Below are 139,465 nucleotides of genomic sequence, written 5' to 3'. Positions count from 1 at the left end.
AGGGTGATGCCCACTCGCCGATGTCCCTTTGTCACGGGCACTTGTCACAGGCCCCTGTGTGACCCCAAACCTCTGCAGCTCCTCCCCAGCCCTGCCTGTCCCCCTGTTGTCACTGCCCAGCCCAGCCTGTCCCTGCCAAGGGCGCTCGGAGCAGAATCCGGAAGGGTTCGATGTCCCTGTGCTTGCGGAATTTCCCACGGGCATTTTTAGGGTTTCTCACTCGTGCCATGGGATCACGGAGGGATCAGCGCTGCCCCAGCGTTCAGGGACATTGCCAAGGAACGGGAATCCCTCGGTTCCGCCTCCATCCCTCGCTCATCGCGGGCCGCTGGCGCCACCGGGTGCCCGAGCGCTGTCACCGGGTCACGGCAGCGCGGCCCCGGTTGGGTTTGGGGTGCACCGGGACCCCCCCAACATCCCCCAGGAGTCCCAGACCCACACACAGACCCCAGAGCGCAGGGCTACCCCAAAACCAAACTGGGGAATGAAATCCAGGAGGGTCCCCCCTCCCCAGCGTGGCTTTGCCTACCAGCACCCCCAAAAAGAGCCCAGGTGCCCCAAAGTCACCAGAGGGTGACAGCGCCCCCAAAGAGCGCCCTGACCCCCCTAAAGGGCACCTGCCAAGAGCCCTGCCATGCCCCAGAGGGAACCCAGCCCTGACACACAGTGCCAGCAGCCCCAGTGACACCCCCGAGGGACCCCCAGTGACACCCGAGGGACCCCCAGCCCTGACACACAGTGCCAGCACCCCCAGTGACACCCGAGGGTGCCCACAGGAACGTGCAGGAGATCTCCGGGGGTCCCGGGGGTGACCTGAGCCGGTGTGGGCAGGGGGTCCCGGTGAGGCTCGTGCCCGGGAGCCGGGACGGGGCACGGTGGGGTTGGGGGTCCCGGTTGCCCCTCGGTCGCCCCTCGGTCCCGCTGGCCGTGCCCGGTGCCTCCCGGGCTCTTTAAGAAGCTCCGCCCCCGGCCGAGCCCAGGGTGGGGCCACGGGGCCCTTCAAAAGGTGACAGAACTCCCAAATCCTCCAAAAGTATGTTTGTTTGGTTTTTTTCCATTTCTGTAAGGAGTATTTCTATCTTTTCCTTGGTATTTTTCTCTCTGGAATAGGACATGTTTCATGCAAAATCCCCAAAAAGCTTCAAGTGAAGAATTTAGAGATTTTTTCCCCTCAGTATTCCTTGGAATCCTGCATCTAACAGGTTGTTCAGCAGGATGAGGAAGAGAACTGGGATGAGGTTGGAGGAACCCCAGTAGTGCCAGGAGCCAGGCTGGTGTCACCCACCTTGTCATCCTCTGTGCCCAAACCGTGAGCCAGCTGCTCCCCCATCCCAGGACGTGTTTGTCCAGATGTGGCCTGGACATTTTATCCAGAAGGACCCTGGATCAAAAGCTTTGCTGAAATCCAAAAAGATTCCATCTCCTGGCTTTCCTTGATCAGCCAGGTGGGATGCCCTGCTGTAGAAGGAAATCAGGTTAGAAAAGCAGGATTTCCCCTCATGGAGCTGTGACCTGTGACTGTGTTGTCCTCCAGGTGTTTTCCAATAATTCCCAGAATAATCTTTTCCATGATTTTACTCGGCACTGAAGTGAGACTGACAGGTCTGTGGGTTTTGGGGTCCTCCTTCTGCAAAATCAGGACAACAGGTCCTGATCTTCAGGTCCCAGTTTCCAGCCAGCTGGGACCTCCTGCATTCCCAAGACCATTCAAAACCATCAAGAGATGGTTCATCATTCTCAGATGAATCCCACCAGGACCCACGGGGATTTGGAGGTGCCCAGATCCCACGAGGATTTGGAGGGATCCATCTGGAGCAGCAGCAGATCCTGCACAAGTTCAGGGAGTTGATCATTCTTGCAGCTCAGGGCACTGGAATTCCCTTGCTCCATCCTCTGGCCACAGCATGAACAACTCTGCCTTGTCCCTGTCCCCTCTGGGAGGTGACATCCTCACCCTGACCAGGACAACCCTGGTATTTCTGCAGTGCCTTTTGTCATTGATAGACCTGAACAAACATTCCCCAGCTGGCAGCTTTCCAGGCACAGGGACAACCTCAGGCCAGGGACAAGCTCTGTCCATGGCACATCCAGGCTGCTGGATGGGAAGTTGAGGAAAAACACTTTCCAAAGTAGCTGGGAGTTATTTTCAGCTCCCTGAAGCGCCCCCCAGTCTCTCCTTACACCAATTCTCTCATCCCCACACAGCCAGGGCAGAAACTCCAGCTCAGAGGAGTCTGGGAAGTTCCTCCTCCCAACCAGCCCCTGCAGGGACTGCCCTGAGCATGGGAGGTGTCACGATCCCCATCATCCTTCCCACCATCCACCAGCTCAGAGCAGCCAACCCCAAATCCTGACACTCTCCCAGCAGCCAGGGGGGTTGGCTGGGGAGGGGAGGGATGGAAGAAACACTCCTCAAGAACCATTATTAAAAAGCAAAGCGTGTGGCCACAGCCGCTGGTTTAACTTAGAAACACTTCAAGTGGCCCAGAGTCTTCCAAAAATACCCGAGAGCTGCTGGCCCTCATCCCCCCCCCACCTACCCTGTCCCACCCCCCTCACAGAATTCCATAAAATAAAAGTTCCATGTTCCACAAAGTTTCCCTTTTTGTGGTGGTGATGGTCTCGTTTGTGGGTCACTGTTGGGTTGTGCTTCCCCTTTTCTTGATTCCTCTTTTCCTCCTGGCTCTCCGTGCCCCCAGCACTTCCCACGAAGCCCAGCACGTGCTGAGGGACACACAGAGAGCTGATGTCCCTTCTCCTGCTGGGACAGTCTGGAGACGGAGAGGGAATGGCCAACAGCTCCTCCACGGGGGGGACTCATCACCCCCTGCCCCCAATCCTTGCCACGGCTCCCAGATTTTGCCCCCGGGCACTGGGAGGGGCAGGGAGCACACGAGGGGCTGAACAGCTGCTGGGTGAGTCGAGGAGCCTCCAGGCGAGGCCAAACCCAGGAATAAAAACAGCTGGGGACAAGAGAGAAGGGGCAGCGGTCCAGAATCCATTGTTTGCCGTCCCGTCCCGTGCCGGCGGCGCTCCTGCAGCGGGCACGGCTCGGCCCCGGCGCTCCCGCAGTCCCCGCCCCGGCCCGCGGGAGCCGCGGGCTGTGGATGGGTGGAGGGAGGGAGGCGCAGCCGGCTCCCAGCGCGGCCCAGCAGGCAGCGCTCACATCATGACGTGCCGCCGGCGGTGCAGGGCCAGGTGGTCGGAGCGGGAGAAGCTGCGGTCGCAGTCCGAGCAGCGGAAGGGTTTGATGCCCGTGTGCTTGCGGAAGTGCCGGGTGAGCTCGTCCGAGCGAGCGAATTTCCAGGTGCAGCCTTCCCACGTGCATTTGTAGGGCTTCTCACCTGTGCCAGGGGAGCGGCGAGGGGTCAGCGCTGCCACAAGGAGCTCCCAAACCCCTCACAGAAATTCCAGATGGAGAATCCCTTAACACCTCCACCCCTTTTTGCTCAGGGATCCAGCACCATCCCCCCCGCCCCGGCCCACGGGGAATCCAGGACACCAATCCCAGCCGTACCTGTGTGTATCCTCCGGTGGGCTTTGAGGTGGGAGCTTTTGGTGTAGACCTTATTGCAGCCCTCGAAGTCGCACTGGTGGATGCGCCGCTTCTTCAGGTCCGGGGAATCGGCTCTGGGCCCTCGCACCGCCGGCCTGGAGAGCAGGGAGAGCTGGAGCCACGGCCCCGGGGGGCTCGGGGGGATAAAGGGGGGTGGATAAAGGGTGGGGAGGCACAGGCAGGAGGACACTCACTCTCTCTGCAGGTCCTGGAAAGGCGCTGGGCCGCTCTCGGAAGCGCTGTCCTCGCTGTCGCTGTTCATGTCCATGGGGTACACGGAGCCAGGGTCCATTTTCACTGGAGGGGTCCGGGAAAGGAAAGCTTTAGGGCACAAAGATGTAAGGGGTGAGCACAGAAGACCCCAAAACACCCACCCCGCATCAGGGGCTCAGCCTTGCTCCTGCAGTGCTCCAAGCACTGCCCGTCCCTCCAGAGACTCAAATCCAACTGGGCTGATGGAGAACCCCCAAAGGGAGGAAACAACTTGGGGGCACCGCTTTTGGCTGCCTGCTGCTGCCCAGAGCAGGGCAGATCCAGGCCCCCCCACTCTGGATAAGGTGGGAAGTTGGGAATGTCCTGGGAAAGGGGATTGTGGGGGGCACAGGGAGCAGCTGAGCTGAAACCAGAGCTGCTGGCAGCAGGCAGCCAGTGGGAAGGGCAGGGCCGGCTGCCAGCAGCAGGATGGGTGGAGGACAGGCAGTGCCATGCCCTGTGTGTCCCTGCCCTCCCCACGTTCCCTGGGGGGCACAAGCTGGGGGCTGGCTGAGGGGCTTTGTACAAAAGTGGCACATGGTGGTGGCAGGGACGCTACACAGTGAAAAATGAGATCCCCTTCAAGGAGAGCGATCCTGCCAAGGATCAGGACAGGACAGGACACCCTCCACCCCCCCAGACTGCAGGGTTCCCCCAGGTGCCCTTACCAGACCCAGCGTTCTTGCCGTCCCCCCCGATGAGGGGCACGGTAATGGCGGTGACGCCGTCCGTGGGCACGGTGGTGTAGACGACGGGGAGGGACTGCACCACCACGGGGATGGTCTGCAGGTTGCCCATCTTGCTGGGCAGGTTGACGGAGGGGATGGTGTGGATGACGTGGAGGATCTGCTGCCCGCCGCTGCCCTGCGTGGAGGCCAGGATGGAGCCGGGTGAGAGGACAGCCGGGATGGCCGAGGTGGAGCTGAGACCGGAGGGCGGGATGGATACGGTGCTAGGAGCGGGAAGCGGGGGAGCCACCAGCATGGGGGAAGACTGCACCGAGGTGGGGGGCGGTGGCGGCGGGGCCGAGGCCGGAGCCACCTTGGATTTATTGAGGGAGAGATCGACGGGCTCGGCCTGGGGCTGGCTGCAGTCGCTGGCCAGCAGCTCCTCGGGGGGCTCCGTCTTGATGTCGGCCAGCAGCACCGGGGGGTCGAGGGGGCCCTCAGCCAGCAGCGCCGACGAGCTCATGGCGGGCGTCGCCTTCCCCTGGCCCTGCAAGAGACCCGCAGTCCGTGAGGAGCCAGGGAAACTGAGGCACGGGGCGGGGGCGCAAGGGGTTTTTTTTAACGGGCTCTCACCAACCAACCGACCGGGGCGGCGCCTCGGGGCGGCTCCGGCGGGGCGTGGGGCCACCCGGGGGTCTCCGGGCCGGGCATGGCGGGGCCCGCCCGTGCCCTGAGGCGGGGCCGGGCCCGCCCGTCCCTCACGGGCCCGCCCGGCCCCTCACCGCGGCCGCGGCGCGCGCCGAGGGCGGGAACCGCAGGCCCCGCCCCCCCTCCCGCCCGCGCCTTTGTGCCGGGCCGGCCCCGCCCCCCCCGCGGGAGGGGCGTGGCGGGGGCGTGTCCCGCGCGCGGGGCGGTGGCGGCCCCGCCCCGCTCCTTCCACACCGCGCCTTAAAGGGACCGCGCCCCCCAATATCCCCCCCCGCCCCCCCCCCGCCGGCCGGGGTCACTCACGCACTGACCCGCGGGGCTGCCACGCGTGTCCGCCGCGCCCGCTGCTCCCCCCCGCCGCCCGCGGCACCATCTCCCGGGCCGCGCCGGCCGAGGTGCGAACGGCCCCGCGGCTCCACCTGGGCTCGGCCGCGGGTGGAGCTTCTTAAAGGGCCCGGCCCGGCCCCCGCGGGAGGCACCGGGCACGGCCCCACCCGCGGCGCGGCCGGCGCTGCGACCCCGCGGGACCGCGACACAAAACCGAGGGACGAGCGGGACCCCCAACCCCACCGCACGCCGCGCTGGCTCCCGGGGCACGCGTGGGGACAGCCGGCACGGGGGGATCCCTGCCCAAAGGAGCCGCTCGGCACCCCCCGCACTGCCCCGGGACCCCCCGGCGCTGGCCCCGGGCTCTCCGCACGTACCTGCCCACGCAGGGACCGTCCCCGCCCGCGGAGCCCCCACTCACCGGCCTCGCGCGGCGGCCCCGCCCCGCCACACCCAGCGCCGCGCCCCGCGCACACGGCCCGGCCCCGCCCGGGAGGGGCGGCGGCTACAGCGCACCCCCGGCACCGGGGCACCGGCACCGAGCCCGGGGAACCGGCACCGGGCCCAAGGCACTGGCACCGGCACTGAGCCAGGGGAACCGGCACCGAACCCCCGCGGCACCGAGCCCGGGGCACTGCCACCGAACCCTCCAGATATCGGCACCGAGCTCAGGGCACGGAGCCCAGGGCACCGGCACCGAACTCTCCCGGCACCGAACACTCCCCATACTGGCACCGAGCCCAGGGCACCGGCACCGAACCCTCCCGATACCGAGCCCGAGGCACCGGCACCGAGCTCCCCCGATACCGGCCCCTAGCCCAGGGCACCAAGCCCAGGGCACTGAATCCCCCCGGCACCGGCACCGAATCCCACCGGCACCGAACTCCCCGCTCACACACGGAGCCCTGAATTCACCGTCCCCATAAGACAGGACCCCCCCCAAAACACCTCCACACTCATGGCAGGGACCCCCCCCCCAACACACGCACAGAGCCACGGAACCCCCAAACACAGCCCCCCACCTATGACCATGATACAGCCGGGAGCCCCCCAAACACACCCCAAAAAGAGCCAGAGACATCCCCCCCTCCCCAGAAGCCACCTGGGGACACCCTAACGCACAGAGCCCCCTCCAAACACACGTTACACCCCAAAACACCCCCCCAGTATACACGGGACCCCCCCCCCCCAAAACACACACTCAGCCAGGGACCCCCACCAAACACCCCCATAATCAGCCAAGGATCCCCCAACACCCCCCTCACACACTGACAAACTACCAGCACCCCCAAAACACCTCCACACTCAGGTAGGGACCTTCATAGATCCCCCCCAAAATCCAGGGACCCCAAAAACACCCCCCAAAAAGGAGAGACACCCCATGCTCAGTCAGGGACACCCCAAAACACATCCCCAGGTTCTCAAAGCCAGACCCCCCCAAAAAACACACCAGGGGACACCCCCAGACAGACACCCACCTGCCCCCCACACCTGGGGACCTCATTGTCCCCCCAGACCTCCCCTCACACCCGGGGGGTCCCCAAAAACAGACTCCTGAGAGGGGGGGTGCAAAAGGGACACCCCCTCCTCCCCTGGGGGACTCTCCCCTACCCAAATTTGGGGGTGCCTTGCGCCCCACAGCCCCGCGGGGTTAGGGGGTGCGGGATGGGGCAGCTGAGTGGGTGGGGGGCTCGTTGCTTCCCAAATTCCACCATTGATGACCCCACTGAACCGAATTCCTCCGTCCTCAGCCTGGTGCACCCCAAAACCCAGCCAGGCGTGCGGAGTGGGGGTCCCCCTCCTCAAACCCGCATATCTGGGGGTGCTCCCAACACTTCATGTCCCCAACACCGCGGGAAGAATTCGTGCCCCCCCCCCTCCCCTTTTTATCCCTAAACAGCTTAAGGAGGGATTTCGGGTGACCTTGGGGAGAGGGGGGGGGGGAGCGTGGGAAAACGCCTTCCACAGCCCCCCTCAAACCCCCCCCCTCCCCCGCTTTGTCCCCTGCGTGTCCCCACCCCCTCCCCCCCGCTGCGTGTCCCCCACCCCTGGGCGTGGGGGGGTCACACCCCGCCGCCGCCGCCGCCACACCCCCCCGTGGAATTTCCTCCGCGCTCCACCCTCCGCCGGCGGCCGCCGGGGACACGGCGGGGGGAGGGCACGGAGGGGATACAAAGGGGGGGTCCCCAAAGGGGCGGGGGGACACGGTGCTGGTGGTGGGAGGGGGGCTGGAGCCTAAAGGGGGTCTGGCCCTTTAAGAGCAAAGGGCGTGGGAGGGGGGGAGGGAAGGGCGGGGCCGCCGCCCGGTGTGACCTCCCAGCCGCGGGGGGGCGCCCTCCCCGGAAGCGCGCGGCGCGTGAGGGGATTGTTGGGTTGGGGGGGGGGGGGGACACCCCACGCGCGACCCCCGCGTGAGGGGGCGAGGGGGGGCAGGGGAGGCCTGAGGGGCCGCGGGACCCTCCCTCTCCATCCCTCCCTCCCTCCCTCCTCCCCTTCTCCCCTCTCGCCACGCCGGACCCCGCGCTCCCACCCCTCACCCTCAGCCCCCTCAGACCCCCACGCGCGGCCCTCCCCGCGGCCCCGGCCCCACGCACCGTCCCCCGCGCCTCCTCCGAGCGCATCCCCGGCCGCCGCCGCCGCCGCTGCCCCCGGGGCGGTGCCGGGTGGGGCGGGGTGGGGCCCCCACGGGCGGGGAGGGGCCGCGTTGGGCGGAGCTCCCCCCTCCCCCACCCTCCTTTTTTTTTTATTTTTTTTTTTGGGGTGGGGGGTGCTGCCCCGCCCTTGAGGTGACATCATCGGCAGCCAATGGGCGGCTCCCCTCGCATCCGGCGTTGCCATGGGAACGCGCAGGATTTGGGGGAGGGGGGGTGGACCCCAAATTGCTCCCACCCCCCCCACACGGAGGGCACCCCAAAATCGGGCTGGGGGTGCTGCTGGAGGGCTCAGGCCTGGGAAACTCGTGGGAGTGATGAGGAGGAGCAGAGACCCCCCCCACATTTGGGGTCCTGTGGTCCCTCTGCACCCCCCATCCACAGGGGCTTGGAGCACCCCAAAATCCCGGGGGGGGGGGGGGGCGGCACTGCCTGCACCCCCCCCCTCAAATCTCTGCCTCCCGAGCCCCTTCACCACACAGGTAAGCCCCCCAAATATGTGGGGTCCCCCAGGGTGGCAAATTTGGGGGAGCCTCTCCAGGGGGCTGCAGACACGGGGGGCTCTGGGGGTCCCTTCCTGAGGGGTCTTGGGGAGCCTGTGCTGGAGCTGCTCCCCATTCCCACCACACTCCCTGGACCCCACTGGTTTTCCAGCCTTTTGTCCCAAGGGGACCTGGCTGCTCCTCGGGGTGTCCCCAACCCTGAGATGTCCCCACCCTGTGCTGAGTTGGCCAAGGGCAGGCCCAGGCTGGGTTTAGTCACCCCATAAGCCCCCAAATGCAGGACCCCCACCCACAGCTCATCCCCAGGGATGCCAAATCCTGGGCATGGGGACTCAGCCCGGATGTCCCTGTCAGAGGTGACTCAAGGAGCAGGTCACGGCCACCAAGGTGGTGACCTTGGCACACACCGAGCTCATCCAGGGTGAGGATGGGCCCCTGTGAGCCCTCACTTCTGCCACACCTCAACCAGGACCAAACCGACTTTTATTTTGTGGCAAAAATCCCCTTCCCTTCCTCAGGACGGGCTCAAGTAGGGACCTTCCCTCTGCCAACCTCCTCTGGGGAGATTTTTGAGAACCAGAAAAGCTTTTGGGGGATGAGTGGCCCGTGACCCCACTCCAGTGTCACCGAGCTGAAGGACCAACAGCAGGCAAAGGTGATCCCCCCAAAAACCACAGAAAAAAGCGGGGAGCAGGGCAGGGATTCCCCAAAGTCCCTTCTCCTGCTCTCCCTGGCAGCTACACCTCCCCGAGGATGGATTTTGGGCAGGGAATGGTGTGGATGCTCCTCACCAGGTGCCTGCAGTGACAATCCAGGGTGACTTTGGAGAATCCGTGACCCCCTGGATGTGTTGCAGGAGCTGGTCCCACCTGGAGAGCAGCGTGTGGCCACCACAGCCCCGTGTCCATCCCCCCCAGCATCACAGGGGACAATTCTGTGCCACAGAGGAGGAAAAACAAGTGGAAGCATCCCCAGGGAGAGCCTCAGGAAATGTTGACCCTACACAGCTCATCCTGGGGGAAATAGCCTGGGGCTAACCCCGCTGGAGCCATCCATGCTCCAAGGCAAGAAAGAAATGGTCAAAAACTTGGAATTAGCTCCAAGACAACCCCAGGGAACACAGCTTGCCCCGGGGACCCACAGGAGCTCCAAGGGGAAAGGGATCGGGCCAAGGGGGGATTTATTCAGGATCTCAAGTTATCAAGTTTCTCCTATTCCAAGGTCTAGTGCTGAAGGAAAAGGCTGGATCCGGGTTTGGGTTGATGTTTGTGTGAGAAACATCTGGAACAGGCATCTTTTTTTTTTTTTCTTTTTTTTTTCCTGAGGAAAGTGGGAAGAGTTTTCCAGAAGGTGGGATGAGGGTGCTGAGCCTGATCTCCCAAATCTCCCTCCTTGGAATGGAAGCAGCCAGAGCAGCCCCCAACCCCACGCTCCCAAAAATGCCTGGGATGTGATTTGGGAGGGGACAAAGGACACAGCTCAGTGCCATCAGAGCAGGCAGGGCAGGTGCTGTGACACAGCCACCCGTGTTTGTCACAGGCTGTCACTCATGAGCACAGCGGCCACAGAAAAAGGCCAATACAGGAAAAGGGATTTTTTTTTAATTTACCTCAATCCTCACTGGGTCACTGCCCCGGGAGGCTCCAGCTCGGCCAGGATTTGGTTCCTGACATCTCCGGCCACTTGTCCTTTGTCACCCGTGCCCCACTCCTCACTCCCCCTTTGCCACCATCCCACTTCCACGTGCTGCTTCCAGGTTTAACCCCTGAGGAAACCCAGTGGCGACAACTCCTGTCACCATGGCAATGAGGCAGCGTTCCCCCCGCCCCTCCTTCACAACAGCTCCCAAATCTCCTGGAATTTCAGCCTCTCCTGAAGCCCTTCCCAGCGGGCTGGGATATTCCAGAGGCTCCAACACCCCCCTCGTCCTCTTGCTCCGAGCTGTGACATTCCCAGCAGGATCCGATCCCACCCACGGGGGAACTGCGGTTGTGTCGGGGGGGGGGGGGGGGATTCATTCCACGATTCCCACTGCAGGTATTCCACACCTGCATCCCGACAAACAAACACAAGCTCAGCCCATTGCCAGCTCTCCAGAGGCTCCCACGGGGATGATTCCCACGGGAACTCCCCCAGCCCGAGGCCCGGCAGCTGCCGGGTGGGCGGTGCGAGACGCGGGTGTCGAATTGCAGGAGGATGGAGCAGGGCTGGCAGCTCTCGTGTGCGGAGCCCCCGAACTTCTCCAGCCCTTTTAGCTCCTCGTTCTCACTCCTCGGACTCACCCCGGTGCATTTCTCCCCTCCCAGCGGGTGTGTGGGCAGGGATACAGGAAGCACCCCACCCTTTTTTACACAGCAATTTGATGCAGACAGAGAGTAAAAAAGGGAGGGAGATGCTGCCAAGCGATTCTCAGTGAAACTCTGCAATGGCTTTCAGCCAAATCCCCCCCCAAAACCAGGAATGGAGCCGTGCAGCTCCTACGGCTCTGCTGCCCAAAGCTGCCTCGGCATTTGGGACAAAGCAAACCCACTTTGCAAAGCTCTCGGATCTCAAATCCCTGGTAGCAAAAATTTATTTCCATGACCGAAGACGAGGAGAAATTTATAAACTTATTCTAGCAACCATCCAAGGAAACTGTAAATATCCCATCACCTGGCAGCAACAAATCCACGAGGGCTCTGCCGCAGCCTCTGTGGGTACATCACCTCTGTCCTGCCTCCTTCCCCACCTTCCCGAGCCAGGGAATTCCAGGAAGGTCCTCAGCACATCCAGCTCTAGTGTCCAACGTGACAAGGAGAAAAAACAAGCAGCACACTCATTTCAAAGCCCAACAAAGACATGGACAGTGTTAGATTCTCCTAAAAAGAAGCAGTCCCGATGTGTTTTTTCTCCCCCCGAAGCCCCAGTGCCTGGGATCAGCGCATGAGCAGGCTGTGCTTTGGTCCATCCACCCTCTCCAGCTTCTCAAAGTGTTTCCTGGCGTTCCGGATGTTGATCAGCGTGGCCGCGGAAGCTGCGACAGAAAAGGGACAGGGGAGATAAAAACAAGTGCAAAAGGGTGAGAATCACCACGTCCTCAGGGCTGCCTGGCTTCAACAGCTCCAGGAGGGGCTGGGAGCACCCTGCTGCTCCCCAGCCAGGCAAAACACACACTGGGATGGGCTGGGGAAAATTTAGGGTGGGAAGGGATGGGTAAAATGTAATCTGGGATGATCTGGGTAGAATTTAATGGGGGGAAGATCTGGGAAAAATTTGATCTGGGATGGTCTGGGCAAAATTTAACGTGGGAAGGTCTGGGTAAAATTTAATGTGGGATGGGTAAAAATTAATAAGCATGGGAAGGTCTGGGCAAAATTCAGCATGAAATGGTCTGAGCAAAATTTAATGTGGGAAGGTCAGGGCTGTTGCTGATCCCAGAACATGAGGAACAGCCTCTCCCAGGGAGAACTGCTCATCCCAGAGCAATGCCCAGCTGGTGCCTCCCTCCCACACTGTCCCCAATTCCCCAAGTGAGGAGGGCAGGGAAACCACAGCAGCAGGCCCCAGGAGCCCTGGGCAGTGTCCCTGGAGCCCCTGAGCTCCCAGCAGGAATTCCAAGAGCTGTGTAAACAGGGATCTGCTCCCAGGGGCTGGCTCTGCTGCAGCTCCTCCTTGGGATAAATAGATGCTGCTAAAATTAGAGCCTGTCCACCCCAGACAGCCCAGGCAGCCAGAGCAACACCCAAACATGAGCCAGCTCTGCTTCCTCCCCAAAAATCACCAGGGCTGCCAGCTCCCAGCTGCCCAAAATAGGTTTTAGGCATGACCTGCTCAGCCAGGTCTGGTTTGGTGGCTCCCTGTGCCACCACCTCTGCAGGGTCCTGCTCACCCTCAATCCCCTTCTCTCCATCACTTCCATAATTAAAAACCTTTTCCAACAGAAAAACGGTTTGATCTGGATAATTTCAAGTTTTTTGAGGTTTTTCTGGTTTGGTTTTTTTTTTTTTTTTTGGCCCAAGCAGGTTTCTCTTGGCTCTGACTTACGTATGGAGGGGTCTGACATGACCACCATCACGTAGGTGTTGGATGTGAAGATGTCAATAAAAGCAGCAAAGTTGGAGTTCCTGACCTCCATGCTCTGGAAAGAAGCTGCCAGCTTACTGGAAAACAAGGGAAAAAAAAGGGAAAAAAAAAAAAAAAAAAAAAAAAAAGAGTGAATGAAGAGCTTTTGTGCCCACATGGCCAAAATCCCTGAGCTGTTGGGAACAAGGAGGAGCTGGAATTCCCACTTGGCAAGGTGTGGTTACAGCAGGGTTTTGGCTGGCCTTGGTTTTAAAGGCAAAATTCCTCAGTTTTGGGCTAAATGAGAACAATATCAGCTGATTGTGCATTGAATGAAGGAAATTCCAGACACAACCCCCCTGAGCAGGCCTGCTCCCCATGGACACCAGCTCAGCCATTCCCAGCTGGACACTGTGGATGAGCAGCAGAAATAAACATAAAATGGGAACAGCTGGAGACATCAGAACATCTGTAACCCCCCTCCAGAAACTTCTCCATCCTATCCAGCTCCACACACCCTCAGGATGAACCTGAGGGGGGCTGTGCAAAGCCAAGCTTCCCATTTTTCCACTGAAAATAGGGATAAACAGCCCTGCAAGCCCTGAGGCCCAGAACACTCCAGCTGCCATTCCCAGTTTGCAAGAAAAACACTTTTGATCAGTTCAGCCCTGGAATTCCTCTGCCTTGATCCAGGAGAAGGAGCTGGAATAAAACAGCATCAAACCTCTCTCACCAGAGAGGTAAAATGACCATTTCATGATTTGTGCTCCAGCAATATTCCACCCTGGCATTCCAGCTGCTGAGGAGCCAAACTGGGATTCTCAGGAAATTCCCTGATTTCCCCAGTGCTGATGGGAGCAGCTCACCTGCAGCTCAGCTTGAACTGTTTGATGATGTTGCTGATCTTCTCAAACCTGTGCACATCCCTCTGCTCCTTGCACTGATAGTGGGAAATCACCTGGAGAAAGGGCACAGCCAGTCAGGGATTCCAGCCCAGCAATTCTGGGAAAGGCTGGACAGGGATTCCCTTTGCCTGATTGGATTTTGGGAATTGTTCACAGCAATCCCTGTGGGGTTTTCTGGAGAAATTCAGTGACAGGATCAGCACAGGAAGGATGGCACAGATCTGCCAGGTGCCACCACTGTCCCCCGAGGGCTTCACCTCAGCAGCAACTTAAATATTGATCCAAAAACAGGTGGAAAGAGAGGAAAAAAATGTCTCCATCCTGATCCAAACACAGGTGGAAACAGAGGAAAAAAATGTGTCCATGACCTCAGGAATGGGCTAAGTGCTGTGATAGATTTTCCCTCCATTTAACAGGTTATTTAGGGTTTTTTTTTCCTCTTTTTTCCCTTAACCATCACTTTTTAAACTTGCCCAATTATTCCCACAAGCACAGCTTCAGCCACATTCAAGACTTGCAATTCCCAGTGTTCAGTTTCCTTCCTAAACTTCCCAGATGAGCTTTTTTCACTACAATTTAAACACAATTTCAGAATAAAGTTTTCAGAGGAAGATTTCCCAAAGAGATTTTCAAAGGAAGATTTCCCTTCAAGAGAAGAGAGTCCTGGGAATGTTTAAATATATGAAAAAAAAAAAGGAGGGTTTTTTTAAGAAGTCACCATTACACTTAAATTAAGCACAGAATTTTTGTAGCAAAGATAATTTCTTTCAGTTAAAAATGTCCTTGTAACAATCACACTGTCACACACCCCAAGGTGGAACTCTTTATTATCTCCAAAAGGTCCAAAAGCAGAACTTGCCAGGCATGGCAAGTGTTTGTTTCTGATAGTTTAAGGGGGAATAAAAGTCATGGCTCCTTTCCCAAATTCCCTCCATCCTTTCCAAATCACCAGCAAGGAAAACACTCCAAAAAATTCAAATATTTCCCTCAGCTCAGCAAGAGTTTGGTGCAAAGTCCAGCAATAAGGAACAAGGACAAATCAAAATCCAGTTTGGTGATTCCAGCCCAGCAATCAGGAACAGGGACAAGCACCAAGTGTGGTTTTATCCAGCACAAGGACCTGGAAAATCATCACAAACCCATGGCTGATCCTCCAGCCATGCTCTGCATTTCCAGAACACCCAAAACTCCCAGGAAATCAGGCCCAGCAGGAGGAAGTGAAAAGTTTGGTTCTGAAGCTACAAAAGGTTCCCGCCCTGTGCAGGGAGGGATTCTCAGGGCAGTCCCACCACAATGGGGACATGAAACACTCCCAGAGCCTGCAGGAGGAAACCCCAACCAAACCTCAGCTCATCTGCTGCAGGGGGGAATTTTGGGATGGTCCTATGGGCCACAGTGGCTGCTTTCAGAATCCCAAAACGTGGATCAGGGCAACTTCCATGGAATCCCACAATGGTTTGGCTTGGAAGGACCTCAAAGCTCATCCAGTTCCAACCTGACACCTTCCACCCTGTCCCAGGCTGCTCCAGCCTGGCCTTGGGCACTGCCAGGGATCCAGGGGCAGCAAATCTGGGAATTCCAGCCCAGCCAGGAATTCCCAAATCCCAAAATCCCATCCAGCCGTGCCCTGGGGCAGTGGGAGCCATTCCCTGTGTCCTGTCCCTCCATCCCTTGTCTCTCCAGCTCTGCTGGAGCCCCTTTAGACCCTGAGCTCTCCCTGGATCCTTTTCCCAGCTTTCCCAGCCTGGCTCCAGAGCAGAGGGGAGGGAAAGGGAGGCTCCATCCAGGGAATCCATCCCAGGAACTCACCAGGAACGTGGCTCTCTCAAACAGCAGCACCTCGTCTGCCTCGATGATCTGAGCAAAGTTCCTCAGGTTCATCTCCAGCTGCTGCACGTTGGGGATGAGCTGATAGACAATGCTGGACCAGGCCTGGCCATGGAGACACAGAAAGGTGCCATCAGCTCCTCTCCTCCTCAGCCTCTCTGGGCAATCTGCTCCCACAGGGATTTTTGGCACTTCTGGGTGCTGACAGCCTGGGCAAGGCTGAGAAGTTTCTCCCCCTCTCCGTGCCCGGGTCCCAGAGGGAGCCCAGACCTGAGGAGTTCCTTCCCTGGCTCCAGTTCTTCTCCAGCAGGCAGAGAAACTACAAAAACTACAGAAACTCTGAGTTTCTCTGAGTCTCTGAAGAGACTTCAGTCATCCCTGGTTTAACTTGGGAATGCTTCTGTCTCCTTCTCCCACTCGAGTTTCCAGAGATTTTTAATCCTGAGCAAGGTCAGCATGCAGATGGACACTTGGCAGCTGATCCCTGATGCAAACAAAGTCCCACCTCATCCCAAAAGACCAGGAACAAGCCCAGGAGGGGCTGGGGGTGCTGGGATCAACATCTGTGCTCATCCACACTCGGATTTTCCAAGCTCAGCCTCCCCTCCCTGCCCAGCTGTGGGGCAGTGCCCAACCTCACCTTTCCCAAGATCCAGGGGGACATTTGGGATGCCTGTCTGCCAAATTCCTGATATTTACCACACTTTTCAAAATTAATTAATTAAACCCAGGACTCATTTGGCTTGCAGCAGCTGCAGGGATCCTCCTCCTGCTCTTGCTCCAAGTGGGAAGGCAGATGTGGAGAGGAAACTGCACCAACCTTGTAAAGTGTCTCGTCCCAGATGGAAGTTCTAAAACAAACACATTCCAAGGGCCGGGAAAGGCGCTTCAAGTCTTCCTCACGCTCCTTGAAAATCTGGGGAACAAAGAGAGTTTAGGGATTGAGTGGAAACATTCCTGCCCGTGCTGTGGCTGCTGTATGGATTTATGGCATGTGTTTCACACGGATCTCTGGGATCCAGCAGGGGAATGAATGGCCAGGAAGCCTCCCAGGGAGCAGCAGGGCCAGGGATGTCTTGCTGCAGAATCCCAGAATTGTTTGGGTTGGAAGGAGCTGAGGTGTGCTGGGAGCTCTGGAACCAGGCAGAAAAGGTTTTTTTTTTTTTGTCCTTAAAAATCTGCTCTCCACTGGATTCTAGGATGACACACTTCAAAAAAAAAAAAAAGGCAGGAAAAGCTCAGAGAACATCTGAGAAAGCCTTCGAGGAACAGCCCTGAGCTGTGACCCACATGGCACAAGGGATTCATTTCCATGGCAAGCACCAGCTCCTCACCAGATCCCGCTGGTCCTCCTGCACCAAGTCCATCTTGTGCACCAGGCAGAAGATTTTGGCATCAGGGGAGTTCTGCAGAATGGCCTCCAGGCAGGACTGGTAGTAGTGCATGTCCTTCTCCAGCTCCCTGCTCTCCACATCAAACACGTAGATCAGCACCTCCACATTGCGGAAGATGTTGTCCCTCTGGCTGGTGAAGTAATTCTCCATGAAGGTGTCCTGCCTGAGGGGGCAGAGAGGGAGAGAGATTCCCTTTAGAGCAGAATTCCCTTTGGAATTTGGAATTTGGAATGCTGGAGCTGCATGCCCTGAGCGTTCCCAAGGAAAGCTGGATGCTCCTGGAGAGCAGCAGCACCGCCAGACCCACAGGAAGCTGAAGCTTCCCTCGTGTCCTGCTGCTTCTGGCTTTAAGGAGCTGTTTGTGAAACCCCACAGCAGCAGGAACATCAGTTCAGCCTTAAATCCTAGGATTTAAATCTCCTTTAACTCTGGCTGGGATGATGGAGCTGAGGAGGGGACAGCATTCCTTGAAAAAAGCTGCATCCAGGAGCCACAGCATCAGCCTCCAGCACGGCCTCTCTGCACAAATCCCACCTGGATTGAGTGGAGATGAGCAATTCCAGCAGGAGAAGGGAATTTCCTCAGCACCACCTCATGCCAGGGCCAGGAGAATCCACTCTGATCCATCCCTGATTCCCCACAGCCTCTCCCAAAATCTGGAATAATCAGTACCTACCCTCCACAGTCCCACAGGTTCAACACCAGGTTTCCCAGGAATCTGACGTGGGAATGCTCCACATCAACTGCAAAGAGACAGCAGGAATTCACTGACTGCACCCCACACCCAGGGCAGAGCCAAAAATCATGGAAATCAGCACAAAACTATGGAATGGTTTGGCTTGGAAGGGATTAAAGCCCTCATTCCAGCCCCTGCCACCTTCCACTATCCCAGGCTGCTCCAAGCCTCCTCCAGCCTGGCCTTGGGCACTTCCAGGGATCCAGGGCATTCCTCACAAAGCAGCCCCAGTTTGTAAAATCCCACCAAAACATCATTTCCCAGAGGAATTCAGGCCTCACTGCTCTCCTGAGAAGGGCAGCAAGTGTTCCCCTTCAATCACACATTCCTGATTCCTGGGATATTGTAGGAATGACTCTGCAGGGCTTGAAGCCATCCTTATAAACAAAGCAGGAACACAGGGAATGTAAACTTCAGGATTTATGGCAAAGAGGAAAATTACAGCAATCCCTGACATTAAATCCTCCCAGACCCTTCCCAGTGGGAAGCACCAGATCCCAACAACTCATCCCCTACTTCCAGAGGAATCACTTCTTGCTCTTTCCCAACAAAAGCTTTGGAAAGGGAAAAAGGAAAGGCATTCATTAAATCCAGTGCATCACCCTGCCAAAACCAGGAGGGCATTGCAGGATCCCTGGATACAGCAGGAATGTTCCACCAACACAGAGGAGGCTCTGACAGGTGTGGCTGCACCAAAGGCTGCTTCCTGATCCCAAAAAAAGGGAGTTAGGGATAAAAGCTGAACCATAAAGCAGCAAAGCCGATCCCAGGGCTGCCTTTCCCTTCCCTCCACTTCCTGCCTGTCCCCGGCTGATCCCGAGGCTGCCAGCAGGGTGTGGCAGCAGGGAGGACCTGCAGGGACACACCCGAGGCCGGGATGGCTGCAGGGAACGGCCCCGCCCCTCTAATGAAGGGCTCGGAACTCTGGGATCTGGGAATTGGGCCGGGAAGTCCTTACTGGTGGCCCCCAGGCGCCGCGTGTCCCGGGCGATGTAGTTGGCAAAGATAATGGATCTCATGCTGGTCTTCCCAGAGCCACTTTTACCCATCAGCAGCACCTGCAGACAGGGAAAGCAGGAAAAATGAGTTCCCACAGAGCACAGAGCCCTTCCCAGCTCCCTGCAGCTGCCACTGAACACAGGAGGGACAAATTCCAGCTGGGAATGCACCAGGGGAGAGGCAGAGAGGAGCATGTGGGGAGCAGGACAGACATCCCAAATCCTGCTGTCCCTGGTGATCCCAAATCCTGCTGTCCTTGGAGATCCCAACCCTGCTGTCCTTGGGGATCCCAAATCCTCCTGTCCCTGGTGATCCCAAATCCTGCTGTCCCTGGGGATCCCAACCCTGCTGTCCTTGGTGACCCCAAATCCTGCTGTCCTTGGGGATCCCAACCCTGCTGTCCTTGGTGACCCCAAATCCTGCTGTCCCTGGGGATCCCAACCCTGCTGTCCTTGGGGATCCCAAATCCTCCTGTCCCTGGGGATCCCAACCCTGCTGTCCTTGGTCACTGGGCCATGGTCAGATCCAACGCTTTTCTCAAAAACCATGGAAAGGACTTGGGGAATTCCCAGCCCCTGCCACCTGATGGCTTTAGTGGCACCAAAGGACTTTAAAGACGAGGAACAGCTTTGTCTCAACCCCTCCAGATCAGAAACCCCTGATTTTGCACCCCAAACACTCTGTCCTAACCAGACAGGGCCGGGAGGGACCTTAAAAATCCTCTAGTACTGCTCTTCCCACAACATAACTGGTTCTCTTCTCCCCAAATACCAGGGATATTCCCAGTTTCAGGTGCCAGAAGACAAAAAAAAAAGGGAAAAGCAGATGAGACAGCTCAGGTCAGAGTCCCCAGAGCAGGGGAGACTCTGTGGCTCTCCAGAGGAGACTCTTGGCTCATGATGTCCCATCCCTGCAGACCTCAGGGGAAAGGAGAGGCAGCCAAAAAACAGGGAATGCTGGGGGTGAGGACGAGGGGAGACAGTCACACCAGGCAAGGCTTTACATTGTGATCTAAAAATAAAAATTAAACAAAACAAACCCATCGGCAGCAGCCAACACAGCCTCGCTCACAAAACCCAGCTGTTCAACAGGTTCCAAACCCAGCTTTTGGCAGCAGCCCTGCAAGACTCCCATCCAGGAGGGATTTCAGGAGAACAGCCCAGCTCCCTCCCACCCTCACCCTGGGACAGCAGGGCAGGAGCTGCCACAGCCTGGGGATAAAACCAAGGCAGAATTCCCCAATGCTGCAGCAGCTCCGGGCTGGGAGCACCCTGGCCAGAGGGAAGCTGTCCAAAGGCTCCAGGATTTGGCAACAAGGAGTGATCCTTGGCTGTTCCACACCCAGGAGGGCTGGGGAGGCCACCCCAGGATGCTGCCCTGTCCCCTGAGCTGATCCCAGAGAACAGCCAAGCTCTTATTTCACAGCACCAGCACAAAATCCCAAACAGAAACTCGATGCCACTCTGAGGCACGGCCCAAACCAGCCCCAATTCCCAAAGTTTGGCTGCAGAGGCCTTGCAAAGGGGTCAGAGACAGCACAGAGAGCCGGGCAGGGAACCCAATCCCACCTCAGCGTGGAAAAGCAGCCAGAGATTCCTTTAAGAGCTCTGGATGTGCTCCTGCTGGGATACACCCAGCCCTGCATTCCCAGAGCCGCTGCTCCTTCCCCACGAATTCAATTTCATCCTCCCGGGAACCCTGAGGGAATCCGGGGCTCCTGGGACAGGAGGGTGCCCCAGGGACAGGGAAGGGCTCGAGCAGATCCTCCTGCCTGAGCACGGAGGGTTTTGCACAGGGTTTTGCAGTTTTGCAACAGCAACTGCTGGGGAAGGCTCTTCACGAAGGCAGCCCAGGCCCAGGCCGGGATTAAACCCGGTTTTAACGCCTGGCACTTCCAGCAGAGGATGCAGCGCTGACCCCCAGAGGCTTCCGAGGGACCATGGATACAACAAAGGGTGTTCATGGATGGGGATGGGGAAGGAAAACACAGGATCCTCCTCCCGTCCTTACCTTTTTCTTCATGGCTGTGCTTGGCATCACACACCTGCCGAGAGAAGCTCACCTTGGATCGCTGCTTTCCACACGCACAGGCTCCAATCCCAATCCCAATCCCATCCCAATCCCACCCCCGGTACTGGGGAAGCGCTGACACAGCCCCAGTTCCTCTTCCCCTGCTCCGGGCCATGGGGAACTCCCGCTGTGGCCGGGCCGGGAGTCCCGTACAGCCCCTTCCCCGGGATGTTCCGCATTCCCTTTCCTCTGGATGTCCCGTAACCCCTTCTTCCCGGGATGTCCTTCCATTCCCCCGGGATGTCCCGCAGCCCCATCCCCAGGATTCCCCCGGGATGTCCCGCAGCCCCATCCCCGGGATTATCCCGGGATGTCCCGCAGTCCCTTCCCCGCGATCCCCCGGGATGTCCCGCAGCCGCCCCCGGCCCCGCCGGGCCCCGCAGCGCCCGCGCCCCCCGGGCCGGGCCTTGCCCCGCTACCTCCGGCGGCGATGGGCGGCTCGGGGCCGGCTCGGGGGGCGATGCCGGTGGGACCCCCGGTGGCTCCGGCGGCTCGGGGGGCGCTGCCGGTGCGAGCCCGGTGGCTCGGGGGGCGCTGCCGGTGCGAGCCCCGGCAGGCCGGGCGGCTGGGGGCGGTGGCGGTGCCCGGCTCGGCGGGGCCGGGGCGGTGGCCGGGCCTGTCCCGGGGCTGTCCCGGGCCTGTCCCGGGGCTGTGGCGGTGCCCCCGTCCCGCCCCCCGCGCTCACGGGACCCAGCGCTCGGCGGCCGCCGCCGGTCACGTGAGCGCGCGCGCGCCCCGCCCGCCCCCGGCGCGCGCGCCCCCGCCCCCTCGGCGTCACGTGACGCGGGCGAAGCCCCGCCCGCCATGTTGGGTGAGGGCAGCGCCTTCCTGGCAAGGCCGGGGGCGTTTTTCGGGGGATTCCCGGTGAGTCCCGGATATTTCCACTAAACCCCGGTGATTCCCGGTGACTCCCAAGGAACGGCAGAGCCGGCCCGGCCATCAGCGGGGCGGGCACTGAGGCTTTGGGGCGCGCGGGCGGCTGCTCTCCCAGCGCCTCCCATATGGTCTAGCGGTTAGGATTCCTGGTTTTCACCCAGGCGGCCCGGGTTCGACTCCCGGTATGGGAAGTTTCACCTTTTCCTGCCCGACAGGAAAATCCTCGCTCTCTTTTCCCATTTTTCCCCACATTCTCCCCCAAAACTCCTCCGGGCTTTGTTTTTTTGCACCTCTGTAATAAATTTTTTCGGCGCCAGGAGCCTCCTGAAGCGCTTTGCCACTGCAAACGCAGCCTCCCACTTAGTTTAAATTTTCAAGTGCATTGGAGCACAGAGCCCGCAGCTAATTAACATGCTGTTAATTGGCTTCTTCTCTAACCCAAGCAAGGAAATTCCTGCTTGTGTCCCACGGCGTGTTTTAAACCGCCCTGACTTGCTGAAGGCAAACAGGATTGTGCTGAAAATACCTATCTAGAAATCCATATATAATAAATACATTTATACGTGTGGGGGCTCATTTATTGCTGAAGGGATTCCGGGGAGCTCCCCCAGACCTGCGGGACTCGGAGATCTGGAGAGATCTGCTGGGGTTTCCCGGCTTCCAGAGATCCCGGGAGCTCCGGAGCTTCAGCTACCACGGAGCCGAGGCCATCATCACCTGGAGTGTCCCCTTAGAGCCATCATCACCTGGAGTGTCCCCTAAGAGCCATCATCACCTGGAGTGTCCCCTTAGGGCCATGGGTCACCTGGAGTGTCCCCTTAGGGCCATCATCACCTGGAGTGTCCCCTTAGAGCCATCATCACCTGGAGTGTCCCCTTAGGGCCATGGGTCACCTGGAGTGTCCCCTTAGGGCCATCATCACCTGGAGTGTCCCCTTAGGGCCATGGGTCACCTGGAGTGTCCCCTTAGAGCCATCGATTACCTGGAGTGTCCCCTTAGAGCCATGGGTCACCTCGGGTGTCCCCTTAGAGCCATGGGTCACCTGGAGTGTCCCCTTAGAGCCATCGATTACCTGGAGTGTCCCCTTAGAGCCATGGGTCACCTCGGGTGTCCCCTTAGAGCCATGGGTCACCTGGAGTGTCCCCTTAGAGCCATGGGTCACCTCGGGTGTCCCCTTAGAGCCATCATCACCTCGGGTGTCCCCTTAGAGCCATTATCACCTGGAGTGTCCCCTTAGAGCCATCATCACCTGGAGTGTCCCCTTAGAGCCATCATCACCTCGGGTGTCTCCCCCGAGCTTTGTCACCTTGTGTGTCCCCTCCCAGGGACATGAATCCCTCAGGTGTCCCCTTAGAGCCATCACCTTGTGTATCCCCTGTGCCCCATTGCTTCTGGTGTCCCCCTGAGCCTTGTCACCTTGGGTGTCACCTCTGAGCCCCATCATCCCTTCAGAGCCATCAAATCCCTTCGTGTGTCCCCTTAGAGCCATCACCTTGGGTGTCCCCCCTGAGCTTTGTCACCCTGGGTGTCCTCTCTGAGCCTTGTCACCTCGTGTGTCCCCCCTCATTGCTCTGTCACCCCCTCCCCCAGCTCTGGCCCCCATCCCCTCCCTCCCTCCCTGGGCAGTTTCAGCTCCAATGAAATTCCAGCCTCTCCAACCTTTACCTGTTTAATGGGTGCCAAATGCACGATTCCAGGTTTTGAAGTTTTTTGAAGATTTTTTCTCCCCTCATTCCTTCAAGCTTTTAAAGCCAACACAGACATAAAAATGAGTTTAGATTTCTCCTTCTCCACCCCCCCATTCCTTTTGGTATTTATCAAATATTTTCTATTTACATTTTAAATATCCTTGTCATACCCTGAACCTCAAATTGCAGAGTTCTTGACTCTGGGTGTGTTCATTTTATATTCACACAAAACAAATCCCAGGAGCAGCTGTGACAATGACTTTGTGTCCCCTAAAACTGGGCCAAGGTCCACAAGAATTTGGAGCCATTTCACCTCTTTGTTCCTCTTGCTGAACTCTCAGATATCCCAATTAAACAGAAAAAAAAAAAGTCAAATCTGATTAGCTGTGAAGTGGGAAGAGAATGGTTTTGGGTTTTTTTTCTCTCCCACCCCCCTTCCTTCTGGACCTCTCCTCTATTTTTAAAGCAGATTTTTGAAGAAAATGGTCCAAAGTCAGAATATTCTGACAAAATCTAATTCCCTGGTGTTCTCGTAGGAGAACAACTTGTCTCCAATTTTGGAGCCGAGTTTCTGAGCTGCACAATGCCAACATTCACTTGCTGCCAGCAGCTGCTCTGAGCTGGCCCTGTTCAGCACGAGCCTCCTGCTCACAGATCCTCTCCACTCAAGCTGTTCATTTTTGAACTTTTATCGGCCAAATTTTCGCTGAAAGACCCAAAAGCTGTAAAAAGTGCAGCTCAGGGGCTGTGCAGAGGTGACCCCACGCTCCAGGAGCCGACTGCAGCCCCAGACAAGCACTGAGCACTTCAAACTCCTGCTTTTAGCACTGTGGCAAACCACAAAAAGCTGAAGGAGGTGGAGCTCCACTCCTTCCTTGCCCTGGATTTGGGATTTAGGGCTGTTTGCACAGAGATAAAAAGATAAAGGCATCAGCACAGGAAAGCAGGCAGGAAGTTGTGCTCACTCCCAAAAATATCCTGATTTTTTTTCAGACAAAAAATAGCTCCATCACCAGGTATTGTTTCATTGGCTTTTCAGTGCTGCTCTGAAATAAATCAGTGACCCCACAGAATTTCACTGTCAAGGAGAAAAAACCCCAAACTGAGCTGCCTAAACTCGAAGACCGAAACATTTTGTGTGAAAGGTGTCCAAAAAGCAGCCTGGGCTTCTGATTAAAGTTGTACTCAGTGCTCAGCAAATGCCACAACTCTCTGTGCCAAGGCTCTCCCTGACAACTCTGCAGGGTTTTCTTCACACACTGAACATTTTCATTTCTTTGATGGAACAGGGAGCCACAAAAAGCGCTGGAATGTGTTTAAGGGCTATCAGCGTTGCCACCTACCCTTGCCAAGGGAAATGAGGCACCTTTAGACCTTTGGGCGATTTTAAATCAGGAGAAATTGCCAGCCTGGCCTTCCTTTGTCTCCCTGGCCCCACCCTGACTACAAAGGATCAATAAATGTTATTTAAATCCGGTGTCCTGTGTGTAGGATTCAGTCCTTCCAAAGCCCCAAAAATCAGTAAAATCTTCTGAAGGAGGTGAGGTGGGATGAGGGGGTGAAGTCTTTGTGCCAGTGCTGCTGTGGGCAATTAGCACAAAATCATTAATTAAAGAATCCCAGACTGGTTTGGGTTGGAAGGACCTTAAAGCTCATGCAGTTCTAGCCCTTCCACTGTCCCAGGGTGACATTCCCTAGGAACATGTGGATGTCACAGAGCCCAGGCTGACAGGAATCCCCTTTTCAGCTGTTCCACGTCTCGTCCTGCAGTAATTCCAAGTGACCAAGCAGTGCAGGGGAAAAGGAGGGAATCAGGGAATGATCAGAGCAGTGTGCACAGGAGGGAGCCTCCAGCAGCACACGGAAATTCCCTTCTAATCCCATGTGGAAAGCCGGGAGTGCCTCTGCTGTGTCCTCAAACCTTAATTATCCTCGTTTCCTACAACATTCGTGTCTTATCTCCCTCTTTGAAGGCTGCAGAATTCTTCTTCAAAGCTGTCAGGATGACACAGGACAAGCGGAGCTGGCACAGAGCTGATAACGAGCTCGTGGAGATGCGGCTGCCAAGCACAGTGTGTGCTTTAACCCTCCGCGCATCCGCCTGAAAATCAGCACAATATTCACCCCAGCTCAGGGGCAGGGCTGGATTCTCCTCCTCTCCATGTGCGGAGTGTGACAGCAGCTGTCAGCACAACGCCACGAGGGGAAGTTCATCCGTGGAGAAATCCCAGCCTGGAGCAGCTCCTTCTCTTGACCATCGCCTCTTCCAAGCCCCTCAACTTCATCCAGCCTGGAAAACTCACCCCAGCACCAGCGCAGCGCCAGCCTCCTGCAGGGCACGGCCTCGCCGGAGATGTTCCACCCACGGCCGGGCATTCTTCCCTTCCACCTTCCTAAGGGCCACCAAAGCCACCGTGTGAGCCCTGCCACCTCCTGGTCCAAGGGCCGGACCCCAACCCCGCTCCTGGATCCCAAAACCGCTCCCCAAACTCGCCCCGGGACCCCAAACCCGCTCCCGGATCCCAAAATCGTTCCCGGCTCCTTCGCCGCCTCTTCCCGGAGCCGCCTCCTCTCACAGCCCCTGTGACGTCACCGCCGCGCCGCTGGCTGCGATTGGTCGCTTCTGTCCTCGCGCCTGCGCACTGCCGCGGCTGGAGCGGCGCTGCTTCCGGGTTGCTGGGGGCGGGCACTGGCGTCCCCGGTTCCCGCGGCGTCCCCGGTTCCCGTGGTGTCCCCGTGCCCGCGGTGTCCCCGGTTCCCGCGGCGTCCCCGGTTCCCGCGGCGTTCCCGGTGTCCCCGTGCCCGCGGTGTCCCCGGTTCCCGTGGCGTTCCCGGTGTCCCCGGTGTCCCCGTGCCCGCGGTGTCCCCGGTTCCCGTGGCGCTCCCGGTGTCCGCGGTGTCCCCGGTTCCCGCGGTGTCCCCGTGCCCGCGGTGTCCCCGGTTCCCGTGGCGTTCCCGGTTCCCGCGGCGTTCCCGGTGCCCGAGGCGGCGCGGGCGCTGCGCGTGCTTGAGGCGCGCCGCCCCTGGCGCCCCCTGGCGGCGGCGGTGGGCGCGCTCAGGCGCGGGGCGGGAGCGCGCGGGGCGGGAGCGCGCGGGGCGGGAGCGCGCGGAGCTCTCACGTCCCTGAGGAATGGCGGGGCTGGAAAAGCGGCCCGGGATGGCCAGATCCAACCTGGGCACCCATCCCTGTGCCACCACCTCCAGCCTGGCCTTGGACACCCCCAGGGTCGGGCACTCCACACCCCACTGGGCACTTTCCGCCCTTTCCATGGGGAAATTCCTGCTGGAGACTGAGCCTCCCCTGGCCCAGTTCCCTGGGAGCACATCCCAAATCCCCCCCGGCTGTCCCCTCCTGCCAGGGAGTTGTGCACAACCAAAAGGTCCATCCATCCTCCATCCATCCTCCATCCATCCTCCATCCATCATCCATCCATCATCCATCATCCATCCATCATCCATCCATCATCCATCATCCATCCATCATCCATCATCCATCCATCATCCATCATCCATCATCCATCATCCATCATCCATCATCCATCATCCATCCATCATCCATCATCCATCATCCATCCATCATCCATCATCCATCATCCATCCATCATCCATCCTCCATCATCCATCTCTTTCCCATGTCTTTCCCTTTCTCTTTCCCATGTCTTTCCCTTTCTCTTTTCCATCTCTTTCCCTTTCTCTTTCCAGCCTCTTTCCCTTTCTCTTTTCCAGGTCTTTCCCTTTCTCTTTCCAGCCTCTTTCCCTTTCTCTTTTCCAGGTCTTTCCCTTTCTCTTTCCAGCCTCTTTCCCTTTCTCTTTTCCAGGTCTTTCCCTTTCTCTTTTCCAGCCTCTTTCCCTTTCTCTTTTCCAGCCTCTTTCCCTTTCTCTTTCCCTTTTCTTTCTCTTTCTCTTTTCATTTTTTTTCCCCCTCTCTCCTATTTTTCCTTTCTCTACTTATTTTTCTTTTTCTTTAAAAAAATATTTTTATTCCACCACTTGCTGTTTATGCACAACTCCAACCTTTTTGGAAGCAGTAAATTCCCCATTTCAGCTTTGATTATTGGATAGGGAATTCCCCAACACCCTTTAGGTGAAATCTCTTCACATAATTCACATTTATCTCTAAAAACCACAGATTCATAACCCAGGGTTCAAGTTCCACCCTCTTTGCTGAGAAGCAAAACTCTCAGACCAATCCCTAAAATTTTGCTGGAAAATGCAGCTTCTCACTCATCAAACTGCTGGGAAAATCTGCCAGAAACAGGGAGCAAAATAAAAATAAAATATCCCCAACCCCGAGTTAGGTCAGCACACACGGCCTGGGAAGGTCCAGCTGGATCCTGCCCCTGGTGCTCCCTCCTGCTCTGAGCCCAAAGGAGCCCTGGAAGCTGCCCAAGGAGATTTTATTTTTATTTTAATTTTTTTTTGGGATTCCCTCGTGCTCACCCATGGCCACACCCAAATTCAAGACACAAATCCCATTATTTTCCCCTCTCCATCCGGAAATCCTCTCCCAAACCACCTCGATGAGCGTTTCTGGTTTGTTTTTTTTTGGTTTTTTTTTTAGGGGTGGAGAGGGAAGGCTGGGTTGATGCTAAAGGATTTCTGTTATTCCCAAATTCCCACTCATCTCCCACCTTTCCCCACCCATGGATTTTCACCTCCTCACCCCAGCAACACCTTTCGGGTTTTTTGGTGAAATCAGAGAAACCAAAGGCCAAAAATTCTTTGCTCCATCCCCTGGGGCACAGGAGGGAATGAAGGGCAGGCACTTCCCAGCAAATGGCCAAAATTCCCGGTGCCGATCCCTAAATTTGCAATTAGCAGCTCATGATTGAAGCAGAGCCTTCCCGGATTCGCTCGGACACTCCCAAAATTTTCTGGAAAGCTCCTCCAGCCTCAGCAGCTCTGAGTCACCTGGAATAATTCCTTCTGCGTCCCTCAGAAAAGCTTGAAACAAATGAAGTCGTAACCTCTGGATTTTAATAATCGCAAAAGCTGCAGGGGGAGAAATAAAAGCAGAAGTGAAATCGCTTTTGCGCTTATTATGAGTTTACCGACATCATCCACAACAAACCCGCACACACACAAAAAAAAAAAATCCTTTAAAAATCCTTTTTTTTTTTTTTTTTTTTTTTCTCCCCAGATTTCGCAGGGCAATGACACGAGGTGGAATAATTCCAATAAAAACATCATTTCTGTGTTCTTCACCAGCTCTACAATTATCCTGATGTTGGCAGGGGGATGGAGTTTGGATTTCAGCAGCTGGAGCCTGGAGTGAAGGATTCAATTCCTCATTTCTGCTCCTGGAGGGAATTTTGGTTTATTTGGTAGATTTGGGACTTTTCTGGAGGCTTCCCCCTCCCACCAGGTTTTTTTCTTTCCCCCAAGTTTAATTCTTTTTTACTGAATTCTTCTGGAATTCTGAAATCCAGGATTTGCTGGGGGCAAAAGCAGCTCCGGGATGGGTCCTGAGCCCCTCTGGAATTTTGAATTCTGCTTGTGCAGAAAAAAAAAAAAAAAAAAAAAAAAAAAAAAAAAAATAAATAAATAAATAAATAAAGGGTTTGAAAGTTTTTTTTCTTTGCATTTCTGCTGAACAAGAGCCGCTGGGTTCTATTTTCCAAGGATTTTATAGCCATAGAAACCAAGAAATTCTTCAATATCCTTCAGCTCCTGCTCACTCTGAAGGAAGAGCTCAACTCTTGTGGTTTGATTTTTGCTGCTCCAATTCTGCCCTGGTTAAAAAAAAACCAAAAAAAACCCAAAAAAAAAACAAAACAAAACCAACAAAAAAAAAAAAAATAATAATAAAAAAAAAAAAATAAAAAAAAAAAAAATTCTCCAGAAGGTTGAATCAACAAAAAATGAGAAATTGAAGGAGATAAAAGCAGGGAGGGAAAGAATTGAGAGCAAAATTCCAACTCTCCATCCAAGGGATAAATAAATGGCACCCAGGACAGGGATTGATGGTTTGCAATTAATGATTTTAAAGGTATCTGTAGTATCCAGAGACAAAATATTCTAATTATAAACAAAAAAAAAAAAAATTCACGTTTTAAAACTTACAGGTTTTCCTATTATTCTACTCTAATATATTCGAATAATATCTAATTATAAAATATATAATGATATTCTGTATGTATTAATCATTATGTCTAAGTATAAAATATATAATTATATTTTATATTTATCTACTTGATATATAATTATTCTATATTTTATCTTTTATTATTCTATTCTAATAGAATCCATTATTTCAACACACTACAATAAAAAATTTTTAATACATGGAGCTCTCCACTTATTGTTCCAACAAAACTCCAATAACCACAATTATTACTTTGCCACCTAATAGAATAAAAATATAATAGAAATATAATAAAAATATAACAAAAATATGATAAAATATAATTAAAATCTAAAATAAATATAATATAGGTATAATAGAAATATAATATTTATATAATATGAATACAATATGAATATAATAAAAATTAAATATAAATATTAAAATGGAATATAAATAGAGTATAAATAGAATAAGAATAGAAAATAAACAGAAAATAAATAGAATGAAATATAATAAAAAAATAGAAAATGAATAGAGTAGAAATAACATTAAAATGGAATAAACATAGAAAATAAATAGGATATAGATATAATAAAAATAGAATAAAAATAGAATAAAAATAGAAAATAAGTAGAAAATAAATAAAATAAAAATAGAATATAAATATAAGACTATAATAAAAATTTAATATAAATATAAAAGCAATATAAATAGAATAAAATAGAATAAAAAGAGAAAATAAAAAGAATAGAAATAAAATTAAAATGTAATAAAAATAGAAAAATAAATAGAATAAAAATAGAAAATAAATAGAAAATAAATAGAATAAAAATAGAATATTCTGCAGTTCTGCATCTCCAGGCCAGACCAGGCCTCAATGACCCCCCCAGGCTCCTTTCAGAATTTTCAGTGGCAAAATATTTCTCATTTTCCAGGGAAAGAATTCCTATCAAATTTAGGAGCCTTCCCTTGGGGAGGGCACAGCCACTTCCTTTTGTACCTGATATTTTTCTTCATTTATGGGATTGAATAAGGCACAAAATCTGGCAGGATTCTGGTTTAAAAAAAAAAAAAAAAAAAAATCAGCCCTGAAATTCCTGCTCCCCAAAACAAGAGGAGGAGGAGGGAAAAAAAAAATAAAAAATAAAAAATCCCAATTTTGTGGTCAAAAAGAGGTCGGGGAGAACCCCAAATTTTACCCCTGCACCTTTTGGGGACGGAATTGATATTTTCCACTTTTCTCACTGCACCCCAGGCACATTAGAGGTGGAAGAATTTAATTAAACAATAATTGAATCATTTCATTCCGTGCCATGAATGAAATGGGAAAGACCCTCCAGAGCCATTTCAGGAGATTTCTCTGCCAGCTGTCACCTCAAGCCCTGCAGAGCCAGGGTGGCCACACGGATTCCTGCCACAATTTCCCCTTTGGAAATCAGCTCTGACAGCCCTTGGGCTGAGAATTGCCAGCTGGAACACTGCTCAATCCTTACCCCCCAAAATTGCCAAGTTTTCCCATTTTTGCACCGATTTTTGCACCAATTTTCTGCATTTTTGCACCAATTTTTTGCACCAATTTTTTGCATTTTTGCACCAATTTTTTGCATTTTTGCACCAATTTTTTGCATTTTTGCACCAATTTTTACACCAAGTTTTTGCACCAATTTTTTGCATTTTTGCACCTTTTTTTGCATTTTTGCACCAATTTTTGCACAAATTTTTGCATTTTTGCACCAATTTTTGCACAAATTTTTGCATTTTTGCACCAATTTTTGCAATTTTTGCACCAAGTTTTTGCATTTTTGCACCAATTTTTGCACCGATTTTTGCACCGATTTTTGCACCGATTTTTTGCATTTTTGCACCAATTTTTGCACCAATTTTTTGCACCAATTTTTTGCACCAATTTTTGCACAAATTTTTTGCACCGATTTTTGCACCAATTTTTGCACAAATTTTTTGCACCGATTTTTGCACCGATTTTTTGCACCAATTTTTGCACCAATTTTTACACCAAGTTTTTGCACCAATTTTTTGCATTTTTGCACCTTTTTTTGCATTTTTGCACCAATTTTTGCACAAATTTTTGCATTTTTGCACCAATTTTTGCACAAATTTTTGCATTTTTGCACCAATTTTTGCAATTTTTGCACCAAGTTTTTGCATTTTTGCACCAATTTTTGCACCGATTTTTGCACCGATTTTTGCACCGATTTTTTGCATTTTTGCACCAATTTTTGCACCAATTTTTTGCACCAATTTTTTGCACCAATTTTTGCACAAATTTTTTGCACCGATTTTTGCACCAATTTTTGCACAAATTTTTTGCACCGATTTTTGCACCGATTTTTTGCACCAATTTTTGCACCAATTTTTACACCAAGTTTTTGCACCTTTTTTGCACCGATTTTTGCACCAATTTTTGCACCTTTTTTGCACCAATTTTTGCACCAATTTTTGCACCAATTTTTTGCAATTTTTGCACCAATTTTTGCACCTTTTTTTACACCTTTTTTGCATTTTTGCACCAATTTTTGCACCAACTTTTACACCAATTTTTTTGCATTTTTACACCAATTTTTGCACCCCATCCTGGGGAGGCAGAACTTTCCAAATTCCTCTCAGTTCCCGGTCCCACGGGAGCTTTTCCCACTTGGTGAATTTTTGTGCTCCTCAAGCTGTGCCAGGGGAGGCTCAGGTTGGATTTTTTTTTTTTTTTTTTTTTTTTTTTTTTTTTTTTACCAAACACGAGTGGCAGAGGAGGGGACGTGGATTCCGGTCCCACGCGGGTTTTGAACAGCCGGATCTCGGATATTTCCCGAATTTTCTGGTCCCTGGGATGATTTGGAATCGTCCTGGAGGGGTTTTGGGATTTCCCTGACAGCAACAGCCTGGAGGGAGCGAGAATTGGAGCAGAAAAGTGGATGGGAGGACAGCGATGGAGAAATTTGAATTTTTTTTATCCTTTTTCTGATTTTTTTTTCAGTTCTTTTAATGCGATCCGCTTAAAATCTGAGCCAACTTCATTTTTTTTTTTTTTTTTTTTTTTTTTTTTTTTTTTTTTTTTTTTTTTTTAAACTGCCCAAACTTTCCTTTTGGCCCTGCCTGGAGCAGAAAACCCAAAATGTTGAAATAAATAAATAAATAAATAAATAAATAATATAAATAATATAAATAATATAAATAAATAATATAAATAAATAATATAAATAAATAATATAAATAAATAAAATAAAATAAATAAATAATATAAATAAATAATATAAATAAATAATACAAATAAATAATATAAATAAATAATAGACACAAATAAATAAATAAATAATAATAAAAATAACTCAATAAATAACTCAATAAATAAATAAATAATATAAATAAATAATATAAATAAATAATATAAATAAATAATATAAATAGCTAATAGACGCAAATAAATAAATAAAAATAATAAAAATAACTCAATAAATAACTCAATAAATAAATAAATAAATAGATAAAGATAACTAAATAATAAAATAAATTAGATAAATAAATAATATAAATAAAATAAACAATATAAATAAAGAATATAAATAAATAATAGACACAAATAAATAAATAAAAATAATAAAAATAACTAAATAAATAACTCAATAAATAAATAAATAATAAATAAATAGATTAAAAAATAACTAAATAATAAGATAAATAAAATAGATAAATAAATAAATAATAAAAATAAACAACTAACTAAATGAATAGATAATAAAAAATAAATAAAATAGATAAATAAATAATAAAAATAAATTAATAACTAACTAACTAAATAAAAATAAATTTAAAAATAAAGAAAGAAATAAAATAAATGTTGGAATAAATGGCAGGATGAAGCGGGAACGGCCTCACTGGGCCAGCTGGGAGCATTTCCCTCCAGGTTTGTCATTGTGGAACAATAATTCGGGTGCCGGGTGGGGCCGGGATGTCCCCAGCCCCGGGGTGGGATCCTGCCAGGTGACTTGGGGTGGCTGAAGGTTTCTGACAGAATTAATTAGAAATCAAACCCCGAATTAAGGAATTTCTGCTTTTTCCTGCCTGGATAACAAGACACAAAAACTTTTCCTGACCTTGCAGGGAGTAAAAAAAAATCCCCGAGCTGCAGAAGGGGAAGGTGCCCTCAGCTCCGGAGCGGGGGAACATTTGGGGATTTTGGGGGGAAATTTCAGCTTTTCCCTGCACGGGAGGAAGCGTCTGCCCCAAGGAATGAGGTGGGAGCGACAATCCCGGCACTCCTGGAGAGAAATCTCCAGGATTATCCGGGGGGGTGACACCGCCCTGCCCTTGGGGACACCAGGCTGAGCTCTCCTGGATGTCCCAAATCCCCAAATTCCCCAAATCCCGCCTCATTTTCCGCCCCCTCGGGTCCAATTCCAGGCGGGATGAGCACGTGGAGGACAAAGCTGCGCTGCAGGCGAACCCTGGGTGACAAAAATAAAAAATAAAATTAAAAAAAAAATAAAAAAAAGCAGGAGGAGGCTTGAGCTGAGCTGAGGGAGGTGCTAATTAGATTAGGTGGTAATTAGCTGTGCTGCTGCCACGGCTCAGCCTTCAGCTGTCACTCACCCATCCCTGGGTGAGGGAAACTCTTCCTCCTCCCTCTGCCTAAAAAAGCGGAGGAATTCTTGTCCCTGGATGTCCTTGGATGTCCCTGGATGTCCAACCCCAGAGCAGGGCTGGGTTCTCATCCCTGGAAAGGTTAAAAAATTGTGGATGTGGCACTGCAGGACAGGGGGTGGTGGTGGTTGAGCATTGGGCTTGATGATCCCAAAGCTCTTTTCCAGAGATTCTCATGCAAATGGAATATTTCTATTAAATAACACAGAATTTCGAGCTCATTAAACAGTTACATTTCAGTCAGAACTCTGGGAACAATCTCTTTGGGAGGCGTTTTTAATTCCACCTTCCCTCTGCAGCAGCAATCCCGTGATTCCAACGTGGATTTTTTTAATCCCTTTTCACGTTTTCTGATTTCCAGGCAACATCTCACAGCTCCAAAAGCTTTTGTAGATTTAAAGTTAGACTGAGCCTAAAATAAACTCGAGCACAAAGTCCAGGTGCACTGGACGCTGCAGGAATGGCCCCAAAATCCCATCCCAGGTGTCACATCCCGTTAAAACTCCCACCTCCCTGAATTAGAAAGGAACTTCGATGGTTGGGAAAGAATTCCTCAGTGAAATGAGAAGGAATTAATGAGTTGGGAATCACCAGAACTGGAGGGCACAGGGACTCAGAGCCGGCACAAGGAGGGGAGGTGGGGATTGCAGATTCTGCACTGGTTCCTCTCCCAGGGGGGACAGGAAAGCTGATGGCATCCCCAGCTTGTGGGAAGTGCAGGGAAAAGAAATCCAAAATCCCCAAAAAAAATCCCAAATCCAGGTCGGGAGAGCTGCCTGGGAACACTAGAGGGAGCAGGGACAAGGAGGGAAGGCAGGAAAGGAGAAACCATCGAGCTCCTGAGAGGGATTCTGGGGAAAAGGGAAGGGACACCCGAAATTTTGGGAGCTGTGGGGCTGCTGGTGGATAAAACCAGCGCTGAGAGATCAAAGAAACAATGGGATGGATTCCACTGATTGATAAATGGAAGAAAAAAAAAAAAAGATATTTGCCTTTACAGACAAACTGCAGGTTTGCTGAGAAATGAAATTGGATATTGAAAGGTGAAAGAAGCAATGGGGAAAAACCATGAATTCTGTAAGAATTAAAAATGCCAAGGGAGGGTTGTACATTCCAGGGGAATCTCAGGGATCAGGGGTTGGGAAGTCTGGGCCTCTCCAGTCCCTCAGCAATGGGGAAAGAGAGAGGGAAATTGGGATAAAAAGGGAGGGGAGTCCTCCAAAAATCTGAGAGCTCCCAGGGGAAAACCCCACGGCCTCTCCTTTATTCAATAAAGTAAAAAACTCCTCTGCCTCCTTTTTGGACACGAACCTCTGGTGTTTGGGGGTTCATTTTCCTGACACAGGTGAAATATTTTCCACATTCTGCACTGCATTTATAACTCTGAACTCCACCCAAAGTGTTCCCAGCTCTCCTCCCAGCTCAGGCACACAGAACAATCCTTTGCCAGCCCCACAACCAAGGACAGCTGCAGCTCCAGCCCCAAAAAGTGCAAAGAGCAGAGAATGGAGGAGAGAATCTGGGAGGGTGGGACTGCAGAACCTGGAGCTGGGATTGGACAATGAACCCCGAGATGGAAATGGACCCAAATTTATAAAAGTGTGAAAATTCCTGACCCAGGATCCATCTTGGGTGTAACCACGGCTCAAGGTGAATCCTTTGGAGGATTTTAATAAATCCCTGCTTTATTCCTTTAACTCTGTTCCAGGAGCCTCTCTGGGCATCACTGCTGGCAGAAGAAAAGCAGGAATTAATTTAATTTTCATTTTAATTTTGCTGCCTCTTGGTGAGCCAGGCAGAGCCCACAGCCCCAAGAGGGACAGACCCACTCTGCCTCAGCTTTGGGCTGGAATTCCTTTAAAATTCCCGAATTAATTCCAGGCTTTGCCACTGTTTTCACTCTGTGAAACCCAAAGAGCTGCACCTCCCTCTCTTTAAATAATCAGGGTATGGCAGGGCTGCTCTCTCCACAGTTTAATTCTCCCCTCCACAGTTTAACTCTCTCTATATTTTAATTCTCTCCACAGTTTAACTCCCTCAATAGTTTAATTCTCCCCACAGTTTAACTCTGTCCAGTTTAATTCTCTCCACCCTCTCCTCCATAGCTCAACCCTCATAGTTTAATTCATTCTCTCCACAATTTAATTCTCCCCATAGTTTAACTCTCCCCATAGTTTAACTCTCTTCTCCATAGTTTCTCTCCCCAGTTTAATTAATTCTCCCCAGTTTCATTCTCCCCATGGTATAATTAATTCTCCCCACAGTTCAGTTCTCTCTTTCAGAGGCATCAGGAATTGTCTGCCCCCTTTTTTCCCAGCCCTGTGCTTTCCTCCCGTGTTTCACCCCTCCCTGCCTTCTTTCAGACTTCATTTCTTTGTCTGCAGCTCCAGGCACCGAGGGGAGGCCAATTAGTGTCATTAGTGGCCAGGCAGTTAATTAGGAGAGGAGCAGGAGGGAGCAGAGCTCGAAACTGCTCCGAGCTTTGCTCCTCCTGCTCGGGGAAATGTGAGCGGCACCTGGGGTGCAGGAGGGGATTTGGGGATGATTTGGGGATGATTTGATATCCAGGATGTTAATTTGATGATGATTTGATGTCCAGGTGCAGGAGATGATTTGGGGATGATTTGAGGATGATTTGATGTCCAGGTGCTGAATTTGGAGATGATTATTTGATGATTATTTGATGATGATTTGGAGGTGATTTGATGTCCAGGTGGTGAATTTGGAGACGATTTCATGATGATTTGATGATGATTTGATCATGATTTGGAGATTACTGGATGATGATTTGATGATGATTTGATGATGACTTGGAGACGATTTCATGATGATTTGATGATGATTTGATCATGATTTGGAGATTACTGGATGATGATTTGATGATGATTTGATGATGACTTGGAGATGATTTCATGATGATTTGATGTCCAGGTCCAAGAGATGATTTGGAGATTATTTGATGATGATTTGATGATAATTTGATGTCCAGGTGCTGAATTTGGAGATGATTTGGAGATGATTTGATGTCCAGGTCCAGGAGATGATTTGGGGATGATTTGATGTCCAGGTCCAGGTGCTGAATTTGGAGATTATTATTTGATGATGATTTGATGATGATTTGGGGATGATTTGAAGATGGTTTGACGATGATTTGATGTCCAGGTGCTGAATTTGGAGACGATTTGATGATGATTTGATGATGATTTGATGATGATTTGATCATGATTTGATCATGATTTGGAGATGATTTGATGATTATTTGACGTCCAGGTCCAGGTGCTGAATTTGGAGATGATCTGATGTCCAGGAGGTTGATTTGATGATTATTTGATGATGATTTTAAGATGATTTGATGATTATTTGATAATTATTTGATGATGATTTGATGTCCAGGTGCTGAATTTGATGATGATTTATTCAGGTTTTTATTTCAGATTTATTTCCACTCTGCCCAGATGAGCTGAATTAGGAATTCCTCATTTCCCCCCTCAGCTTTGTGTATTTTCTGATATCAGCAGGGCTTTTTTTTTTTTTTTTTTTATTATAATTTAAAAAATTATTTTGATTTCGATGATATTGAAAAATCAAATAAACAAAATGTCAACGAATGATTGTTTCTTTGAAGGTGCTGCTACAGAGCAGAAGATTCTTAGAGTATAACTAATTAATATTTCAAAACATGATTTTTTTTTTCTATTTCAGACAGTCCTTGTAAAGAGTTTAAAAAACTGCATTTTTAAACTTATAAAAAAATTAAGAAGATTTTTCCTTGGGACTTTTGAATATTTTCCCATGAAAAAAAGGTAAAAGCCACCTTTAAAAATGGTCGTGTTTGTTCAAAAGCAATCTAGGATTTGTTATTATTGGTTTTGGCTACAAAAGCATACCAGACAGAAGCTAAACTTTAATTTAATTTAATGGTTAAACTTTAATTTCATGATTAATTTTCCCCCTTTTACAAAAATATTTAATTTAGGGGTTTTCATCTTAAAAAAAAAAAATCACAGAATGGCAGCACTGGCTAAGCCAATTTTACATTATGAGCTCTTAACTGATTTTTTTTTTTTTAATTAGGTCGATTTTATCTCGCATATTTATTAGGTCATATTAGGTCAATATTTTAATTTTTTTTTTTATTAACTGATTTTAACTGATTTTTTTTAATTAGGTCAATTTTATCTCTCATATTTATTAGGTCATATTAGGTCAATTTTTTTTAATTAATTGATTTTAACTGATTTTTTTTCTCAATTAGGTCAATTTTATCTCTCATATTTATTAGGTCATATTAGGTCAAATTTTTTTTAATTAATTGATTTTAACTGATTTTTTTTTTAATTAGGTCGATTTTATCGCTCATATTTATTAGGTCATATTAGGTCAGTATTTTATTTTTTTTTTAATTAGGTCAATTTTATCTCTCCTAATAAAGCCAAACTTTCCATTTAGGATGGAACAACAACCCCACACAAACTTTCTGCACGATGAGTTTTCATTTCACTCTGTTTGCCTCTAAATTTTGCTCTTCCCCTGCAGTTAATATTTATAATTTTATCCAGTGAGGAGGAATCTGATGGCCTGGTGTTGATGGGAAGTTTTGCTTTTAATAATTCTTAATAATAATAATAATTTTAATTCTGATTTTCGTGGCTTTCCCTGCTCAGCTGGGAAAAGCCATAAATGCCATAAATGTAATAAATGCAAAGGAAAAACTCCCCTTGCACCAATGCAAAATTGCATTCCCAGGTCTTTGCATATGTATATGGGTGAATTTATATAAATATGCATTTAGACACACATTATATATAGATTTTTTCACTTGACATCAGACACTTCAGCAAGAAGCAGTGGATAAAAATATAAAAGGAAAGTTTCAGGCAATGCAGGAGACAGGAAACTTCAGCCAGCAAGGAGGAAAGAATTTGGAGATGAAAAAATAAAATATATATATCTTAATTCTTTAAAATTTAATTTTTTAATATAAAGTATATAAATAAAGGGTGAGCAGCGCTGTAAATGAATTAATTTCACCACTTAATTAGTGCCTTATCTTAATTTTCTTCTGTTTTCACTCAGAGTCAGGATTAAAAACACCAAGGGGGTGAATTTTGGGCTTGGTTGTTTCTTAAATTTTACCTAAAGCACAAAGAGTTTTGTAACACTTCCAGCCACCAGCTAAAAGTGAGCAAAAAGGAGATTAATTTATTTAGTTACAAGGGGTTTTGGAGCTAAATAGTTCAACAGAGAATTAAAATCTATATTATTGATACTTTTGACCCAATAACCAAACTGCTGTGACCCTCAGTGCAGAATTAACTGTCCAACCAAAAACTACCTGAAATCATGAAGAAGACAAAAAAAAAACCCAAAATTCTCCACATTATCCCATACCCATTCCTACATTATAAAACCCCAAATTCCAAACCTTCCACCATGTGGTATTACACATTTTTATTCAATTCCACACCCGTGATTTTAACTCAAATTTTGGGTGTCCTCAAGTCAAAAGCAGAGTTCTTTTGAGGTCAGAAAAGCACAGAAAGCTGAAAAAAAATCCCAGATTTTTTTGGGGATCCAGCATTTCTGCACTCCCTGGATCCTCTGGGAGCCACGAGCCTGGGCCAGCTCCCCCCTTTTTTGGGGGAGAGGAAAACAAAGAATGGGAATTTCTGCTCCAAGCAAAGAATGGGAATTTCTGCTCCAAGCAAAGAATGGGAATTTCTGCTCCAAGCAAAGAATGGGAATTTCTGCTCCAAGCAAAGAATGGGAATTTCTGCTCCAAGCAAAGAATGGGAATTTCTGCTCCAAGCAAAGAATGGGAATTTCTGCTCCCCTCAAGGACTCAGCTTTGCCTTTGGGAGCTCTCTGGGGTTTGAGGGTTTTGTTCCTGCTGTCAGATCCTCATTCCCATCCTCTCCAATCCAGCGGCTTCATTAAGGAGCTGCCAAGAATTGACATTTTTTGGCTGCTTTGAGCTCCGAGGTTGGAGGATTTTGGGGCAGCTGAAGGAAGGGAAGTCCCTCTGTGGGCTCCACTCCTTCCACGGCTGCTCGAGACATTTTTGGGCTGCACCAGGAACCCTCCCCTGGGTTTTTATCCTCCCTGGACACACCAGTGACAATTCCCAGCTCCTTTCCATCCACCCATGTGGTCGCTGTGCTGCAAAGAGAGAGAAAAGACAGCAAAAAAAGAGGGGAAAAAAGGCAAATTTATTGCACAGACATTCTGTATTTAAATGATGTTATTTGAAGCTAGGACAGGACAGGACAATTGGGAAAAACATCCTTGGGACAGCACCTCAGGATGTGTCCCACGGGACAGACACCAGGGGTTAATGTTGGTGATGAATTCCACTCTGTTTGTCACCGTGTTGTCACCCTGGGAGACTCCTCCCTAACTGAAGCTGCAGTCAGCTTGTCAGCCTGGGAATGGAGCTGAGAGTCAGGAGAAATCCAGGCCTGGAAAGGAATTTCCAAGCTGTGATTCCCCAGCTCTCTATAAATGTGTGTGTCCTGCTGCAGGATGGATTTTCCGTGGGGCAGGATGGAGTTTTGTGAACTTGAAGTTTCTCCTTTCCAAAAGCTCTTTTTTGTCTCCAAGTGTGGCCGGGGGGAAGGGGGAGAGGGTGGGATGTGACTTGGAGGCAGATGGAAAATGCACAAGAACTGTTGCTTAGCACCTCTGAAAGTCAAGCCCACTCCTCCACAAGAGATGTGTGTATTTAGGGATCCACACGTCGGAATCCACGCTTGAATTCTGGCCTCTCAATAACCCAAACCCCATCGCAGGTTTTTTTTTGGGAACGTGTGCTGAGGAAATAAACAGTGAGACAGTCAAAGTCACGCGGATCCCGGCAGCAAGCGGGGGACAAATTTTGGGGTGTTAGCTGTGCTTTGGGAGCCATTAATAAATGAGAAAAAGCAGGAAAAACCCCAATTCCACAAGGATTCCTCAGCCCGTGGGACAATGGGGATCAGGCAGAGCCCCCAGCCTTTGTCCGAGCTGGAGATGCCAATTAAAAATTTGAATTTCAATTAGCACAGGCAAATATTCCACCTGGAGCGTTGGATGCGCTGCTTTGGAAGGGCTCTGTAATTTCCATTTCTGTGGGGCTGGATCAATACAGAACAGCACGACAGAGCCGGGAATGGGGAAAGAAACCAGGGCGGGATCAATGAAAACATTTCTTTCTTTTATTTCCGACTCGATTAGGAAAACTCACCTGATGGAAGGAGCTGGAAACGACCCTGAAGGGGGAAAGCCGAGGTTGCCATCAGCGTGCCCTGCCTTTGTCTGGGTGGCCGTGGCTACCTCGCCTTTTGTGCCGTGACCCGATTGCAGCTCGCTCCTCCCAGCTCCGTGCGCTCCCCATGTGATCGTTCTTCCCCTAAATAAAGTTGACAAATTCGCCGGGGCTCAGATGCTGCTGCCGAGGGGGAGCGGAGCGCTCCCACCCCCGCTGCGGCACCGCCGGGGCTACCGGGGACCGGCTCCGGGGCTACCGGCTCGGGCTGGGGGCAACCAGGGACCGGCATCGGGGCTACCGGGGACCGGCTCCGGGGCTACCGGATCGGGCTGGGGGCAACCAGGGACCGGCATCGGGGCTACCGAGAACCGAGCTCGGGGTTCCCTACCTGGGTTCCGCTCTCTCTGCCCGGGCTCCGGGGCTACCGGACCGGATTCCGGGGCTACCAGCCCGGGCTCGGGTCCCTCTGCTGGGGCTCCAGGGTTCCCCACCCGGGCTCCGGGGCTACCGGACCGGATTCCGGGGCTCTCTGCCCGGGCTCCCACCGCTCTCAGCTCCGAGGAGCCGGGAGGACGCGGCCGGAGCAGGTGAGTGAGAGCGGCTGCGGTGGCTCCTTTGTGCGGAGGGAGGGATGGAGGGGGGGATGAAGGGAGTGATTCCCAAATCCAGCCCCGTGCCCATTCCCGGTGCCCATTCCCGGTGCCCATTCCCGCAGGGATGCGCCCCTGGAGCCGATTCCAGCTCGGGCAGCGCCTGCGGCAGAGCCCGAGGATGCTCCGCTGCATCCCGGCCCGCAGCTCCTGCGGGGACACGGCACGGCTGGCACGGCTCGGTACCGGTACCAGCGTTCAGGCTGGCACGGTTCGGCACCGTGATCGCCGTGTGCGAGGCTGGCACGGCCCCGGTACCAGCGCGCAGGCTGAGCGGCACCGCTCGGTACCGGGGTGTGGGACTGGCACGGCACCAGGACAGGCACGGGCCAGCCTGGCACGGTCCCAGCCGTCCCTGGCACAGCCCGGGGCCACTCGTGGTCCCTGCTCAGGTGCCAGGTGTGCCCCTCCGGGCTGGGTGACCCCTCCGGGCCCGGGTGCCACCCCCTCCCTCCCTTCCCCAGAGCTGCCCGGGCACCCCGGGGCTCCAGGGGCATCCCTGACCCTTCCCACTCATCCCAACCCTGCAGCCCCGGCTTGTCCTGCTGCTGTCCCCTGTGTCCCCTGCCAACCCCTCGGCGTGCCCCCTGTCCCCCCTGTCAACCCCTCAGGGGTCCCCCTGTGTCCCCTGCCAGCCCTATCCCTGTCCCCCTGCCATCCCCTCGGGATGTCCCCCCTGTCATCCCCTCGGGTGTCCCTGTCCCCCCCTGCCATCCCCTCACTGCCATCCCTGTCCCCGTGTCCCCTGCCATCCCCTCGGGTGTCCCTGTCCCCCCCTGCCATCCCCTCCCCTGTCCCCTCATCTCTTTTCCCTCCTGGAACAGGATTGGGAGCTCTGGGTGCTCCAGGTCTCCCTTCCCTCCCTGCCGGGACCAGTTCAGTTCACACCAGCTCAGCTCCCAAATCCCACCAAAACCCTTCCCAGGCTGTGCTGCGGGGAAAGAAATGTGATTTAATTCCAGAAATGTGCGAATTGACACTCATCACTCCCCCTCCCAGCCCCTGCTCCCTCCCACCCTTTAACTTCTTGTTTTCCTGCACAATTTAAATTTGAATTTATTGAATTTATTGCAGTCCTAGGCTGGGTCTGTTCATCGAGAGCAGGAGAGTTTTCTTTTGAAAGGAGATGGATGAAAACTGGAATGTTCAAACAATCTTTTACTCTTTGCAATTTTTTTTTTTTTAAAGAAATCTATCCCTGCAGGAGTTTGAGTCAGATTTTAAATCCAAGAGAAAGGCTGCAGCTGTAATGGATTTCCTTGTTCATGGTAGGGCAGGAGAAAATGGGAAAGGAGAGATTAAATAGGGAAAGGGACACAAAACCAGATCTAATTTGTTCATCCCTTCACAGTTAGGCCAGAATTAAAACCTTCCTTCACCTGCACACAAAATGAGAATTGAACAAAAAGGCCATTGATTGGCTTAGGGTTATATTTGATGAGTTATCTTGGGTTTGAATTCAGCTTTCAACAGCTTCCAGTTTTCATTTCCCTCCTAACTCAACAATTCATCATCCACCTGTACCTGCACTGCTTGTCCTGGCTCCAAAAATCCTCTAAATTTGGGGCAAATTGAGCCTAAAAACAGCAAATGGGGAAAAAAGAAAAAAATCCCTGAGCAATTTAAGCTCAGTGTAGGTTTGGGGACTGCTCACCCCAGGGTTTGTGTTTGCACAGAATAATTCTAAAATATGGAGCAAGGGGAAATTCCCAGGCTGTAATCATGGAACTGCCCCTAATTCTGGAGGGGAAGAGCAGCTTTAAAAAAATGAAAAAAAAAAAAAATTAAAAAATCATAAAAATCAGCACTGAATGAACCACAAAATGTAATTTCAAAGGGACAAAAATCCCCATTTTGCAGGGTGTGCTCCTGAGCTGATGCTGGCAGCTTGCTGCTGTGGCAGGAATGGCTGAGCAGGAAAATCCACCCTCCCAAACCAGCAATCCTGGTGCTGCTTGGAGAAAAAAAAAACCCCAAGAGAGATTTTAGTGAAGCCTCTTGGGAAGGGAACATGCCCAGAGAACATCTGGATACAGTACTGGTCTCCAGGTTTAAAAGGGGAAAAAACAAAAATCCAGAGATTTCCTAGATAAAAATCATTATTATTATTATTATTATTATTATTATTCCTGTGGAAAGAATAAACCCCAGTGTCTCCAGCTCACACATTTGTGCCAGCTCAGTCCTCACAGCTCTGGGAGTTTAAATCCCTTCGTGGGGATTTAAAAACCACCCTAAAAATGTCATCCAAGCATTCTGCACGAGAATAAACTTTCACCACTCACCCGAGGATCCCAACGCCCAGGATAAGAAAATTTCCTCACTTTTCCTGGACAAAAAGGGTTAAAATCTCTACCCCAGGTACCTGAATCCATCAGGAATTCAGGATTTGGGCTTTGCACAGCCCAAAGCTCAGATTTGCCAACACAAGCAGTGATCACACACCCTACAAGCTTCTCAAATTCACACTTTAAATCATCAGAGGTCACCAATAAAATCATTAGGATGGAAATCAGCTTCAGAGGAAACCTAAAACCAGGCACAGCTGTGGCTTTAATTCATTGACACTTCGGGGATTATTGATTAAAATGAAAAGCAGAATTAACCTCCCGTGGCTCCTGGGCCAAACAAATGCTCGGGAAAGCAGCAGCTCTGCACCCCAAAAATCTCCTGGCCACTGCTGTGGGGTTTTCTTCCTCAGGGTTTTCCAGGGGATCAGGAACAAAACTTTCCCCCTTCCCCTTTTATAGGAACACAACTTTTCCCTTTCCTTTTTATAGGAATAAAACTTTCCCCTTTCCCTTTTATAGGAACACAATTTTCCCCTTTCCCTTTTTATAGGAACACAATTTTCCCCTTTCCCCTTTTATAGGAACACAATTTTCCCCTTTCCCTTTTTATAGGAACACAACTTTTCCCCTTTCCCTTTTTTAGGAACACAACTTTTCCCCTTTCCCTTTTTTAGGAACACAACTTTTCCCCTTTCCCTTTTTTAGGAACACAGTTTTCCCCTTTTATAGGAACACAACTTTCCCCATTCCCATTTTATAGGAACCCAAGGTTCCCCATTCCCCTTTTTATAAGAACACAACTTTTCCCCTTTCCCCTGTTATAGGAACACAACTTTGCCCTTTCCCTTTTATAGGAACACAACTTTCCCTTTTCCCCTTTTATAGGAACACAACTTTTCCCCTTTCCTTTTTATAGGAATAAAACTTTCCCCTTTCCCTTTTATAGGAACACAATTTTCCCCTTTTATAGGAACACAACTTTCCCCTTTTACAGGAACCCAAAGTTCCCCTTTCCCCTTTTATAGGAACACAATTTTCCCCATTCCCCTTTTATAGGAACACAACTTTCCCCTGGCTCGTGGATGAGGGATCCCAAAAATCCCAGCTTTTTTCTGTTCTTCAGGAAGAACAAAGACAGAGCTCACTCAACAGCAGCAGCACAGATTTCTTGTTCACCGGGATAAAAGCAAGGCTGGAGTTTTGTACACTTAATTAAAAGATTAATTGGCTTGCTCCAACCTTTCTCCAAGGTGCCAGCTCGAGGTTTAATCATTTATTCAAATTTATTCGAATCATTTATTCAAATGATGTTTCTAGGGGTGACCACGTGGAAAAAAAATCAAACACAGGTCGTGTCTCCTCTTTGGAGGTTACAAATACAGAAGAAAGGGGTTTAAAGGGAGGATTTTTGCAGGTAAATCTGGGCTGTTTAACCCCCACAAACCTGGGCACACCACAAATCCAGTGTAGAACCTCCAGGAACTCGACTGAGCAGCACCTTTGGGGACTCAAAACCTGCAGATTTCCAAATTTAGCATTTTAAACATCCAAAAAGAAACACATCTCTATTTATGGACCTATGTGAAATCCTCTGAAATCCTGGCCTCTTGTTCCTCTCAGTTTCTAGAAGCTGCAGCAAGGCTAAAACATCTCACTGTGTTTTTCCAAGATTTTTTCTGCTTTTTCCCATCCCATCCCTTTCCTCCTCCTTGTCCCACCTCTGGGGGACGAGGAGAAAGAACCATTTTTTTTTTTTATTTTTTTTTTTTTTTCCCCAAAGAATCTTTTTTTCCATCTCAGGTTTAAGCATTGAGGGACACCTTTCATCCCAGTGTTTTCACATCAAAAAGATGCAAATGGAAAGAGAGAGAGAGAGAGAGAGGAGCTGCATTCTTCCCCCCTAATGCAATTAAAATGGAAGAGGCAATTTGCAAGGCAGAGGGGAGATTTACAAGAAAGCTGAAGGCAAAAAGGAGGAAAGGAAGGTTTTTTTTAAAAAAAAAATCAATATATATTTAGGGTTGCATAAATGCAGGGAGTAATTCAGCAGTGGGGGGATGAGGGCATGAGACACAAAGACAGAACCCAAGGTTCTCCTGCTATCAAAGAGATTTTTTTTTTTTTTTAATTATTATTTTTTATATCATTTTATATGCCGAGAGCAGGTCTGTGGTTTCAGGGCAGTCACCTTTCCTTTGCCAAGCTGCTTTTGTGTCCTTTGAGAGCTGAGCTGCTCCTTTTCCTCCCTGCCTGCTTTGATGTGCTCACAGCCTTTATCAGCCCCATCAGGAAATGGGAATTACCCCATTAATGTCAAGAATTTATTATTATTATTATTATTATTATTATTATCCCGAGGGTCAGGGATGGAGCAAGGCAGCTCACATGGGATTGCTGCTCTTCATCCTCCCAATAAACCTGAAAATTCCACACCTTCACTGAGCTCAGGCACCTGGACTGAAATAAAATCCAGATTTCTGACTACAGAAAAGACCCAAACTGTTTCCAACAAGAACTTCCACACAGTATTTGGATTTTTTTTTTTTAATTGGTTTATTTTTAGGAATGCAATGCAAATCATCATTTCTGTCTTGAGTGTAACTCTGATAATAATCATTATTACCCAGTCTGGCAATCACAGGCAAGGTTTGCCCTCATAAAAGGGAGGACTCAGGGAAATCCAAAAAAAATATTCTTGATGAATATTCTTATCTCAGTAATTCAGCATAGACAGGTGCCAATAACCTGAATTCACCTTGAGACATTGAGGTTTTTTTATTATTATTTCCTTTTTTCCTCTCATATAAATTAAACCCTCTCTTACTTTCCACCCCCAAAAACTGTAAAAAAAACAAAAAAAACCTCAAAAATCCATTTCTCTCTGAGGTCCTCAAGGGTCAAACTTGGAGAACAAAGGGAAGACAATTCCTGTCCTAAGGATTTTACAAATCAAGGAGCAGATTTTGTCCTCCCCACCTTGAACTGAGTTTTAGAACTTTTTAAACTTTTAAAGTTTTTATAACTTGCTAAAAAAGGACGAGGGAACCAGGGATGGAAAGTTCATCCCAAGGCAAGCCCGTGCTACACCAAGAGCCTGAGCTTGTAAAAAAAAATCAGAGTAAAACATTTTTATTTCATTAACAGCTTTAAAAACGAGTTCAACTTCCAGATTGTGCTTGCACGAGTTTAACCAACTTCCAGATTAAAAAAACCAAAAAAATCTCATTTTTTTGTCAATACTTGAATCTTTCTAATATATTTTGAAGGGAATTAAGTGTGGCCAGCCCCGAGCTCCTGGGTGCAGTGTTTGCATTGCCAGAGCCACTGCAGTCTCTGATCCTGAGCCAGCCCAGCAATGTCAGCTCTGATTCTCCTCTGCTGGGGGGAAAGGGGAGAAATTTGGGGGTTTGGATGGGAAATGAGAGCCCAGTGGATGAGCTGGGAGCTGATCCCTCCCTGCTCCCCTCCAGAGAATTCCCCCAAATTCCCAATTCCAATGGCAGCCTAAACCCCTTCTGTTCAAAATTAATTATTTAATCCTTTTTAAACCACCCAAGCAGGGCGTGTTTCCATTTCCACGTGTGGTGTCACAGAGAAATGACAGATTTATTGGGAGCAGCACTTGGAAGAAATCTTTTCTGAGCAGGTGAAGGCTGTGAAATGAATAAATTCATTGTTTCAGAAAGCAGCAACCGTGTGAAGGTGCCACCAGCCCCCCTGCCCCAGTCACACCTGGCTGCCCTGCCAGTCCCACAGGGCTCCAGGGGAGCCCCCAGCCCTGGCTGGCACCTTCTGGGGAGTCCCTCAGCCCCAAAATCTCCTCCCTGCTTCTCCAACCCCTCCCTGAGCAGCAGCAAGGGCAGCCCTGGCACCGCTGGCACCCATGGGAGCACAGCTGGCACCGCTGGCACCCATGGGAGCACAGCTGGCACTGATGTCACCCACGGCTTTGTCCCTGTCCCCCCAGGCGTTTTTGGGCTGGGATTTGCCAGAGCTTTGCAGGGTCGGGATTTCCAGGCGTTCCCGGCTTGGGATTCCCATCTCCCATCCTCACTCTGGATTTGTTTTCTCCTCTCGCAGGACCTGGAGCTGTGGACACAGATGAGATGAGACCCAGGGTGAGCCCAATAAATCAGATTTCCCTCAGAGCTGAGCCCTGGGGAGGTGACATTTGGCTGCCCCAGGACTCACGGGGACATTTCTCAGCTTCCCGAGTGCTTTTATTGCACTTTCTTTCCTCAGGCCACTTGGGAGAGATGTTGAACACACGGCCAAGGAGCACTAAAATATTCTGTTGTCACCCCCTGCTGATGCATGACCTGCCAGCAGTGCCATTAATAAAGATGGGCCCTTCTGCAATGAGCTTGGAGTCAGCTCTGCCTCAACCACAGCCAGACCTGAGCTCTGAACTTCCCTGAGAATCCCCATTCCTCTCTGTGAATTTATTCTATCAAATTTCCCTGAGAATCCCCATTCCTCTCTGTGAATTTATTCCATCAAACTTCCCTGAGAATCCCCATTCCTCTCTGTGAATTCATTTTATCAAATTTCCCTGAGAATCCCCATTCCTCTCTGTGAATTTATTCCATCAAACTTCCCTGAGAATCCCCATTCCTCTCTGTGAATTTATTCCATCAAACTTCCCTGAGAATCCCCATTCCTCTCTGACTCTGTGAATTTATTTTATCAAATTTCCCTGAGAATCCCCATTTCTTTCTGTGAATGCATTGTTCCAAATTTCCCTGAAAATCTTCATTTCTGACTCTGTAAATATATTGTTCCAAATTTCTATGAGAATCCCCATTTCTCTCTGAATATATTCCATCAAGCTTCTCTGAAAATCCTCATTTCTGACTCTGTGAATATATTCCATCAAATTTCTCTGAGAATCCCCATTTCTCTCTGTGAATTTATTCTATCAAATTTCCCTGAGAATCCTCATTTTTCTCTGACTCAATATATTCTTCCAAACTTCCCTGAAAATCCCCATTTTTCTCTGACTCTGTGAACTGTTCCAAACTGGCAGGAAATTCTATTTACACCTTTCAGCACCAACACAATGCTGGGCTATATAAACACTCATTATTACTAATTACTAATCAGAACGTGCTGTTAATTAGCAAAAGGGACCCTCAGTTCTCTGGGAGCCTGAGTGGGATGAACTTTATTTCTATAAAGAGCATGAACTGCATCCTCTCCAACACAGCATCAAAAGAAAAAAATGATGCTCCAAGATCTCTGAAAGTGAATTTTGGCCTCCAAGTATTTGGGAGGAGGGTGGAGGGGGTTTGAAGCAAGCTGTTATTGTTGTTATTATTATTATTATTGTTATTATTATTATTATTATTGTTATTGTTATTATTGTTATTGTGGAATAAACAGCCCTGAATGGATTTCCAGCTCCTCAAAGGACAAAACCCCAGGGCAAATCCTCCTGTGCTGATGAGGAACAGGAATCAGGAGCAGAGTTAAACCTTGTTCCTCAGGTTTGACTCCAAAATGGGATTTGGATCAGGGAGGCCAGAGCAGCTTTGGCCTTCAGAGCTGCTCAGATGAGTGAATTTTTGAGGATTTGTCACACACTGCACATATCAAAGGCAAATGATTTCTAAAATGGAAATTCCATCAGAATCGTGGAAGGGTGGGGGTTAAATTCCAGTTTACAGCTCAGTGCCTGCAGGGGAGTTCACCTCTCCAATAACCCGGGGTGGGTTTTAATCCAGGACCTTTCTCCAGATCCCAGATGTGCAGTCAGTGAGGAAATCTCAATTCCACAATTCCAAAACTCCAGAGGAATAAAACCCCAAATCCAAGCCCAGTCCAGGAGCAGATCCAGAGAAGAGGGGAAATGAAATCCCTTCATTCATGTGAGGACTCCACTCTGCAGCTGATTTTGTTCATGTGGGTAAAGTACAAAACAGGCCCTTGATTTCCCTCTCTTTTGGGACAGAAAAAACCAAAAATCTTTCACTGGAACAATTCCTGTGACAGAAAGTTCCACTTGTTGCACTCTTGTTTTGCTTTCAGCCCCAGGACAAGCTCCTGACTGGATTCTCTCCAATTTTCTTTTGCAGAAAACAAAGAATCCCAAGCTGGCAGCTGGCTGAGCCTTCCCTGCCCTTTGGGGAAGAAGGAAACAAATTCCTGACCTCAACACCTGGGACCAAGCTCACCTGGGCTGGGAAATTTGTTCCTGCACTGCCTGCAATCAAACTGAGCCTCCCTTGTATCAAACCCCACTGCTGAGCCTCCATCAAACCTCATTGCTGAGCCTCCCCTGATATCAAACCTCCCTGGTATCAAACCTCATTGCTGAACCTCCCTGCTATCAAACTGAGCCTCCCTGGAATAAAAACTCAAACTGAGCCTCCCCTGGTATCAAAACCTTTCTGCTAAACCTCCCTGCTATCAAACTGAGCCTCCCTGGAATAAAAACCTCACTGCTGAGCCTCCCTGGTATCAAACCTCACAACTTGAACCTCCATGGTATCAAACTGAGCCTCCCTGGTATCAAACCCTCACTGCTGAACCTCCTTCATATCAAACTGAGCCTCCCCTGATATCAAACTGAGCCTCCCTGATATCAAACTGAGCCTCCCTGATTTCAAACCTCACTGCTGAGCCTCCCTGGTATCAAACCTCACTGCTGAGCCTCCCCCCCTCCTGCAGAAGCCACAGAACCGGGGGAACGCTGGCTCCTGGATGCCCCAGCCCTGATTCTGCTTCTCCAGGGATTGTGAGAACTCTCCCCGTTCCCAATGAGGCTCAGGGAGGCTCCTGGAGCTGCATTTTTGGCCTCGGCAGAGGACGGGAACTTTGCTGAGCTGAATTCCACGCGGGACACGGAGAGGGAGCAGCTCCAGGGCTCCCTGTCCTCCACCATCGCCCTCATCATCGTGCTGCTCCTCATCCTCTCCCTGCTCGTCACATCCCTCGTCACCTACTGCTTCCACAAGTGGAAACTCAGAGGGAAAAGACTGCAGAAAGCACAGGAGGAATATCAGAGAGACCAGGAAAAGAGCATTTCCCAAAGCACACCCGGACTGGTTTCAGAAAAAGAGGAAAACCAGGATCTACCATGAAGTACTTTTTGAATTACCTGAAAATGAAAAAACATGAGAGAACTGCAGATTTGAAATTTCCAAGTGAATACATTCTTGTTTTATCTCATTTCTAAGAGTTGGAGTTTGGAGATTTCCTACAGCTTTATTATACATATTATATATATATATATATATTTATACATTTAGTCTCATTTGTGCAAAGTAAAAGCAATGCAATGATGTATTTTTAATCTCTTCTGTCATTTTAATCCTTGCTGGGTAAATTGTGGCAGTGCCTGTGAGGGTGGGGAGGCCCTGGAATAGAATTCCCAGATTTGCTGGGGCTGCCCCTGGATCCCTGGAAGTGTCCAAGGCCAGGCTGGAGCAGCCTGGGACAGTGGGAGGTGTCCCTGGAGAGTTTTTGGGTCTATTCCAACCCTAACCACAATTTTTTTTTTTTTTTTTTTGTGTATTACTGAACCAGCAAAATCCAATCTGCTGCTTTCACCCTTTCCAAAAGGCACAGGGAGGTGAAGAGGCAGATTTGGGGTGTCCCAAAGCAGGGACACTGATCCCAGCAGAATTCCTTGCAATTCCCTTGGAGCCAATCCCAGCTGCTGCTCCTCAAGAGCTGCTCATGGGCCAAAGCTGATATTTCAATGTTTGCTTCACACCAGGGCTGTGCTGAGAGCTGTCAGCATTCCCACAAATTCCCAATTCCCTAGGGAAGAGGCAGCCTAAACCCCTTTTTTTAAAAAAATTAATTATCCAATCCTTTTTAAACCACCCAAGCACGGCGTGTTTCTATTTCCATGTGTGATGTCACAGAGAAATGACAGATTTCTTGGGAGCAGCACTTGGAAGAAATCTTTTTTAAGCAAGTGATGGATGTAATATGAATAAATGTCATTGTTTTAGAAAGTAGGAACAGTGTGAAGGTGCCACCAGCCCCCTGCTCAAGTCACAGCTTGCTTGCAATTACCAGTACTGCCGTATGTATTTTTAAACAAGCTAAAATACTGTGATGATGCTGTAAACTTACCTCTGTAGGCAAAAAATATTCTATTTCAAAATGTCAGGATGAAGGATGTAAATGTTCTGAAAGTGCTATCAACAACAACAACAACAACAACAAAAAAAAGAATTTTCACAGAATATTCTAAAGGATTCTGTTACATGCTACAAATCTATTTTACAAGGGTATTTATGGATCATACAGCCTAGTCTGTGAGAACAGTACTATTTTATTACAGAATAAATAAATGAATAAATGAGCAGTGAATATCCATGCCCAGAAGGTGGAAAATGTTTGGGGTTTGGGGTTTTTTTTTAGTGCTCTGATCAATTTTTTAGGTGGTCTGGAAGATGGAATTCACTCCCCCTCGTCTCCCATCCACATCCTGCTGCTGTCAGTGCTGCCAAAGATCTTCAAAATCAATCGTGGAGGGAAAAAAAAAATTAATTAATTGCACGAAAACAATGCAAATGTGTCGTTGATAGGATCGATATCTGTTTGCCATCAGGAAAATCCAGAGCAGTGAGGAAAGCAGCCCTGGGGCAGGCAGGGCTGATCTGCACACACCCAGTGCCTTCCTCAGGGCCACAATCCCCAAAAATGTGAAAAAATCCCAGGCAGGAGGTGATAAAATGGCAGCTGGAAGAATGCAGGGAGATGGGGAAAGGCTGGAGGATGCAGAGCTGGCAGCACTGCAGCTCCTGCTGGAGGGTTTGGGGAAGGTTTGAGGGTTTTGGGGTTTTTTTTGGGGGTGCTGGGGCAGCTCCAGTTCCATGGAGCAAAACCTCGTCCTTGGTGCCACCAGCTGAACATTTTTTGTCAAGCTCCCAAAACCAATAAATGGGTTCAGCTCCTCTTCTTGGAAACTCATCAAATTGGCTGGGGTCAAAAATAAAACTAAAAAAACTACCCCAGGCTCACCCATATATAAATATATAAACACCCCAGGGGAATTTCTGAGGAGACACTGAGGGACCCCAGGGGAGCCTGGAGCATTTCAGATTTTTGTAAAACTTCAGAGGAAAGGTCCAGGATTAATGGAAGGAAGTCACAAAGATGCTCTGAGGGCTGGAGGAAAGGAAAAGGAAAAGGAAAAGGAAAAGGAAAAGGAAAAGGAAAAGGAAAAGGAAAAGGAAAAGGAAAAGGAAAAGGAAAAGGAAAAAAGGAAAAGGAAAAGGAAAAGGAAAGGTTCCTGTAGCTGAAGGGGACCTGCAGGGAAGATGGACACAGCTCCCAGCAGACCCTGTGCCCTCGGGACAGGGGAGAATGGTTTTACCTGCAGGAGGGCTGGTTTAGATCCCAGGAAGGTTTTTCCACTGGGGAGGCCCTGGAATAGAATTCCCAGATTTGCTGTGGCTGCTCCTGGACCCCTGGCAGTGTCCAAGGCCAGGCTGGAGCAGCTGGAATTGTGCATGGTGTCCCTGCCATGGCAGGGTGGCCTGGGTGGCCTTTGGTCTCTTCCAACTCAAAACTCTTTTATGATCCTACCCTGGACCAGGGGAACCACAAGAGATTTCCTCAGTAGCAGCAAATCCAGATTCAAATATCCCAGAATCACGGAATGGTTTGGCTTGAAGGGACCTTAAATCTCATCCAGGGCCACCTGAACGTTCAGCTTTGTTGCCAGCTCACATCCAGGGAAATTAATGAACTAAAACCTCATTCCCACCCAGAGCTGGGCCAGCAGTCTGTTGGGACTGAGATGGAAGTTGTTCCTAGAGATACAAATTCCCAGATCCTGAGAGATGGGTGGAAAGGAGATGAAGGGATGAGGGAGCCTGGGATGCTCCAGGCTGGAAAAGGTTGGGTTTTTATAAAGCCAGAGCAAATGAAAGGGAAATGCTGCAGTCCACGGGAAACTGATTGTAATGATAATTGGGGGAATGACAGTTTCTGCAAAGGGTCAGTGATCAAATCCAACATCCCCAAAGTGGGAATCAGCACACACAGAGCATGGAACAACTGAGGTGGGAGAAACCTTCTTTGTTAGCTCAGAGCAATGAACCCATCACATCAGCAACCATGCAGAAGATTAAATCATGCGACTCTGGGTGGCACAAAAACCACAAAGGCCAAGGTGCAGAGCCCTTTGAAGAGGCAGATTGATTTGTTTCCCAGCTCCTTTTCCCAAGGAATCCCTCCCTGAGCCACCCTGGAGGCTCCTTTTATGGCCCAGCAAGCACAAAGCAGGCAGCAGATGAGTCAATATTCCTTGACCAGAGTTTTGAGGTTTCTTTGGATCAAAAGAAAAATCTGCTGCTGGAGGGAGGAGCTCCTGGAAGGGGAAAAAGGAAGAAACATCACCCACCCTCTTTCCCACATCTTCCCTGGCAGAGTTTTGGATCTCCAGCCTTAAAAACTGCAGGATTAGAAAATAAATTATTTAAGGGTTCAGATCATTCATTCCATTGCATATCTCCAAGAGCTGCTGAAGAAAAACCACTCAGATCTCATTGCTGATAAAAGACTGAAACAAATGTAGTGAGCAGCAGGAAAATGCATCCAACAGCCATCAGCAAAATCTGCTTTGATTTTCCTGAGGACTTACCTGAGTTCTGTTTGTAACATTTATGCAAACAAACAAGAGCTGTGCAGGCACTGTGTGTGAGCAGGATGCTGCTCCACAGACAAATACTGTCAGACATAACCCAAATAACTCACAACTCAGGATTTACACAGAGGTTTGATGACAGCAGCTGCAAAGGAATTTCAGCAGCTCTAGAAAGCTTCTGTGTTCTGAAAACAAAACTACCAACATGTGCATGGAAGTCTCTTTTTGTGGGGCTGAGATCTGTGCTGTAAAATGACATTTTCTAAGGGTTCAGCTCCTGATCACCTCCTGTACACCTGACAGCCCTTCCAAGGCTCCACCTGAAATTCTGGGTGCTTTTCCCAGTGCCTGCAGACACTTCCAAAGGCTCAGGGAACCAGGGAGTGCAAAACCAGTGAGAAGCAGAGCTGGGGTATCCACAAAGAGATTGAATTTAAACATTTCTAAAGATTCCAGAGCACCAGGAAGGAACAAGCAGAGTTTATTCATTACCCAGGAGCTCTGCAGGGACAATTCAAAAAGGGGATGTTTTTTAGGGGAGTATTTTTGATGGATTATTAAAGCTGTTTGTAAGGAAAAGCAGCACTGGGTAACTCAGGGCTGGGCTCCCACCTGGGGCTTGACCTGCTCAGGATCCACTCCCAGGGAAATCACTCAGAGATTTTTAGATTTTTAAGCAGCAGAAGGCAAAACTTTGCTATCACTGCTGTTTATATCCCAGGATTTCCCTCCAGCTTTTCTGGGAAAGTGAGAACTAAACAGCCCTCAAGGACTCTGATAAACAGCACAGAGCACAAGCAGTGAAATACAAAGCCCAATTCAGCACCGAGGGGAAGAAAATGCAGCAGGGGGGGTTTGATCCTCTCTGCTTTGGCACCAAAACAGTCATTTCATCATTTTGAAAAATTAAAACAAATTCCAAAGTATTTCCTTATCCTTCTTATTCCAGTTTTAATCTGTTGGGTTTTTTTCTATCTTATATAGATTTCATGATTAATTTATTATAATTTCTCATCCCACTGGCATCCCCAGTCCTGCTGATTAATTTCTGTTACAGCCTCATTATTTCCCTTCTGTAAATACTGCATTTCATTTCACTGCTTTCTATAGTTAACTTGGCTTTTTGTCCTCCACCTGGGGCTCTCACTTTCAATTTACCATGAGACAGTGGGCAAAGACTGAGCTGAAATGCAGTAATTACACCTCCCTGGCCTGGCAAACAGAATCATTTATTTTCCTTATGGATGGAAGCAGCTCTGCAATCCCACAAAAAAACAATACTTCTGCCTTGCCAGATTAATAATGGAAACTCTTGGCTCCCTAGAATTTGAGAAACCTATGGAGATGAATCACAAAATATTGCAATATTTGCATTGAGGAAGGAGAAAGGGTTGAGTCACACCCCAGCCAGGCAGATCTGGTTCCACCTGCAGGAATATTCAAGCAGCACCCAATCCATCACTGCCAGAGCAGCTCAGATCCAAAAATCCTTGGAATTTTGGAGGTCACTGCCCACAGGAGGCTCTCCCAGCTCTTCACCCTCTGGAATTATGGCTGATTCTGGTTTTCCATTCCCTGATCCTTCAGCTTTTGCCACAAATCCTCTGAAGGTTTGGGAAGGCTCCTGAGGGCTTCTCCTAGAAGTGTGAGCATGTCCTGAAACAGAAAGGAAACATGGAATGATTCAGGATTGTATTCCTGTGATTTTTTCATGTATCAAACACCCAGGCCCTCAAAGCCTCATCCACACACTTTGGTGGGTTTGAAAGGATTCTCTTTAAAAACTCTGTCCAAAAATCAGGATTCTTCCCTAAGGAGGGATAGGGAAAAGAAAAGTGAAGCCTCACCTGAGACTGAAGCTCTAAAATCTCAGGTGTGGAGTGAGGAAGGGTCAAAACTCTTGGAGAGTGGCATTTTTAGGGGAAAAAAAAAGGAATGTGTGGTACAGCACAAACTCCCACCCTGCTCCATCAGGGAGAATCTGAATTAAAGATTCACTGCCAGGAATCAGGAGAATCTGAATTCCAGATTCACTGCCAGGAATCAGGAGAATCTGAATTCCAGATTCTTTCATTGCAGCACCTGTAAACTGTAGCATGATTTTTTTTTTTCCCACCAATCTTTTCTTACTCTGGAGTAAAGGTGTTCTTCCAATTTCTCTTGGATTAAAGCACTTTCCAGCAGATTTTTTTTGTGCCTGAGAAAGGCAGCCCTGGCCAGCTCTGCCTCCTTGTGCTGGCACTCAGGACATGTTGAAGTCTCGTGGATTTCAGCTTCTGTCACCTGCAAGAAGAAACTTTTGATGCCATGAGCAATGTCTGGCCTGGTAACTTTGAGAAAAAAAATAATAAAAATACACAGAGGTGCTGTCTAAAGGCAAAAATTGGCAGTGGTAAAATAATTGATAATCATAATTTCATCATCTATAAACGTTCCTATGCTCTGTGCAAAGCCTTAAACACCAAGCAGAGGGGTTATGATTGTAAATTATATTTATGTATTTTATAAATTAATCTGGAGTAATTAGTTCCAACATGCAGCTCTGAGCCAGAATCCAACCCAAACTCTGCAGTTCTGTCTGTAAGAGAATCAGAGCTACTCAGTGACTCCTAGGTTAGTTTATCCACCATGAAATCTCATTTAACAGCATTACACAAATCCCAGGCTTTGTGCTTTTATGAAATATCAATGGTTTTATCTGAGTTCACTGACACAGGATCCATCTGGCTCTATAAACACATTAAATTGCTACAAAAGCAGGGGAATCAACCCAAGAAATTCTCTGTCCCTTTTTCCCTGACTCCTCTGGATAAAAATGTTGTTGTGTGGAGCTGCAGACAGAACCAGAAGAGAAAATAAAGTTACTTTATTTATACTTTTCTTAGGGAATGCATTCCCACAATGTAAGATAAATAAAGAGGAAATAAAAATTCCATAAAATTTACAAGGTGGGTTAACATTATTAGAAATTTAAAAAGCAGATGGCTGAAATGTCAAAATTGTTTTAAAAGGCAGGAAGCCTGAGATAATTATCACACCAGAGCTGACTTTAAAATGTTATTTTTAGGTGCAGGGCTGAAGGGAGGAGCTGGGACATAAAACTCATCCTGTGGTGGGGAAAAACCACTGGGATGGTGACAAAAAAAAAGAGTTTTGAATCCCAGTTCAAAGGGATCTCATTTTAAAGATGAGACAGAGGCTTCTGAATCAGGGGCTGAGGTCAGCAAGATTTTCTTGGAACTGTTTTTATCAATATTATCTAATACCTAAGAAAGCTGGGAGCACAGGGAGCTTTTGTCTTTGGAATATTTCTAATCCTGGAGTCACAAAGAATTCACAATAAATAATATGCAGAATAATTTGATAAATAAATGGGACAAACACAAAATGAGAAAAAAAAAAGCTTTTTTCTTCAGTTGATCCAGGTCTTCTTGCAAAGGAAATGATGATCCTTGCCCAATCACACAAATCAGGATTTTATCAGCAGATAATATTTGATGATGATGATTTGCTACCAACAGTTCTACAGTGATTTTAAGAAATGAGAAGGATAAAATTTGGGATTTCAACCCAAATCCTCTTGCAGAGAGCCTGGCTAGATCCTGTTATTATGGTTTTTTTTTCTCCAGAATTGAGGGAAATCTCCCCCAGTACCTGTTTCACAGCCTGCCTGGTGTTTTCCAGCAGGATCCTGTTCAGCAGCTGGGCAGGAACATCACAACAATTTCCACTCTCACTTTTCCTTGCTGGCATCTTCCACTGCAGCTTCCTGCATTTCCCTGGCTGCTCCTGCTGCATCCTGCTGATCCTGCTGCTGCAGAAACTCCTGAGAGCATCCAGCTCCTCTGGGGAGAATGCAGGGATTGCTGCCAGGAAATCAACACCAAAGGAGCATCAGTGCCTGGGCCAGGGGAAGAGGAATTGTTGCTTTTTTAGTTCTGTGACCTCGTGTTAGTCAAGGCAAACACAAAGGCAGGGTCAGCAACAGCACAGCAGAATTTCAGCACAAATTGAAATGGGAAATGTAGGAACTGGAACAATAAATGGCTCTAAAACAGGCTCCAAAATCAGAATTTAAATCCAAATGTGGATGGGAACTTGCACAATAAATGGCTCTAAAACAGGCTCTAAAATCAGAATTTAAATCCAAACATGGATGAGAACTTGCACAATAAATGGCTCTAAAACAGACCCCAAAAGCAGAATTTAAACACCAATTTAAATGGGAATTGCAGGAACTTGCACAATCAATGGCTCTAAAACAGGCTCCAAAATCAAAATTTAAACATAAATGTGGATATGAACTTGCACAATAAATGGCTCTAAAATAGGCTCCAAAATCAGAATTTAAATCCAAACATGGATGGGAACTTGCACAATAAATGGCTCTGAAAGAGGCTCCAAAATTAAAATTTAAACATAAATGTGGATATGAACTTGCACAATAAATGGATCTGAAAGAGGCTCCAAAATCAGAATTTAAACATAAATGTGGATATGAACTTGCACAATAAATGGCTCTGAAACAGGCTCCAAAATCAGAATTTAAACATAAATGTGGATATGAACTTGCACAATAAATGGATCTGAAAGAGGCTCCAAAATTAAAATTTAAACATAAATGTGGATATGAACTTGCACAATAAATGGATCTGAAAGAGGCTCCAAAGATGGGAGGAAATAAAAAGCCAAAAGGTGAATGGCAAAGGATAAATAAATTAGCAAAGCAAGCAGTTAAACACTGTGACATTAAATAAACTGGCTGCCAGTAATACAGATTTAACATCTCACTACCTGAAATTGCAACTGGCTAAACCCAAATTAATTAATATTTCAGGAGATCTCTTCATCAATAACCCTAAGGAGCAATTTGGAAGAAAAATTAGAGGCAGTGTCCACTGAAGTGACTCTGAAACACCTCCAATAAATTCCACTGACTACAGAAAAGCAATTTATTTTTTTTTGGAGGAAATGCAATTGGAAAACACTTTTCCTCTCAAGCTTCAACAATCATTTCCTAAATTCTTTATAAGATCTTATTTTAAAGATATCATTCCCTCTTTGATCTTCTCTTATCCTTCCCAGTGGCATGCAGAAATAAATAAAATAGAGATTAGACTTCAGCTGGGCTGGGTTGGGATGGATTTACAACTTCATTCAGGGATTTTGGGGAGATTTTCCAGAGGCTCAGAGCACAATGAGGGCAGAATTTTATGGATTTCAGAATGAGATGGGGCTGGGTGAGGTGGAGACAAAACTCTCCAAGTTTCCAAGGCCAAATTTCCCCCAAATTCCAAATTTGATTCCAAAGTGTGGCAAATTCCTGCTGGGAGGTTGGGTGATATCCTTTCAACAATCCACATTCTGGTTTTTTCAGGATTAAATTCCATTTCCAGACATTCCAGTGGCACAACAAAAATCCTCAAAGTACAGAACAATGGGAATATAAAATTTCCCCTAAATTCCTGGGGATTTATTTAGTTCTGAGTGCACAAGAAAGAGTTGTGGAATTCTGCAAAGAAACTGAGCATCTCCTCAAAAATCCAATGTTTATCAAGAATAAGGGAATCCATAATTAAAACTAAACCAAGCAGGAATTTTTGAAATTTTGAAAGAATTTGTGGCTTCATGAACACCACGGAAAATAGGTTTAAGTGCAATTTTTAAACAATTAAAAAAAAAAAAAATCCTGCAATAGCTCAGGATTGAGCATCACAGAGCAATTTACTCCTCCTAAGAGGACAAGATAACAAAATGATTAAATGGAAAGGCATGGTGACAATTTATAGACAGATAAATAAGAATTAGCAAAATGAATTTTAATTAAAAAAAAAAATTAAATCTGAGGGAGTATTAAAAATATCTGAGTGGAAAGCACCATTTCAGTCATCAGGTGATTTTTCCTTCCAAGAATTGTGTGGAAAAGTGGAAATCAGGTGCCACTATTGGGTTTAATCACACTAATAAAATATTCCTGGCAGGTTCATTTATGCTGAACATAGAATGAATAAAAAAATTAAAAAGTTACCATTGTGAGGGGGGGGCAAAAAAAAAAAAAAGAACAAAAGCATTTTTTTCCAAGGGAGAAATAAAACACATCAGGTGCACTGAGCATTTAGTGACAGTTTAATATCAGTGAATAACTCACTTAAGCTTCCCCTGACATGCACAAGTGCAATTTTATTAAGAATTTTTTTTATTTTTTTTTTTTAATAAAGCAGAAATGCTGTGCTGCCACACCCACCCATCTGCACCTCCAGACTTCACAAGGAACACTGACAAAGGGAACAGCAATTTTTAAACCTCACTGCACGACTCAGTGCTGGAATTATTGCTTCATATGAACTCCTGTTTAACAGGGATTTCAGAAAGAATAAAAATTAGAGAGCAAGGACTGGAATTTTACTGAAAGAAACCCAAAAAATATGAGAAAAATTTGTATTTTACCTGAAATATTTTCACATTCACATCTCCCCAGGTGTGAAGGTTCACCTGCCCAGGGGATCTCAGCTCTTGCTTTGAGGCTTGGGTTTATTCTGAATTTTATTGAAACAAACCCAAAAATACTCCATGAAAAGTCTGTATTTTAAGTGAAATATTTCCACATTCACATCTCCTCAGGTGTGAAGGTTCACCTGCCCAGAGGATCTCAGCTCTTTCTTTGAGGCTTGGGTTTATTCTGAATTTTATTGAAACAAACCAAAAAAAACCATGAAAAATTTGTCTTTTACCTGAAATATTTCCACATTCAGATCCCCCCAGGCCTCTTCAGGATTTCAAATCCTGGAAGAATCCCATGGAAAAATTGTTTTATGGCCCAGCCATGGTAAAGAAAGAATTGTTTTGTGAGGTGCCAACAGAATTTCAGCATCACAAGATTACTAAGGAAGGATTTCCCATGGAGTAAAAGAAGAAAATCTTTTTGAGATTCCTTTTCCTTTCATGTTTAACTTTGATTTAATAGGAAAATTAGGGGGCATTGGGTTGTTATTATTCCCTACTAATGTTCTATTTTAAAGGAGATAAAAAATAAATAATCAATAATTGCTTTTCAGTAATGTTATGTGGAGCTGCACAGGTAAAACATCTCCATAATGACCTAAATTGATTTTTCCAGCCTGACCAGCAAGGAGCATGAGAAAGATCCCTGCAGGTGACACAGAGCTGAGAGAAATGACCTGAAATGTCAGGCTGGCCATCAAAAATTGGAATTTCAAGTGAATCAGCACAGTGAATCAGCCCAGAGTCACAACAACAACCTGGGCTGGCAGGACCTTAAAACTCATCCAGGGACACTTCACTGTCCCTGGCTGCTCCAAACCCCAACATCCAGCCTGGCCTTGGACAATTCCAGGGATTCAGGAGCAGCCACAGCTTCTCTGTGCCACGACCTGTCATCATTCCAGGGAATAATTACAGGAATAATTACAGGAATAATTACAGGAAAACAAAGAGGTGAAGCATTTCATGGAGACACATCCCAAAAGTGAGAGCAACCTGTGAGCACAGCAGCAGGCACCTGGATTTTCAGACACATCAAGCTGAAGAATTGCAGTTTGCTGAGTGCATTTTAAGGATGACTAACACGGAATAATCTCTGTGGAATTGAGAATTTATAGTCGTGGTGTGATGCATTTGCCTAATAACAGCTCGTGGAGCACACTGGGGTGGAGGGACAAAGACAAACTGATGACAATTTCTCACTTCTCCTGAGGCCAACGTGTTTTTCTTCTTTCTGCCCACAAAGAAAAGCATGAAAAAGAAAAATCACATTCTCCCACAGGCAAACCAGAACCTTTTTGCTCTCCCCATCACATTTAACCCTATTAGTAATAAGATGAGAAGGAAAAGTCTTGAGGCAATAAAACAAATCCTAATTCAGGGTACCCAGTGCACACAATTCACTGAGCTGAGTGTTCTGAGGGACTCACTGTGCAGCAATGGTGAGCTCATCTTCTGCATTAAAAAAAAAAAATAAATAAGTATCTCCAAGCTGCTAAAACAATACAAAATGTGGGGGTTACCAAGTGCTGAAGGATTAAATCCAAGAGAAGCATTTGTGGATATCAGAAGACAAAAATTGCTGTGCTTATTTAGGATAATATTCTGCAAAAAAAGAAGAAGTGCATGGCTAATCCTGATTGATTTGGGGCTAACATGGCTGGGTGCTGTGTTTGCAAGCAAAGAAAAAGCATAAAGTGTAATTTGTGCTCTTCATATGGATCACTGGAAGCACAGAACTTGCTGCTCCAGCCTCTGTGACCACTCTGACTCTCCCTCAAACACTGGCAACAGCAATTTTAAAACCTCACTGCACAACTCAGTGCTGGAGTTATTGCTTCATATGAACTCTTGTTTAACAGGGATTTCAGAAAGAATATAAATTAGGGAGCAAGGATTGGAATTTTACTGAAAGAAACCCAAAAAACCATGAGAAAATTTTGTATTTTACCTGAAATATTTCCACATTCACATCTCTCCAGGTGTGAAGGTTCACCTGCCCAGGGGATCTCAGCTCTGACTAATTCTGATTTATTTGAGGATAACATGGCTGGGTGCTGTGTTTGCATCACAGAAAAACAGGAACCAATATTTTGTGCTCTTCATATGGATCACTGGAAGCACCAATTTACCTCAGGCTTCTGTCTTTACTCAAGAGTCAGGATTAAAACACAGGAGATGAATTTTTGTGTGTTTGGACTTGATTGTTTATTAAATTTTATCTAAAGTACAGAGATTTTTGTAACACTTCCAGCTACCAACTAAAAGTGAGCAAATGGAGATGAATTTAGTTAGTTACAAGGTATTTTAAAGGTAAACAGTCCAGTAGAGAACTAACACTTACATTTTTTATAATTTTGACTAAATGACCAAACTTTTGGGAGGAGGAAAGGAGCTATGCCCAAGAATTTCCATCTTGTCCCATAATTATTACTATAAATTAAAAACTCCCATATTCCAAAGCCTTCACCACTTGACACCACACACTTTTATTGAATTTCACACCTGTGATTTTAACTCCATCACCTCCATTTGAAGCTTTTTCCAAGGGCTCAAGTCCTCAAATCCCAGAAATCCCAGGTTTGTGGGTTCCAACACCCCAGCACTGACTGACCACTGTGGGGAAGGAGCTCTGCACTTCCCAAAAGCCCAGAAATGACCTGAGGTGGTTTTTTTTTTTAGGATAAATGGGTGCTTTGAGCACAAATGCCATGCCACAAAGCACCCATGGATCTCCTGGTTCATCATTCTTCCAGTGACCTTCAAAAACTCCAGGTTTGCTCACTTCCCACCAACATTGAGGAAGATTCCCCTTCTGCTCCCATTATTTTTTTGCTCAATTACAGCTTTCTTGCTCTTTTTTCTTAATTAAAAATAGCATCTCTGACCCACTTTTTTGACAGGTTTTAGCAGGGCTTGCATGCCACCATCTGCTCTCACAGTTCCTTGCAGAAGCAATACATGGAAAGGGATTTTTCCTTCCTCCTTTGCCTTCTCCTCCTCCTCCTCCCCACACTCCAGCATTATTTGGGCAAAGCTGCTCCATTGTTCCTGCCAAAATCGGTGCCCTGCTGCCTCCCTCAGCTTGGGAAAGGAACTAAAACAGGGCAAAGAAATCATTCAATTATCAATACTGTTGATTAACAGGGGGAAAAAAAACATTTCACAAAATAAATTCCAATGTCATGCTTATACCAGAGGGAAAAATGCCCAAATTTCCTCAACAGCTGGAGAGGAAAAAACTGAATTAAATTCAACAATTAAATGTCCAATATGGGGACATTTTCAATGTTCTTTTCCAGGTTTTGTGGTAATGCATCACCAGGATAATGTCACTACATGGGGGGAGCATCGAAGCCATGTGTGATATGGGAGACAAACTGCTCTCCAAGAAAGCATAAAAGACAAACTTTGTATTTAATTACTTGGCTAATTAAGCCAGGCTAATTAGCTAGCTTAATTTAATAGCCTGTGTATAAAATTTAAGTCAAGTTTACACCTCCTTCCAAAAGGAACAATTAAAACCTCTGCTGAAGTTACCAAACTCACCAGCAGGAGCTGTGATGGCAAATTTGTCTGGCCTAATCCCAGTGTCTTTATTTTTCACATCCATCCATTTTCCTGTGGCAGCTCTTTCCACAGCTTCAGACTCCTCCTCTGCAAGGAAAAAAAAGGCAACTTTGGAGCACACGTTGTGAGGAAAGCAAAGTGGGAGGCAAATAATTCTCCACCTGAATGTGCCAGTTCTTCCTGCTGAGGGAGGAGAAACCCTGAGCCACAGAAATACCCCAGATCTCAGCTTGTTTTATCTCTCATCTGATGCAGCTTTTACCTGAAGGATTTCCACATTCAAATCTCCCCAGGTGTGAAGGTTCACCTGCCCAGGGGATCTCAGCTCTTGCTTTGAGGCTTGGGTTTATTCTGAATTTTACTGAAACAAACCCAAAAAAAACCATGAGAAAAGTTTGTCTTTTACCTGAAGTATTTCCACATTAAGATCTTCCCCCCAGCCCTCTTCAGGATTTCAAATCCTGGAAGTATCACATGGAAAAACTGTTTTATGGCCCAGCCATGGTAAAAAGAAGAGAGAATTGTTTTGTAAGGTGCCAACAGAATTTCAGCATCACAAGATTACCAAGGAAGGATTTCCCATGGAGCTGTCTGAAGCAGGGATCAGCACTTTGCAGGAACACTGTATGCAATTTTCACACGTTTCTTTTTGCTGATTCAAGGCCTCCCTGCACTTTCTGAAGCTGTGAAACACAGGCCTCGAGCAGGGAGAGCTCTGCATACCTGCAGGACTTTGGCCTGCCTGTGATGATGAGCTTCCCAAATCCTCTGTGCAACACCAGCATCTTGCTTGGCTCTCCTCTTCCTCACTGAAGGACTCAAAGGTGTCTCCTGAATAATCCAAAGCAGAATTGCTGTGACTCTGGCTCATCCCCAGCCCCTTCTCACAGCTCTCTGCCATGGAGCAGCACTGCAAATAAAAATAATAACAAAAATAGGTCAGATTCACAGGTTTATTTACAGCAGCATGGAATATACATTGAGATCTTCCAGCCACATCACACCTGATTTAACCACCACAACAGGAGGGAAAAATCACAGCTCTGCTGTGACCAAGCCAAAGCACGAATTAGTTCAGATCCACAGGATAAATGTACAGTATCAATTAGCACTGAATATTAGCTGTGAAATCTGAGCAGCATTCCTTACAAATCTGTTGTGCATTACAGAAACGCTTGGATAAAAATCTTCATTTAAAAAAAAAAATTAAATGCAAATTTTCCCCTTTCTAGTACCTGAAAGGAACTTCCAGGAAAGATGAGGTAAGGCTGTTTAGAACAGCAGGCAATGATGAGACAAGGGGGAACGAGTTGAAATGGAAAGAGCATGGTTAGAAGAGATAGTGGGGAAAAAAAACCCTTCCACCATCCCAGGGGAAAAGAAACCTTCCAGTATCTCAGGGAAAAAAAACCTTACATTGTCCCTGGGAGGAAATCTTCCAGTATCCCACGGGAAAAAAAACAAACCTTCCACCATCCCAGGCTGCTCCAGCCTGGCCTTGGGCACTGCCAGGGATCCAGGGGCAGCCACAGCAAATCTGGGAATTCCATCCCAGCCAGGAATTCCTAAATTCCCAACAATCCAGCGCTGCCCTGGGGCAGTGGGAGCCATTCCCCGTGTCCTGTCCCTCCATCCCTTGTCCCTCCATGTCTCCTGGATCTCTGTTATTCCCTGAGGGCTCCATCCCGGAGCGGCCCCGCGGCCTCCCCAGGCCCCGCTCCCTCAGCTCCGTGCCCGCCCCTCACGGCTCCAGGAGCCGCCCTGCATTCCCCTCCCTCCTTTTTTCCCCTCATGGACGAGCTCCCAGAGCCATTTTTCCTCCTCTTTTCCCTCACGGACGGGCTCCAGGAGCCATTTTTTCTTTCTCCGGAGCTCGTTCCTTACCGCGGCCCGGCGGCCCCGGGCGCTGAGGGCGGAGCGGGGCGGGGAGCGCGGGCGGGCCCGGCTGAGGCGAAAATCCGGCCCTAAAATAGTCCCGGTTTTATAGGATCGATGTTCTGGGATATAGGATTGGTGTTGTCAGGAAAATTAACCCGCAAACACCAGAGATTTATGTCCAAAAAAGAGACAGAGGAGTCCTTTTACTTTATTGAATAAAGGAGAGGCCGTGGGGCTTCCCCCTGGGGTTTCTCAAAATTTTGAGGACTCGCCTCCGTTTTTATCCCAATTTCCCTCTCTCTTTCCCCATGAACTGAGGTACTTGAGAGCTCCAGATTCCCAAACCCTGATCCCTGAGATTCCCCTCTAATGTACAACCCTCCCTTTTAATTTTTTTTTTTCTTACGGAATTTTTCCCCATTGCTTCTTTCACCTTTCAATATCCAATTTCATTTATTAGCAAACCTCCAGTTTGTCTGTAAAGGCAAATCCATCATTCCTCTCACTGTTGTGGGTTTGTAGGATTTATATTAGGAGTTTATAGGATTTATATTAGGAGTTTGTAGGATTTATATTAGGGGTTTATAGGATTGGTGTTGTAATTTTTTTTAATCCAGACCAGGATCAGGGCAAGACACGTGTGAAAAACAAGGTTCTCTTTCCTGATAAATGTTAAAAGGTTTAATAAAAGAAAATAAGAGACAAGCAATAAAACAAAAGGTTATAAAGGTGCTGAGCCTTTAGCCAAGAGCACACACAAATTCAAAAAACATTTCTTTAAATGCATCAACTTGTTGCATATTCATGGCCCTTCATGCATTATTCAAAATCATCCCCCTCTAACCTGTAAATCAGTATTTTTAAATGGAAGATCAATAAATTCCTTCCCTGGGGTTCTGGTGTGTCACCAATAATTCAAGAATGTGAAGGATTTCCTGATTATTATTTTTTTTACCATTCCCTGAGTTATTTACATGAACAAAAGCTTTTTACATTGCCATGTTTTAGTTACATGGACAAAAGCTTTTTACATCACCATGTTATAATCCAAGAAAAAAAATATATCTATTTATCACACTACTATTTCTAAGTTTTGTTAATAGCAGAACTAAAAGAAACTATATTCATACAGCAAAGTTTTTCAACATTATAGTATTCATTTTAATATTTGTGAAAAGCCCAATAATATAAAATGTACTTATATGTCAAAAAACATTTTAAAGGGCTGGCCCGAGGTGTGACAGCAGCTTCTGTTAAAAACATCACAGGTCAGCTTTGCCAGAAGGACAGAAGAGCCAAGAGAAACACCAGGGCATTTTTAAATTGCTTTTTTTACCTTTAGGACAGTGTATTACACTTGAGAAGATGAATGCAGGTGGCCTCGGATGCGACATTTCATGGAAATCAAATGCAAAAAGTATTCCAGGGCATGAAATCCTCCCATGTTTCCAGCTCCAATTTCCATAGGTTTTTACACCATGATAAAAGCAACTCTTCTGTATCCTGAGATTGTGCTTTAAAATTGCTGTTTCAGGTTAGCTAATACCAGGGGGTTTTTTTGTTTTATTTTCTTTCAGTGAAGTGTTTCTTGGCAAGAAAAGCTGATTTTTCAGTCCTGGGACGCTGAGTGTGTTGTCTGTCACTGGGGTTTTCTGTTTTATCCTGAGTTTGGAGTGCCTGGCCAAAGGACAGAGATTTTGTGTTTCCTCACACTTGATGAAGTGCAGCAGAAATGATCCCGTGTCTCTTGGAGCAGAGAATTCTGTGCTGATCTCTACATTTAATATAAAGAAAGATTGGCCAGCATGAGGTGGATGCAGGAGAGAAATAAATGCTTTGATGCAGGGGTGGAAATAAACAGCTCTGCCCACACATTGTTCAACTTTTAAATTCAGTTGTTTGCTGAGTGGGCTGCTCAGGGCTGGCCATTTTCTTGTAGTTAACTGCAAGAAATGAAAATAATTTATGTGGGATGAGCATTTCTTTTACTTTTTCTGCCCATACAAACGAGAGCAGTGATCAGAGGGGGTGTGTGAGTGGAAGGGCAATTATCCCAATGCCAGGAGCTCATGGGGGCAGAAATTCTGGAATTCTGGATCAGCCAAACCTGCCTCGTGTCCTAAACCAAGCAGGCTGAGGGAAATCAGGATCTGGAAAATAAAGAGAGAGATTTCCATGCTCTGGGTTATAAACCATGGCTGGGAGAAACATCACCTTTTTCTTTAAAATTCTCATCAACATGCACAGAGAATAACACACAATAACTGAGAATAACCCAGATCCCCACAGCTCCCACTAAATGCTTTGATTATTTATCATTGCCCATTTTTTATGGAAACAGTTGACATTAGATTATTACTGACCTGGGTGGTATTTGATTTTTTTTCCCCTGGGGGTTAAAGACTTTGTAGTTTCCTGTTCTAGGTCCTTTTTAAAATTCATTTTAGAGCATGAAAAATATATTGTTCCGTCAAGTTTATTTCTCTGACATTTATTCAGTGCAGAGTGTGATCCTAATATTAAAGGTTTTTCATTTGAAGCTTGGGATACAGACAAGGCTTTTCTGTGTTTTTCCCTAAAACAGGACATTTCATCTCTGCCTGGGAAGTTAATATGTTGGAACAGCATAATTATTTGAAGGAGTATTTGTTTTTTGAGGATTTATGGGTGATATTAGATGGCTCAGCCCAGTTGTGTCACAAAGTATTAAGGTTTCTGCCTGCTCAAGTCATGGAGCTGGGCCTATATAGAGCCATAAATAAGATTGTGGGAGAGCCAGTGACAGATTCTGACTCCAGCTCAACTCTTTATCACATGTTATATTAAATTTAAACACAATTGTTGAATTCCTTGCTGCGGGCAAACGCTTTTTGATGTCTCCTTCTATTCAAGTTGTAATTTCCCTTTTAGAAACTCACTCTTTGCCAGGTGTGTTTCTCAAATAATCAGCCTCTCATTAATGATGCCAGCAGAATTAATTGGGCTGTCACCACGAGGTTGGGAATCCAGTTGGGAATGATGGGGTGAGGCCAATGGAATTAAACACATTTTGATTTTTTGATTGTGGGGCTCAATAACGAGATGCTCATGGGCATTATTCTGTAGGAAAGGGCAGTTTCAGGCTGGAACATTTTTTTTTTTTTAAACTCTGGAAATACAAAGGACAAACACAAGAGCTCTTTGGAAATTTGAAAGCATTTGTTGACAATTTAAGATACAGTCAAGGTTTTCCTCTTTATCAGCACAGAAAGTACTGCCAAGGAGCCCCCAGACACCATAAATCATCCAGGAGAGTGCAGAGGCTGAGAAGATTACAAAAGGAAATGCTCTGGGGCAGGCAGCACCCTGAGAAATCATTGTTTAGGACCTGCTGGATTTCCAAGGGTCATTTCAGCTGCCATTAACTCCCATCCCTAATTAGAAAATGGATTGATCTTTGCCTCAAGTTGCTGGAGACTGGCAGGTGTCCCTGGCAGATCAGAGCTCTGCATACAAATGAGATGGTGAACGTGTCCACTGAGCTTCAGACAGGGGAAATAATAATTAAAAAAAAAATCAAATCCATATTTGTGGGCAGCTGTTGTTAATTATGCTCTGGTGTTGGTGTGGGAAACAACATTCCAGCCAGGCAAGGCCATGCTCTGCCTTCCTGATTTTCCTCCTGCTTTCAGCTGGATAAATATCCTTCCCCACCCTGGCCTAAGGTGGGAAAGCACATTTTTATTTTCCTCCTTTGGTGCCTGCAAGCTGCAGATTTCCTCGGGAGTCCTCTCTTCTTACAGGAGCGAGAATTTCAATAATCCAGCAGGAAAACATCTGAAAATGTGATAAAGTTCCATTAGGCAGCATTATCAAATCTCCATTCACAGAGATAAATAGAATTTCTATGGGAGCATCCAGGTCCTCACCAGACACTGAATTTTTAAATTACATCTTCCCCAACACCCTTAATCTTTTGTGCCTGAATAAATCAGTGCTGCTTTACAACAGCAACCTGGAAAAAAATGCCCAAATCCTGCTGCTGCCAGGGCCACCCAGAGGGGTTGGCTCTGAGCTCAGTTTGGTTTCCTGTCTGCAGGTTTGCATCAGTTCTTTTTAGGGAATTATTGTACAGAGTTATTGGGGAGCAGTGGTTTTTCCTTGTTTTTCCAAGGAATGTTACAGCCTGACCATAACATTAATTCATGGCAAAGAGGAGAATCAGAAACCCATCTAGTGAAGCCTTGAGATTCCCTTCCTTTTCTTCTCTCCTTTTATTATTTCTGATTGTGATTAATGATTTCCCATTAATGATGGCCCATCCTGCTGAATTCCCAGAGCACTGCTGTGGGAAGAGCTTCCAAAGGGATCAGCAAAGGCATCCCATGCTCTGGGCAGATCAATACTGGATTTATTAATCTGTTTGCTTTGGTAATAGTTTGATTCTTTTGGGAATCTTTCAGGATTGGCTTCAAACCAATGAGTTATTTTGGATTTCAGCAAATGCCTTAATTTAGAAATTGCAGCTTTTCAATACAGACTCTGTGTTTAACCTAAAAACCACAGAATTTATTTATTTGTTTGTTGATTTATTTGTTCCTCAGCCAATTTGTTGCAGTACTGAAGTGCCCTACACATTCTGTGGGTCATACAAGGGATTTTCTATTTTCCTTTCCAGTCCTTTGCTGGAATATTGTTTCTACTGGAGAACCTGGATTGATTTTATAGTTCAGAGGATTTTTATAATCTATTCTGAGCTTCAGCTCATTTCTGAGCAATCTCATGGTCCTGGAGGAAGGAACATCAACATTGCCCTGAGCATTTTCCTTCTGGGAAGGAGGTGACCTGTTTTGAGTGATTGTATTTTTGGGGAAAGAACTTCTCCCTTCATTTTCTGGGACTGTTTGATAACTCAGAAAATAAACATTAATTTGAAGTTTGCCCACCAGTTTGTGCCACTTTTGTGTGTAGATATTTGAGGACTTCAGCATCCTAATCTGAGGCAGTTCTCCTCAATAAATGATAGCCTCTATAATCTTAAATTTTATTTGTGGACCAGGCAAATTCCTTGGTGCTTTCTGGAAAATTCTTCAGGTTTCTGTGCTGAGTAATGCTGCAGCTACTGAGTAAACCTGTCCTCCCCTCTGCTTCTAAAGAAAACAACTGTAAAATTGTTAACTCTCAACTCCCATTAATAGAATGGCCCTCAGGTGTCAATTTTGGTCCCAAATTATTTCAGGCTTTTAAGAGTTCCTATTAGACTTATGAGCATGCAGATGTCTAAAATGGCCCTAAAACCCAATTAAGGGTACAAATGGGAACACGATTTGTACTGACTCATGTAATTTTGAAGAACATTTAAAACATTGATTACTTTCCAAAGACAAGGAAAATAAGGATGAGTGCTGGGAAATCAAAGGAATGAAGAGTAAATGACTCCTGTGAGGTCGCAGTGACAGCCTGGATTCTCACTGGGGCACTTCTTGCTGTGACAGACACATCTTGTCATTCATTATTAACCTTTGATCGTGTAAAATTATCTCATTGCTTGTGGTGTCATTTGGAGTGAATCACCTTTCTCATCCTCACGATGAGAACTCCACAAGTCCTGTGCTTTTCCCCTCAAGTTTCCTGAGCTCACTGGTGGATATTGATGAAATAATCGTGCTCCTTTTGAGTGGCTGAGCCACCCACAGTGGGAGAAGATTGATGGGAAGGAACTGGCAGTGAGTTTGGAGGAATTCCAGATTCCCAGATGTGGGATGAAGGGGATTTCAGAGTGCAGAGCCTCCCAAAAGCTGCCACTGAAGGTTTCATGGGAAGCACAGAGATCCCTCATGTCTGTTTGAGATCCTTGAGCCCAGCCCAGCTCAGGATCCTCCCAGCTGGGATCACACGGATCTCTGCTGGCAGGGCTGGGAGAAGGAGGAAAAAGGGAGGAAATCAAGGCCAGGAGTTTTGTGTTTGAGACATTCAGCTGAAGGTTCCTGCTCTGCTTGGGGCTATGCAGGGGGAGCAGAGGCTGATTCCCTCTGACCCCATCCAGAGCTCAGATTCCCTGAATTCTGCATTCCCTGATTCCCTCTGACTCCATCCAGAGCTCAGATTCCCTGAATTCTGCATTCCTGATTCCCTCTGACTCCATCCAGAGCTCAGATTCCCTGAATTCTGCATTCCTGATTCCCTCTGACTCCATCCAGAGTTCAGATTCCCTGAATTCTGCATTCCCTGATTCCCTCTGACTCCATCCAGAGCTCAGATTCCCTGAATTCTGCATTCCCTGATTCCCTCTGACTCCATCCAGAGCTCAGATTCCCTGAATTCTGCATTCCTGATTCCCTCTGTCTCCATCCACAGCTCAGATTCCCTGAATTCTGCATTCCCTGATTCCCTCTGACTCCATCCAGAGCTCAGATTCCCTGAATTCTGCATTCCTGATTCCCTCTGTCTCCATCCACAGCTCAGATTCCCTGAATTCTGCATTCCCTGATTCCCTCTGACTCCATCCAGAGCTCAGATTTCCTGAATTCTGCATTCCCTGATTCCCTCTGACTCCATCCAGAGCTCAGATTCCCTGAATTCTGCATTCCTGATTCCCTCTGACTCCATCCAGAGCTCAGATTCCCTGAATTCTGCATTCCCTGATTCCCTCTGACTCCATCCAGAGCTCAGATTCCCTGAATTCTGCATTCCCTGATTCCCTCTGACTCCATCCAGAGTTCAGATTCCCTGAATTCTGCATTCCCTGATTCCCTCTGACTCCATCCAGAGGCATCACCCAGATTTCCTGAGCCCTGCATTCCCAACCTCCCTCCCTGAGATCTGCCAGCCCAGATCCTCATCCTCAATTGCCACTGAACCTTCTGGAGCTGTTTATTGAATTTGTGGAAGTATCAGAAAAGCACTAAACCCACAGACTGGGCTCAGCCCTGGTGTGTACTCTGGAGTAAATCACCCCATCTCATGCCAGGAGACCAAGGCTCCAGCAGAAAAGGAACTTGATGATCTGATTCTAATTAGTTTCTTGATTTAATGGCAGTAATTTTACTTTCATGGTGGTTGTCATTGCCCCAGCTAGCAGGGATAATAGACTTGGTTTCCTCCAAGGTTCATTTCTGATGCAGCCTCTATTGAATCTTAAGCAATAACAAGCAGAAGCCCACAGTTACTTCGAAATTATGGGATTTTGGTGGTTAAAAATGTCCTGTTCTCTCACCTGAGCTGTTGACTGGGAATTGGCAGTGTAAGAAAATGAACAGTCATAAAATTAAAATATAGCTTGAGTCGACTCCATTTCCTTCCAAGATGATCTTTTTGTTTCCTTGCTGATTGAAACACCTGCAAGTTAAAGTCCTCATGAAACCAGAAACGGGCAAATAAAAATTTTAAGGAAATTAAACAGCATGGGATGGGATGTGTTTACACCAGTAGAAAACCAGAATGACTCCACAGAAGATAATTAAAAACAAGGGAAATAAATGGTCTGATCTTAATGACCTAATGGATGAAATGTCGTTAAAGTAACATTTAAAGTGAACCAAAAATGCTGTCAAAAATGACACCTGAGCTGCAGAACTATCAAAACTTGTGGCTTTAATTATTTTATTTTCCTTTTTAACTCGTAAAAATGTCACTCTCCACAGCTGGATTGGAACAGGATGAGGGATCTTTGCTTTTCCCCCTCTGTGATTTGCACAATCCACGGATGGATTCAGCTGGGGAAAGCTGTCTGAAGGTTTTGCCTGGTTTGAACTCCTTGCCAAGCTTTATTCCCTTCATTAAGGGTAATTCTACATCCCCCTGCATTTGTCCTGCATTAAATGGGGGACAACAATAATAATCCCATTTTTATTTCTTGCACTTATTTACCTTTCTGAATTCTTCAAGGCAAGGAATGCTTCCAGCTCTGAGGCCTTGAGCTCTGCAATTCCTCATGCACAGAACACCTGCTGACTCCTGTGATAACTCAAAAGCCTCTGCTGGATTGTTCGTGAATTTTGAAAAGCAAAAGACATTCACAGACCTCTCTTAGTTATGAATAATAATAATCCAGGCTCTGATCCACTCCATACTTATTTATGTGTTAGGGTGTCTCCATATGTGTTGTGCCTTGAGAACAGTTTATTAAAGAAAAGCCAAATTGATTCAATGCTGCATTTTCTGTGTTGCTGCTGGAATGTTTGAAGTAAAATACTTGTAAAGAATGTACAAAGGTGCATTTTGAATGAAAATATGTAAATGGAGAAAACACACACTGGAGAGTGCTGGTTGTTTGAATTAAAACATGAAGTGTGAAGTATTTCTGTTCTGTCAGGAACTTGTGCTCAAATCTTCTGGAAGATTCACAGATCCTGAGCATGTTCCCATCCTGTACTGCCACAAACACACAGAATTAATTTGTAGAGTGCAGAGCTTTTCTGTTTGCAGAGCTCTGCAATGGATTATCCTGAAGTCCAGATCAGAACCACAACGAAGAACAAATCACAGTCAGAGCAGAGATCGAGATATTAAATCCATAATTCAGCCCCCAAGCTGACAGAGCAGGGTGAGCCAGGGAAGCTGTGGCTTGGTTTGCAAGACAGATGTTTGTTAGGAAAGGCAGGAGCCCTGTTTAAAATGGAGAATGTAAACCCCTTCCCTCCAAATTATTATCATTTTGAAATTAAGGGGCTCTCAGGCAAAGCTGTGGGAACAGGAATAACAGTTCTTTGCCAGGAAAATGCCAATAGCAATGCAGTATTGCAGAGAACAAACCCAGAGCAGGGGCAGAGGGAGAATCCAAGGTGCCCCCGTCAGTCAGTCAGGGTTGGTGCAGTCCCATTCCATGGTGGCTGCATCCTCCTGCAGTGACAGATGTGGTTCTGCTGGAGCAGGGCTCCTGCACAAGGTGCACTTTTCCTCCAAAGCTGCAGGGATGATGTGCAAGGCTCTGGTTTTCCTCTGGGATGCAGTGGGAAAAGGCTGCTCTGCTGTTCCAAATCTCCCCTTTGATCTGGGTAGGAAATGCTCGGCTCCTGCCCTGGCTGGAGCATCTCCCAATGGGATGATGGAATTTGATCAGCCCTGCCCTGGGACTGCATGGCCATGAACAGGAGAGATCTCCTGGAGGGAGGATGGGCTGTGGGCAAGAGAAAGAACACTGCAACAGCTGGGTGAACAGCTGGAACATGAACAGCAGAGATCCCCACAGAGATCAGGATCACTGCCACAGCTGGGTGAACAGCTGGAACATGAACAGCAGAGATCCCCACAGAGATCAGGATCACTGCCCTGGTGACAGAATCCAAACTTTTGGTCACATCCTGCATTGCAACCTCAGACCCTGTGGCACCATTAGCAAGGAACAGGAGCAGTTCTGGGTGGTGAAATGCATTCCAACCCAAAAAAAAATTGCTTGTCCTTGCAGCAGGGCCTTGGCAGCAGCAAGGAGCATCAAACACCAGCCTGGTGTCTAAAACCTCAGAAATCCAGATACAGCCAACTTGAACTCAGTTGGGAGAATCCCAGGAACTGCTGGAGTTTTATTAAAACTTAAAAGCCAGGCTGTTGTTTCAACTTCCTTCCCTTCCCTCCCCAAATAAAGGAAATAATTAGTAGAACCCCTCTAAAGCCAGGGCTTTTCTGATGTGAAGGAAATCAGAGATATCAGAATGCTTCCAAAGCCTTCAGCATCCTTCTTCCCACCAAGAAAGGTAAATTCTGTGACATAAAATCCCTCCTCCCTGAGCTTCATCTCTGCCTGTCTCCAGCTGGATGCTCACAGGAGCTCCTGGGTAATTTATTCAGTCAAATGTGCATTTAAGGCTTCAATTGCTTCTTTGAGGTAGAGCCCCCTCATTCTGGATTTCACAGAGAAACAATAGAGAACTGAAGATGTAAAATTGAGTATTGCTTTTAAATTTTCTTTTTTTTTTCTTGCTAGGGTTGGGATTAAAGGCATGAGAGATGGAATTTCGTGTTCAGGCTCAGATGTTTATTCATTTTTATTTATGTTACAGTGAGTGCTACAGCACTTTTAGCTAACATGGTGAAATGTATTTCGTTTGTTACAAGGTTTTTTAAGGCTTAATTGTCTAATTAAGAACTAACACTTCAATTATTTTTACTTTTGACTCAATGACCAAATATTTAATTATAGAAGTGCCACCTATACCCAAAAAGAAGGACAAGATAGAAAACCTCCACCCTAAAACTTCTATTTTTTTTCCTACTTATTACTATATTTTGAAACCCCAAATTCCAAACCCTTCACCATGTGACATTACACATTTCTATTCAATCAAACTACACACCAGTGATTCTAGTTCTTTCATTTAATTTTTGAAGCTTTCTCCAAGGCTTCAGGTCAAAAGCTGTGTTCTTTTGAGGGTCAGTGCCTGACAGGACAGAAAACCCAAAATTCTCAGTTTCGAGGGTTCCAACAACTGAGTGCTTAAAAAAAGCACTTTTAAAACTCTGAACACATCTCTGCAACCCTTTACATTTACAGAAACTGGTGGAGTTAATGACTGTAATGATATTTTTTCATCATCCTTCCCAAGAAACTTTGTCCTCAGGAGAAAGTGCATTACCAGCAGTGCTGTGAGCAGTGTGAAACCGAGTTTCTGGATTATTTTTTTTTTATGGATGTATCATAATTCAGCCAGGGTTCTGCTCAGCCACCCAAAAACATTCAGCAAGATCAGCCCCAGCATTTGGTTCCTCTCTTTTGATTCATGAAAGGAGAAAAGCTGCCCTGGCTGCCTCAGATGGATGAGGGTTGTGCAGGGATGAAAAGCTCCAGAGCATTGTTATCACAGTGAAATATTGGGACTTGTGTTGGTGGTAGGAATTAATTTTATTTATTTGCCAGCACCCCCTAAGAATGTGAGGCTATTTGTTGTATTAGCTGTGCTTGTCACGAAAAAGCAATTTACACTCACTGTGATAAACCTGAAGCCATTGTTTTAAAAGATGGGCTGGACCTGCATTTCAGAGGGGGAGAAGCCACTGGAGAATTTTAATTGCTCAGACACTGAAAGGCAAAAAAGGTTGTGGTTATGTTTTACAGCACATTTTGCTTTCCTTGTTTTTTTGGTTTTTTTTTTTTTTTTTTCATCCTGATGAGATAAGCTTCCTTTTTAAGCAAAATTTCTCTCTTTCCCAACATATTCACATGGGAGGTCTCAGCCCCTGGGCTGCTTGATAATGGGATTGCAGATGTTTGCTTTTTTAAACAGATTACTGAGGTGGCTGAATGCAATATTGAGATTTAACAGTTGTTATTAGGACTCATCTTCCTGCAGATCTGGGCTGGGAATTTCAGTTTAATCACTGCAACTCAGAGTTATGAAGTTCAGCTCAAATAACTATTTGCAATTATGTGGCTGAAGCCTCTTGAGAGAGCTAAAGCTCACCTCAGGCTGAGATTGAGTAAACAAATTTCCAGTTCTTCCCTTTTCTTCAGGATCCTTCTCTGCAGGAGTTCAGGTGCTTGAACTCCTCCCTGGCCCAGGAGAGGTGATGGGGCCAGGCTGGGCAGGGCTGGGATGGTGACAAGTTGTGGACACGGCCAGGAAATGCAGCGTGAATAATTCCAGGAGCCCTTAACAAGGGATTTTTAATTATTTCACTTCAAAACGTGACTGGGTGAAACTTCCTGGGTTGTCCCTGCTCACCTGAGTGGGAAGGAGATGCAGAAAAAAACATTTTTGAAGGAAGCTGTGGCAGATTTTCCCCATTTTCCTCCCTGCTCAGCGTCATGGGTTTTGCCCTTTCCTTTTGGGATCTGAAGGAATCAGAGCAGATTCCACCTGAGCAAAGTGAGAAATGTTTGCAAAGCACTCAGTGACCGCCCCACATCTGGAATCCACCTCTGGAGAGGAAGACTGAACACCACCCTCCCTCACCTCAGTAAAACTCGAGCTGTAAAACTTCCATTTCCTCCACGGAACAGTGAAAAGTGTCCCTGCTGTCCTGTGGAAAATGGGACATTCTTTACGTGGTGAGGGCTGTGTGTCCTTCAGGCTCCAGCTCTGCAATCCCAACAACGTTTTAGTCTGGAGCTCTGACACATTTGCATCCCTGCAGCCTTGAATGCTGAAATCTTTCCCGTTTTCAGCTGACCCAGGGAGCACAGGACCAGACAATTCCAGCCACGAAGGAACATCCTCTGGATTTTTTTCTCGTGCTCTTCAAACCCCAGAACACGACTAAAACTTCAATAATTGAGGCAAAGAGCTTGGGGGAGTTTCAAATAAAGATTAGCCAATTATCTGAATAAGAATGGGTGAGATAAAAAGAGCTGTGGAGTTGCCTTAGAAATTCCTCACGAGGATCCAAGGAAAGCAGAAATCCCACAAGGAGGTGCTGAGCAATCTTCTGCTGGAAATCAAATCCCCCCAAAGTGCAGCTCTGATCTCACCCTGCTGCTCTCCACACCCCATCCCTTCCTCTCACTGTCTTTAGGGCCAGCTAAATTCTGTGAAATTCCTGAGTCACCCCCCTGCAAGAGCCAGGAATTACCAAATTATGATTTTTTTTTTTTCCCTACAAATGAGGCCACTTGGATACAATGAGCACAACTTGGTGCTCGCCACAACTCTGATGTAACATTCTGAAGTGAAATAAATCAGTGTAAGGTCATGTTGGTTTAGTCAAAGTCTATGAATTCCAGAGAATTATTTTTCCAATTTGCTGTTGGATAGGCAGGGGGAAAACTCCAACATTTCCTTCTATAAAGAGGAGATTTTTAAGGCTTCTGCTCGTGCTGGTGACACCTGTGGAGTGCTTTTAACAACCCAATCCCTCAGCATTCCCAGCTGGCAGGAGCTGTTCAAACACTCCAGATTTGTGGATTTTGACAACTTCTTCCCATCAATATCCCGCTGGGAAGGGCATGGCACCAGCCAGAGTTTCTCCTCAGGAAAACCACCTGGAATCTCAATTTTTTTCTTCCCTCACCCCTTTAATTCTTCAGTCATTTGGAGTGTCCAGTTATGGGAAGAAAGGGAAAAAAAAAACCACTAAGTGGCTGGAAAAGAGGAAGCAACACATTTTGTTTTATTATCTTCGTGGAGTAAATTACATTTTAGTGAAATCAGTGTGGGAATTAATGATTTTGGACAGTAAATTAATATGATTATGCAGAAGCCGAATTATTGCTTACTTTTAAGTTTATTTGTACATTTTAAAACTATTGTGGATGCGATTGGGTATTTTTTGATTGGTGCTTTTATCTTGTTTATGCACTTTGCATGAGCTTTGTAGGTTAAATGATTGAAGTTCAGGGTATTACTTGTTTACTTTCCTTTTGGCTTTTTTAATTTTGGTATTTTGTCTTTCAGCTTTTTTTTTTTTTTCTTAATTTAGTACAATTTATGTTTTAGTAGTCTGGAAGAGTTCCAGAAAGTTTGATAGACTGCAGAAAAACACCTAAAAATGGCTTATCCAGTGCACTTGTTATAAACAATGATTTAAACTAAGAAATGTAGAAAAACACTTAAATATGTAGGAAAACAGCTAAATATAGTTTGGCTGGTGTATTTGCTATAGATTATGGCTTAGACTGTTTAGATACATTGCTCCATCAGGGATAAAAGCTGCACTGAGGGGCAGGGCAGTGTTTCACCATCAATTTCCTGCTGCAAGTGAGGGGTTAACTGCAGACCTGCTGTGCTTTACAACCTCACAATTCAAACCCCACAATTCAAAACCCCTGAGCTGAACTGCTGAGCAGTGACAGCCACAGAAACTGAGCCCAAATCCTCTGAAATGTCCTGTCTTGGGTTGCAAGATGGATGTCACCAAAAGTTTGGATTCTATCTATCTGTTAAAAACCAGGTGTGGCAGTGATCCTGATCTCTGTGGGGATCTCTGCTGTTCATGTTCCAGCTGTTCACCCAGCTGTGGCAGTGATCCTGATCTCTGTGGGGATCTCTGCTGTTCATGTTCCAGCTGTTCACCCAGCTGTTGCAGTGTTCTTTCTCTTGCCCACAGCCCATCCTCCCTCCAGGAGATCTCTCCTGTTCATGGCCATGCAGTCCCAGGGCAGGGCTGATCAAATTCCATCATCCCATTGGGAGATGCTCCAGCCAGGGCAGGAGCCGAGCATTTCCTACCCAGATCAAAGGGGAGATTTGGAACAGCAGAGCAGCCTTTTCCCACTGGATCCCAGAGGAAAACCAGAGCCTTGCACATCATCCCTGCAGCTTTGGAGGAAAAGTGCACCTTGTGCAGGAGCCCTGCTCCAGCAGAACCACATCTGTCACTGCAGGAGGATGCAGCCACCATGGAATGGGACTGCACCAACCCTGACTGACTGACGGGGGCACCTTGGATTCTCCCTCTGCCCCTGCTCTGGGTTTGTTCTCTGCAATACTGCATTGCTATTGGCATTTTCCTGGCAAAGAACTGTTATTCCTGTTCCCACAGCTTTGTCTGAGAGCCCCTTAATTTCAAAATGATAATAATTTGGAGGGAGAGGGTTTAGATTCTCCATTTCAAGAAAAGCTCCTGCCTTTCCTAACAAACATCTGTCTTTCAAACCAAGACATGTCCCCAGAATGTGGCCCAGCAGTGAAATGTCCCCATGGGGAGGCTGGAGCTCACTTTCACAGCTTCAGTCAGTCCTTGAGCAGCTCTGCAGGCTCACATTAAAACCACCCAAGTTAAAAAGCCCAAGGAGCTACAATAAGTTCTAAATTGACACCTTCAGAGCTGCAAAAAGCCAAAATCAAGGGCAGCCCCAAGGGCAGAGTGGCCAGCAGGGAGCCTGTGGTGGCCACGGGAGAGGTGTGAGAGCTGTGCAGAGCTGGTGTGGCTGGAGAAGAACATTTGCACAAAATCCTCTCCTTTCTGATGGGTTTTGTGTAATATTTGTTGTTATATTTGGTAACAGCTTGTGCATTTCTGGTTTATTAAATATGCTGTAGGTTCAGCTGGGTCGTAGTTCAACCTGCTCAAGGTGTCAGTGCTCATCAGCTCTGTCCTGGTTTAGGGCAAATTTGGGTGAAAACCTCTGAATGGGGACCCTCCAAGAAACAGATTCAAGCAGTCCCTCCCCCAGCTGGTTCAGGGAAATATTTCTTCAGAGAGAAGTGGAAAAAAATCCTTTTTATGTAACAGGCAAAGCAAATGATTGGGGATACAAGCATCATAAAGTCACCCCAAGACAACCTCTTGTGCATAATTTTAAATTTGATTTAATTTTAAATTTAATTGAATTTAATTTTTGGCAGTCCTCAGTGACGAGATCCTTGGATTCAGAATTGTTGGATGTTTGGAAGCAGAGACACATTGGGATGTGCCTTTGCCCTGCTGTAGGGTTGGCTTGGGACTAATCCTGTACATGCCTGGGAATGATTGAGGAAATCCTGCAGGATTTCCAGCCAGCCAGGGGTGAGACATGAGCTACCAAATCACTGAAGTGATGCTAAAAGTCCAAAGCTCCCTTTGCCTTCAGGTAAATCCTGGCTCGTTGCCACATCCAACCCCAGCTCTCTTAGCCCAAACTAAAAATTTATTTTTCATTATTTGTTGTTGTGGGCTCCTCCAAGTGCTCAGAAGAAAATGCCCTCAGTGAAGATAACAGGATGCAATGATTTCCTCCCATTTTCCAGGTTAAAGGAGTTTGAAGCCTCCTGTCAAGGCAGGAGATTCCTGGAGGTGACTTCCATTAACTCCTCTCTCTGCATACACAACAATATGGAATATTTTCCCTCCTTGGGATTACCCTGCCTCACTTTGCAGGGATAAAACCCTGGAAACTAAATGGAGAGTTCCTTTTCAGAGTCAGGGTGTGTTTAGGCAGTTCTGTGAGAGGTTTCTATGTGTGTTTCTCCCCATTTCAAAATATTTCACCTTTATTTTGCTGTGGACTGTTGTGTGCTACAATATCAACTTAACTACTGCAGGAGCAGATGTGTAATAGAGAATAAAATTGTATAAAGTTGTGTATAAAATCACATATCCTCACAAAACTTGGGACTCCCTCTGAGTTGTGCCAGGATCAAAGGGGCTGCATGGATATTGGGCTGATGGATGTGAGCTACCAGGTGAAATCAGGAAGAATTTTCCCAATTTTTTTTCCCCTAATTCCTGCTGTTCTGTCACTCTCATCTTTCTTAGGCTTGCAGCTGCCAGGGTGGAATTTTGCAAACTTGTCCTCTGCCAGCTTTGGGGAGGTTTTAAACCAAATCCAGCCTGATTTACATGAGAGGACAGTGATGTTTTCAGAATTAACAACAACCTTTTACCTTTGCCAGTACCCCTGCAGCCAGAACAGCTGGAGCTTGGAATTTACACGTTGCCATGGAAATAGCCCTTGGAGAAAAACCTTTTTTTCCATGTGAGCCATGTTTCTCTTACTTAGGGAAATGCACATTCCCCTCCTGTCAATTTGATGTAGGCAGAAAGGTGATTAAAAATTCCTGTTATTCTCCAAGCACAAAGTGGGAACTTCCCGATGTGCAGCTGCTCTGCTTTCCCTGCAGGGCTGGGGTCTGGAATCAGGATTTTACAAGGGAATTGTGGAGAAGAAGAAGAATAAAGTAATGCCTGACTTGCAGTCAATAAAAAAGACACTGAAAGTCAGAGAAAATCTTATTTTTTTCTCTGTGTTTTCAAAGGATTTTGGTAGCACTCATGGGAAGCTCTGGCCCAGCTGGTGCTGAACATTGCAGGTGGAACCAAAAATCAAACCCAGGAAGAGCTGAACCAAACCTTTGCTGCCTCAACATCTTTGGACTTCAAACAGGGCTGGAGGTTTTCTCTAGTTAGGCAGCTGTAAGTTTTTCTTTCCTTTTTTGTGATACTTCCAGAATTGGAAGGATTAGAAGCCTGAAATGCTTCAAATCCCTCAGGAAAACCTGCTCTTAAAAATCTCCAGCTCTGGACTGGCTGAGTCTGTGACCTTGGGCTCTGCTTATTTTCTGTCGAATTTTCCTGCAGCAGGATTGCTGAGCTGAATGTCAAACACTGCTGCCACTGGTTTGCAGCTGAACTCAGGCTCTGAGCAGGACCCTGACAGCTCAAATCTGCTCAATTCCAGCTCTCTGCAGCACTGGGGCTCTCCAGAGCATGGCTGGGGAAGAGCAAATTTATTTGTATTTCTGTGTGTGCTTTCCCTGTCAGACAGGAGAGCTGGGCAAGGGGCTGGAAAACAGCCCAGGAATGATTTCCTGTGAGGAGCTGATCCATGGAACAGTAGGGCTGTGGATCAGCTCAGTACCAACACAGCAGAGATGCCTTGGAGGAGGAGCTGGGAGCAGTCACAGGCACCTTCTCTCCATCAGGGCAGTGGAAAGTACAAAAAAAACCCCAATTTCACTGGAATTTAACAAGCTGGAGGCTTTCTGTGAGCTGGCAGGGAACTGCAACGAGCATCCTCAGAGCAAAAAGTGAAGAGCAATCATGAAGATCTTGGAAACTGGTTGAAGAAAAGGCTGTGGAGATGCTGGAAATAAAGAAAAGAAACTTCTTGAGAGGAAAACATCAGCAGGGAAGAGTCAGAGAGAGGGGGAGCAGACAGAACTGGGTTATATTTATCAAGGTGATAACCATAACAATATGTTGGGAGTCTGGCAGGGCTGCTCCTAAGAACACTTGAAGCACTGAAAATCAAGACAAGAAAATTACCAGCTAATTTCATGCAGGAACACATCCTTCACAGTTATGGTAAGAAAAGAAGATGGGATAAAGGAGAAGCTTTGCTAAATCGCTTTTCTTTTTAAACAAGGAGCGAGGTGGTGCCACAAAAGGAGATTTGGGACCCCAGAGCTGCAAGACACACACAGACACTTCTAATTTCTCCCAAAACAATTCCCAAGCAAACCCCGGGAATGTGGATGTTGTTTCACATTCCATCTCCAGGCTGAAATAAAAGCAGGACTCAACAAACCCTGGGATACCACAGGGATCAAATCTTCACCTCGTTCCCCTCTCTGCTTTTCCTCAAAGTGACAAATTTGGATGTGGAGATGTCAAATATCCTGACAAGACCCTCGTGAACACAAAGCAATGAGCTCAGGGAGGAAAAGCAGCTGGGAAGTCCCTGAAGCACAAGCTCTGGCATGGCCAGTAAAACTGAACACGTGGAATTTAAGCAAAGGGAAATATTTAAAGGCCAACAGTTCATCAGACTGTGCCCACAAATGTTTTAAGAAATTTAGAAAAGTTCACTTCACTTGGTGTTTTTACTGTATTTTGATTTTTGCTCCATGGCCATTAAAATAAAATCTGATTGATTTTGAGCAGAAAAGGAAGCAAAATGGCCACATTTCATTCTATTTCTATGCCCAGAGAACAAGAGAAAATGCTGGAAAATCAAAGTGTTCTTCCTGTCCTGTTCAACCAAGAGCTTCAGAGCATTGGTATTTCAGAATACTTGGTCAGAGCTGAAGCTCAACCTTTCAGCTTGACTCTTATTACTATAAGTGATGTTTTAATTTTCACCTAAAGCCTAAAAAAGTGTTTTATTCTCCCCAGCTGGCCCAGAGATAAGGGGCTGAATCCCCACAGATGAAGTCATTGAGCAATTCCCATGTGTTACTTTATTCCTCTGCTCAAAGCCCTTCTCCTCTTCTCACCGATCTCTGATAGAATCCAAAATAATCAGAAAAGAAGGGGAGGGTTCAAAGTGTGGCTTTGGAATCTGTCCCATGTCCAGGGCTGTGGCTTTTCCCTCTGCAGCCCCTGAGGGGTTAACTCAGCTCCCTGAATCCCACCAGGGAACACTTTAGGGACTGAACTCTGCACTTTCGCTGGGTTTGTCTCAGATTTCACCCTGGGAAATCACCTTTCCAGCCTGTCCAGGGAGCCTTTGCCATGCTCCCAGCACACATCGGACCTTGCTTGGCTCCAGGATTTTGCCAAGACCCAGCACGAGCCCGAGGGGTCCAGGACAGCTTCGGGCAGTGACTTCAGTGGCAAAGAAGGCAGCTCTGCCCTTGTGGCTGAGCAATGGCATCGTCCCTGAGAGCCCTGTGACACCAGAGGGTGCCAGGCACTGGCAAACACAGATTTCAGAGATCCCAGCGCTCCTGAGCACAGGGGAATGAGCACACAGAGGGGAGAAAATCTGCTTTTATTGCCAGCTCCCTCCTGGGAAGGGGAGATGCTGTGCCTTGGCAGAGTTCAGGTGAGCTGGGCACAAAACCCCAGCAGTGGCACAGAGCTTTTCCAGGGGAACAGCCCCATTGTCCATGGTGTTGGGAATATTCTCAGAGTACACAGCCTGAAAAAGGACCTCTCTGTGTTCTTAACCAACACCAAGAGCCTTGTGAGGCTTTCTCAGAACCATGGAATTATTGAGGCTGGAAAAGCCTTCCCAGACCTGGAGTCTGACTGTTCCCCCAGCACTGCCAGGCCCAGAACAAACCCCTGTCCCCAAGCAAAGGGAAAATTGAAAGGGCAGTTCCTCGCCTGAAATAAAACTTTATAACTTGATTAATCATCAGCTGAAGGTTTGGCCTAAAATCTTTCATTTCTTTGACAGAGAAGATAAAAATAACTCGTTCTTTTCTGTTCATGTATTTTCACCTGTCCCAGCAATGGCAAATTTACTTCCTTTTTCTCCTACCAGCCCTCCAGAAAGACCAAGGCCAGAAAACTCCAGGCTGGAGCTTGGTTTGCCTTGCCTGATATCAACGTGGGTGACAGAAACTTCAACTGCAAACCCAGAAGTGAAATTCCCTCGTTTTCAGATCCTGTTCCCACTGAAACATCCCCTGAGAGTGGCAAGGCTGAAATGAAGGGCAGTGTTTGGTCTGCAAATCTTGAATTATCAAAATGTGGGCTGAGCATGGAGAAATATCCATGGGGTGAGTCCTTATGTGCTGGGATAGGGATTTACTGGTAATGGAGCTGGAGCTCTGGGATGAAATTTTATTTCCCTTTTTTGTTTTATAGAGCTCCTCTTTGGTGCTGTAAGAAATCCTTGAGCTCTGGTGGAATGTCAGGCAGGAATCACCTGCAGTGGCAGGCTGGGGGACAGGGACAGGGACACAGGGACAGGGAGCCTTGGCAGAAACAGGCAGAACTGCAGGACTAATGAGGCAGCTTTCATGTGCTCAGGGGTGATGTGATACAGGAATTAGCCTGAGTGTCAGCTGGATGACATTTCCGTGTTGCAGAAGTGTCACCAGAGTGACTGGCAGTGTCCCCACAGGAGGATGTTGGCAGGAAGGGCTGATGATGCCAGGCCAGGCACTGGGGGGCCCTGGGTTAAGGCAGGGGTGAGCGTGCAGAGCTGTGTGGGCAGTTCCTGCCCTGGCACACAGAGCGCTGGGCACACTCTGGGAGCACTGGTGGCACTCCTGGCACCACCAGCAGCTGTGACAAACCTGGGTTCTGCCAGCTGCTCCTGAGCTCAGGAGCTGAAACTCAACTTAGAGAGTGACAGAATTATTCAGGTTGGGAAAGCTCCCTGAGAACATCAATCCAACATTCCCCAGCACTGCCAGGTCCCCAAGTGTCACATCCACTGGGCTTTTAAATCCTCCAGGGATGGGCACTCAGCACTGCCCTGGGCAGCTGTGCCAGGGCTGGACAGTCCTGTCCAGGAAGGAATTTTCCCCAATACCCCATCTAAACCTGCCCTGGTGCAACCTGAGGGCGTTTCCCCTTGTGCTGTAGGGACAAAGGACTGGCCCCACATCCCAAAACAGCTCCAGCAGCCTCTGAGATGTGGCTGCCCCAGGATCAGAGAGCTGATGTTCTGTGCACATCTGTGTGTGCTGTGGCACAGGAGAGGTGGTCCCAGAAAGGAAAATCCTCATAAAAGAAATCCAAAAAATTAACTTTGAACCACTGGGACATGGCAGAACATCCTCCCTGCTCCCCAGGGCTTTGCTCCTGCTCTGCTGGTAATGGATGGGCTTTGAGTCACACAGGGACTGAGAGAAATCTCTGCTTGGCACGAGCTCCCCAGCCAAGCTTTTCTTGTTTATTGACTCCCAAATTGCAATCAAATCTTGGTTTCTTGGTGAAGCCACAAGCTGGTGGCCTTGGAGAGGAGATGGCAGCTCTGCCTCCCACTGGGGCACATTAAACTGGCACTGGGACACGCTGATGGATGGCTGGGCTGGCTGTTTAGGGCTTGATGTTCTTCCTCTCTGTCTTTAAATTGCTCTGGTTTGAGTCTCACAGCCAAAAGCAATCAATACAATTCACAAATGTGCATGTTAGAAAAGAAAGGTGTGATAGGAGAGCACAAGGAGGGGAAGGAATTGTTCACTCCCAAGGTAATCATGGATTTCTGAAGGGGATGTCAGCTTTAGGGTTGTCCCCAGCAGCACAGCTCACCTTGTGGCAACTTTCCTTCCTCATGCATTTCCCAGACTTTAATGTAGGTAATTATCATCCTTCCATTAATTGACCCTGTCAGCAGTGAGCAGAGGTAGCATGGATGGTATTCCTGGGAAATGGAACCTAACAAAGCACTCAGCCCCTCTGGAACAGGCAGACATGGCTCAGCTGACTCTGGAAAAATCAGGGATGAGTGGGGATCTTGGAAACAGCAGGAAAAACCCCCACGTGCAGTTTGCCTTCCCTTAAAGCTGCCATTGCCCCGTGGATAAAGCCAGCAAAGGTTTCACCAGAGTGTGTTTGGTTTTACTGGGAAAGGACAAAGTCACCTCGTTGTCCTTTGTCACTCGGAGCCTGAGCTCTCCACATGCTGCTGGTGACAAACGCCCTGCACTTGTCCCTCTGTCCCCCCTGGTGCTCCTCTGACCCCGGGCTGACTCAGCCCAGCACTGGGTGAGCACAATTACACAATAAAATAATCTGTCACTTCTCAAAAAGGGGCAAATTTACTCAACCACTTGGAAGAAAAAAGGGAAATTCAGCCTAAAATTCCTTTTATTTACAGGGGGAAATGAAGCATGAGTAAGATGATTAGAACTGTAATTAAACAAGAGAGTCAAACCCACAGATTGGCACAACATGGAGAGGGAGGCTCCTGGACAGACAGCATCCTGAATCCTGAAGTATTTTTCCCACTGCAAGCCCCAGGGACACCTCACCTTAATTTGCTGTCTAACAAGAAGTTCTGCCCAAAAGCCCCTCTGTTTACCTAGGAATAAAAGCTGGGCCTGAGGAAAAGGTCGAGCCAATTTTCTCACTGAAATATCCTGCACACAGAGACATGCAGAGATCCTGAAATCTCAGCTTCATTACGAAGGGGGAAAAAACAATTTCCTAAGGATGACAGGGGAAAAGCCCAGAGGAGATTGTGTCTGCAGCCAAGTAAAGCTGGATTCTGGCCCCAGTCCTGAATTCCATCCCTCTCTGGCACTTGCCAAACACCAGCTCAGCTCTGCAGATGCTGTGAACATCCTCAAACCATGTTGAATTTCAGTCCTGTTGCTGCTCTCCTTCCTGCATGACGCAGCTCCTGGCATGTTTTGCACAGCTCTCCCCAGCCCACATCCGAATTCCCTGGGATGGGTTTCGATGGCTTGCTGTGAGGCAGATAATCCACCCTTTGTCCCTAGGGATTGATGCCTGTCTGAAAAAAAAGAACAACTCCATCGCATCAAAGAAAAGCAGTTAGGAATAAATTTGCCGCTGCTAACAAGCTTGACTGGGTCAGAGCTTTGTGTGCTGGAACAAAGAGTTTAAGACCCTGGAACATGTTTGGATTGCAGAGGAAATTCCATTCAGTCTCTGAATACACTGGATCACTTGAGTTTGTAGATCAGACCCTCACAGGGCACCTGCTCTGCTCTGGAGCTGGTTCAACAACATCTGGGGGTTTTTTTTTGAGGTGTCAGTGGCAGACAGAAGACACCAAATTCAGCACAGTGCCAAGGGGAAGACAGTAATGCCCAGCTCTGTCATTGGCTCATTCAGCCTTGCAAGGCTTAAATCCAACTGGGAGCCCGGTGTGCAATGGGAGCTGGTAAAAAAGAATTCCAGGAGGCAACTTTGGCACTTGGCAGGGGGGTGAGGAGAGCAGCTCTGTGTGCTGGGGGATCTGGGAGGGCTGGAGAGGGCTGTGCTCTGCAGCAGTGACAGACACCGCACTGATTTGTCTGGAGCTGTTCACACATCTGCTCTGGCCTTGCTCAGCCCTCCCTCCTGCTCCCAATCCATGAATGTTCATGCCAGGGATTCTCAGGAAGCTCTCCTTGGGAAAGGCACGTTGATGTCTGTTTGCTCAGGTTTAGACAGCAAGGTGAATTTCTGTGGCTGTGCCTTGGGATGCTCAGTTTGTTCCCATTCAGGGGTACAAACCACACCCCTGAGTTCTTACTGTTAAAAACAAAAAGTGCAGCTCAAATTGCAAGACAATAAATGAGAAGAATCTTGTAGAGTAATTTTGAAACTGAGGATCCTCACAAGCTGCTCCTGGCTGCTCAGTGGAACAGAGAAGGAAGTTCCTTGTGTGAGCTGTTTGTTCATACATCCAGAGTGGCAGTGAAACTCTGTGTTCTTCACTTCCCTTCCTGCACTCTGCTGGAAGTGGACACAAATGTCAGGTGATTCCATCACACCCACTAAGATGACATTTTATCTTCTTGCCATTCAGCCACAGCAACCGTGAAGGGGAAAAAAAAACCAACGCTACCAAACCTTTGCTTCTCTCACAGCCCCTCAGTGATTTTCCATCTCTGCAAGTGATGTTTTAATTAATGACATCTCCTGCCTGGGAGCAGGGTGGGGGCCTGTCCCAGAGCACAGCGTGGGGAGCAGGTCATTAATCCAAGGCAAAGCAACACAACCCAGGAGGCTAAAAATACCCAGGACACCTGATTGCTCCACATGACTGTAGGGAATTGAGAGGAGGAGAGGGATGGGCCCTGCATGCTGAGTGCTCGGGGCTGCTGCAATCACAGCCCCTGCCTGCTGTAAAACCTCTGGAATGCAGAGCAAGGGCTGGAATTTTGAATTCCTGCAGCAGGATCAGCTCAGAGGCAGCATCTGTGAGACTCCTTCAGCAGCACAAGGGATGAGCTGATTGTGTTTGGTCCAGCAGATCCCTGGATGTCCCATAGCATGGAAATAAACATCAGCAACCACTGCACTGCCCCAGAGCTGTGCCACTAAAATCACCTCTGTCCACGGATGTCAGCACGAAAAGGTGGAAGAAACAGCACAGATTCTTTTCCACGAGCTGCTTTCCAAACCTCCAGTTGCACAATTTCGTGTCTGTCAGCACAGGCTGTAATTATAATCCCAGAATCCCAGACTGGTTTGGGGTGGGAGGGACCTTAAAGCTCATCCAGCCCCTGCTGTGGCAGGGACACTTTCCTTAGCCCAGTTTACACAGGGAAACAAACAGGAGCAAACAACTCCTCACACAAGGACCTGACACCACCTCAGAGAGCAAAACTCAAAAATCCCTTGGGGTAAGGGCAGTACCAGGGTTTGAAGTTTGCAGGAGTCTGCCCAGCTCTGCTTTCATCCTCTCAGCAGCCTCCTGTTCCCTGGATTAAGCTCCTTGTGTGTTTGTCCTCTCTGGAAGACACCTCACAACCTGTGACAGTCCAAATTCTAAAATATGGGCAGGATCTCTTTTCCCTGAGGCTCTTTTTTGAGACAGCTCTTTCTTGACCATCACTCAAGGGAGGAAAACAAACTCTGAAGACCAAATTCCTGCTGGTGTTTCAGCTGCCCTTGGCACCCCCTGCACATTCCTTGGGCTCTCTGCTTCCCAAATAATAGGAGCCAGTGTTTGGGCAGGCTCTGGGGGTGGAATTGTATCTAAATTCATCATCTCAGGGTATTTTTGGCAGCATTCTCTTGATGACACTTGTAGACAACAGCCCCTCTGGCACTCAGTGTGGGTGTCTGGTAATGCCCCCTCCCACCCTTCTCGCAGTAAAAATAGCACAAGAAATTGTTCTTTTCTCAAACATCTCCCCCCAAAATGTCATTTTTCATCTGCACCACACAAGATTTCGCTGGTTTGTTGGTAGGGATTTATTGTGTTAGATTTTATCTGCCTGTTAAACACTTCTTAAGTGGGGAGTGAGTAATAAAAATGAGATTACAGGAATTGCTTAGTGGGGAACAGACCAGACCTACAATTTAGCTTGCTTGTTCCTGCAAGCTGAGGAACTTCAAACTGATCTGCAAATTGCAAAATAAATTTAGAAAATCACTTTTCTGTCAGTACAAAGCCTGTCCAGCATGTGGGTGAATGGTAGAATCAATGTCAATGTAAGGAACTCAGAGCAAGATCAAAAGAGTTACAGGCTCGTGTAGAACAGGGGAAATTCTGGAATAAATGTGACTTCAAATGACAGTAAAAATGGGTGTCCTGAGGATGCTGTGGGCTGCACTCAGCAGTTCAGTCAAGGATGGGACATTGCCTTGGTGGCCTTGTGCAGGACACTCCCTTCACTGTGCCAGTTCTGTCATCCATCCTTTCCTTTCCTTTCCTTTCCTTTCCTTTCCTTTCCTTTCCTTTCCTTTCCTTTCCTTTCCTTTCCTTTCCTTTCCTTTCCTTTCCTTTCCTTTCCTTTATCAAAAGGAGGAATGTGAAATAACCCCTTTTAAGTCCAATTCATCTCTGATCTGGGAGGGTTTTTATGCATTCACCTTGTTCAGATGAACTCAAAGTGCATTTTCTAAGCTTCACACCATGGCCTCGTTGTCTGCTTATTTTCTTCTGACACCTCCCCTTTGCCTCATCTCCTCAGGCTCAATAAATGCAGATTTCAGACAGAAGATGGGCACAACCCATCTATGCCTTGGAAGAAGTCAGCTCTCTTTATTCCCTGAGATTGCTGCTCAAACTGATCCCTGTGGCACAAGTTTGGGGAGAAGCTGAGAGGGTGGCAGTGCCTGGCTGAGCAATGCATTTCCTCCAGCTCTTCTCACCTCCACATCCTTATTTCTTCCTTCGTTTTTTATTTTTGCCTTGTGTTTTTGCACTTTCCTTTGGGAAGAGGAGGAAGCAGCATTGCTATTCCACAGGTACATTTTGTGCAGTGCTACAAAGTCCCCTAAGTGATGCCCACCCCGTTTATTTTTAACCTTATAAACCATCCTCATCCTTCTGCAAACCCCAGGAGAAGTTACCGGGGAAGAAATGACTTTGGATCACGTGGAGCACAAACACAAAGCCTTAATTAACGAGAGCTGCCCCCACTAATTGCAGGGGAGGAGCCTGTGCTGCTCCTCACCGGGAATTACAGCCCGTGTGTTTCTTCTTTCCTTCATCTGAGGCTGTGTGGGTTTGTATGAGTGATAGAAATTATAGAATATGGAATAACGCCCATGGAAGGTGTCCCAGCAGGGATTGGAATAGGATGAGATTTAATGTCCCTTCCAACCCAAACCCCTTTGGGATTCTGATTGTGGTACAATTAAAAGCTGTCAATTCTCAGGCTCGGTACAAGATCACCAACAATTAAAAGGTTTGACACAAGATCACCAATAATTCAAACCTGTAAATTTGCACACTCAACATGAGATCACCAACAATTAAAACCTGTACATTCTGAGGCTCAATACAATATCACCAACAATTAAAACCTGCAAATTTTCAGGTTTAACACAAGATCACCAACAATTAAAACCTGTACATTCTGAGGCTCAATACAAGATCACCAAAAATTAAAACCTGTATATATCTGAGACTTGATACAAGATCAACAATAATCAAAACCTGTACATTTTCAGGCTCAATACAAGATCATCAACACTTAAAAGCTGAAAATTTGCACACTCAACACAAGATCACCAATAATTAAAACCTGTAAAATTTTCAGGTTTGAAACAAGATCACCAACAATTAAAACTTAAAATTCTGAGGCTCCTGAAGGGAATTTTTTTGGCAATTCAAGGTTTAGGGTTGGATAAACCCCTGGGAAGCTCCAACACTCATTGTAGGATTGCACAACAATTCCAGCAGTTCGCTGGGATCTGGGCTGGGCACCCACGAGACACAGCATCGTGCCTGGAATTTAAAATACACGGCAAACAGGACGAGCAGGTGTTACTAGCTGTGGGAAGTGTGACAAGTGCTAAAGTGATAAATGTGCCTCCAACCCCTTTCTCCGTGCTGACAGCCCATCCAGACGGCTCAGCTGATGGCCGCACGCTTTGAGGGGGAAAAAAAAAGAAAAAGGAAAAAAAAAAGGTGGTTTTTTTTTCCTGAAATATTCCCTGAGAGCTTCGCCAACGCCGGTGCTGGGAGGGGAAAAGACACGGGGAGATCATTTGTGAGACTGCAGCGGGATGGAGCCGAGGATGAGGGGGATCCTGAGGGATCCGAGCACATTTTGGGGGCTCTGGGCACATCCTGAGGGATCCGGGCACATTTTTGGGGCACATCCCTGTGGCTCCGGGCACATTTTAGGGGCTCCGGGCACGTTTTGGGGACACATCCCGAGGACTCCTGGCACATTTTGGGGGCTCTGGGCGCATCCTGAAGGCTCCGGGAACACCCCCAGGGCTCCAGGCGCTTTTCTTTTTTTTTTCTCGTCCCCATTTTTTGGGGGCTCCGGGCACACTCCGAGGGCTCAGGGCACATCCCGAGGGCTCTGGGCACATCCTGAGGGCTCTGGGCAGGGGCTCAGGGCACATCCCCGGGCACATTTGGGGGTTCTGGGCACACTCCGTGTTCTCCGAGCACATTTTGGGGGCTCCGGGCGGGGGCCCCGGGCACATCCTGAGGGCTCCGGGCACATTTTGGGGGCTCCGGGCAGGGACTCTGGGCACATTTCGGGGGCTCCGAGCACATCCGTAGGCACATTTTTGGGGCTCCGGGCACATCTCCAGGCTCCGGGCAGGGGTTCAGGGCACACCCCGTGTTCTCCGTGCACATTTTGTGGGCTCCCCTCACACTCTACGCTCCCCGGGCTGGCGCTTCCCTCAGCGCTGCCCTCAGCCAAGATGGCGGCGGCGGCGCGCGCGGGTCTCGCGAGGCGGGGGCGGGGCCGGGGCCGGGCGGGGCTCGCGGGCCCTGATGGCGGCGGGGCCGCCCCTCACGGCGGGGCCGGGCGGCCATGGAGCACATCAGCACCCCGAAGGTAACTACGGCACAGCACGGCGCACCTCGGCACACCTCAGCACATTTTATTACACTTTATTACACTTTATCACACCTCATCACACTGCACACATCGCGGCTCCACGCCGCGGAACGGCCCCGGAGCCCTCGGGGCTGAGGGTGGGTGAGGGGGGGTCACAGCCGCCCTGCCCTGGTGTTGGTGGCTCCGGCGCTTTGTGGGGAGGGGGTTTCAGTGTTTTAGTCCTTGGCAGAGCCGAGGTGCTTTGGGGGTAATCCCGCAATGTTTTATTTCTCTCAGTCCCAATGACTGAACCAAAGGGTATTTTTTTTTTTCTCTCCCATTGAATTAAGTCAAACAGGAGCTCCGGGAATGCTGTACTAAATAGAGTCGCATTTATTCAGGCAGCAGTTGATGGTTTAATTTTCTCTTTCACATTATTAGTGGGTTTATTCTGTAGGATGTTAGTTTGGGGATGCTCCTAGTCCTGCATGCCTGTAGTGCCCTGAAAAGGGCAATATTATATTTAATAGTTATATTTGCTGAAAAACACGACCTGCTAAGAGGACACTGAGCCCAGGCCTCAGCTCTCCAATTTATTTTGCTGAGATTTTCATGATGTACTTCAGACATAAAGGAAGCTCACACATTCAACACCCAGAATTAACTATCATTTACTGCTAAATGTTTTTGTTGTCCATCCAATTATTTTTCCCTATTATTTCTGCTTAATGGTGAAAGGAGAATTCCATCTGCATTCATTAGGCAGCAAATAGGCCAGGAGAAAAATCAATCCAGCGCTGTAACATATTTTATGATGTCTGCGCTGATGTTCTTCAAAGCTGTTTTTTATTAATTAGCTTGGTGTGGTTTCTGAAATACACTTGGAGGCCAGGAAGTGAGTTACAAGAAGTAGCTACTGACAGGGAATGAGCAGTGGGAAGTCAGAGTGGAGAGGGCTGTTCCTTTCAGAGCAACATGTTGATCACCCTGAGCACAGCCAAGTCTTTCCTTTGCAGTCCTTTGTCTTGTTATTTCTGCAGCCTCACACAGTCACAAACTGGGATCATCTTGGCTACAAATCCAGTAATCCTGTTAGGATTTGCTGGTGCTGAACCACGGCTGTTTGCTTAACCTTTATGGCTTTAATTCATGGAGAAATAATTTGAGTTTATGGTGTAAGGCTGACTTGGTGTTGCAGGGGGGGGATTTAAATTCCTGCGTTTTTCTGTCTTGCTTCATGAGCAAGAAGTTAGAAGTGGAAAGAATGGAGTTCAACAGGTGCTTAGGTAGTTCTAATTCTATCAAAGCTGGATTTGCAGGAATTTCTCCATGGAAAGGGTGGCCAGGCCTTGGAAGGGGCTGCCAGGGAGGTTTGGAGTGCCCATCCCTGGGGGTGTCCCAGGAGCAATTGGGCACAGGCTGGACTTGATGATCCCAAAGGGCTTTTCCAGCCTCAGCAATCCTGGGATTGTCTGGATTTTCCTGCTGCAGGTGGAAAATGTGAAGCTGCTGGATCGCTACGCCAACAGGAAGGCAGCGAGCGGGACCCTGTACCTGACAGCCACACACCTGATCTACGTGGATGCCTCTGCTGAAGTCAGGAAGGAAACATGGGTATGGTGGGCTGGAACACACCTGGAAAAGCTGCTTTGGCTCCCAGGATGGATTGGATGGGGAGAATGGATTGTCCCATTCCACCCCTGCCGTGGGCAGGGACGCCTTCCACTGTCCCACTCTGCTCCAGCCTGGCTTTGGACACTGCCAGGGATCCAGGGGCAGCCACAGCTGCTCTGGGAAATCCATTCCAGCCCTCCCCACCCTCCCAGGAAACAATTCCTTCCCAATATCCCATCCCTCCCTGCCCTGTGGTAGTGGGAATCCATTCCCCCTTGCCCTGCAAGGTAATGCTCTCATTCCCAGAGTGAACAGGTTTGGGAATTCCAGAGCTGTAGGAGTCTTTTAGAGCATTTTGGTGCCAAATGCTTCCCAGAAACAGCTGGTTCAGAAGGAAATGAGCACAGTGGTGACATGAATTGATAGAGTTCACTCATGGAATTAGTGTCAGTTCAAGGAATGTAAAAAAATTGTGTCATTTCCTATCTCACACTCAGTATAAAGACCACTAAATGTGAATTTGCAGCTTTTAGAGGTGCAGAATTAGCACTGAAATGAGCCTAATTTATTAATTCTGAGGTGAAATGGGAATGCCAGAATGTATTTCATATGGAGGGGAAAGAAAAGCAACGTGCACCAGGTAAACTGAGCTGCACATCTGCCTCTGACAGTAATTTATGTAAATCTGTGTTTTTTCAGTCCTGCTTTCAGTCCTCCAGTTCCCTGGTTTTTGGTGCAGTTTATATTTGATAAATGCCACAAATAAACTCATTTTCTGCTGCTGCTCAGCTGCAGGAAACATAAACAGCTGATTGCATTACAGAGGTTTCCTATCTGCTTTATCAGTAACAAATGATATTTATTCTCTGTTTATTCAGTGACAAATGATGTTTATTCTCTTTTCTCCAGATCCTGCACCACCACATCTCCAGTGTGGAGAAGCTGCCCCTGACCACAGCTGGCTACCCCCTGCTCATCCACTGCAAGAATTTCCACGTGGCTCACTTTGTGATTGGGCAGGAGAGGGACTGCCACGACGTGTTCACCTCCCTGCTCAAGCTCTCCCAGCCAGGTACTGGGCTTGGCAATCTGTCCTGGGAATCTCTGGAGTGCTCCAAGCTGAGCCCAGGTTTCTCTGCTGCCCCACGTTGGGTTTGGGAGGTATCAGAATCAGTTTCCAGCACCAGGGACAATGGCAGGGCTCAGGGAGCTGAGCTCTGTGGAGCAGGACATTGACTTCCAAACTAAACACAGTCTTGGGAGCCAAGCAGAAAGATGGAGAGAGATTATTTATAGGGGCCTGGAGTGACAGATTCACACTGAGAGAGCAGGGTCACATGGGATATTGGGAAGGAATCCTTCCCTGTGAGGGTGCCCAGAGAAGCTGTGGCTGCCCCTGGATCCCTGGAAGTGTCCCAGGCCAGGCTGGAGCAGCCTGGGACAGTGGAGGGTGTCCCAGGGGTGGCACTGGATGAGCTGTTGTCACCCAAACCTCTCTGTGCCTCTCTGGCAGTGGGAGTGATGTGGTTTCCCATGAGGAACTTCTGGAGAGCTGTGCAAAGTTCATATCCCAAACCTGGCCCCTGTCAGTCCCCTGTGTCACCCAGCTGTGTCCAGTTCTGCCCTTTGCAGCTGATCCAGGCATTCCCAGAATTCCCAAATCCCACAAAGTGGCATCTTTGCTGTGTTTCCAGCTGCTCTGCAGTGTTTACTCACTTGTGAAAGTTTGTGCTTCACCCTGCCCTGACTTGGAGTCACTCTTAGAGTGTGAGCCAGACTCCCTCAAAAACCTGTGCTCTCTTCTAGCTCCAGCTTTTTATTCCAGCATGGATGAATCTTCAGGCTTTTCTTGCAGGACAACATTCCACTGAGCTCCCACCTGGCTCTTGCCTCTGGCAGCTTCTGCTTTTGGGGTGCTGGAACCAGTATTTGGAGTTGTGTTATTTATTCCAAGGATGTCATTTGTAGCTGCAATTCGTGATGGTGTCACCAGGCTGAGGGAAGGGAATTCATGGCAGCTTCTTACTGGGCTGGAAATCCTGTAGGAGAAATGGGCTTTGCCCAGTTTAGGTTTTTTTTTTTTTAATTAATAATAAGGCCTGTGTCTATTCCCAACATCCCCCCTGTGCTCTTTGGAGTTTTCTCAGTTCTCAAGTTCTGCCTCTGATGCTGTAGCTGGCAGGTTTGTGGTGTTACATTTAAAAGCTGTCACTGCTCTTTGAGGTGTGAAAATTAGAGGTTTGGGTAGTGCCTGAAGCGTGGGAGGTGTCACTGCAGGGGCTCACACCAGTTTCCTTTGGTCCCAACTGTATAAATGCTGTAGCTCTTTCATTTCTTCCGCTTCTGGATTGTAACAGTGCATTTTTTTTTTTGTTTTAAGATGTCTGAGTGTGCTCCCTTCATGGATTCTTGGCAGAGCACATCATTACTGATGCCTTGCACACATGTGATGGACAGCTCTGGGTTACCTGCTCAGTTCCCAGCTGCTCTGTCAGCCTCTGACGGGTTCCCCCTGTCTCTGGAGCTGCCTTGGGAATCAGCTGGATGAGTTATTGGTTGGATTTGCACTTTGTGAAGAGAGGGAAGGAGGTTGGGATGGTAAATGGGCACTGGTCAGAGCCAGCCTGAAGCCTTTGTTTGGCTCACAGCAATATTCCGGACATCCCTCAAGTTTTCCAGTCTCAGAATTTGTTGTTGAGCAATGACCTTACAGGTGTGCAGGAGCTGTTGTATGAACTCTTCACAGAAAACAGATTTTTTTCAATCCATGTTTTCATGTGTGGGTTAATGGTCATGATAAAAATCTCATTTAACATTCTTACTGCAGTGAATTCAGGGGGAAATCATTTGTTTAGGAGAAATTACTTCTTCCAGCTTGAGCTAAAACACCTTGTCAGAATTAATGTATCTCCCTGCATTTGGGAACTGAGTACTGGAAATTCCTGAGGATTTCAGGATGAGTTTCAGCACTTGGTACTACCCCAACCAAAAATCTGTAAAAGGTTCAGAAGTCTTAAATACTTTGAATTTTCTGGATTCTGGAAATCATTGATTTCCAGAAGTTTTGGCTTCCCTGGATGTCTTTGCATCTCTAACCTGTTGATTTTTTTTTTTCTTTCTCCTTCCAAGTGAAACCTGAAGAACTTTATGCTTTCTCTTACAATCCCAAAATGTCCAAAGAGAGCCGGGAGATGGGATGGAAGCTGATTGATTTGAGACTGGATTACCAACGCATGGGAATTCCCAACGACTCCTGGGAAATAACAGATATTAATAAAGACTATGAGGTAATTCCTGCCCAAAGGAGCCATTTCATGCACTAGCTCCTTGTTGTTATTAATGACAGCCCTGCTGCTGCCTCTGGGGAGGAAGGAGCTCTCTTGATTTGAGTCAAAACACATCATTTTGATGGGGAGTTGCAGATAATGATGCTCCAGGAGAGCTGCAGAGGCACCTTGTGTTTGATCCCCCTGGCAAGAGAGCAGAGCTTTGTTTTTCTGCAGAAATGTCAACCCATCTGTTAGGCAAAGCCTCGAGTACTCTGAGCTGCTTTTGGTATTTCCAAAGCCTGTCCCACCTGGCTGGTGGCAGATGTGGAGGAGAGAAGGAAATGGCAGCAGTTTGGGTTGGTGGGGAAGGAGGCAGAGTGGAGAGGGAAGGAAGGGAAAAACAGCAGCTTTTTGTGCTTTCTCAGTTGGATCTTCTGCTACCTCAGGGCCCTCTGTCACTTCAGTCTGAACTGCCTGCTGCTGTTATTTTCCCTGAAAGGCCAACTTGGATCTAAACAACATGAAACAAAACCATTTGTCAGCAAGCTTGTTCAAAATCCTGCTCCACATTATTTCCCTTTTTATTTCCTCTGGGGCTGTGTGCAGGCAGACCTGGCTGTTGAAAAGCAAGGCAAGCTACTCCAAGGAAGACACCAACACATTCATAACCCTGAATCCCTTTCCCTGGTAACTTTCTTTACTTTAAGCTGTGGATTGAAGAAATCCAAGCCAGTGCTGTGAGAGGTGACTGCCAGTTTTACCTGTGGAGGCTGAGTTGAGCTCTGATGTGAGAGGAGCTGCTTCCAGTGGCTGCTGAGGGCACCTGGACGTGGCCATCTCAAATCATTAATCCATCATCTCAAATCAAATCCATCTCAAATCCACTCCTTGCTGCAGTGGTTCTTTAGTTTCCTCACAGTTTCCAGCCTGTGTTTTAGAATTGTAAAGCCAGGCTTGGAGAGCAGCTTATCTGGGTAGGCCATGCTGCAAAGGCTGTGCTTGTTTGAGGAGAAAGGAAGAAAGGATGAAGCTGCTCTCTGAGGATTCCACCTGAGTGCTGGAAGTGCCTTTCAAGTTGCATAACGTTAAGAGAGAGCTTTTTAAATAGAGCTAATTTTTTTTTTTTTTGTGGAAAGGAATTCTTGGCTTTTTATTATTTTTATTAATAAATTCAGGGTGGGCAGGCCCTGGAATAGAATTCCCAGAGGAGCTGTGGCTGCCTCTGGATCCCTGGAAGTGTCCAAGGCCAGGTTGGATATTGGGCCATTGGAGGAGCCTGAGATAGGGGGTAGGATGGCTTTAATGTCCCTTCCAGCCCAATTAAATCTAAATTAGAAACTTCCATCAAATTTCTGGATGTAAAGAACTTCCTTTCAATCTGTATTGTGCAGTCCAGTTTGAGGTTTTTAGGTTCAGCTGCCAAGTCGATTGTTTTCCTGAATACCTCATAACCTGATAAGCTAAAGCTGAATATTTCATGAATTTTGAAGTGCTCAGGAGCAATATTTATTTTTTTTTTCCTCTCTTCTCCCTCAGGTTTGCAGCACATACCCTCCTGAGATCGTGGTGCCTCGAGCTGCCAGCAGGGCCGTGGTGATGGGAAGTTCAAGGTTCAGGAGCCGAGGGAGGATTCCGGTGCTTTCTTACTTGTACAAGGAAAACAATGTTAGTGCCTCACTGCCTGCTGCCTTGGGGGGAATGGGAGTTCTCCTTTTTGTCCAGTTCCCTTCTAAAGAAAGGAAAGAATAAGATAATTATTAGATTTGAGGCCTTGGAGGACTGTGCTTCTCTTAATGGGCTTTCATTTTGAGGCACAGAATGAGCTAAAGGCAAATACTTGGAATTCATCCAGAGCTCTGCCAAAAGCACAGACTTTCCAAGCTTCCTGTTGGGAATTTTTTCTTAATCAGCTTTCAGCAATTCCTTCTGATGTGGGGTTTTTTAATCTCCTCTTTAGCTATATTGAATAATGTTTTACCAAGTTGTATGTTGACTTGGCTGGATTTTCTTAGTATTGAAGAGGAGGAACCACCCTGAAATAAATCCCCACTAGTTCAGAATAACTGAAGGTTTCATTTTTTTTTTTTTTCCACTGAAGACCAGAATGTAAATTTGTAACTTTGCTGCCTCAGCAGTGTTTTAGATGCTGATGTTAGGAAAATTCAGTCACAGCCAAATTGTTGTTTTCCTGAGGAAGCATGCCTTGACCTGGGCACTGCCTGGAGCTGTGCTGGAAACAAATGAAATTTCCTTAAAATACACTCAGTGCTGCTCTGAAAGTGCAACAGCAACAACTGATGAGGAAAACTCCAAAAAATGGTTTAGAAATAGAAACCAAATGGAAAACATGAGAAATTGCTGCCTTGCAGTACCTTCAGGAGGCTCCTGGAAAGGAGGGAGAGGGACTTTGATATGGGAACAATATATGGGACTTTCCTATGAGGGCAAGTGGGAATGGGTTTAAACTGCCAGAGGGCAGGGGAGATGGGATATTGGAAGGAATTGTTTGCTGGGAGGGTGGGGAGGCCCTGGCACAGAGCAGCTGTGGCTGCCCCTGGATCCCTGGGAGTGTCCAAGGCCAGGCTGAGCTCCCAGGGGGAGTGGAAGGTGTCTCTGCCCATGGCAGGGGGTGGAATGAGATATTTTGAAGGTCCTTTCCACCCAACCATGGTGGGATTCCATGAACTGCTGACATCAGGCAGAGCAGACTGAGCCTCCTCACCCTCACTACTCCAAATTCCCCAAAACTATCACTTTGTGAAACAGCCCAGCGTGTGCACACCATAGCAGGGGCACAGAGCACAGTTAACCTGTGACTGCCACGGCTTTGGGCCATGAGGGGCAGTGACAGCCGGGGTGACTCTCTGTGTGTTTCAGGGGCAGTGACAGCCGGGGTGACTCTCTGTGTGTTTCGGGGGCAGTGACAGCCGGGGTGACTCTCTGTGTGTTTCGGGGGCAGTGACAGTTTCTCTCTGTGTGTTTCAGGGGCAGTGACAGTTTCTCTCTGTGTGTTTCAGGGGGCAGTGACAGTTTCTCTCTGTGTGTTTCAGGGGGCAGTGACAGTTTCTCTCTGTGTGTTTCAGGGGCAGTGACAGTTTCTCTCTGTGTGTTTCAGGGGGCAGTGACAGTTTCTCTCTGTGTGTTTCAGGGGGCAGTGACAGTTTCTCTCTGTGTGTTTCAGGGGGCAGTGACAGTTTCTCTCTGTGTGTTTCAGGGGGCAGTGACAGTTTCTCTCTGTGTGTTTCAGGGGCAGTGACAGTTTCTCTCTGTGTGTTTCAGGGGGCAGTGACAGTTTCTCTCTGTGTGTTTCAGGGGGCAGTGACAGTTTCTCTCTGTGTGTTTCAGGGGGCAGTGACAGTTTCTCTCTGTGTGTTTCAGGGGGCAGTGACAGTTTCTCTCTGTGTGTTTCAGGGGGCAGTGACAGTTTCTCTCTGTGTGTTTCAGGGGCAGTGACAGTTTCTCTCTGTGTGTTTCAGGGGGCAGTGACAGTTTCTCTCTGTGTGTTTCAGGGGGCAGTGACAGTTTCTCTCTGTGTGTTTCAGGGGGCAGTGACAGTTTCTCTCTGTGTGTTTCAGGGGGCAGTGACAGTTTCTCTCTGTGTGTTTCAGGGGGCAGTGACAGTTTCTCTCTGTGTGTTTCAGGGGCAGTGACAGTTTCTCTCTGTGTGTTTCAGGGGGCAGTGACAGTTTCTCTCTGTGTGTTTCAGGGGCAGTGACAGTTTCTCTCTGTGTGTTTCAGGGGGCAGTGACAGTTTCTCTCTGTGTGTTTCAGGGGCAGTGACAGTTTCTCTCTGTGTGTTTCAGGGGCAGTGACAATTTCTGTGTGTTTCAGGGGCAGTGACAGTTTCTCTCTGTGTGTTTCAGGGGGCAGTGACAGTTTCTCTCTGTGTGTTTCAGGGGCAGTGACAGTTTCTCTCTGTGTGTTTCAGGGGGCAGTGACAGTTTCTCTCTGTGTGTTTCAGGGGGCAGTGACAGTTTCTCTCTGTGTGTTTCAGGGGGCAGTGACAGTTTCTCTCTGTGTGTTTCAGGGGGCAGTGACAATTTCTCTCTGTGTGTTTCAGGGGGCAGTGACAGTTTCTCTCTGTGTGTTTCAGGGGCAGTGACAGTTTCTCTCTGTGTGTTTCAGGGGGCAGTGACAGTTTTTCTCCCTGTCTCTCTGTGTGTTTCAGGCTGCCCTGTGTCGCTGCAGCCAGCCCCTGGCCGGGTTCAGTGCACGCTGCCTGGAGGACGAGCAGATGCTCCAGGCCATCCGAGAGGCCAACCCCGGCTGCCCCTTCATGTATGTTGTAGACACGAGGCCAAAGGTACCTCCATGGGCTCTGGGCTGCTTTTCAATCTCTTGTCTGCATGAGCAGTGCTGTTGTCACTTTGTTCTCTCACAATTCTGGGTCAGTTCTGCACTGGGGATATGGGATGGGGCTCCTGCTTCAGAGGATGCTGGATTTGAGGGTTGTGTTCAGGATGGAATTGGAAGTTGTGAACCTGGCTGGGACAGTGAAGCCTTTTCCTGCAGAGTCCTAAAGGATGAAGGAGGAGAGACCTGGGAGTGGAGTTGGACAGAAACCTCAGGATTCAGTTCCACGAGGCTGAAGTGCTTTTACTGGCACATCTGGGAGGAAGTGGAGCTGTGAAAAGCCATCCCTCCCTTTTTTTTTTTTCCTCTTTTAAAAATAGCACTCATGATGGAGCTTAATAGAGCTCAGCCCCACTATTTGAGGCTAGAAGTTGAGAGCTGAGGGTTTATTTGACAGGAAATATTTGCAACATTAAAATTGTAATGACTGTCATCTGGAAGAGCTGAGTTTAGAAATTTCAATGATTGTCTTGTAAACATATGGATTAGGAGTGTTGGTAGAAACCAATTAGAAGACAATTATTTAAATGCAAAGATTTAAATTGCTCAGATTATTTGAAAATGAAGCTTTCTGAGAACCTGCTGCACTCTTCAGATCTTGCAGTTATTTTATATAAACTACAAAGTTAAACTATGAGAAGGCCAAGAAAGAAAAAATCTTTTTGGGGAGAAGAGGGAGTGTTTCACACCCTGCTGTGTGTGTATTTTGGCTTTTGGTGTGACATTTCCTAGAAATCCCCTGTTCTGCTGTGATATGTGCAGTTCCTTTGGTGCAGAGATGTGCCACTGAAATCCAGCACTGGTGGCAGTTTGTGCTAAAGCATTTGGTGACAAGGGGAGCATTTATAATTGGTGACACTTCTCCTTCTAAGCCAAACTGTCCCAGTCTGGCAGAACTGAAGCACTGGGGTTATTTTACACTTCTAAAGGTGTCTGCACCATATCTGACTCTTCTCTCCCAAAAGCTGCCCAAATTGATAAGGGGGGGTTGATCTGTATTTTCTGTCCCCCCAGAGATGTCCTGGTAGCTCTTGGACTGCTTTGGGGGATTTTTAGAGCAGCTGGCTTCTTTTCTACTTCTCTCCTACTCTGTTCTTTCTTCTCAACTGGAATGTTTCTATGTTTCCCTCAGGTGGCTTTATTTCCTCTGTGAAAACTGGGAATTCCTTTACTATTTCTATACCAGCATGTATGTAAAAATGTTAAACATGGCTTTCCTAGTTCTTTCCATGCCTCTCTCTGAATTTCCTTAGGTAAACTCACAGTTAGGGCAGGTTTAGTGTCTCTGATGGCAGAAACTGGGGGTTTATACTACCCTAAGCAGGATTTTAATGAGCCTCTCACTAATGAACTGCAGTAATTTTAATGAAATAACTGTCTGGGAGGTGGGGAAGTACAGCTGAGTAACACCTTTGTCCAGTACATTTCCTTGGAGATTTAAACAAAATTTTAAAAAAGGACTTGCAAAACAGCCTCTCTGAATTTTGTTGTGATTTTTCTCTTTCTTTTCTTTCCTTTCCTGCTCCTTGAATTTGCCAGTTGAATGCCATGGCCAACAGAGCTGCTGGGAAGGGCTATGAGAATGAAGATAATTATGAAAACATTCGTTTTAAATTCATTGGCATAGAGAACATCCATGTGATGAGGAGCAGCCTGCAGAAACTGCTGGAAGGTGGGTGCAGCCCTGGGAGGGGTTTGTCTTTTTACCCCTGTGGGCAGAACTCCTGCTGAATATTCAAATGTTCTGTGCACAAACGTGTTCTGATGGCAGCAAAGTCAGCATCTTGGTTTGTTTGCTGCATTCAAGTGGCTGAAGGTATTAATGCTGTTCAAATGCTTTCCTGCTTGATATTTTCTTTGTTCTTGTGCTTGGTTTTATAGTGGTTCAAAAATAACAACTAAAACTAAAAAACATTCCTTAATGAACGTGCCAAATTAATAGAAAAAGGTTAGAGGAATATTACATTTTACAACTAGCACAGTCTCATGGTTGCTTCATGAAAAAAAAAACCACCTGAGGTTGTTCAGAAATGCTTTTTGGGGTTTGATGTATTTGGAAAATTAACAGTATTTCTGAGTTGAACTACAATTTTGGCATGATCTCCCAAAGACTTGAGTCTCATACATACTTTGTTCTAACTTTTAATTTATTTCTAATTCCTTGTAACCAGAGTTATTTAAAACATACTAAATTAATGTTTTAATCCATAACTAAATGAAAATGCAGAGTAATTAAGCTCATTGTGATCCTAGGAAGGAATGCAAAGCAGGGCAAAGGAATCACCTGAGCATTGGGGATCAAGAGATGAGACCCAGACTTTCACCAATAGAATCTTGCAGAATTTTGCAATTCCAGTGCTGTCATCCAAAATAGGAGTTCAATATTTGAGTAACCACCATAAGGCTGATCTTTTTTTCAAAATAGTTGGGAATTGGTGGCCCTGCAGGATCTGTGGACAGATTTTTTTGGCCAAAAATGAGGCTGTTACCACCCAAAAAAAGTGATCACAGCTCTGAATCCTCAGTTGCCTCTTCCTGGCAGATTTATTTTGTGGTGGGAGAAGAGGCAGAATAAAAACTGGTTTTCTCTTATGTTCTTCTCCAACAGTGCTAAAATCTCATTCACTGGGGTTTATGGACTGTTCTGAGCTTTATTACTCTGAGTATTTTCTGTGCTGGGTTTCATTAGAGCAGCTGAGTTGCCTTCAAGGTTAGACTTGTTATTTCTGTCTTTAAATTAGAGAGAAACGACTTCAGCTCTTTGGGAAGTGAGTGAATGGTTGTAGATGTGATGGTGATTTAGAGTGAAATAACAGCTCACTGCTGGAAAAAACACAGCTGAATAAATAATGATTTACCCTTAAAACAAAGAGCAGGAGGAGATTTCTCAAATTCTCACAAAACCAGCGATTTTTTGTAATTACGAATTTTAGATACACAACCACTAGCGTGTCCTTTAGACAGAATATTGCTGCAAACAGTGAAAATTGTTTAGAGATGGTGAAGAGGTGCAGGGGATTCTGCTCTGATTTTGTGTGTGTGTGTGTCTGCTGCCAGTGTGTGAGATGAAATCTCCCTCCATGAGCGATTTCCTGACGGGGCTGGAGAACTCGGGCTGGTTACGGCACATCAAGGCTGTCATGGATGCAGGTGTCTTCCTGGCCAAGGTAAAGCTGCTCTCCAGCTCCAGCTGCATCCCAAAATCCCTGCTGGTGTTTTGGGGACTGCTGCAAGCTCAGCAAGGTGGCTCTGGGGAGGGGGTGGTGTTCAGGTTGGCTTAGTCTCTCCAAAAACGTTGGGTCGTGCAGGTGCAAATACAGGTCCTGTGTGCTTTTAATTTGTTAGAGCTCATTTGAAACATAAGATCACAAAATGTGAATAAATGACCTTTATAAACCTTTCTGTGTAGCAGTGCAAACAACTAACCCTGGGCTCATTATTCATCCACTGCTGTGCTTTAACTGAGGGATTGTTTTCACCGAGTTATTTCCTCCTGGTTTGATGTGATGTGGACACTAATTTTGATTATTCAACACAGTCCTCATTTCTGCAGAGCTGGTGGCTTTGCAGGTCAGGCAGAAGGAAGGAAGTTCCTCAGGAGTAGTAAAGGGTGTGCAGGAAATGTGGTGAGAGGAGTGAGTAATAAATGTTGGTTGTCTCTCACAGTTTGCCCACGTCACAAGCAAGAAACTTTTCTGTTTCTCTCCTGCCCTAAGTGGCAAAAGGGGACGGGATGGGAGGAAGTTGGGATCAAGTTTTAATTCCTGGGTGTCCAACTGATTTTTGCTCATCCACCAAATTCTTTTTCCTCAGAGGAAGAGCCAGGGAATCCTTGGCCTTCCAGAGATCACAGGGGCAGGTTTTACCAGCCCGCTGCATCACTTTGCTCTAGCTGGGACTTCTCTTGATGCACTGCTGCATTTCCACAGGCCAGAGGAGAGCTGGCCACCTTTTTTCCCAGGGTTTTGGGGTGCTGGGGTGAGGGCCAGCATTTCCCTGAGCTGTGTGCTGTGTCCCTGGCAGGCTGTGAGGGAGGAGAGGGCCAGCGTGCTGGTGCACTGCTCCGACGGCTGGGACCGCACGGCCCAGGTGTGCTCCCTGGCCAGCCTCCTCCTGGACCCCTTCTACAGGACCTTCAAAGGCTTCATGGTAAGGACAGCCCGCGATTCCAGAGCCAGCAGGAGCTGAGGAAAGGGCTCAGGCCATTCCCTGGCAGCCTGCAAAGAGGAGCTGGAATTGCTGTGAGCAGCACGGCAGCAGCTGATTGACAATTCCCAAATCCTTGTTTCCTGCAATGGCTGCATGGCAGCCGCTAATGAGAGATGTCACCAAAGGATGCAGCTCTGGCTGCAAGCCACCAAAAAAGTGCTGCAGGAGTTTATCCTGAAGGTCTCTTATCTGCTGGGGTTTGAAATGGGGTGAACTCAGCCCTGTCCCCTGACCATCAGTCAAATCTCCATCATTTCACACCTTTTTTAAAGCCATTTCATTTTAATTTGGCTGTTTGCCTCTAGTGCAGGCTTTTTCTTAATTTGCAGCCATCCCTGTATGAATTCAGGGCAGTCTGTGATGTTTCTTTCCATTCATCTCTTGTTAAGTACCTGAAGAGCTGCTCTGTCTCAGGAGAGCTCCTTGAAAGAATCCCTGAAATCAGAACAATGCAGATTTTGCCTTTGCCAGTGCCAGGACTGCGTTCTATGCTGATTTTATTGTTTCTGTTTTTATTTCTGGATTATGCTGCAGTCTTTTAACAGTTAAAATTCCATCAGCACATGAAACATCTTTGTCCTGCCTGCATGAACTGAGAACAGGAGCAGAGACACAAACACATCCCTGTCTGTCCTCGTGGTTTGTAGCACAAGCCCCTGACAAGTGATTATTCCTAAGGGAATTCATCAGCAGTGCAAGGAATGGAAACATTCAAAAAGCAATTTAAATGAGGTTTTCTTCATGTAAAGAAGAACTCTGTTGTTTCTGCCTTCCTCCTCTTAATCTGGATGATGACAGCAGGAATTATCTTTAAATATGATCCAGCAAAGTAATGATGGATGCAGCTTTAGCCATGTGGTTCCTTGTGAGACATTGTAAAGAAAACCGATTATTTTATCTTATTTATCAGTAAGGAAAACCGATTATAACAGCTCTTATTTTCTATTTAAAATCTATTTTAAAAATGCCACATAGTTGTTCTGATTTCATCCTGAACTCCTCATTACTCAGCTGTACTTCATAGAATTCTTTTTGTCTGTTCAACATTTGTTGAACACCAGTTGCTGATTTATTTTGCTGAACATCACAACACTCTTTTCCAAATTAAATAGCACAGTGTAATATTAAGCTGTTAATTCTTTGAGCTCAATATGTTTATATATTATGATTTGAACAACTTAGAAACTCCCTCAAAATGATAGTTTTGAAATGAGTTCTGATTCCAGCAGGGCCATTGCCTTGGTAACTGGATAATCTATAAATCACAATTCCTGTTCCCATTGATTTCTGGGGATATATTTATAGCAATAGGGGCAGCAGGTTCTCAGCTTTTTAAGCTTTAATATCAAAGGCTGCATTTTGCTTTTTTAACCAAATAATGCTCTTTTCTTGATGCCTGTTTTGAACCTGCAGGTCCTGATAGAAAAGGAGTGGATTGCAATGGGCCACAAGTTCTCACACAGGTGAGAGGGGCACATTTCCCTGGGGGGGTGTGAAACCAAAACTCTCTGCAGGTTTAGGGGATCCCATGAAAAACTGAAATGGAAAGGAGAAAACATTGGGAAAATGTTGGCATTGGTGACATTGTTCTAAGGCTGTTATTTCATCACTGTGTTTTTATTGCTTTACAAAATCATGGTTTGAATTCTGCAAAATTCTCTTATTTGAGGAGTGCTAATCATGGAATCACAGAGCCATGAAGGTTGGAAAAAACATCAAGAGGATAAAGTTCAACCAGCACCCAGCACTAACCCCTGTCCCCAAGTGCCACATGCACACATCTCCTGAGCACTTCAGGGATGGTGACCCCACTCTGGGCAGCCTGTCCCATCCAGCCAGACCTGGGAATTCTCCTGGAGAGGATCTCAGCCACTTTCTCAGGACTTTGCCAAGTTCAAAGCATAAACTTGACCTGACAGAAAACCGATGGCAAGGGGACATTTGATGGTGGGTGACACAGGATTTATTCTGCTTTTTGCACCTCTCTAGGTGTGGCCACCTGGATGGGGACCCCAAAGAGGTGTCCCCTGTGTTCACACAGTTTGTGGAGTGTGTGTGGCAGCTGATGCAGCAGTTCCCCTGCTCCTTCGAGTTCAGCGAGCGCTTCCTGCTGGAGATCCACGACCACGTGTACTCCTGCCAGTTTGGGAACTTCCTGGGCACCTGCCACAAGGACAGGGAGGAGCTCAGGTGAGCTGAGGGTTCCTGGAGCCAGCAGGCCACAAATCCCTTGGAATATGTGAAAAAGTGGTGGGATGGATGTGTTTTATGGAATTGGAGATTGTGGAACATTTATCAAGGGGAGAAAAGAATATGAATGATATCCCAGAAAAGATGATTTAGTTTGGAGCACAATAATAACTTGCAGATATCCCTTCTGGACAGGAGAGTGTTCATTTTAATATCCTGTGCTTGTGAAATCAATCAGGGATCAATGAATCTTCACTTGGGAGGAAACAGAAGAAACAAGAACTTCTCTCCCCAGGGATTGGGTGTCACAAATGAGTGTTTAAAGGTCACCCAAAGAATCCTTGGGAGAGGCATCAGCAGAAGCAGGTTTGATAGAAAAAGTGTTACCAAATTCGTTGGCAAGGTTCACTCTGTTACTTATTAAATGATTAAAGCACACAGAGAAAAAACTAAAATAGAAAATCAAGCAATCTAAAAACAATTCTTAGCTCCCTTAATCTAATTCTCCTCCCAACAGCTGCAGTTATTAATCCACTTGCTGCTTTTTTTTTTAGTGATCAGATGTTCTTTTTACTTGCCAGAATCTTTGAGAAGACCCATTCCCTGTGGCCTTTCCTCTTACAGAGGAAGCAGGAGTTGAGAAATCCTTTGTACAAAGGATTTACAGCTTACAAAGAGCTTCAACCAAACACTCTACCTTTCAGTTTCCAGTAAGTGCCTCAGTTAAGAAGGGGAACGTTTCTTTCATTGATAAATCAGGTTAAATCAAATAAATTTGCACTGATTAGCTTGGTTTGTTTTACCTTTCCCCTCCATTCCTCAGGCATAAACTAAGAGGAGCAGTGCAAAGGGGAAATAAATCCAGATGCTGGCATTTCAAATAATATTTGTAATTTGGTGTTGAGAAAAGAGGGTGGGGAAAGGCAAGGAAAAGCAGAACTTCAGCCAGAACCACACACACACACACCCTGGCTGCTTGCTCTGTCACATTGAAGTGTTTGAAAAAGTTCCTTTTTTCCTCCTTTTTCATGTATATTAAGGAAGTCTTTCAAGCAGGAATTTTGGTGCCCAGCTCATGGTTTTTCCCAGGCTTTGTTTCTGCTTCATTCCTGGGCCCTGCTGAGAGAGAAGGGCATGAAAATGGGATTTTAATTGCTGTGTGTGCAAATGAGAGTTGGGAGGTTGGGCAAACCAAGGAGTGGAAGATAAGATGCCCAAGCTTCCAATAAAGCTGCTATTAAAAAAAAAAAAAAAAGTATTTTCAATCTATTCTAATACTTACTGTTTTTTTCACTTGAAGAAAAGTTGTTTATTGCTATTGACTTTAATAATCCAAGTCTGTGGCAGGTTTTAAAATGAAATCCTAATCTCAATTTATGAAAAGCATCTATTTCTTGTCAATAATGTCCAACTGTGAGCCCCTAATTGCCATTTTTTGCCTGGTTTGAGGTTCTGGTGTGGGATGTACAACAGATTTGACAAAGGCATGCACCCCAAGCAGTGTGTGCTGGACCAGCTGCTCAGCTGCACCAGCCAGAAGGTGACACTGGAGGACAATGCATCCCAGCTGGAAAACGTGAGCCACAAGGGAATTCAAATTCCTGGGTGGGGGGGGTTGGAAAGGTTAATGAGATTAAATATTGGCATTGAAGGGTTGGAACAACCAGCTGGGTAAAAATGAGGGGGGGTCAATGACAGATCTCTGTGTCAAAACACCCCCAAACAAATTAAAATACAGATTTTAAAATACACCAGTGAGAAGAACATCAGAATATTTACTGGGGTAATGTGACTGATGAAAACTTCAGCTTTATTAATTAAACACTGATATTTGTGTCAGACATGGCAGGATCTGTGTCCAGGTATTTCTGATGTCTGTGTCCAGGTGTTTCTGATGTTTGTGTCCAGGTATCTCTGATGTTTGTGTCAGGCATTTGGGGATTTGTGTCCTGCTCCTCCACTGCTGGATTTCAGAGCTGAAAAAGAGGCACTGTCATGTTGACACCTGGTTTTTGCCCCTCTGTGACATCTAGATATTAATTATTTGTTTTTATGCCTTTTTATTTATACAGAAACTCCCTCTCCTCGACGGCCCCTTGCCCAGCAAAGGCTGCACCTCACCCAGGGCAGGAGCTGCTGCTGCCAAAGCCTCACCTGCTCCTCAGGACTGTGCAGGGGGAGCAGCCCCTGGGCTGAGCAATGGCCCCTCCCTGGGCCACCAGAAGCACAAGGAGAGCCCAGCCCAGCCCCAGGATCCCAGGGAGGATGGGCAGGCTCAGCACCAGGGATGAGCTCTGGGAGCTGCTGGGAGAAGCTCAGGGGAGCTGCTGCAGCCCCCATTGGCAGCTGAGTGTGAGTAGGGGTGTGCAGGGCTCCTGGGGGGCACCTCAGAGCTGCCAGGAGCCTGCCTGGCATTCCTGGCAGCTTGGCTTTCCGTGGGAACACGTGCATTTCTGAGGGCTAGGGCTGCCTGCCAGCTCTGCTGCCTGAGGCTGGAAGAAATCCTGCCAATTCCATGAGGAGCTGGGCAGTGAGTGCAGGAGGAAGGATTCAAATCCCTCTGTTCTCAGTGGTGGTTCAAGGTCATCTTAAAACAAGAAAACAATTGCAATCTGTCTTCAAATGATAAACCTCCCCCCCCAACCTTTCTTAGCTGTGAATGAATCTGTGCATGGACCCTTGCCTTGTAGCAGAAGTGATTCATGTTTTGTTTCCTATGCATATTTGTTACACAAAACCAAACCCCTGTGCCTTCTCTGGGACTGTGTGTGTGTCCAGCCAGGCCACCCTGGTTTTGTGTTGGAGTTTGCAGTGTGGTGTTGGCTCCTGTCTGTGGTCAGTGTTTGTGAGGAGCTTTTCTTCTGCTGCAGCTTCTGCAGGGTTTTTGCTGTTCCCCCGAGTTCAGCAGCTTCTTTCCAAGCTGACCTCCAGAGGAACCAGCTTTCCTGGATTTCCCTTATTGATGGGAGTGCAGCAAGCCCCAGAGACAGCCTGGAACACGTGGATTTGTGACAAGAGGGAGGATTGGAAATGAGGAAAGGCAGGAAAACACTGATGTGGAATTTTTCTCTCTTACTTTATGATCTTGGTTGAACTGAAGCAAGAAAGTGACTCTGTTCCAAACTGGAATCATTGATGAGACAGCAATTACAGATGGGATTGAAATGGGGCCTAAAATGCTGAAATCACTTGCTGAGTGATTCTAGGGAATGTTCAAATTCCAGGAACTTCAGGCATGTTTTGTCTGTCTCCTGAACAGTATCTCATGGCAATGAACTTGGGAAGAAACAGAAGAAACAAGAACTTCTCTCCCCAAGGATTGGGTGTCACAAATGAGTGTTTAAAGGTCACCCAAAGAATCCTTGGGAGAGGCATCAGCAGAAGCAGGTTTGATATTAAAAAGTGTGACCTAATTCATTGGCAAGGTTCACTCTGTTACTTATTAAATGATTAAAGCACACAGAGAAAAACTTAAAATAGAAAATCAAGCAATCTAAAACTAAACTCAACCAACATAGAGGCTGGGGATGGAAAAGGGTGAGGGAGATTCTCCTGTTGAGTCATGAGGTTCAGAGTGGAGCATCCTGCCAGACTGAGGCCTGGAATTATCAGCACTTCAGGCCTAAAGCCTTCCTGGAATCACAATCAGTTTGAATCAGTTGAAGCCAACAGCAGAGAAGCAGCAGGTAAGGAATGGAAGAAGGGGTTTATGCAGAATTTCCTCTGAGCACACCTTAGAGGCTGAAGTCACCAATCCACAATCCAGGAGAGCAGCAGTGCCAGTGCTGTGGCTCTGGCACAGCCCCAAGGACCAGCTCCAGGTGTTTCCCTGAGAAAAATTCCCCTGGGGTTCCCTGTTTGTAGAGAGATGCTTTGGTCAGAGTCACTTTCCAGCCTGGCTGCAATTTGGGTCACTATCTTCCTTTGAAAGGTCAGTAACAAAAATGTTCCACTTGAGTTGTTATTCAGGCAAGAAAAATCAGATTCTGGAGGAATCAGATGTTGGCAAAAGCCAGGAGTTTGTATCCCAGCCCTGGGAGCAGCCAGTGTTCCTGATAAGCTCAGGGTGCTGCTTATCAAGGCCTGAGGACATTTCTGAAATTGTGGCCTTGGAGGATTCACCCCCAGGAAAATCTGTGCCACTGTCCTTGTTCTGTGCTGGATTGCTCAGAACCCCCTTTCCTCAGGATGCTGCTCTGCTCTCTTTTCAAGCTGGTGTTTCAATTAGGTGCTGCCATTAAGTTTTCCAATCAGTTTTTCTCTTTTCAGTTGGCTTCCAAACTTTTTTATAAAATATTTCAATCTCCATTGAAAACATTCCAGTGGAACACCAGGAAGTGCAATAACTGTGCTCATGTGCTTTTAACCCATGGTGAAATCACTGGGGAGATCCAGTGTCCAAAAACCAACCAAAACTTCCCTGAGTGGCTCATTCTGGGTAAGAAAATTTTTTATAAAGCACGTGAAAGATCCAAGGAAAAAGAGAGCACAGAGTTTCTCCACTGCCTGGAATGGCAAAGAGGAAATTTTTTTAATATGGAGAATTTGTCAGACTTAAATAAAAGTTGTTGTCAAGGAAGGAGTGGGAGCTACAGGAGTGATGGATTAAAAATTAACCACTGGAAATGCTGACCCAGGTGTGACTGGGGGATCAGCCCTGTCTTTTCTTTCCATCCCCAAATCTGAGAGAAAATGGGACATGAAGCCAAGACTTTTTAGGACCAGTTATTCTATGGATCATCAGCTCCTTGAATATCTTTAATAAATTCTCTGATTTTCATTAGAGATCCAAAACTGGAGAGGATTTTGATTGGCTACTGAATGATTTAGAGATGCTGTTGGTTAATTATTGTACAAATGCAGCTTGCAGAAGGCTCCTTGTGTGTTGCTTTGCCTTTGGAATTGCCACTGGAGGAGTTTAATCATCTTTCCTTCTTCCTAAATGCAATGTCTCCACAAAACCCAGTGTTACCACGAGTGTGTAGAGCCACCACCAGGTTACTCAGTGGTGGAAGCCTGGAGGAATCTTGCTGCTTTTCACTCCATGAGCAAAACAGAGCCAAACCCAAAAATCAATACCTTTTAAACCTCTTGAATTTTGTGTCTACGTGCTCAGGCCAAGGCTGCAGTGTATTCCTGTTACAATTTAGGAGCTGGAAAAGATTCCAGGGTTTCCTCCCTTTCCACGAGGTTTGAAAAGCAGCCAGGAAGGGTTGAGGTGTTGGTGGAGCAGCCCTGCAGTGAGCTGGGCTGGGATGTGCTGCCCAGCAAAGCTGCTCCTGCCCCTGGAGTGTCCAGCCTGGATTCTCTGCTCCCTGGAGCTGTGGAAGGGCTGCAGAAGCTTTTACTTTTATCAGAAATGCTGCTGTTATTTGGAGCAGTGCACTTCTTTCCAGCTGCATTCCTGTCACTGGGAGAACTGGGAGATTTGTGCAGGTGAGCTCTGCTTGTGTAAAACTGAGCTTTGCTGGAGCTGCTCCTGCCTCTCCAGAACATTCCATGGCCTCTCCAGGACATTCCCTGGCTTCTCCAGAGCATTCCCTGGCTTCTCCAGGACACCCCATGGCTTCTCCAGAACACCCCATGGCTTCTCCAGGACATTCCCTGGCTTCTCCAGGACACCCCATGGCTTCTCCAGAACATCCCATGGCTTCTCCAGGACATTCCCTGGTTTCTCCAGGACACCCCATGGCTTCTCCAGAACACCCCATGGCTTCTCCAGGACATTCCCTGGCTTCTCCAGGACACCCCATGGCTTCTCCAGAACATCCCATGGCTTCTCCAGGACATTCCCTGGTTTCTCCAGAACATTCCCTGGCTTCCTGCCTGTTCCCAGCATCTCCTGTGCTACAACCAGGTGTAACCTTGTAGTGGACCAGTGCCTGTTCTACACTGAAGCACAAGAGGAACTCGTGGAGCTTCACTGGAAATGTCTTTAATGTGAACTTTGTTCTGTGGGTTCTTAAATTGGGTTTTTCTTTTGCAGTTCTCACCTGTGGGAGAGAAAATCCAATTGGTACAGTTTGCTCTGCAGGGAGGAAGTGGGAATAGTTGGCTTGTCCATAGTTTCAGTTCTCCATGGCCTGTTTAGGGGTGAGGAAAAGCAGTTTGTGAAAGCTCTTTGGTCTGATTTGCTCTGTTCCTGTGCTTAGTGATTGCCTTTCCAAGTTCATTCCTTGGAATAAAAATAAAGCAGCTCTGATCCAGAGCCATCCTGGCTGGGCTGCAGGAGGAGATGGGCTTGGAGGCAGCTGGGAAGATTTTCAGGAAGGTTCTCCTTGGGATTTGTTGGGAGCTGAAGGTGCCCAGAGCTCCAGAGGGTCTCCAGGTGGGAATGCTCTGGGAGCAGCCCTGTGGATGTTGTTTCCATGACCTCTGGAAGCACAGAATCCTCAGAGCTGCTCCCAAAGCTGAGGAAAAGCCTTGGAAAGGGAAGAGCTTCAGCTCCTGGGCAGCCTCAGAGCCCAGAGGAATTTCCTGGATATCCAGGAGTGACCAGGAGAATTGCAAAGATCTTTTCCTGCCCTGTGCCCGGGGCTGGGGTTGTTTTTTTTGGGGACTTTTCCCAGCTGTTCCTGGTTCCCATCCCTCCCTCTCTCGCATCCAGGCATTTCCTGCTCTGAATGTCCTAATTCTGTTTTAATTAGCACCCAGCACTTGATTAATTAGCTGAGGAAGCAGGGGCTGGAACCAGGCAGCCAGGTGGGCCATTCATTAGGGCAGCTTTGCTAATGACATTAATTAATGTGTCCCCCCTGGGAGAGCTGCAGGAGCAGGCCAGGCCCTAGGGGGTTGTTTTTCTATCATTTTCTATCATTTCTATATTTCCATCGATTTAATGTAGCAGAAACTCCTGGAGTAACTCAGCACTGGATCCCATCCTCCAGCTGCATTTTCCTTGGCATCCCCGACCCCATCCTTGTAGGAATGTCCCTAAAACCATGTGTGGTGTGGTGTGCTGGCTGGGAATGTCCCTCTTGCTCGTTGTGTCACTGTCAGGGACATTTTTTTGGGGGGGGGATGAGCCCCAGTTTGTGCCCCAAGGGCTCTGTGGGGCTCTTGAGTTCCTGCACTGCTTGAAGCTGATCTTGTCTACAGGAGAATTGTGTTTTTTGTCTCTGTTTGTCCCATGGAGTCTCTCTTGGATTGCAGGTATTTTTATTCCCTACAAAAATAAACATTTTGTCTTTTTAAAAGAAGTGGCTGCTCTGTTTATTGGGTGGTAACACTTGGAAAGGTGAAGTCAGTTCAAGGATTTTAATTAATAAAGGGAGTGTGGAGCCCTTTCCCCTCTACAGGACAGAAATGGGGTGATCCCCCTGATTTGGGGGAAATGGGGAGTGCAGGCTGTTCAAAACAACCCAAAAAGGAACACAACTAATGGAAAAAATGGAATATAACCAATGGACCTGTATCAAATCTCGGTGTCTCCTGCAAACTGTGCTATTCTGGGTCATCTTTTAAATTTAGATTTTCCTTTCTATATTAAACCCAGGTCTCTCCTCAGTGTTTCCTTGCTCACTCACCTGGCCTCAGGTGTCTCCCAGAGCTTCTGCAAGGAGCTGAGTCCCAGCTTCATGGCTCCAGTGAGAAGATTTTATTTTTTTTCTGATGGCTTCAGAATGAAGAAGCCACAGTCCAGCTGCTGCTGCTATCCTGGAAAAATCCTCTTTTATCCCATTCTTAGTCATGGCTAGTGAGCTGTTAAAGGTTTGAGTGCACACAAACTCAGCTCAAGAGGGAGATCCCAGCTCCAAAACTTCCCTGGGAACAAACTCCAGACCCCCCAGCCAGCCCCTAAGGAATATTTTCCACTCTAAAAATGGATATTTTCTATGGTTGAAGGCAAGAAAATGGGCCTGGCACTGGGGCACACTCAGTCCCTGGCTGTTTCTCAGGCTTTTCCCCTTCTTGTTAATTTGGAATGTTTTTAGTGCTGCCAGTGAAATCCTTCATTTACCTTAATTAGACTCGCCTTGCATTTAATTGGATTATTAGCATTAACAGTGGGTGGAATTGATAAAGCTGCAATTTAATTTGGGGGAAATTTGGACAAAAGGTGCATTAATTGGAGTTTCTCTTGCCTGCAAACAGCTCATGGATTCCAGTGTTCTCCTGGAATTTTATTTCCCTTCTCTTTGGAGGAGTGGAGGGGGGACACAAAACCTTTCTCTCAGCAACAGAGAGCTGTGGGAGAGATGGAAAGGATCAATAAAATTCTATAAATAACCAAAAAAAACCCCATGGATGGAACAGGGGGTCCTGGGCTGGATCCCTGGAAGTGTCCAAGGCCAGGCTGGAGCAGCCTGGGACAGTGGGACGTTGGAATGGGATGGATTTTGAGGTTCCTCCCAACCCAAACCATCCTTTGATCCTGTTTTCCTAAAGGCAAAGGGCTCCCTGAAAGCAGTGGAAGCACAGACATGAACTCCTGGGGCTCCAGTGCTGCCAAAATTCCTCAAGGAACAACTCGTGGAGGAGAAGAAACATTGCTGGGTTCCTCCTTCCTTCCTCACTCTGTATTTCGTGTGTTCCTGCACCAAATAAATTGGGAATTTCCATCAGCAGGGTCCTGGCAGGGATGTGCAGAGCAGCCAGGCTGTCTGTGCCCTCTCCTGGACAATTCCTGGACAATTCCTGGACAATTCCTGGCTAACCCCCGGATCCTGGTGCTGCTGGAGCTGGAAGAGCCCCCAGGGCTGATTTTTGGAATGCTGGAGCAGATGTGAGAGCACAGGGGGAGATTCCAGAGCTGGGCAGGATTCACAACATCCCCACTCCCCAACTCTGCTTTCCCGACCTTGAGCACTGTCAGTAAATCCCTAATCCCTGCAAAATCATTTATTTGGGATTGTTTAGCTCTAAACTTTTAACTGCTTAACTCTCCTAAATCCACAAGCTCATTAGCTCACTTCAGCTGCATTAATAACCATAATCTCTTTAATGGAAGCAACTCTGGCCAGGATTTACCTTCCCAAAAAACTCATTTAGTGGCAATAAATTCCCTTCTGCCCTCTAATTCTTCCCCAATTAACAGGGAGCTGATCAGGAGCTGCTTTGCCCTGAGCAGAGGCCACGTCAGCCCCTGGTGGAAGCTTTTCCCAGCTCCTCATTTATTAATGGTACTATACATTAATGAGGTTTTGGGGTTTTTTTGGTTTTGTTTTTACTTAGAGTTAAGATTGAATGCGTGAGAGATGGATTTTATTTTGTCTGGATTTAGTTGTTTATTATTTTTTATTTAAAGTACAGAGAGTTTTGTAGTACTTTTAGCTAATAAGCTGGAAGTGAGATAATGATGTATTTAGTTACCATTCTAAGGTTTTTAAGCTTTAGTTATAAGGTTTAAACCATTAGTTTTAAACCTTCGTTTTAAGACTTTAGTTATAAGGTTTTTTAAAGTTTAACTATCTAATTAAAAACATTATTTCTACTTTGGACTTAATAACTAAACACTTGCCACTTGTACTGCAGGTACTTTTTATTTAACTAAAAACTGCTACTTGAAATTATGAAGAAGAAAGAAAAAGAAGGAAGAAGAGTTATTGATTAACAAGTTTCATCTTGTTCTGTATTTTAAAGCTTTACATTTTCAACTTTTCACTATGTGATATTACACACTTTTATTTAAACCACACATTAGTGATTTTTAACTTTATTACTTAAATTTGGAAGTTTTTTTCTGAGTCAAAAGCAGTGTTCTTTTGAGGGTCAGTGTCAGAAAGCACTGAAAGTTTAAAAGGAATTTTAAAGAAATATAAAATTTAAAATTTTTAGGCTTCAGGGTTCCTGGAGTTGGAAGCAGTGGGGATTTTATCCCAGGTGGGTCAGGCTGGTCTAATCCCTGGAAATATCCAGGGATGAAAGGAAAGGTTCCTGCTCCACGAGTGTGTGCAGGATTCCAGCTGGGCTGGCCTCAGGTTTGCCTCCTTAGAACTGGGTTTAATCTGCTCCCCATTCCTAAGATCTTTCTTAGTTAACAACTAAACAGCAGCAGCAACAAAAGAATAAACAGCTTATCTTTTTAATTTGCCACTCAAGGATTTTCCTTTCATCTCCAAGTTTCCTGCATTTCACATTTTCTAGCACTTCTGTTGTCTGCATTCCCTTTTTTTCCCTTTTTTAACACTCTGCCTTTTTAATGGCTGCTTTGATTTCTGTGATTTGTGGAAAGGATTTCCAGCCAGCCTTGGCTTTTGTGGTTGCATTTTCCTGACACTCAGGAAAAATCACCCCAAACTCCCCTGTCCTGCTGCAGGGCTCATCCACACTACACTCCATAATCCCATTCCTGCCGCTGGCTTTGGGGAATTACCCTTTGGGAAGCAATCATCTATTTTTGAGTGAATTTGGAGACGAAAAACCAAAAGTCTAAACCAAATTATTATTGACCGTTTTCCTGCATCCCAGGCTTTGCACGGGGAGGCTGCAGAGCAGGAATGTGGTGGTGGCACAGATCACACATCTCACCCTGGTGCAGCAGCAATGGGGATTTTCCTGCTGGATAATTTGGGTCTCTCATTATCTCCTACCATGATAAGGCTGCCCCAAACCCCCAGCCCATTCCTGCTCCACCACGGGGCACTTTGGAGAGGCTTTAAAGGGAGCTGGATAAAATAGGATTGCACTTCCCAGCTGACAGCTCTTGATAAGAGCCCCAGGGCTGCTCCCTGCTCCTTTGCTTTGCCCTGGGACCTTTCCTGCCCTCCTGGCTCCTGTTCAGCCTCGGGAAGCCCTGGCTGTGCTTCCTTCTGGCAGGTGCAGCCCAGGTGGGAAATCCGGAGCATCTTCAGCACCTTTTGTCCTTCTGGTGTCTAATAAATCATTTTGGAGGTTGCAAATGGCCATTTGTGTCACTCTGGAAAGGGGGAGGGAGGGCAGGAGAGGGATTGAGAGGGAATTTGAGTGCCTGGCCAAGCCAAGGTGGGGTAGAGGCCGGTGCTGCCCTGGCAGGGACCCCAAACCTCCCCCATTTCTGTGATTTCTGTGAGGAAACAGCAAAAAAAAAAAAAGCTTTGTGTGTGCTCAGAGGGGTCGAGCAGCCTCCAGCACCTGTCCCAGCCTCCCCCCACCCCTCTGCCCTCTCTATATTTACCCAGGGGAGCTTTCCAAGAATGGAAGTGGTAAGATAAAACCCCAGAGGGGCTAAAATTAGCCCCAGCTCCCCAGACCGAGTCCTGCCGTGGCATTTCAGCTGTGAGCTGGCCCCACACAGCCCTGTCCATCCCAGCCCTGCCAGATCCTCTCCTGCCCTGCTCATTTTGGGGTTAAACCACAATTTTGGGGTTAAACTCGCCATGGCACCCCCCTGGTCTCAGGTGCTCTGAGCATCCCAGGTAAGGCAGCAGCACCGGGAGCTGGGTGGGTGAGGGAGGGGCTGGGACCCGCAGGGACAAAGGTGTGCCCTGTCCCTGCCTCTTTTGGGGCTCTGCAGGTGCTGGGACAGCTTCTGGCAGCTCAGGGGGTGATAAAACACGGAGGGTGGGGTGTCCAGAGAAGCTGTGGCTGCCCCTGGATCCCTGGAAATGTTGGACATTGGGGCTTGGAGCAGCCTGGGGTGGTGGGAGGTGACCCTGCCCATGGCAGGGATGAGATGAACTTTTAAGTTTCTTTCCAAACCGAAGCATTTTGTAAATCCACGAATTGTGGTTTGGGCTCGGAGGAACCTCCCTGAGCTCCCCACACAAGGTCTCAGGCATTGCCAGGCCTCCCTTTGGAGGTTTCTGCTCTTGGTGTGTTCAGGAAATGTTCCAGCTGCTCTTTCACTTTGCCACACCGTTTTCCTTGGGAATGTACCAGGGAACAGAACTCTCTTTTGGGCTGGGACCTGCAGATCCCCAGCCCATTATCCCAAAGCTCCAGAGCTCATTCCAGGCACATCCAACGAAGAGCAGCAGCATCAGAATTTCCCACATTTCTGTATAAATTGGGCTAATTTATACAGAATATAAACTGTATATTTATATTCTGTATTATAAGCTGGTTATAGGCTGTATATTTATATTCCCTATTATGAACTGGTTATAGGCTGTATATTTATATTCTGTATTACAGGCTGGGTATGGGTTATATATTTATATTCTGTATTATGGGTTATATATTTATATTCTGTGTTATAGGCAGAGCTTTGGTGCCATCAGGCTCGTCCCAGTGCCCCCAGTGCTGGTGGCTTTGCTGGGGTCCCCCTGGGCTGGTGGCCATGTCCCCATGGGTGATGTGGGACAAGTCCCCAGTGATGGGCTCAGGTGCACAATGAAGCCAATTGCTCCTGGGCTAATTAACTGTTTGCTGCGACCCTTTAGCTAATTAATTACTCCCAGGACAGGTCAGCCCCAGCTCTGCCTCCAGAGGAAACCCGAGAAATTCCTGTGCCCATCCCGAGCGTTTCCAGCTGCTCAGGTGCCAGCCGGGACATCCCAGTGCTGTCCCCCGCTGTCCCCTGAGGCCACATCTGTGTGCAGAGCCCAGCCAGGCTGGCAGGGTCCAGTCCCACCCTGAGATCAGCTCAGCATCCTCACCTTTCTTTCCTCCCCCCAAATCCCTGACCGGAAACATCCCAGACCCTTCGTGCATCCCTGATCGTGCAGGCAGGAGGGAGGAAAACTCTGGAATTCTAATGCTGGCGTCATTTTGGGGAGGGAGGTGCTGGAAGGTGTTTGATCCCTAATGAAAATGATCATTTTACATTCACCTCATCCCTCAGGACTTGGGGACAAGGATGGAGGGACAGGACACAGGGGATGGCTCTCGCTGCCCCAGGGCAGGGCTGGATGGGATTTTGGGCAGGAATTGTTCCCTGGGAGGGTGGGCAGGGGCTGGGATGGAATTCCCAGAGCAGCCGTGGCTGCCCCTGGATCCCTGGCAGTGCCCAGGGCCAGGTTGGAGCAGCCTGGGACAGTGGAAGGTGTCCCTGCCATGGCAGGGGTGACACTGAAGGGGCTTTAAGGTCCCTCCCAACCCAAACCATTCCATGATTTTATGGGATCCTACAACACTGATTCCTGTTATTCCCTCAGCCTTTCACCCTTTCCTCACGTGTTGCCAGGGCCACGAGCACACCAGCAGCATCCTCATCCAATGTTTGTCCATTTTTTGGAGATTCTTCCTTATGCTGAGTACAAACTTCCCCTAAAAGGCAGCTGTGGGTGTCAGGGGCTGGTTCTAACCCGGGGTCGGTGCCGGTTCTGTGTCCTGTAGATCTTTGTCCTCACCCTTCACCATGAAAGCAGCACATGGAGCCCAAAACGAGCCTCATGGACATCAACAAGATATTCTCCCTGCTGCAGCCCAGGGATGACGAGGAGGACAACGAGGACAGCGAGGAGCTGAGCAGGGCTGTGTGCCAGGACGACCACGAAACGCTGGCCCGGCTGCTGTGCCAGGACAGGTACAAGAGGCTCCTGAACCGCAGGAGTGGCTGGGGGGTCCCCAGCACCCCCCTGCGCCTGGCAGCCACCCGGGGCTGCCTGAGGAGCCTGCGGGTGCTGCTGGCCCACGGTGCCCAGGTGGACAGCCTGGATGTGAAGGCTCAGACCCCGCTCTTCGTGGCCGTCAGCAACGGGCACGGCGAGTGCGTGCGGGCGCTGCTGGAGCACGGTGCCAACCCGCTGGGCAGCATCTACAACAACTGCTCGCCGCTGCTGCTGGCTGCCAGGGACGGGCAGCTGGACATCCTGCGGCAGCTGCTGGAGCACGGAGCCCAGCCCAATGTCCAGGCCAGGCTGCCGGAGTGGGCGGCCAACTCGGTGTCGTGCTCGGGGCCGCTGTACCTGGCGGCCGCCTACGGGCACCTGGAGTGTTTTCGGCTGCTGCTGCTGCACGGGGCTGATCCCGATTACAACTGCACCGAGCAGGCTGTGCTGGCTCAGATCCGGGAGCCCAAAACCCTGCTGGAGACGTGTCTGAGGCACGGCTGCCACAGCCATTTCATCCGGCTGCTCATCGATTTTGGGGCCAACGTGTACCTGCCCAGCGTGCCCATGGACGGGGTGGCACCGCACAGCGAGGGGCTGGAGCTGCTGCTGCAGGCCAGAGGTGAGCTGGGTGCGTGCCCCGAGGCTGGCACGGGCACAGCTTTGCTCTGATTCCCTCTTCCCAACGACCAGGTTTTCCTTCAGCCTTTATTCCCCTCGCAGCATCACTTGGCTGTGTGGGTTTGTGGTGTCCCATCCCTGTTCCTGCATCCCTGGAAGTGTCCAGGGTTTGGAGCATATGTGGGTCTGTGGTGTCCCATCTCCACTTCTGCATCCCTGGAAGTGTCCAGGGCTTGGAGCAGCTTGGGACAGTGGGAGGTGTCCCTGCCCATGGAATGAGATGAGTTTAAATTCCCTTCCCAGCCTAAACCTTTGTGTGATTCCATGATTCCCACAGCCTGGCTTTCCCCACACTTGCTGGGTTGCTGCTTTTCACCCTTGCTCTCCATTCTGCTGCTCAGCTTGGACTGTCCTGTACTGCCCAAGTCTAAAATCCTGATAGTCTAAAATAATCTAAAATTATTTCCATGCGGGAATGGAAGATTTCTTCTCCATGCCCAGCTCTCATGGGAGCTTGTGCCCGAGTCCATAGCCCCAGCCCCAGCACAGAGGTTGAGTTTTCATGGAATTTTTATAGGATCATGAAATGTTTTGGGTTGGAAGGGACCTTAAAGATCATTTTGTTCCAACCCTGTCTGTTTTGCTCAATCCATGTCCCTTTCCTTTGGCTAATGCTGGGTTGGAGGGCAGCAGGGTTGTGTGTCACGAAGGTGACCATGTGATTTTCCTTCCACAGCTCATCCCAAATCCCTGCTGTCCCAATCCCGGCTGGCCGTGAGGCGTCTCCTGAAGCAGCCCAGCCTCTCAGCCGCCCTTGGAAAGCTGGAGATCCCCACAGTCCTGGCCAAATACCTGCAGCACGAGCCCTGATCCCAGCCTGCCCCAGGGACACCCCTCTGAGCACCCCAGTTCAGACCTGCTCCACCCCCTGGCAGTGAAATCTGTGGCACCGCTGGGAATTTGTGGTCACAAGTTCATTTTTGGTGTCTGCAGGAAGCCGTGCCCATGTGGAAAGGTGGGAAGGGAAGGGAAGGGGGACAGAGGACAGGAGACCTCAGCTGGAGGAGGATCTGAATCCCCTGGGTTTGCCTCAGGCCATTTTTACCGAGGGATTTTACACCTTTAGATGATTTTGCTTGGAGAAGGGGATGGGAAAGAGAGTGGAGGAATTCCTGGTTGGGAGGATGGGAATTTTTCCTGGTTATGGTGGGGATGCCCTGGCACAGGGTGCCCTGGATCCCTGGCAGTGCCCAAGGCCAGGTTGGGCATTGGGGTTTGGGCAGCCTGGGACAGTGGGAGGTGTCCCTGCCATGGCAGGGGTGGCACTGGGTGGGTTTTGAGGTCCCTCATGATTCCCCAATTCCCAAAGAAGTTCCCAAGTGCCTCCTCCCCTTGGGAGGGGCAGGACTGGAGCACAGGAGGGGCTGGGAGACAGATCCAGAATCCCAGCGTCCCCTCTCCCCTCCCTGCCTCAGCTCTGACCCTAAACATCTCCTTCTCACCCCAAAAGTGCCTCATGGTGCAGCCAAGGGTCCTTTGTGATGGAACAGGGTTGGGATTTGAATTAAAAGCGTTCTGATATCGGTATTAAAATGTTGTGGCCTGTCTGGTGAAACATCCCACATGTGGGATGAGGGAATTGCTGCAGATGGGGAATTTCAGCAGCACCTTTGTGTCCCTCCTTTTCTCCCACCTTGGGTAATGGGATCACCCTCCCCAGCGGGGCCTTCCTGGCTCTTCCCACAGGCAGGAGCTGCTGCAGAAATCCCACTGCTCCTTGGCAGCCGAGCAGGGAGGCTCTGGATCACTTTTGGGATGCAGGAGCAGGTGTCCCATGGCTCGGTCCCTGCTGCCCTGTGACATCCCAAGGGGAAATGCTCCCAGGGCTCAGAGCTCTGTGCCTGCAGCTCCAAGGGTGGAGCACTGGCACCTCCCTGCAGGATTTATGGGCTCGTGTCAGGGCTTGTGGCATCTATTAATCAGCATTATTAATAAATTAGCCTCCCATTAATTAATGCTCTCCCAAGGGGAGCATTAGGGCTTGGAAGCAGCCTGGACAAGGCTCCAGGTGGAATGGTGGCACTGGTGCCACTTCCCTTTGGGAACACAACATGGAGGCTGGCATGTCCCCGCGGGGACATTGCCACGCTCTGCTGTGACACTTGTGACATCCTTGCTGTCACCCTCATGTGGGGACTGGAGGGGTTTGCAGAATTTGGGGGTCTCAAAAATGGGGCGGGGACTTCACTGCGGGGCAGCTCAGGGGGTGTGAGGGGGTGACACGCCCGTGGGTGGCACAGCAGGCGCGGGGAGGTGTCCCATGGCAAACACGCCGTGTCACCACCCCCGTGGTGTCACAGTGTCACACACACAGTGTCACACACACAGTGTCACACACCGTGTCACACCCCTGACCCCGCAGTGTCACACACAGTGTCACACACACAGTGTCACAAACACAATGTCACATCCCTGACCCCCACAATGTCACACAAAGTGTCACACACATGATCACAGTGTCACACACGGTGTCACACCCCTGACCCCGCAGTGTCACACACACAGTGTCACACACAGTGTCACACACACAGTGTCACACCCCTGACCCCGCAGTGTCACACACAGTGTCACACGCAGTGTCACACACATTTTCACAGTGTCACACACAGTGTCACACCCCTGACCCCGCAGTGTCACACACAGTGTCACACGCAGTGCCACACACATTATCACAGTGTCACACACAGTGTCACACACGCAGTGTCACACGCATTATCACAGTGTCACACACAGTGTCACACCCCTGACCCCGCAGTGTCACACACAGTGTCACACACGCAGTGTCACACACAGTGTCACACACGCAGTGTCACACGCAGTGTCACACCCCTGGCCCCGCAGTGTTACACACACAGTGTCACACACGCAGTGTCACACACACAGTGTCACACCCCTGGCCCCGCAGTGTTACACACACAGTGTCACACACGCAGTGTCACACACACAGTGTCACACCCCTGACCCCGCAGTGTCACACACCAGGACAGGACATTCCCCCTCCGTGTCCGCGACCCTGCGTGTCCCTCTAAGACCACGCCCCCACTCGAGACCACGCCCCCTGCCAATCATCCCTCCAGCTAGGCCACGCCCCAATGGTGACCCGCCCTGAGGCCACGCCCCCTCCGCCACCGGGACCGTCCCGGATCAACCCGGGCCACCGGGGCGGACACCGTGAGACGGCCGTGAGTGAACACCTTGGGATGGCCATGGGGGGACACCGTGTGTCCGCCATGAGGGGACACTGTGGGGACCACGCCCCGTCACCGTGACCCCTCCCCGTTCCCTTGGCCCCAACATGGAGACCGCGCCCTCCCTCACGCAGAAACCACGCCCCCTCCGTCAGGAGGCCCCGCCCCGGCCGTCACGCGGCGCCGCCCCTGCCGCCCGCGCCGGGCGGACCCGCGGCCCCGCGGCCCTCGCGCGGCCTGAGGGCAGGGCCGGGGCCGGGCCGGGGTCCCGGCGGTGCCGGGGGTGCCGCTGCCGCCGCCCCCGCCGGTAAGTGCTGAGCTCCGGGCCGAGCCTGGCGCCACCGCTCCCTGCACCCGCCGTGCCGCGTCCCCGCGGCCGGGCCCGAACCCTCCCCCCCCCCCCCCCGCCCACCGCCCCTCGCGTTTTCCCGGATCCTCCCGAAAGTTTGGGAGCGCGGCGAGGGGAGCCGGGCTGGGGGCGCGTCCCCGTGCGGGGCCGGGCGGGCCGCGGGTCCCTGAGGGTCCCCTCTGCTGCGTTTCATTGTTACGGTGCTGCTTTTTTGTTGCTTTTACACCTTATTTTTCATGTTTTATTGCTCGCGGCTCTTGGCCCTCGCTGCCCTTTATTTCATTTTTATTATTTCATTTTTTTATCCTTCTCCAGCCTCCCCTCCGCAGCAGTGCCGGTGCTGACGTGGAGCTGGAGAGGAATGATTCCCAAAAGGAATTTTTGAAATCCTGGCTCTGTCTCATGCCCTCCCCCGGCTGTTTTCCAGCAGCCCCTGTCCAGGTGCAGGTTTGGGGTCATTTCACCCCAATTTTCCAGCAGCCCCTGTCCAGGTGCAGGTTTGGGGTCATTTCACCCCAATTTTCCAGCAGCCCCTGTCCAGGTGCAGGTTTGGGGTCATTTCACCCCCAATTTTCCAGCAGCCCCTCACATATCCAGGTGTGGGCGTTTCTCCCTCTATCCACGTTTCTCCAGAGGCTTTGGAAGCACCTCGGATTCATGGTGGGCTCTGGCAGAGCTGGAAAAGCCCAGTTTGAGGTGGCTGTGCCAGCTGGCTACGCCCCGGTGGGACAGGTGAACGTGAGGGGTTTATCGGCAATCCCAGAATTCCAGAATCAGGGAATGGGTTGGGTTGGGAGGGACCTTAAAGCCCATCCATGCTGAGGGCAGCGATGCCAGATCAATATAGAAGCAGAGCAACTCAGACCTGAGGAATAAAAATAAGGCTGGGATTGTGGGTTTGCTGTGGGGCTGCAGGAGCAGAGAGCATCGTTTGGATGTATTTTTAATTCATTAAAAACACATTTATTAGGCTAAACACCTCGGGAAGGTTTCCTGGCCTCCTGTCAGTCAGTCAATGCCCGGGGCATTACAGCTTGGGAGCACATTGGGATTTTAATGCATTTAATTTCTCCATCCTCACCTCTGCAAAAGAAACATGATTATAATTGTTTTATTTCTTCTGTTTCTGACAGCAGTCCAGGGTCAAATTTCAAACCTACCTCTCTGCTTCCGGGATAATCTGATCAAGGGGTTCACAGTGGGTGTTTTTAAGGCGATTCTGTCTGGCTGGACAGATTATTTTAAAAACAACAGAAATCTTCTATTAAAAAAAAAAAAAATCCAGGGTGGTAACCAGAGTGGTTTTTCCCTGGACACGTGCCTGGGGGGGGCTGTGTCCTGGTTTGGCCTCCCTCAGGATGCTCTCTGGAGAGGAGAGCATCCTCCCAGCACGAGGGCTGGGAGAGCTGGGAGGGGTTTTGGGACGTGCTAGTTCTCATTTTAGGGTAGCCAAACCTGATCACCCCGGAGACAAAAATTCTGGGAGGCTGCAGGGCTCGGAGTGGGGGTCAGAGCTGCCTGTCCCCAGCGATTCTGCCCAGCGGAGATGTGCGGTTTTCCTGCTCTGGCAAAACCCGTACATTTAAGCGACATTTTGGATTTTGGAAGTGGAGGGAGAGCTCGGAGGCTCCTGCAGCCGCTGATGGAGCCCAGAGACCCCGGTGCTTTCAGCCGAGCTGCCGTGTCCTCACCTCTGCCCTCTCCCTGTGCCTCAGGTCGGCGGTGATGTGTCCATCCCTGCTCCCGGAGCTCCGCGCTCCCAAAGGCGCCGCTTCCAGCTAGATACGATCCCGGGGCGCTGCCATGGAAACGGGCAGCCCTGAGGAGCGGGACGGAGGGGACCAGCGGCGACAGGAGGGCGGGGACGCCCCTCCCGACAGCGCCAACGGCTCGGTGGTGGCAGCGGAGCCGCAGCAGCCGCCCCCCGGCAAGCTGAGGAAAACTGCCTTCAAGCTGTTCGGGGGCAAGCGCAGCATCTGCACCCTGCCCAGCTTCTTCGGCGGCCGCGGCAAGAAGGGGCTCAGCAAATGCAAGACCCACGATGGGCTGAGCAGCGCCGGCTGCGACAAGGGAGGGGGCACACAGCCGGACAGCCCCTCGGAGGGCAGCAGGGATGGGCAGCACGGAGCCCTGCCCAGCTCCCGCAGCGCCCAGCTGGCCACGGACAGCAGCAGCAGGGGCGAGCTGGGCCAGCAGGACAGCTCTCCCCGCGGGAGTATGGAGGGCTGTGACAAAAAGCCCAGCGGCGAGAAATCCTCTTTCCCCAGACCCAAAAAAGGGCTGAAGGGGTTTTTTAACAGCATCCGGCGGCACAGGAAGAGCAAGGCTGCCGAGAGCGAGAAGGCAGAGCTCCCTGAGTGGAGCGGGGACACGGAGGAGGCCGGGAATGCTCCTGGGCTGGGAGTGGAGAGCCAAGGAGCTGTGGAGGGCAGGGGAGCGGGGCCGGAGCCGGAGGCCACGCCCTGCCCGGGGGGTGACTCCAGCTGTGGCGAGGCCACCGAGCCCTCGGGCCCTGCAGCTGATGGAGGCAGCTCCGAGGGTGACACCGTGGCCGTGCCAGGGAACGGGGACGTCCCAGATGCGCAACCAGAGGCTGATGCTGCTGCCTGCGCCGAGTTTGACCACGAGAGTTTGCTGCTGGCCTTCCACCCTGACTTCATGGACAGCGAGCCTCCCTGCCTGCACTCTGGGGACCTGCTGAGCCTCATGCTGGGGGACGTCACGTCCCTGAAGAGCTTCGACTCCCTGACGGGGTGCGGGGACGACATCGCCGAGCCCGACATCGCCGAGAGCAGCATCTCGGTGGAGCGCAGCCGCGACGCCGCCAAACGCAGCTCCTGCCTCGTCACCTACCAGGGAGGTGGCGAGGAGATGGCCATCCCTGAGGAGGCTGAGGAGTACCTGCAGCAGGTGTGGGACAGCAGCGTGCCAGGGGACAGGAGTTACGGGGCCCAGGTGTCCAGCAGCAGCCTGGAGACACACGCCTCTCACGAGGCCGATGGCCACCCCTACGTGGGGGATGCCATGGATGGTGTTGACCTCCTGACGCCCCAGAGTGACCAGCAGGAGTCTGCCCCCAACAGTGACGAGGGGTATTATGATTCCACCACGCCAGGGCCGGATGATGAGGCTGGAGAGGAGCTCAAGAAGGACAGGCTGCCCCGGGACAGCTACAGCGGCGATGCACTTTACGAGTTTGACGCCCTGATGAGCCCCTCTCACGGGGACGAATCCCTGTTCGAGGGCAAAATCCCACGCCAGGGCATCTTCAGCTACTTCATGGACTTCTGCCTCCCTGCAGAGAAGAGCCTGATCCAGCAGATGATGGATCAGAAAAGAGGGCTGATGGAAACTGAAGAAGAGGGGCTTGCAGCCATTCAGAAGGAGCTGCTGTACTGGGAGCTGCAGAGGGAGCCCGTGCTGAAACGCCTGGATGTCCCCAGCAAGGAGAAGTGTCCCCGGGAAAAGCAGTGCGTTGAATGTAAAAGCAGAGCAGCCAACTCCATTGGCAAGGGTCAGAGTGGCCTCGGGAGTGAGCAGGTGGCCTCACACACCCCGAGCCGGGCTCTCAACGGTGGGGTTGCAGTGGCTAGGGCTGAAAATCCAGAGTGGAGGGATTTCCCAGCGACTCTGTGTCCAGAAAACTGTTACAACAGCCAGAAGGCCCCCGGGAGTTGCCTTATTCAGCTCACAAAGAACAACCCGGGGTTCGATGCAGACCTGGACCGTGGGATGTTCGGGGACTCCATCCACGGCAGCGTGGCCCCGGCCAAGGCGGGGATGTTCCCTGGCTTCAGGCTCTCGGAGCAGGAGCACGGTGATGGAGCAGAGCCCAGCCCGGGCGAGCCCCAGGTGGGCAGCGAGCCCGAGCACGCCGTGAGCTTCTCACAGGCTCTGGTGGAGTTTGCCAGCAGCGGGACCCTCTTCTCCAGCCTCTCCGAGAGCCTGGGGAGCTCGGCCTCCAGCTCGTCCTTCACCCAGAACCTCCCCGCCCTCCCCACCATGGTCACCTTCGACGTGGTGGACGTGGAGCAGGACGGGGAAGGCGAGTGCGAGCAGCACCCGGAGCTCACGGCGGGCGAGGACATCGCCGAGGCCTTTGATGATGGCTACGGACAGAAAGAGTCGTTGGCCGAATGTGACGAGCGAATGTCGCCGGGCTTCTCGCCGGGCTCCTTCCCGAGCTGTAACTGGGGCGTGGCCAGCCTGCCCCGCCACCTGCGCCTGCACGGCCTCAGCCCCTCCATGCCCGCGCCGCTCTCCGTGGACCGGAGGAGCCGCTCGCTGGACACCGAGAGCCTGGAGTTCGAGCTGGCCGAGCCGCAGGGATCCCGCAGCGGCCCGCAGCCCTGCCGCCTCTGGGCCAGGCGTGAGGCTGCCAGGAAGGACTGTGCCGGGGCCAGGAGGAGCAGGAGCAAGGAGGAGGGCGAGCTGGTGGCTGCCGAGGGTGCCTTGAGCTGGCACCTCCAGCACGGCACCGACGCGGCTCCCGGCGGGCTGGAGCTCTGGGGCTTCGCTCCTGCTGCTGCTGTGGAGAGCGCCTGGGAGCCATCAGAGCCTCCGGGCACCGCGTCCCCTTTCCTGCCTCTGTCCCGCGGTGCCATCGGGGAGGCTCCGGAGAGGCGGCCCCCAGAGGCAGAGCTGAGCAGGCTCCCGCTCCGCCCCTCCAACCTCCCCCTGCAGCCCGAGGCCAGGCGGGCCGGCTCCTACCGCTGCCACGGGGATGTCCCCAAGCTGTCCCGTTTGTTACCCCTGGGAGAAGCGGGGCTGCCCCCGAGCTTTGGCTTCTCCTGCTCCCCGGAGCACCGTGCCAGGGGCAAACCCGTGGGCATCGCCCAGGGCGTGCCGCAGCATCCTGGGGACAGCAGTGGGGACACTGAGAGCCCGGAGCCCCTCAAGGGCAGGGCCACCCCGGGCCACGGCGGCTGCCGTGGCACCGTGTGCGGTGTCACCGACGCTGAGTGACGCTGGAATGTCACCGTGTCACCCAGCCCAGGTGCTGCAGGAATGTCACCGTGTCACCGAGGCTCAGTATCCACAGGAATGTCACCGTGTCACCCAGCCCAGGTGCTGCAGGAATGTCACCCAGGCTGAGCATCTGCAAGAATGTCACCGTGTCACCAAGCCAAGGGGCTGCAGGAATGTCACCGTGTCACCATGCTGAGGCTGCTCCAGGCAGCAGGGGGGGGCAAAGGGAAGGAGAAAACCAGGAGCAGTTTGGGGAGCACTTGAGTTTGGTGCTCCTCTCCTGCAGCCATCCATGGCCTCGCCCCTGTGGTTGCTCCAGAGGGGTTTGGAGCTGCCTCCAGGATTCCTTCATCACCACTGAGGCACTTTGTGGTTTTCCAGCCCTCTCCACCAGCGAGTGCAGCAGAAGCTGGTGCTGGTGTGGCAGCTTGGGGTTTGAGCAGGACTGGGGCTGGGGCAGCAGGCCTTGGGCAGACTTTTGAGGGAAATGGGGCTGTTTTCCTCTTCTGGGTGAAATGTTTTGGTTCAGACTCACTTTGAATGTCTTCCACCCCGGGCTCAGTGTGGGGAGGAAGGGTGCTGCTCATTCAGAACAAGGACAGAGTGAGGCAGCTGGAAAGGGGAACTTTGCAGCAACATTTTTATTTATTTGGTTTATCCGTGCCCCAAAGCAAAGCAGGAGCTTTTGTGTGTGTGTCCTCCAGGTCTAGTTTCAGTTTGCTCAGAGAGCTGTGCTGTCCATGGTGTCCCTTTGAAGAACAAAGTGTTGGTCCCTTCTTTGTTGTGGTCTTTTTCACGGTGCAGAATTCCTGGTGGAAACCTTTCCCGTGCTTTGTCCCGGGCTCCTGGCCTCTCCAGGGCCGTGGGGACAGGGGTGAGGCCTTTGAAATAAGCTAAATTTGCATCGTGCCTGTAGCTGTGAAGTGGCAGATGCTGTTACTTTCTCAAAAGGAAGCTTTGTGGCTTTTTAATTTAATTTTATTCTTTTTTACAGTTGTTTTCTTTGCATAAACCCACAGGAGGAAAGTTTTGTGTTCCTTGGAATTTGGGATGGACCACAGCTACATTGGGCTTCACTCCTCCTGACTGGAGGGAACAAAAAAAGCTGGAAGCTGCTGGAGGTTTGGGATTTTTGGCCTTTTTGAAGGAATGTGGAAGAGTTCTGAGGGGACAGATTTTGTCTGGGGTGTCCTGTGAGTTGTATTCCAGGCTCCTGGTCCCCTCTGTGACCCCAAACCCCCTCAGCTCTGATCCAAACCCCAATCCACGACACAAAGCTGCTTCCCTGTCCTGTCCAAGCTCTGTGTTCTGATTTAATTCCATTACCAGTGATTTTTGTTTCTCCCCACCTCATTGCCCTTTCTCTACTTTTCTTTGCAGCAGAGTTTGTAGCATTCGAAAAAAAAAAAAAATAATCCCAAAGTGGAAATATTGGAGTTTTACCACATTTGTGGAGTGAGGGATGGCTCTGCCTCGGCCAGACTGGATTTTCCTGCTGAGTCCTGGCCTGCTGGGTCACCCTCCTGCTGCTCTCCTGCTCCACATGGATGTGGCTCCATCAGCTGCTCCTGCCATCCCTGCATTTCCAGGCACGAGGAGCTGGCTTTGGGTTTGATGAGGTTTTTCCCCCCCCCCCCCCCAAGCAAAATGAGATTTTGATATTCCTTTTGAGAAGAGATTCCTTCTGCCTTGTCCTCGGATATGTGGGGAGGAGCAGGGCCAGGCTTGGTTCAGGCTCTGTGTGTGATGAGATGAGAGCAGATCCATCTCTGCACCCACGGGCTCAAAGCTGAATTTTTCCCTCTTTTCCTGCCAGCCCTGCTGCAGGGAGTTCCCCAGGAACCTCCTGTGCCACGATTCTTCTCCCTCATCCCTCTGGGACACCAGAGAGCATTTCCTGGGACACACGTGGCTCTCGGAGAGGAGAACTGCTGAGCCAGGGGGAGGTGGGACAATGCTGGGAGCTTTTCTGCTAATGAACTTCGCTGGGCAGCTCTGTGCCCATCTCACCCCACTCCCGGCACACAAACCACGGGCACGCCCTGTTGGGGACACGGCAGGGACATTGTCACCTCCTCACACACCCCTGGCCGGGTTTAATCCCTGTTTTATTTCCTTTCAGCTCTCACCAAAGGCATCTTGGGGGGGTTGGTTCCAGGCTCTGGAGCTTTGTTCGGCCAAAGTCCTGCTGAGGGCTGGGAATGTCTCAGTGCTAAATGAATGTTCCAAGTGTCTGTAGGATCCTGGGGGGAGCTTCGGTGGGAGCAAGGCTTGATGATCTGACTTTATACCAAAGGTTTCTCCTCTTAATTCGATGGGAATTCAATGAGGCAAATATCTCTGGAATTCAAATGAGTTTTCCTAACGCAGTTTAGTCACTAATTCGCTGGATTATTGGCAGATTCTGCCCCATTAACCCAAAGGAATGGGAATTTCCAGCGCAGTAATTCAGCCTTTAAATGATCACTGCGGTAGGGATTGGATTTCACTGCCTGCTGAGCCACTCTTCCCAAAAAAAATCCCCCCTGGGGATCCATGGGAACAAAGCTGGGCTGGAGCTGGCTCAGTCCAACACTGCCTTACCCGGGGAGCTCACATTTGGGGGTGCTCACTGAAAAGGGCTTCCCAAGCAGAAACCAGTCAGAAAAATCAGGAATAACAGAATGTCCTGCCAAAATATTTAGGGAAAACTCGAGGAATTTGCCTGTCCCTTGCAGGGAAGGCCTTGCCTGCAGTGAGGGATGGGGGGGCTGTGAAGTTTTGTGATGGAACCACTGCCCTTGGGGTCAGCTACCAAGAGGTTCTGTGTTGCATTCTGGGGACTTGGGGGTTTTCTTTGCTTTGTTTGTTTTTATACACATAAGAAAACGGTCGATTTTTCTCTATTTTTGTATAGTTTTGCATTTTATAATCATGGGGAAATTTTACAGATTGTTCTTTTACTCGTGTGTCTTATCTTTCCAAGTGGTGTGGTTTGCTTTTCTCACGGAGAAAAGGCCATTCCTGCTGCCTGGATCCCACCCTGCTCCCTGGGAATGTCCCCCAGCTCCTCACCACCACACTTTGCACACACCTGCCACCTCCTCAACCCTCCTCTGTCACACTCAGCTGTCCCCTCTTTGCTTTTCAGTGTTGTTTTTGGTGATTTGTCCCTCCAAGTGTTGTAAAATGCCCACAGGTTTCAGCTGAGGCTTTCCCTGCTGTCTGCTGATGTGATTTTATCTAAAATTGGGGCTTCTCCTCAATCCCTGTGCAGGAAATGCTGTTGGCTGGTGCATGGAAATGCTCTTGGACAGGTTTCCTCTGCTCTTGGTTGGGCTGGGAGCTTGGATTTCACCCTGGTGCCTGAGGATTGCTCCTTAAATAATCCTGGGATGAGCAGAGCTCCCCACCTCCTCCTCCTCCTCTTCCTCCTCCTCCTCCTCCTCCAGGAAGCTCCAGCCCTGTGCTCTGCATCACTAAAAATCTCCCTGGAATGGCACTGCCTTGAACTTGGGGATCAGAGGAGAGCAGAGCTTCTGGAATGTTAAAATCCAGCCCAAAGCAGATTTTCCCCCCCTTTTTTCCCCACAGCAGAGGTGGCAATTGTCACTGATTTGGCTCTGCATAGATTTATTTTTTTTTTTTCTAATTAATAACTTGTCACTTAATGGTGCTTTTAAAAGTTTTTCTGCATTGGCTTTGCCCCATTCCCCACAAGGATGGACAGGAAAAGTTTCTCATTGAACATTCCTGGGGCACTCAGACCCACCTTGCACATTCCCTCTGCCCTGGAATTCTGGGCTCCCTCCTCTCCTGCTCCTCTCACCCACATTGAGTCACCCCAAAGCTCCATTTGGGTGAAGGGAGAAATTCAAATCCCAAAAAACCTCTCAGTTGTAAGGAAATAAAGAATTAGCCCTTGTCCCTGGCTGCCCCATCCTGCTGCCAGGTCACCAACCTGGCTGAATTTGGGTTTGTTTTTTTTTTTTTTTTTTTTTTTTTTTTTTTTTTTTGGTTCCTGGTCTCATTGCTACTACTCCTTTCAAGTTTTTAATGTATTGATTGTGTTTTAAAATGAATGTTCCTTTCACTGAATTCTAATGAATAAACGGCAGATTTTTAGAGAACATTGAGTTTCACTGATGGTTTGGTGTTTTCATGTTTATTTTATCCTTGATTTCATGGTTTTCTTTCCCTTCCTCTCCTGTCTGTTGGTTATTTGCCAGCAAGGTGGAATTTTCCATGGGAGAAGGCAACAGAGACCCTTTGGAACGGGGCAAGGCTCCTCAAACCCAGAATGAACTCTGGAAAATATCCATCCCTGAAGGCTCCAGAGGCAGATTTTCCTTCTTCTCTGCAGAGATTCCCTGGCTGGGACATCCCTGGGGTGGCACAGGAGGGTTGGGAGGGATGATTTGCTCTTGGATCCTCCAGTGCCTCCCAGCATTTCCCAATACATTGGAAAACTCAGTTTCCATTCAGTTCATTGCTTAGAAGGTATTTGTGTGTCCATATGTTAAAACTTTTTTTTTTACAGAGATGTTTACATTTTTTTGGTGGATTTCTATGAGACAGACTTTTTATTTCTCATTTATGGGATTTATTTCTCATTTTATGGGATACACTTTTTATTTCTCATAGGTTTCTCACTTTTTTTTTTAATAAGAACAGATTGTTATGCGAACTGATTTTTATTCTTAGATTTTTTTTTCTTATGGGAACTTAACAGGCTAGCTGAGTCAGGCCTGATTTTATAAGATTTTACCTCCATGGTGCTGAGGACAGCAGGATCAGCTTTTGGGATGTCCCATCCCACTGGGAACACTTGGAACCCTCAGCTCTAGCAGCTTTAATTGCCTCCTTGTAAACACAAATTGACTCCTTTGCTGCAGACAAATTCCTGCTGACAAGCCCTGCCTGCAGTGCTTGTGATCACAGGAATGCATCTCACACTTTGAAGTGTTGCCTTTTTTTTTTTTCTCCAAAGGGATTTGAAAAGCCCTGACACAACTCTGGGTTTTGTGGCACTGCCAGGATCCTCAGGCTGCTGTGCCCAGAAATGGCTCTGGCATGGCCTGGCCACCTTTGTGTCATCTTTGTGTCACCTTTGTGTCACCTGTCACCCCTGGGGCAGCTGCTTTGGTTCCTTCCCTCTTCCCATGGATCAAGTGGAGTTTGTCCATCCCATCCCAAATGCCATCCCATCTCCATCTGATTTTATAGGGTCAGTTGCCAGCTGGTGGCTCCCAACTGGGTCAGCACAGCCCTGGGATTCCTGTCCTGGGATTCCTGTCCTGGATTCCTGTCCTGGATTCCTGTCCTGGGATTCCTGTCCTGGGATAACTGGGATTTCTGTCCTGGGATTCCTGTCCTGGATACCCATCCTGGGGACACAGCAATGTCCCCACCTCACCGTTTTTGGGGTTCCTGGGTCCAGCCCAGCCCCAAGGTCCAACCTCCAGGGCAGTCACATCCCCACAATCCCTCCGTGCTCCAGGATTATTTCTAATCCCTCTATTTATAGAACAATGCTGAAATCTGTTTAATGCTGGAGGGATTTGGGGAAGAAAAAGACAAACAACAAAGAAAGAAGAGTAGTTATCTTCCTGATGCAGGAGCTGTCACTGAAGGGGTTTTTAATTTTGGTTTTTGGGAAGGTGTCTCTGTTGAGTTGTATTTGTCAGAAGGGAGGAGGGCAGGAGGAACTGAGCCAGAAGGAAAAGTTGTCCTGGCTGTTGTGGGCATGGAAAATTTCCCAGCAGCTGTAGCAGCAGGACCAGGTCATCCTGCTCCCCAAAATCTGGAGCTGGGCAGGCTTTCCCCAGGCAGGAAGAGCTCAGAGCAGTCCGTGCATGGAAAGGAGCAGGGGAGCACCCGGGAGAGCTCAGTTTTTGGGAATATCCTTTGGGAACAGCGAGGGGAGGGGCTGCAGGCACTGGGGATCATCCCCTGCCCATCCTGAAGGGTCTCGGTGACCAAATCCCAGCTCTGGGCAGGGATCGCATCCGTCCCTGGGGAATTTTGGGCCAGTTTTGGTGCTGGGCTGACCTCTAAGGGAGAGCTCCGTTATTGCAGCTCCCAGAATCTCAGGAGAGCTTGCTTTTAGAAAAACCTTAAATCTTTGGGCAGGGACTCCTTCCCCTATTCCGGGTTGTTCCAAACCCCAATGTCCAGCCTGGCCTCGGACACTTCAGGGATCCGGGGGCAGCCACAGCTGCTCTGGGCACCCTGTCCACCCTCCCGGGGAACAATTCCTGCCCAATATCCCATTTCAATCTCTCCTCTTTTAGTTTATAACTATTCCCCTTTGTTCTGTTATTATTTCCAATGTTGAGCTGGCTCTCCCCAAAATTCCCCCGAGGCAGCCTGGGGGCCTGGAGCACTTTTTGGGACCATGACAGGAGAAAACACAGAAATGAGCCAGAGCTTCACATTCCCTCAGTGCCCTGAGCCTTCATCTTCAACAGCTCCAAATCAACCCAGGGTGAGGTGACACACTGGGGACACGCTGGGAGGACAGGAGCTGCCAGAGGGCAGGGCTGGATGGGATTTTGGGCAGGAATTGTTCCCTGGCAGGGTGGGCAGGGCTGGCACAGGTGCCCAGAGCAGCTGTGGCTGCCCCTGATCCCTGGCAGTGCCCAAGGCCTGGATGGACATTGGG

The 139,465-nt window shown here is 48.3% G+C and overlaps 6 protein-coding genes, 1 long non-coding RNA gene and 1 other non-coding gene across 11 annotated transcripts; 4 read left to right on the top strand and 4 right to left on the bottom strand.

Annotated features, from left to right (window-relative positions):
• Positions 1-2,409: 2,409 nt before the first annotated feature.
• On the bottom strand, positions 2,410-8,226 carry KLF8 (KLF transcription factor 8). Of its 3 annotated transcripts, XM_088173015.1 has the most exons (6): positions 8,106-8,226; positions 4,850-5,023; positions 4,477-4,672; positions 3,751-3,877; positions 3,518-3,651; positions 2,410-3,344 (listed from the first exon to the last, which is right to left on the bottom strand). In XM_088173015.1, the coding sequence occupies exons 1-6, from the start codon at positions 8,130-8,132 to the stop codon at positions 3,163-3,165; spliced, it is 840 nt and encodes a 279-aa protein (XP_088029141.1). In that variant the 5' UTR covers positions 8,133-8,226; the 3' UTR covers positions 2,410-3,162. The 3 variants fall into 3 exon arrangements, with proteins under 3 accessions (XP_088029141.1, XP_014732677.2, XP_088029140.1); XM_014877191.2 differs by having other exon boundaries at positions 4,477-5,023; XM_088173014.1 differs by having other exon boundaries at positions 3,751-3,853; positions 4,477-5,023.
• Positions 8,227-11,207: 2,981 nt separating this feature from the next.
• LOC106853745 (ras-related GTP-binding protein A) lies at positions 11,208-21,179 on the bottom strand. Its single transcript, XM_014877192.2, has 10 exons — positions 21,057-21,179; positions 20,578-20,611; positions 18,527-18,626; positions 17,509-17,575; positions 16,773-16,995; positions 16,259-16,354; positions 15,421-15,543; positions 13,573-13,664; positions 12,689-12,804; positions 11,208-11,678 (listed from the first exon to the last, which is right to left on the bottom strand). Exons 2-10 carry the CDS (start codon positions 20,602-20,604, stop codon positions 11,581-11,583), a joined length of 942 nt encoding a protein of 313 aa, XP_014732678.1. The 5' UTR covers positions 20,605-20,611; positions 21,057-21,179; the 3' UTR covers positions 11,208-11,580.
• A 453-nt stretch (positions 21,180-21,632) lies between these two features.
• TRNAE-UUC (transfer RNA glutamic acid (anticodon UUC)) lies at positions 21,633-21,704 on the top strand. Its single transcript has one exon. It is a non-coding gene; the product is annotated as a tRNA-Glu (tRNA).
• Positions 21,705-40,106: 18,402 nt separating this feature from the next.
• LOC148222093 (uncharacterized) lies at positions 40,107-41,814 on the bottom strand. Its single transcript, XR_015806660.1, has 3 exons — positions 41,553-41,814; positions 41,141-41,305; positions 40,107-40,727 (listed from the first exon to the last, which is right to left on the bottom strand). It is a non-coding gene; the product is annotated as an uncharacterized LOC148222093 (long non-coding RNA).
• A 10,558-nt stretch (positions 41,815-52,372) lies between these two features.
• C14H8orf48 (chromosome 14 C8orf48 homolog) lies at positions 52,373-66,697 on the bottom strand. Its single transcript, XM_088173018.1, has 8 exons — positions 66,670-66,697; positions 66,021-66,053; positions 65,509-65,695; positions 65,048-65,146; positions 64,765-64,872; positions 58,369-58,580; positions 56,845-56,997; positions 52,373-56,370 (listed from the first exon to the last, which is right to left on the bottom strand). Exons 3-8 carry the CDS (start codon positions 65,684-65,686, stop codon positions 56,263-56,265), a joined length of 858 nt encoding a protein of 285 aa, XP_088029144.1. The 5' UTR covers positions 65,687-65,695; positions 66,021-66,053; positions 66,670-66,697; the 3' UTR covers positions 52,373-56,262.
• Positions 66,698-94,525: 27,828 nt separating this feature from the next.
• Positions 94,526-112,905, top strand: MTMR8 (myotubularin related protein 8). The gene is made up of 14 exons (XM_014877198.2): positions 94,526-94,607; positions 96,081-96,203; positions 97,113-97,275; positions 99,333-99,490; positions 101,009-101,137; positions 103,641-103,775; positions 105,365-105,497; positions 106,883-106,992; positions 107,849-107,974; positions 109,448-109,497; positions 110,024-110,224; positions 110,806-110,934; positions 111,674-111,800; positions 112,297-112,905. The coding sequence occupies exons 1-14, from the start codon at positions 94,584-94,586 to the stop codon at positions 112,513-112,515; spliced, it is 1,827 nt and encodes a 608-aa protein (XP_014732684.1). The 5' UTR covers positions 94,526-94,583; the 3' UTR covers positions 112,516-112,905.
• Positions 112,906-123,456: 10,551 nt separating this feature from the next.
• ASB12 (ankyrin repeat and SOCS box containing 12) lies at positions 123,457-125,127 on the top strand. The gene is made up of 2 exons (XM_014877200.2): positions 123,457-124,258; positions 124,994-125,127. Exons 1-2 carry the CDS (start codon positions 123,457-123,459, stop codon positions 125,125-125,127), a joined length of 936 nt encoding a protein of 311 aa, XP_014732686.1.
• A 2,547-nt stretch (positions 125,128-127,674) lies between these two features.
• Positions 127,675-136,931, top strand: AMER1 (APC membrane recruitment protein 1). Of its 2 annotated transcripts, none has more exons than XM_088173011.1 (2): positions 127,675-127,812; positions 129,570-136,931. In XM_088173011.1, exon 2 carries the CDS (start codon positions 129,658-129,660, stop codon positions 132,817-132,819), a length of 3,162 nt encoding a protein of 1,053 aa, XP_088029137.1. In that variant the 5' UTR covers positions 127,675-127,812; positions 129,570-129,657; the 3' UTR covers positions 132,820-136,931. The 2 variants fall into 2 exon arrangements, with proteins under 2 accessions (XP_088029137.1, XP_088029138.1); XM_088173012.1 differs by lacking the exon at positions 127,675-127,812 and adding an exon at positions 128,020-128,451.
• The last annotated feature ends 2,534 nt before the right edge of the window (positions 136,932-139,465 follow it).

Source organism: Sturnus vulgaris, chromosome 14 (genome assembly GCF_052056855.1).
Source record: "Sturnus vulgaris isolate bStuVul1 chromosome 14, bStuVul1.hap1, whole genome shotgun sequence".
In the NCBI taxonomy this organism is placed as follows: Eukaryota; Metazoa; Chordata; class Aves; order Passeriformes; family Sturnidae; genus Sturnus; species Sturnus vulgaris.
This window is presented reverse-complemented; position numbering and strand designations above follow the sequence as displayed.

Excerpts from the sequence above, each read along its gene's own strand:
- KLF8 (XM_014877191.2), bottom strand. The coding sequence starts at position 8,132 with ATGCGCTCGGAGGAGGCGCGGGGGACG. Across the intron at positions 3,878-4,476 it reads CGGCAAGAACGCTGGGTCTG|CTTTCCTTTCCCGGACCCCT; the intron begins GTAAGGGCACCT and ends TGTGCCCTAAAG. Across the intron at positions 3,652-3,750 it reads TTCCAGGACCTGCAGAGAGA|GCCGGCGGTGCGAGGGCCCA; the intron begins GTGAGTGTCCTC and ends CCTGCTCTCCAG.
- LOC106853745 (XM_014877192.2), bottom strand. The coding sequence starts at position 20,604 with ATGCCAAGCACAGCCATGAAGAAAAAG. Across the intron at positions 17,576-18,526 it reads GCGGCGCCTGGGGGCCACCA|TTGATGTGGAGCATTCCCAC; the intron begins GTAAGGACTTCC and ends GTCTCTTTGCAG. Across the intron at positions 13,665-15,420 it reads TTGAGAGAGCCACGTTCCTG|GTGATTTCCCACTATCAGTG; the intron begins GTGAGTTCCTGG and ends CCCTTTCTCCAG.
- C14H8orf48 (XM_088173018.1), bottom strand. The coding sequence starts at position 65,686 with ATGGCAGAGAGCTGTGAGAAGGGGCTGGGGATGAGCCAGAGTCACAGC. Across the intron at positions 65,147-65,508 it reads GGCAGGCCAAAGTCCTGCAG|TAAAATTCAGAATAAACCCA; the intron begins GTATGCAGAGCT and ends GGTTTGTTTCAG. Across the intron at positions 56,998-58,368 it reads CCAGGCAGGCTGTGAAACAG|GTGACAGAAGCTGAAATCCA; the intron begins GTACTGGGGGAG and ends TTCTTCTTGCAG.
- MTMR8 (XM_014877198.2), top strand. The coding sequence starts at position 94,584 with ATGGAGCACATCAGCACCCCGAAG. Across the intron at positions 101,138-103,640 it reads ACTTGTACAAGGAAAACAAT|GCTGCCCTGTGTCGCTGCAG; the intron begins GTTAGTGCCTCA and ends TGTGTGTTTCAG. Across the intron at positions 111,801-112,296 it reads ATGCATCCCAGCTGGAAAAC|AAACTCCCTCTCCTCGACGG; the intron begins GTGAGCCACAAG and ends TTATTTATACAG.
- ASB12 (XM_014877200.2), top strand. The coding sequence starts at position 123,457 with ATGGAGCCCAAAACGAGCCTCATGGACATCAACAAGATATTCTCCCTG. Across the intron at positions 124,259-124,993 it reads GCTGCTGCTGCAGGCCAGAG|CTCATCCCAAATCCCTGCTG; the intron begins GTGAGCTGGGTG and ends TTCCTTCCACAG.
- AMER1 (XM_088173011.1), top strand. The coding sequence starts at position 129,658 with ATGGAAACGGGCAGCCCTGAGGAGCGGGACGGAGGGGACCAGCGGCGA.